This window comes from Myiozetetes cayanensis, unplaced genomic scaffold (assembly GCF_022539395.1).
Source record: "Myiozetetes cayanensis isolate MyiCay16 unplaced genomic scaffold, myiCay2020 scf4, whole genome shotgun sequence".
Taxonomy (NCBI): domain Eukaryota; kingdom Metazoa; phylum Chordata; class Aves; order Passeriformes; family Tyrannidae; genus Myiozetetes; species Myiozetetes cayanensis.
The window spans coordinates 37268118-37412296 of NW_026087631.1; the positions used below are offsets into that span (position 1 = coordinate 37268118).

Genomic DNA, 144179 nt, shown 5'->3' on the forward strand with positions numbered 1-144179 from the left:
AAGAGTTAAGAAAAGGTTTACATGACTGCTGTTGGTCCTCTCTCATGTTGGCACATTATCCTTTTGTGCTAGTGTCATTTCAGCAGTTTGCCTTGATCAGTAAAGTAGGGCTCCTGCTCCTGTAATTCAGCAGCTGAAAATGCCAAATGAACAATTCAACCAAATGAAAAATTCAATATTTTGACCTTTGTTTTTTCTAGTGGAGATCTGAGTATACTCTCTGAAAATTATTTTAATATAACATTAGCAGCCAGTCACATTTGTACAGTTCTTCAATGTTGTTTTGCAGTTATAACAGCAAGTTCCATACTGCAATGGGTTGAACTACATCACCCTTACTCAATAAGGGTGGTCAGTGTACTGCTAAACTACATCCAATCACAGAATCTTTTTGCTTGTAGAAGCACTTCAAGGACTAATTTCCACCGAAATACCAAGGTACCATGGACACTAAATGAGGCAGCATGGACACTGGAAGTGACTTAGCTATGACCACCAATTGCAAAACAGGTTTGTGCCTCTGCTGCATTTTAGCATGCTTTCTATTTCATTTTAAATCTTCTTTTCTATAATGGATATGAGTATAGACCTATATATTTTGAAGCAGAATCTTAAATACAGTTTGTGAAAAACAGTTCAGCCACATGAATCATTGTTTCTGCCCCTTAAAAGCCCCATCAATACCTCTGATGACAAGAAAGAAAAATATAAATACGTATCACTTATTTTTTAGTGTTCCTAACCCTGTCCTCTGTTTCTGCAAAGATGACACAATAATCAGGTAAGTAAATCTAAAACCTAGGCACTTTGAAAAATATTCGAGAGCAGTTATTAAAAAAAAAACAACAAACAGCTTTAAAATAAGTACTTTGGGTTTTTAGCCAACATTTTTATTCTATTCTAGTTCAAACAGATACAGCCCTAAATTTAAATTCTAATCAGTTCCTTTTGGTAAAAATAAAAATCAAAAAGAATAAAACACAATCCTATCATTGTGATTGCTTCTCTTTAATAACCTTCAACACTTACAGATGTTGTAGCTGGAACCCTGATACTTTATTTCCAAACTGCAGACTTCTGAACTTCCTTTTGAACTAAAAGGAGAACTAAAAGGCAGTGAGCTGTAACTGGACCTGTACGTTCTTACTGAACTGGAATACATAACCAGACATAAGTGACAGAAAATTCTCAGTCCTTCAGATAGCCATGAATAAAACGTTGGGTTTACAAGTAGCAGGGAAATGACTGGGCTCAATCTACTTGCAACAAAATAATTAATAACTCCACTTGACTACATCTTTTTTCTTAAATACCTCTCACACATGAATATTCATCAGATTTATGTAAAAGACTAGTTTTAAGACCCTTTGATTTAGAGTGATGAAAACAAAATTTTGAATTAGAATATTGTTAATGTAATGAAAGAATTTATTTGACTAATTTTTCCTTTTTTCACAGTAACATTTTGACTTCCCTTTAAATGGAATAGTCATCAAGCTAAATTTTTTTTATTATTAACCTGGAATTACTGGATGAAACAAGGTTTCATATTTGTGTCCATTCTTACCCAGAAACCTGTGGGTGTTACCTGGTATGTTAAAAAAACCAACCAAACAAAAACTGAAAAACATAAAACAAACAAACAAACAACAATCACAAAAAAGGGCAACCTCCCTCCAAAAAAAATACAAAAACCCCCAAATAGGGATTATTTTGTTGCACCAAACCAACACCACTATACACATGAGGTAGCACAGGATTTTCTGAACTGACTGGCTCCAGTTTTCTCTCATAAAAATGGAGTACTACACCACAGTAGAAATTTTTGGACTCCCCCAATGAAGCACTGACTCCTTCACTTTGTTGTACACCATCTGGAGAGCAAGACATGACTTCTGAGTATGTCCTGATGCAATTTTCTGCAGCCTTGCAAGATACCTTCTGACTTCTTGTAGTGGTTTGACCTTGGCTGAATGCCAGGTATCCACTGGGTCTGTGCCACACCTAACTCCAAAGGGAAGGGGAGGATGGAAAGGGGGAAAAGAAGGGAAGGAAAAAAAAAACCTATGGAACCAAAACTGCCGAGAGAAATAGATTTATATTTACAGAGAGAGGAAAGAAAGAAAAATTATAAATGCTATATACACAGAGAAGAACTAACACCAAAGACTACTTCCCCACAACAAACGCTCTCCTCCTCTGAAGAGACAGCTTGTCCACCTGCGCAGCTACCTGAGAGAGAAGGAGAGACTTGCTTCCTTCCCACCTCTTTTATATCTAGGCTGATGTAACATGGTATGGAATATCTTATTGGTAAAATATACATCAGGTGATCTATCCTAGTTCCGTTTCCCTCTAGGTGAGGGTAACAAGCCCATTACACCTCTCACCAGTACACAGCAGGAGTAACGCGAATGGGAAAGGATGGAATGGAGTGTGGAACAGAAAAAGTATCATGCATCCTAAAAACAGTATTGGAGAGTTTTAAATCAACAGATAAAATACAGACATATCACCATACCATTTGGGCTCTAATGTGCCATTGCTCGCTATACAAAAATCTTAGTCTTTCATCACAGACACTTCGCTCTTGGCTATTCAGACTCACTATGAGCCATGCATAAGATAACTACAAGGTCTCACAGTTTACCCTTTGTACACAGACAAAAGGTACACCTATTCACATCCTCTCCTTTAACCAGACTCAAGGATGAAGGTAATCCTTCATCCAGATTGCTTTCTATCACAGATTGCTTTCTATCTATAAACGTAAAATGTCATGTCAGCCTCCCATTTAATAAGCTTAAGGATCAAGTCTATATATAAACTAGAATATCCTTTTCACCAAAACACAGTCAAATACTTTTCATAATTTCTTCTATTCCGCATACAGTGATCAAAATCCCAATGGCTTTGTGAAGTATCTTTTGAATCGTGGTATATTTAGTTGTGTGAATGAATGTGAGAGTGCACATTGTGTCTATGGACAAAGAGAAAAAGTGGAACACAGTCTCATATTTAAGAGTGTGAATTCTAAAACCAATCTGAATGAATCTTATAGCCCAGACTTAAAAGGAAAAAAAAAAAACAAACACCAAAAAAAGTCTAAAGCACAACTTGAAATTAGTTAATATGGTGGAACTTTTACAGCTGACTTTGCATTTAATAAAATCAGATTCTTTAAGGAAAAGGAAGAAATATATTTTGTCTTATTTTTTTATTAAACTTTGGAAAAAAAAGAAATAAGAGCTCTTATACTGCAAGAAGAATGCTTCACAATAGTCTTATCACATGATAAAAAGTTAAGTTTATTTTTACTCTTAATTATAGAATTATTTTTAGGACCTTTTTTCCTCTTAAGCTATTAACAGATATATATGATTTAATGTAAATTATTCTCCATGTATTTATGTTGTGGTAAAAACTACATGAATATGTTTGTTTTCACAGATATACAGATTTGAAAACAGATGATCTAAATGAAGGTGGTATTCCTTCAGGCAGGCTGTTTGCATTTACCAACATTACACCAATACTTTTAGTGTGTTTTAACACTATCTTTCAGGTTGCAGTTGCAGTTTGCCATTTATACCAAGGAACAGAAGGTACAAAATAGGAAAAGCAGAAGACAACATCATTCACTGGCATCTGATGCTCTCAACAGGGACATTTTTAGGCAGTCTATTAATTTTGAATAATCCTTTGGAACAGGGAAAGGAAAAAAAAAAGTGACGTTATTTTGTTTTGACTTCAATGAATCATGTGATAAACTGAAAATTTTACACTATGGGTTAGGTTCTCTTCCCAACCTTTGGGTTCACTGAATGCCCTACCTGGGAACTGAACAAATCAGTTCTTACCTCCTGCTGTTGTATATGTATATGTCTGTGTGTATGCGGATGTCACTATATACGTATATACATACATATATATATATATATACACACACACGTATTTATACACACATATATACACATGCATGCATAAATAACTTTCTGATTTATTGAAGAACAATAAATTGTTTTTTAAGACCATCAAGAAACAAAATTATACACTGTATCATATAATATTTTGTATAATATCCATCATATTGTATATTTAGTGTCTGTGAATTTCCCTTTCTTCTCAGTTAATATTAGAGAAAGCTGGGAATGATGTATATACATTTTGCTATTATTTTACTTACACAGGATCTTTATAAAACTGTACTTTTCCAGAAAATTTGGGAAAGCATTAATCTTCCCTTTTTAGTTCAAGCAACACTTTAAAAGTGATACATCTTATTCACAAGTGGGTAACTAACAGTCACATACCATATAGAAAATGAAGTTCAATCAGAGACTTAAAGCAGTACAGTCTAGCTTCTATAATAGAAAAATCTTCCTGGTTTGGCCCGGATGCTAGCAGCCCCTTTTTTTTGTAATAATCTCCCTCTCATTAAAAACTTATCTAATTAGGCCCAAGGCATCATGTAGTGGTTTCTCAAATGTTTTCAATGAAAAAAATAATAATCCAACAAAACAAATACCTGAAAAAGCATTTAAAAATAAATTAACCTCTATTTTCCACTCGCCCATGCTTTTTAAATACTTACTATGCCAATAAACATGTTCTTCACTTTTACTGGAGATTTACTGTGGATGTCTTGCAATGATATAATGAAGTTCCAGGGGACTACCGATATAATCAGCCAATTGATCTGAAGACTTCTATTTTTAAAGTTCCACTACATTAAAACTCTATGGAATAAAAAACAAAAAAACAAACAATCAATCCATCAAACAAAAAACAAAAAACCCCAACCAAACAAAACCAACAAAAAAAAAACAAAACCAAAAACCTTCCAAAGAACTAAACAAAAAAAAACCCCAACCAACCACACAAAAAAACCCCCAACAAACAAGAAAGTGAAACAATTAAAAAAACAAAAAAACAAAAAAACAAAAACCCAAAAGTGACAGAAGACTATCTTGAGAAAGAAGTATTTTTTCTTAACTCAAGAGCTGCTGATTAAATTTTTCAAGTACTGTATTCTAGCACTTATATTGTAGCACTTCTCTGTGCAAGTAAGTAAACAAGTCCCAGATGTTCTTCACAGCCAAAAGAAGGCAGCATTCTTGCAGAGCAGCAAAATTACGAAAGACCTTAAAATAAAAAAGAGTGGACAAAAGGAACAAATATTCCCTACAGTAAAATTCTACACCCAGCAACATTTCTGCGATTGCCTAGGTTTCTTGAGAAGAAAGCTGTGCTTGACAATTAAGTTAACATAGGTGATTCTGGATAGTTGCTTTTCTCTCCAATAAAAAGGAATACTCTCACTATATCTTAGAGCACTCACTGTATTTTTCTAAACATGTCAGGTACCTAGGATGAAATCCTACCTCATCTGAAGTGAATGGGACCTCTTGAATTCACAGAGCAATCTACGCAGTTGATACTCCTGTAGTTAATCCTGTACATCATACATTGAGAGTCTCTCATGCTTTATCACCCTTACACAGCTTGACCTATGCTGTGAAACAAGGTAGGATGATGTGTGAGGCAGAGAAAAGGAGACCAGGTTTACAGCTCTGCTGCAACTGGCAGCCACATTCAAGGGAAACCATTAGAAGACAATCATTTCTATGCAATACTCCATAAATGACCTGCTCCCCTTCTAGGGCCTTCTGCGAGGTATCTCACAGCTTGTGACAGCAGTAAGTCAGGAAACATGCTTCTCTTTCCTATTGTTTTCAAACACGGGACAAAATATGTTGAGCAATTCGCTTGTGGGGAGTTTTGCTCAGTTGAGGATTCAGAAGTTGTCTTGTGGTTTGGCTGGCTGGTTTGGAGAAAAACAACCAACATTCAAAAATTGTTTAAAAACATGTGGGACCTTGGCTGTGCCATCTGACTAGTTCAGCAGGAGCCCTATGTGAACCACTTACAAAACTGGTTTAAAACACACCTTTTTCTCTTTCCATAGAGAGGAAGAGGAGAGGGGAGGAGACATCTCACTTGTAGATGTGAAGAGCAGTGGTAAAAGTGCTCTTGTACTGGCCCACCTTCAGAAGGCTAATCATCTTTCATTTAAGTGAAACACTATCTCTTTCACTGAAGTGAAACACCTTAATTCAAAAGCAAAATACTGACACTTAACTATTATCTGTCCATACAGGCAGTATGAGAATATTTAAGCCAATGTATAATAATGCCAAATGGTGTATATGCACATCTACATGCCTTGTGCTACTTACTCTCTGCTTTTTGGGGTTTGCATGGTTGAGATTTGCAAGCTATTTTATTGCAAAATTTATGAATATATAATGATTTCACTTATGTGATCCAGTCTGTTCCCAAAGTACAATCTACTGCTGGTTTTAAGACATAGATGTTCTCCTGAACTATGCTCTAGGATCATGTAACATGGAGGTTTTCTTCTGAGTAGATGCTACTTAACTCAGACAACTGAGCACCTGAGCGTGCATAAGCACATTAACAGACAATAAAGCTACAGCAGAAAATGACAGAGGCTGGATAGAAAACATCTTACTACCAACTATTGAATTTATAATGGTAAATTATGGACATGCGTACCTCAGGTGGACAGATGGCAAATCATTCTTGAGCAAAACACACACACAAATCTAATCAAACTAAAAAACATCCAAAGCCACAAAACAGCAAAACACAATATCACTCCTCTGCCCCACCCCAGTCCCACCATCCCCTCTGCACCAAAGTAATTCAGTGTTCAACATCTCACCTATACTGTACACATTAGGTCTCTTGTTTTCACAAAAATATAGTTTCATTGACTTTGGCTGCTGTCTCCTCAACAGCCACTATTATTCTTAACTCTTCATCATGCTTTCTTATAGCTAAATATGCAGATATTTGGACTACTGGTCATGGTTACTCTACTGTGTGTGTAATTATGTTGTGGTTTTCTGCAGTAGAAGGTTTACTGGTATTCTATAAGCATAGATATATAAATGGAATTGAACAGTGTGGATCTGTTTTTCCTCTTCTTCATGACAATTTTCTACTGGATGATGTCACCAATTACAAGCATATCAATAGATCAATAGTTTAAAGACATGCCTTTTTGATGGGATGCTTCATGTGGACATTAACTTGAGGACTGAGTAGATGATCTATATTGATGACAATTCTACATTTGACAAATTGTGGAATTTATTATTCCATATTTTGGAAATTGGATATGCTCTGTAAATAATCACAGTCATCATTATGTGTTAACCTTTCAGGATATGAACTGAGAAACTTGCACTGAAAGTAGTGGAAGGGCAACGTAATTAAACAAACAGAGAAGTGAACAGTGCTGGATGACTCAGGTAGTTAATTATTTTCTTCTTACACTGTGAGTAACTGTAACTGTTTACAATCTTGCATGAAATTCAATGGTGTTTTTCTAAAGAAATTTCCATATTTGTTAAGAATTGCATCACACTAGTACTGAAATGTTCCCACTCCATTTAATTCCTTTCCCTCTCCCCAGTTCTTCTCCCCATCGCTATCCTTGTCTAGCAATGTCTTTCACATAATCTCTCCACTTCCCATGGGATCTTAAAAGACATATTGGTATATCCATAAATCCAAGAATATGGGAGCCCAGAGCTTTTATGTCATGGGGCAAGTTGGGAACAGATCTAGTGCCTTTGTACCACCAGTGCTGAAAGAGCATCTCTGCAGATGTTGCAGCTGTAGCATGCCAGGGCATTACAGCATTATAAAGAGACAGCAGGACGGCACAATCTGCTTTCATCTAAGAACCCACCAGACTGAAATCTGAGGTCTGGAGTAGAAGGTTGGTATAAGAACATCTCATATGGTGTTTGTAATCGCAGGGTAGGCAAGAACATCTTCTGAAGGACTGAGAGGCAGATGTATAAGAGAGAAAAACCACTGCCAAACTCCAGCCAAATTTCAGCTGAACCTGCTTCCAACTGCTGACAGAGTCATGGTTCTGCACACAATACTTCTGTATCATTTCTATACTTTAAAAATTCCTGAAGGCTGTTGCTTTCATACACAGAGAATAAATATGAAGGCAAAACAATAGGACTTCATGTACCTTAGCAGCAAGCAAGTTGCTGTTCCTAAGCCTGACGTGTCAGCAAACTTGGATCCAATTCTCCTTCTCAATCCCTTTCTTTCTACAGTGAAACTTCCTTCAGCCATTTCAACCGTGTTTTGGAAGCATCTTTTCCACAAGACCATTTGTCTCAATGCTAAAAGCCTCTGTTTTTTAAGTCTAAGGATCTTTGGTGATCTGCAGACTGTTTCTAATGTTATTGAGAGTTTAGGGGAAAAAAATTTTGAAAAATCTACTTATTCTGTCAAAAGACAATATATAAGGAATGAAAAGAGAATTGAAAAGTTTTAGTATTTTGCAAGGCAAGGAAAAATAATGTATCACAAGTAGTCCGCTGAAGTGAAATGGTTAATTGTACTTCTGTGGCACACTTGCTTTTTAGGTAGCTTCCAAAAAGGCCATTTGCATGGCCTCACTGGTGAAAACACATGTGTTTTGCACATGTATGTCACACATAGCCTACTATTCTGTATGCATGGCCCTGATCTGGTGAAGTCTGACACAAAGAGATCCTTTTTCAAGCAAGTATTGTCATAGACTTCAAAGGCACTATTTCTAGGAGTAAAACTTTGTCATATATGTGATGACAGGATCAGGGAGCTGGCGTGAGTATGCAACCCCATTTACTGTACAAAATATACACACACTGTTCCTTTTGCTGTCACTTCCTCTGGTGGAGGCCTTATTCTGCTACAGAACGAAGTGCGATACATGGGCAAGTGATCTTTATTAGAAAGGTCATTGACATTGTCAAGCATCCTTTGAAAGGTGACATTGCACCTAGAGGGTTATCAGGCCAGAGCCACGAAGTCTACCACAATGTCTCTGACAATACTGTAAACAGGTAATATATCTGACCTCTTTTTGGAACTTAACAAAACACAGATGATTAGAGTTCTGTGCCTCTTTCATCCCTCTGTCATCCATGTATACACTTTCCCCAACCTTTGTCTTGAAGTATCCTGCAGAAGTAGTGAAGTTGAGAAAGAGCTCCTTTATTTACAAGTACCACAGTAATGAATTCAAGTACACTCATTAATCATAAAGGGCTTCCCCATCTGTCTCTAAAGTATGCTCAAAAATGCTCTGTATTTGATAACATGAATGTTGAGAATTTAACACATTTTAGTTTTAAGCGTTCCATTTTGGCTAGCCTTTTGTAAGATTGTACAACTGCATTTTAACTGAAGGAGAAGATGGGGGGGAGTGCATGTGGGGAGTGTGTGTGTGCGTGCGCGCACGTGCATGTGTGTGGTCTCTTCCTAATTTATTTGCACTTCAACCCACTGGGATCAAGCTGCAATCCCTGTAGGCAAAAGAAGATTAGGGAAAGCAACTGACTGTTTTTTCCCAGACACAGAAGGAAAGCGACTTCTCAAGTACCGCAAGTTTTTCTGGCCACTGTACAAATTGTTCCTTAGTATGGAGAGTTTCCAAAAGACCTAATTAGCAACTCGCTACAAACATTTCTTTGCATTAGCTAATGATCCGGCTACACTTGTAAGCAAACAGTACCAACATATCTAATCAATGCAGAAAAACCAACAGAATACCTATTAAACATCTGGATGTAATTTTCTAGTTAGAACAAAATGAAAACATATGCATGTTTCTTTGATCTATGCCTCAACAAAGAAACTGTCGATAAAAAAACACACTGGGCAGTCAATGTGTCATTTTCATAACACCATTCTTCAAGTGTTCTTAGTTTAATTTTGTTGGTTTCCTGCAATCTCTAATTTTACCATATTGTGTGAAACTGAAAAGGATTCTTTGGATCTGATTTCATTTTGAGGTTTTACTGCCACACAATCTGCTACTGACTCCGTTTTTTTAATTCAACTCAGGGATTTTTTAAGGGTGAAAGAATGGGGGAAGGGAATACAGTCAGGATGGTAAAATGACCTAGTGCAACTTTTTGAACATTCTTGCCTACAAGGAAAGCTACTAATTAAAAAGAAATCAAATTAGAAAGAGGCTATGCCGATGCTATTAGCCAAAAGACAGCGAATAATTAGAAATGTAATTGCTTTACCCTGCTCACATCATTTGCACTTCATAAATAAAGAAATATTTTAAAGTTATATTGTTTTGCATGCCTTCATAATAATTACTATTCTTTCAGCTGTATAGACAGTTCCTGCTATACTGCATGTACTGTATGATTCAGGTATTATTTTTTCTCTATTTCACCTGTGCCATACTGCCATTAAAAAAACAAAAAAAATCAAAACCAACACAAAACCAAAACAAAACCAAATAAAACAATCCCCACCCCCATGCATGTTATTTTTTCAGTTGAAAATCCAGTGCGCTCTCAATCTAAAACTTTGAGACCATAACATCTATTGAATTCTAGAATTGTTTTCTCCATTGACTTGCTCTCACTATATAGGGAGTACAACAGTGGGACAAATCACACATTTGCTAAATCATTTACCGCCCACCTGCAGCTAATTCCTAGTGATTAACATTGTCAACATTTTTGTTATATATGCCAGTTTGCAAGAAGTTAAAAAATATTGCTTGCAAATAGTACTGTGAACAGTGAAAGGAAAAAAAAAACTACATTTACCAGAACATCATTTCCCTAAAGAACAGACACTACATCTGAAACCCTTTGAGTATATTCAACCTACATTTTGGAATCAATGTGGGGTTTTTTTCACTCAAAGATCCAGCTGCTTCCAGTGTGAGTTTTCAGTACATAGCCAGTGTAGGATTAGGCCCCTTACTCTATGAGGTAGGAACACCACACTAAAATCTTTACAGTAAAAAAAAACCTGATTCCAAACAATAGAGTTAAATGGATGATTAGACAAAATGATTGGGGTGTTAATAGTGAAGGCAATCTTTTTATTGTATTTTTAAAACATGACACAGAGGTTTTAAAATAATTATTTTTATTCCAGTTTGAGAATTGTGTAGCGTATGTACAGTACTGTGGCATAACGATCTGGTATAAAATGCTACCTTGAGTTGAACACAGCTCTTTACAACAAGCTTAGCCATATTTTGCCCTTTCTGTGGTGTAAATAGTGAGTACTGCCATGGAATGAGAATGTTTAGTTTTCTGGAATTAATCCAGATTTATACCCATCTAACAAAAAGAAATTTCTTAGGCTCTAAGCAGCCACTGATGATGCATTATAAATAAGTTAAATATCAGATCATGTTGGCTATTATTTACACTAAACAATGTCAATGGTTCTTATTTGAAAAAAAAAAATTACATTTGATTTTGCTCCTGCTTGCACAGCTCTTCTATCTCAATTATAATGGGTAAGATTCAAAATGCCTTTAAATGTGTCTGATTCCAGATTCTAAGCTTGTTAAAAGCACTTGCTAATAAAAATCAGAAAACCAGATCTTTTTCTTTCTGTTAAAACATGCCTTGGACATTTTAATGTTGACAAATACAGGTTACAAGACACTTCAGTTTTCATGTAGGTGAGCAATTTAAAAAAAAAAAAAAAAAGCTTGTGTTTATGTTTCAAAACACAGTGTTGTTTTAATGTCATATCTGTCAATATCTCATTAACAACTTGTGCCAGCAGGTTAAGCAAAGTACAGGGAAAGTTAGGTAAGTGTCATATTATTGCAGACTCCATAGCTACTAGGTACACACACAAACTATATTATGATAGTTTCCATTTTTATGGCATCTTTCATCTGAAGATCTAAGTACTTAATTAAGTAATTAAGCTTTCCATTGCCATGAGCAGAGCACTGAGCTGGCTTGTCCAAGACAACAAGGGAAGATCTGGGAACAGAATGCAAGATTTTTAGCTTTGCTAATGCAGGCGGGAACACCAGACAAGTTTACATTCCTGTCCTGGGAACCACAAACTATCAAAGGTCACTATCTAGGGTATTCTGCCTCATCTCTTAGAAAACATTAAAAGCACACATATATATTTATTTTCCCCAAAGAGGTACGCACATATTCATCACATATATAAACACAAACACACACACATATGTACACTCATAGGTACAGACATCATTACATGTAGACATATACACGCACACGGACATGTGCATAGAGACATATATGCATCAGTGTACACTGTCAAAACTCCACAGTCCTGGAACGAAGTCCAAACTTTTCACTGCAGAAGACTGAGGCAGTATAATTTTTTTTCCTTTTTGCTGTTTCTGTGTAAAACTGGGAATACTCTAGTATGGAAATTATCACTCTGAATGGGCAAAGTTGTACCTTGATATTGCAAAACATCAAATTTTCCAGCAAATTTTAAACACAGACTGCTCTTTCATTAGGATACAATTCTAAGTAAGTAATCTGTATGTAGTAAACATTACTGGGCAATTGTAAGAAAATGCAGATTATAACATTACCCTTACAGTATTTAAATGATGTGATTCAACATTTAAGACCTCTTTTTAGATAGCACACAATATACTAACAGCACAAATACATCCTAAGGCGCTGTTATAAGTTCAAAGGTACCAATATTCCACACTTCAGTGTGGAAATCTGCAATGAATAAGGTGCTCGCTGAGGATACACTCTGCAGTTAACTTTCCACTGCAAGCTGTGTCACCATTTGTCATCTCCTCAACAATCACACACAGTCTGTGGAATTTGTTCGACCCTCACCTATCTCAAGTGGGCCTATGCACCATTTACAACAGCAAAGTTCTTGACAGCTTTCCTCTGGCAGGCCCCTTTTCGGAAGCAGACAGGAGGACAACTTCCGTCCGACCAGAGGGTCATTTCCACCCACGCCGCAGCTGCCCCGAGCCACGCAAGCACGCGGGAGGCTTCATCCTCCCTCACGGCGTTTTCCGTGGCGCACTCGGCAGGTGCCGCCGCACGGCCACTGTCGCCGGGGGAACGAGGCTGGCCGGGAGTCCGGCCAGGGCAGGGGGGGTTCCCGGGAACGAGGCTGGCCGGGAGTCCGGCCCGGGCAGGGGGGGTTCCCGGGAACGAGGCTGGTCGGGAGTCCGGCCCGGGCAGGATGGCTGGCGGGGTTCCCGGGAACGAGGCTGGCCGGGAGTCCGGCCCGGGCAGGGGGGGTTCCCGGGACGGGCCGGCCCAGCCGTTCCCTGCGCGCACGCGGCGGCGACCCCGGCGCCAGCAAATGCGGGGCGCGCGCAAGCGCCGCGCGCACGGCCCACCGCCAGCCCCGCCCGCGCGGGGCCCCCACGTTACTTTGATGGACAGCTCGGCCTCTCCACTCTCCTTCCCGCCGACCTTCCCCGCCCCCCGCAGCGCCGCGCGCCCCGCGCCCTCCCATTGGCCAGAGCGAAGCGCTCCCGCCGCTCCGCCAGAAAACGGCTCCCAGCCAAAGCCGAGAGGCGGTGGGACTCCGTCTCTCGCCATTGGCTCACCGCGCCGCGGCGCGTCACGGCCCCACGTTGGCGATGGAGTCGGCGATTGGGCAGACCCACTCCGCGCGCCGGCGTGGGCGGGGCCGCGGGCTGGGTAGCCGGCGGAGTGTGAAACCGCGTGCTAATGTAAGCGGCGCGCGCAGAGCCGCGCTCCGCTCCCCCCTCGGCCGCGCACTGCGCTCCGCCGGCGCGGAGGGAGCCGGAGCGTCCCTGTCCGCTCGGGTTGGGATTCTTCAGCCTGCGAGAACTTTATCCCGCGTCGGCGAGGAGCGGCGGAGCAGCGCGGAGGAGGGGAAGATGAGGGTGATGCTGCTGCTGATGTCGCCGCGATGTACCGCGCTCGTCGGGCTCTGGTGAGGCGCGCAGCTCCCAGATGCTCTGACGCCCGAAGAAGGCTGCAGTGCTGTCGTTACACGAACGAGCTTCCCGTCTGATTTAGCCCTAATACGAACGCGCTTTTTTTTTTTTTTTTTTCTTTCTCTTTTCCGGACGAGGTTATTTCCTTGGACGGTCAGGCCAGCGGGCATCTTGAGGGGTTTGTTTTCCTTTTGTCCTATGGACTTGTCTGCAACCAACGGAAGAGCTGTGCTGCGTGTGTGGTATCCCTTCCTCTGCCCTCCAGCGTTTCGTGCATGTCCTACTGGAGCCGCTCCGATCGGGGACGGCTGTGCGGAGCCCCCGCCCGCCCCCTTCCTCCACCTCCTGCTTTCCTGCCTTGTTCATCGCTCGCTGTAGTGCCGATGACCTGGCCCCTGCGTCGACGCCTGGGAGCAGCGCGTCCCTCCTTGTACACTTTTTCTATCCCCCTTGGTTTGCGACGGTCCCGCCGCTGACACTGCGTCCCGCTCACTCCGGCTGGATTTTACCCTTTTGACAAGGGGAAGAAGTGGGGAGAGGGGTCGCCTCCGCTCTGGGGTTTCCGGCCTTACAGTCGCATCGGCCACTTGCGAGTCCATACGGGGGATTATTCACTCCCACAGCGGGGCGGCTGCGGCCCGGCCCCAGCCCCGTCGGGTCCCGTCCCGCCGTACCCGGGCGCTGCCGGCGCCGCCCGCCGGTCGAAGCGCCGCCGAAGGAGCGCCGAGCTGTGGTGACCGTCCCGAGCGCAGCCTGTCCGCCTCTCCCGGCAACCCCTAGCCTTCCCGGGAACGACAACGACAAAGGACGCCGTGGCGGGAGGATGTTCCCGCGGCGTGAGCACTGAGCAGCTCCTCTCCCCGCTCCTGCCCGCGGCGGCGGAGGGAAGGGGGCCGGCGGGTGTCGCCACCCCTGTCCCCTCGGCGCACCAGGTGTGAAGCCGGGGCAGCCGGGGAATCTCGCCGCGAGAACCGCGCTGCGAGGGAGTCCCGCCGCGGCCGGAGCCATGTTCCCCCAGAGCCGGCACCCCGTAAGTACGGCCCGGGTCGCCGCTCCGCGGGTCGAGGGCGCGGGGCGAAGGCCGGGCGATCTGGGGCGTAACTCCGGCTCCCTAGACCGGCTGGAGGTAGGGATTTGTGTAGAAGGTACCCTCAAAAGTTCATCCCCTCCTAAGAGGATCGGCGCATCCTGTCTGCGGGAGCGGCCGGGAATGGGACGTGCCCCCTTCCCTTTTTGTTTCGTGGGCAACTTACTTGTCTTGGGAATGGCGGCGAGAGATCGCCGCCGGGCCAGGCAGCATCCACCGAACTCGGCGCCCAGGATGGGGCTGGCTGTGCCTCCGCAGCGGAGGTCGGCGGGGAGGAGCGGGCACGCCCCGCTTTGGTGTAGACGGCGGCGGCTGGAGCGGGTGGGTCGGAGCCGAAGCCGTTCCAGGAGCGCGGTTAAGCTCGACCCCCGCCCCGCATATGAGGGACGGGAAGGTGGGTAACAACTGTGCAGCGCCCCGGGGCGGGGGTGGGCGCGGGCTGGGTGCTCCCTCCATCTCTCCGGCCCGGCCGAGGGGTGAAGTGCCACCCCCTCCGCCCCGCGGGGCGGCCCCTCTCTGACTGAACGTGCATCTCTCTCCCGTGCCGGCCGCCACCGCACCAGACTCCGCACCAGGCTGCGGGACAGCCTTTCAAATTCACCATCCCGGAGTCGCTGGACCGCATCAAGGAAGAGTTCCAGTTCCTCCAAGCGCAGTACCACAGGTGAGCGCCGGCGGGCCGCCCCGGGACCGAGGGTTACCGCCCCGTGGCCGGCCGGGCGCGGGGGCTGCAGCGAACGGGCGCGTCCAGGCGGTGGCGTGTGGCGTCGCGGCTGAACCCCGCCGAGGGACCCGGCCGGGCCGGGCAGGGGCGGCGCGGGCAGCCCCGGCCCAAGCGGTACCGGGGGATGCCGCGGGGACGGGGCGCGCAGGGGGCGCAACCCTGCCCTGCGCCGGCCTGCCCGCTGGTGTGTTGGACGAGTAGCTGCCAAAGGGGTTCGGTGTCGGAGCCGGAGCAGTTCGGCACCTGTGGCCATTAAAAAAACAAACAAACCAACCAGTATTTGTTAGGGATTCTTACGAGAAGGGTTCATTTAAGTATATCGAGTGAGGGCCTGCACAAAGTCTGTGATACAGCGCGTTAAGGAGGCTACTTCTCATGTTTACGTATTTGTATGTGGTATTAATGGAAATAGTAATAAAACGCCAGTGTCCTGTGCTTAAAGAGCCAGGGAGAACTGTTAAAACACACTAGTACTTCGAGCGGTAACACAAAGTTGACGTGAATCCATGGAAGTGATGGGGTGTGCTACTCGTTGCTGTGCTGGCCTTCAGAAATTCTTGGTGGGTGTGTATTTGCTGCTGTGGTCTCTCAAAAGATTTAAGGTACGGGTTCTTTCATAGCCTGGGCAACTGGCATTAAGCAGCCTTAACCTTCCTTAATTTTGTACCTAACGTGCACCTGCAATATTTGGAGAGAAGTAAAATCTTTTCAGGTTTCCCAGTTAGAAATCGTTTGTTTTTTATTCGGCTTCCTCTTCCTTTACCTATAATATTGTAGTCTTATCAAAGGAATTAACTTGTCTAAGCCATTTGTTACAATGTAAACTATAAGCATTACGTATCATAGTTGTGAGTAAAAAATGATGGCTTGCACAGGAACTGGTCCCTAGGATTCTACCTAGTATCATTAAAAAACCCCCAAACAAACACTTTGACAGAAAACAATGGGAATATTGAGACCCTCAGTGAAAGTAGAATTATACTGATGTTTGGGATGAGATATGCAAGTGCTAAATGCGACTTACTTTTGTTTATGGAAAAAAAAAATCGAAAAGAAATGCTTGGAAATTATAAGAGTTACCGATATTCAAGCTGTGGGCAAGGTAACGTTTGCCAGAGTGTTCTGAAGGTAAGAATTATACTCAAGTTGTAATTGTAAAACTGAATAGTGTTACTCAGCAGTAATTACCAAACAAGTGTACAAAGAAATGCCACTGTCTTATCCATTTTATTCCTGAGAAGTATTTTGGAGAAACTCTGTTCCTTGAAAGTTGTAGAACTTAATAGCAGCTCTTTGTCAAAGCATGAAGAATGGATATGTTTAGGTTCTGGAGACAGTTTGGGCCTCAGACAGCACCCATGAAATGACTTTTAAATTCCCTCTTCAACCTTTGTATTTCAAGTAAGAATTAAGTCTTTCTTTCTGTGAGTTAGTTATAAGGTTTTTTTTTTTAATTAGAGGCTTCTGCCCAACTACAAATAGAGTGGGTACATGTCAAAACAAATACCATAAGTTACATTAAAGTGTGATCTGTTTTGTAGCCTTAAATTGGAATGTGAGAAACTGGCAAGCGAAAAGACAGAAATGCAGAGGCATTATGTGATGGTAAGTGTATTAGTTTTATCTTTATTTCAGTAAATATCTCCTAATACAATGTAAATCAGCATAAGAAAATAATGTATGCTCATTTATTTGCAGTATTATGAAATGTCGTATGGATTAAACATTGAAATGCACAAACAGGTAAGGCATTTTGTTTTCTAAACCGCAAAATCAGCAGTTTCTCCGGTGCATTTAAATGTAGCTGTGCTGTTTATGTTCAGATGACTGTATCATGTGTCTGAATCAATAGCCTAATTTGTAGCTGTGATTAGTAAAACTTTGCCTACTTCCTGTCAAATGCAGTGTAGATTAGGTTAAGCAAGAAGACCTTTATCATAGTGGTCCTGAAAGATGTTGGTATAAGTAGGAAGGGTCTTATGTCTGTGGTTTTAAAAATATAATTCAGTACTTTACAAATCTAGGTTTTTTGGGGGAGGAGAGGGATTTTTTTTTTTTTTTGTTAGTGGTAGAAGCTCTGATATGTAGAACTGATCTTATGCATGTGTAACGTATATAGTGATAGTTGCTTAAATCCTTGCCATAGAAAGGTATGAAGAGATTAGTGACTTGGAAAGCTCTAGTTATGACTATGAGTTTGCAAGTTCCCATAAAATTCACACTTATGGCCACTATAATGGTGAATAAAAAGAGTATTGAACTGGAACAAGACACTAAGGACCTCATAAGAGAAGAAAAGCTAAATGATTGCTCAGCCCAGAGGACCCTCAATTGAGTAGTCATTGTCTGCCAAATAAAGCATTAATGGCAGGGTGTAAGTATTCTGTAGATATGCTGACATTCACTTTTTCATCAAGATGCTAGTACAATAAGTCTTTCAGAAATCGATGGCCTCTTAAAAAAATTATCATTAGATGAAGTTGCACAGTTGGACACATTTCAAAGTGCAACAATACAATTCTTTCTTGATGTGTATGTGCTATTTCATCTAAAACTCTTGTTTCATTAAATTAAAGAGCATGGCTGACCGGCTAGGGCACAGCGAAGAAATTGATTAGTTCAGGCTTCAGATCTTCAATATATTCAAAGACATTCATTAAGCAAGTGAATTGCAGAATTGAATTTTGCTTTTGTAACTCTGAACACTTTGATTTTTTTTTTATTTTGTTTTCTTTTCCTCTAAAAATATTATATTAGGGAAGGTGTCATTTTAATTCCATAATAACTTTCTGTCTGCAAAGCAAGGTAGGTATTCTTTTGGTTTTTGGAGGTACACTTTTTTCAATGCAAAATGCCATTAAATGAAGAAATATTACGACAACCTCTTTTTTTTTTTTTTTAAGAGTAATGAACCAAATAGGTAGATGAAACAGCTATTGTAGTGTTTGGCTTGGTTGTCTACTGTAGCTTAACTAGTTTTTTTGTCCTGTGTTTTAGAAGAGTGTCAGTTTTTCTGTGCGGTGACTTTGCCTGGTTTTGTTATTTGAAGATTTTTTCTTGGATTTACTCTCCTTAACAACTTCTTGGCACACAGTAACCTGTGAGAAAGCCAATGTCTATGTAGGAAGCCTATTTGCTGCAAAATGGATGGTATTTTCAGAAAATATTTGAAGAGAATTTGCTTCAGTCAATGTATTAGGAATTAACTTTAGATAAAATCAATTAAACCCACAAGATCAAAGTGTGTGAGAACTGAGGTTTCTACTTTGACCTGAACATATGTGTATTGTAAAGGTTTAATGTTCTCTATGCATGGCACCTATAATTATGTACTCGTTATGCAGTGATACTTTGAAAGCTTATAAGATTTATGACAGAGCATTATACCTGTGTTGGTTCTAGTTGGAGAGAGTAGTGCATGCTTGCTCTGGATATGCTGTTAAGAGAAGAATAAGCTTTTGAATGCATAAGTACATTTCTCTGCATGTGAGTCTCAGATACTGTTCTTTTATGTGTTAAGTAATTGCAATTTTTGGTAAAAGTACCACCTTTATATTAGACACTCTCGATTTAGGTGTCTGCAGTGAGGATGCCAAATGGTGTTGCAGTTCAGTATGTAGGTGGTCTCAGATTACAGGAAATGGAAAAAAAGCCTAACAATGACATTCTTCTGAATTTCCACAGCTAACGATAAGTTCTGAGAAGGCTTTTGACAGATAGTAATCATAATTCTTATTAACTGGTGACGTCTACCCCCAAGGGTGTAGCCAGGCTCAAATTGATGCTTTTTGCTGGCTGATCACCAGCATGGCCTAAGTGCTCATTATGTTGTAGAGAGGGCCTTTGGAGCTCTCATTACATTTGACAGGAATTCTCTCTAGGGGAAAACTGGGCATTAGCTAGACTCCTGACAGGCTGAAATTATTCCTGCTTTATGGCTTATAACCAAATGCTAGCAAGGCATCATCAGGGGACATGAAAAATTGTCATTTCTGACAACATCTTTGTTACTGGAAAATGCAGTGATGGGGAAACTTTCCACTGAACAAACCTTAACATCTTTAAGGCTTGCCTCCTATTTGGATGCTGCACACACTCTGTGTGAAGCCCTTCAGACTGCTTGGGGTGCTGTTTGAAAAAGAAAAGTTACACTGCAGCAGTGTTTATTTATGGAGTGTGGTGTATACATCACTGTTAAAGGTAAAGTCATTTAGATACAATGAAGTAGTTGCAGTTAGCCTACATATAAATGAAAAAGTTGAGTTCTTGTATTGATACAGTTGTGTCAGCAGTTCCCTCTTCTTTTAATGTAGTAATCTATTATCATTTGACTAAAATAGAGTTAGTCAGGACTTGAATGTTGTTATAAACAGGCCTAACTGAGGTGAACTTTCTGTATACGAGTAGCTGTACTGGCAGAGCTTTCCACTTGAATATGTTGCATTTAAGTCCAGAAATGACCATGGTAAGGCTTCCCTCACGACTTAGCTTTGACTCTTTGTGGTGTTTAATTGCAAAACTGGGTGCTTAAATAAAGGTGTTGTTGCGTTTCAACCTGCTGGCTGAATGGTGGCCAGGAAATAATCTTTTGACATATTTGTGGCTGGTCTGTATTTGGATTTGTTTGTTTCCTTGTCTTGTTTTCATCTTATTTCTGTGTGTTTTTTAACTTCTTTTATTAAAGAATTTCAAAGATTAGTTCTTAGGTGGATGTGTGTGGACACTTTTACTGTTTTCTTAGAAATTATTTTAAGGTGAACAGTTACTGAGCAAGTTTTACATTCCTGGAATAAGAACAAGCACCTGAGGATTTGTTTAGTTAGATGTAGTTTGATTTAGGTATTGTTTTCATATGTATCAAGAAGACAGAATGAATGTTTGGTGTGGTCTTAAGTTTCTTTTCAGTGTTTTACTGTCCAAGTGAGATTTTTTTTCCCCACTATGACATCTGTGGCTGGCAAAGCAGATAAATCAACTATTAGTGCCAAGATGTAGAGTTGCTTGGGTGTTAAAAATCCTGCTGCACTTAGAGTTGCTGCCCTTGGCTCTTAGGGCAATGTATCTTTATTTTCACCAGCTCTGCCTGTCATCTTATGTCCTAAGTCAGAAGATAAGTTTTCCAGTACATTTAGTGCCTAGATTGTTGAGGTGCAAGATTATCTTTTGTTTACTGGCAGACAGCCAAAGAAAAAATAATTCATCAGTGCTGAACCAACTGACAGACTTAAAAACTTTCATGGTGTCTGGGTTTTTGCTATCCCAACAGTTACAGCAAGGTTTCCTGCTCTTTGGGTGGGTTATTTTGATCTCTCTGACCTGCCTGAAGGCAGACCTGTCATTCAGTACCTTGTCTGTTGCAGAAAAGTACACAAACTCCAAAGCTGCATTGTGTTAACCAGTCGTAACAAGAGTTAAATGTCTGGTTTAGCTTGGACTGTTTTATGTAATCATTTCTAACACTTTACATCAAAGGATAGAATCTTCTAATGATATCTCATTAGAACATCAGTCTTCAGGAGTGGGTTAAATAGAAGGGAATTAAGGAGCTTAGTTATCTCTATACAGCTTCTGAGTAGGATGGCTGTGCTGTTGAAAGGGATTTAAAGATAATTTTTTTTTCTCCTACAGTTTAATTATTGGAATGAAAAACTCTTTTAAGGTTTGTTGGTGCACAGTGAATGTTTCAAGAGCATTTTACACTTTGCACAGCCACATTAGACTTGCAAAACCTGGTTTTATTTAAAAGACATAACGGTAGGGTTGATTGTGACATGACTCAAAAAATTGTACCAATTCTACAAGTATTTGTTTTCCAAATGAGTACGGTTGTGTCAGAAGTGCAACCATTTCAACCACGACTAGATTTGCCAGTTTGAAAGGGGAGAAAAGGCTAGAGTGGTGACCTCAACTTTCATGACTTTTGAACCATGTTTCAAGCTCGAGGCCAGCATTATTTTTGAAGGAATTATCTGACAGATTCAGGGCACTGTGAAATACGTCTCTATGCAGCTTTTAGATAACCATGTTGTCAGACACCATCTATTATGTCAACTCCATATACAACTTAATTCAAAAGTGTGTCACAGTGTAAACGCTGCACATATGTTAAATACTGCCTGATCATCTCTCATTTTAAACTTGGTCTACCAGATTTCAGGTTCCTCAGAGAGCACTAGAGGGAGAGAGGAAATGTATTCTTACCAGCTACATTGTTAAACTTCTTCTGCATTGCTGCAACTTGCACTGATGCAATAAAAAAAAAAAAAAACCTGGTAATTTTTAGGGTAAGAAGAAGAGTAAGAGGGAAGATGCTGTGTGAATGTGCAGTACCCTTCTCTCACAACAGAGTCTGTTGGGAAAGCTTAACAGTTTTCCTCCTTGTGCTGGTGGTTACACCAAGTCAAGCTGAGAATTTGAAATGCTTTTTTTCCTTCTCTACTTAACTGTTTGTAACAAAGTGGTAAAATTGTAGCATCTCCCCTGCAAAATGGAATATAGGATCTCTTAGATATGATAGATCACCCTTGACAGACAGTAAAAGCCTTTAAAAATAATTTTGGGTTTACTGGCACTTATAAAATGACTGCATGGTACCACTTACTTTAAAAAAGATAACAATTCTGAATAGAATTAATGAGATTATATACCCATTTAGGGTAAGATTTAGGGACATCTAATGGCAATTATGTCAAATGCTGCTATTTTAATCTTCTGCATCACACTTGTTCATTGGACTCCTTAGGCATTTGAACAATAGTAGTTGCTCACATAGTTTCTTGCAGAAAGGGGGAAAAGAAAGGTGGACAGGGAGAATTCAAGGTTATTTCAGTTTTTGTTTGTCAAAACAGCTAGTTAGATAAATTCGTCCTTGAGACTGCTTGTAGGCCATGGCTTTTAAAGTTCTTGCAAGTTGGTCCCATGTTCAACCTGAACTTGCAACCTGTGTTCTAGTGAATTTCTACCTTTAAAGTTTTTGTAGAGATAATATTATGTCAAACACTTTCTAGTGTTTAACCTGCCCTTACTGTGAAGAATTTTATCCTTCACCAACTGGGAGTTTGTCTTTCTGCACTGGTGACCATTGCCTGCCCTTTTTTTTTTCTACTGTGCGCTTCTAAGAAGTATCTGACTTAGTCTTCTTCATAATCAGTTCTTTTTCAGCAATGAGATTTCTCTCCTTAATCCTCCTCTTGAAGCTAATAATATCTAACTTCTTCCTGGTATGATATCTGCTCTCGTTGCCTAATGGTCTTACTAGTTTCACTTAGTGACTTGTTCCAGTTTAGCAACATCTTTATTCTTGCCAAACAAGGGGAACAGAAAGGGGAATTATTGCAATTAGCCAGTTGGTTACAGTCATACTACTGCATTCTAATGTGAGGTGTAGCCTTCTCAGCACCAAGGTGTGGCGCTGATGTGTATTCAACTTGTTCTCCAATACTCCTTGCCCTCTTCTGCAAGACTGCTTTCTAATGTGTTTCCACCCTTGCTGTGCTGTTGTGGGGAGGGGTTTGTCCCAGATGAAGTACAAACACCAACCTTTGTTTGCTTTAAACCTGGTTTCCACTGTCTATTTGATGGCCCCGGTTCTCAGAACAGAAGCTGTTGCTGCCTAGCTGCGTTTGCAATGGAGTCAAAGTTGCAGTGTTGCAACCCATCTATGTTGACTCCTTTTCAGGTTGGGTAATCTCAGCCTCAACAGTTGTGTGGCTTTCTTTGATCATCTTCCTTGCTTTTTACCTCAACCTTTTAAATTTTGAAGTCAGCCTTTTGAAATGAGTGGACTAGAACTATATGCAGTTCTCTGGGTGCAGGTGAACCAGAGATTTATATCATCACGTACTTCTGTTTTCTGGATGTGTTTTGTTTCCTTTTCAGTAAGGCTTTTGCTTTTGGCTGCCATGAAATGCTGAACTGCTGGAGTCACCTTTCACATTTGAGTTCTTGCTCATGAATGATAATTGTAAGCTCAGGAGCCATCATTTTACGTGACTGGGGATGTCTACTCCCAGCAAGTGTAAATTTATATACAATTCTTTTCATTGCCCACTTAGATTAAAAAAGTGTCTTTGCAGTTCTTCAGCCATTGCTTTTACTTTCTTATGGAATAGAGTACTGTATTTCCATTTCCTTACAGCCTTTGTATTTACTTTCTTTCTAATTCTTTTATGGAGCAAATGCTCACTGCTTGCTGTCTTTTCCAGGCTGCACTGCTGATCATATTCATAAAAAAGTTTGCAGCAAAGGCCCCTATGAAACTCCACCAGTAAACTGTTTCTGGCATAGTGCTGGAGGTGATTGAAAAGTAGATCAGAGCTTGCTGAAATTGATTTTAATCATAACCAAACTCAGTTTAAATCAGGTTAGACTTAAAAAACAGTTGTTTCCTGAGGTTGTCTTTTTAAGAAAGAAGGCCTAGTGCTGCACTGATTTAGGTACTTAGAAAAACAACCAAACAAAAAACCCTAACAAAACAAAAACTTAAAATACTACTGCCTTGTGAAATAACACTATAAACCTTTTTCCATTCCAATTTAAATTGAAAGTATTGTGATTGTATTTCCAAGCTAGAGAATTCAATATTGTTACCATATGCTTGTATGAGTCTTGACAGGGCATCAGAGTGGGCTTTTTGGGTTTTTTTGATTTTAAATGTTAAATATTATTTCAGTTGTTAGCAAACCTAGTGATAAAATACACTTTCTAGTATGAGGAAATCAGTTCAGGAAATTAATCTATATATGGTAGGTTTCACTCAACTTTTTATAGTGATAATATTCTGGGGCTAATGAGAAACTGCAGAACGTTTAAGAAGAGTCTAATCACTAATTGGGAGTTGGCTAAGTTGCTCCCACCTTTTCTTTGTGTTCTTCAGATGTGTGAACAAATTGGCAGTGATGATTAAATTAAAGATTAAAATTCTCTGAGAAGTGTTGGGTAAGGTTTGTGTCAGGGCTGCTTAATTGAAAATATTTTGTACTTTTTACATGATCCAAAGAGCTAACTGTCCTTTTCGGCTATGTAATAACAAAAAACTGAGGTTAGTTTGTATTTTGGTGTAAGACTTAGTTGTTTTGGGGTTTTGGATTTTTTACTGTTGTTGTTTCTCTCCCTCAGCAGCATGGATGTTCTTTTTTTTCAGTTCGGTCTTTTTTATCTTGAAATTTCTGTTGAAGCTTTTTGATATTTGTGTAAACAGTAGGTCAAAGCAACTTACTTGTTAGGTGACCAGTCAGTGTATTGACAAGAACAGACACAATAGAAAACTGCATTAGGAGACAAGCCGTTGGGATTTGCAGTAAATATATTACAGAACACAAGTGAATTGCCGATACTGCTTGTTTAGCAGTTTACAAGGGCAATGGTAGTATGGATTTTTGAATTAGAAGGGAAGGACTGTTCTTTCTATGTGCTGGAACATCTAGTTTATGGCTGAGGCTAAAATTGATTTAGAGAACAAAATGCTGCCATCTCTATGTGTGCCATTTTAAAGTCTTCTATGGATTAGCAAGCAAAAACAAAAGATAGCTTTCAGTTTTGGAGAAGGAGAGCAAGAATGGGTATGCTTGTTCAGCTGCATCTTGATTAGATATTAAGTCTATGAGAGAACCTGCTTTTGTTAGCTCAAGACAAAGAAAGGACATCTGAAGCAGGGTAGGTTTTATGATCTATGGAAATCTGCCTGTTTATGAATTTGTTTTTCAAGTGTTCTAAACCCCTCAGTTGCTGTGCTCTCTGCTTCACGGTATGACAATCTCAACTTTTTTTATTATAGAAGTTTGAATTAAGTCCCTGGAGAGAAGGGATGAAAACCCCGAAATTTCTTGGGAAATATAACTTAGAGATAAGATTGTTCTTTTGCACTGTTGTCACAATAGTTTCCATTTAAACAAAATTTGTTTTATTTAAGAAAAAAAGCTAAAACATTTATTTCTGTTCAAGTGTGAGTTAGAGTGTAAAGTCATGCAGAATTTCTTGTTTTGTTACTGGTTATAAGGTGTCCAGCCACTACTTTGCAGACAGATAGCTGTGGCCTCAAATGATGAACATAAATTTCCAGTTAAGTAAATGCAAAATCTTTAACAAGACCTATGGGAAGCTTTTAGGTTGTTTCTTTAAACTGAAATATGTACTGTAGGATCACATCACTAGTACCTCTGTGTCCTCCTAGCAGCATCAGCTGTACCAGTGTCATTGCTGATAGGGTGCTTGTCCTATCTGTTAGTAAAGTCTTAACAGTAGTGGCAACTTGCAAGCTCTTTAGGTAGCAGATTGCTTTTATGTCCTTGCTGTTGAAGTGCTTCTTCAGTTACAACTTCAGTCTTTTCTGTTGCAGCTTCAGCTCTTTGCTATGCATTTTCTTCACCCTGAATAAGGAGAACAAATCATTCCCCTGCCTTCCAGAACCATGTTCCATACCTCCAAAGTCGAGGGTTCATTTTCTGAATGTTGTTGTCCAGCTGAAGTACAGCACAGTATTCCAGGGGAGGATGTGCAGTGCTGAATAGCACAGAAGGTTTACTTAGTGTATGGTTTACTGTGGTGGCAACCTTTTTTGCAACAGCATGCTATTGACTTATGTTCAACTTCTGATGCACTGTGACAGAGAGATTCCTTCCTAAGGCCCATTATTTCCTTTTCCTTTATATTCCTGTCTAGACATGCTATGGGCCTTTATTCCTGTCCTTCTTTTCACTTTGCAGTCCATTTTACCATTCACTGTAAAGTGAGTTCTGAAGCTATTCTCCAGCGTATTCTGTCTTTCTCAGCTTGAAACTCTCTGCAAATAAGGATTAGGGTAAATGAAGAGATCTTTATGCTTGTTAGTGGGAAATACTGAAAAATACTGGACCTATCGTGCATGCAGAACTTCTTAATTTGCAGAAAAGAATTTCTCTATACATGGTTTAATAGTTAAGCAGTTTTCTCCATGTTCCCATGAAGTTTTAGATGGGCTGTGGTGTTAGCGTTGGTCCTAATAGTGCTATGAATGTCAAATTTATATTGAAGGTGTTATCATCTACCTCAGCCATAATTACTGCACCTTTTTTGACTTTGTATAATTCTGATGTTTACTGTTGAAAAATACTTCTGAACTGTGGTTTAGTTCTCTGTTTCACTTAAATCTTTATGAATAAGAGGCTTTTTAACCTCCAATTTGATGAATAGTAATTAAGCTCAAGTGTCTTTGCTCTTCCATTTGCTGTTTTCTGCCTGCTAGGCACAGCTAGGCTCTTTCATAGATTCCTGTCCTCTTGAGGTTCCACAAGGTGTCCACTAGCTGGTCAGTCTTCGCTAATGTGCTTTTTGTATTTTGTCAGACCTAGCCAATATGAAGATGTTTTACTTGGAACACTCTCACCTGTTCCTTTGCTGTTTAAGCTGCAATGATGACCTTTGATAAAAAGTAATATATATTAAGTGGTTTGTAATGAATCTTATATAGTTAAGATCCATGAAAAAAAGTATAGACCTTTGGCCTTCTTGGTGTCCCTTGACCATATCTTTAATTTTCTGATTGAGGGCATCAAACCTGACTATTCCAATGTGTAGAGCAGGAGCATTACTTTAACTGTTTCTTTCCTAGTGGCTTATAAGTGCTTGTGCTGTATATGTACAAGACTGTATATGCCTCGTTGGATCTAGTTTCCACTCCATGCATGCTTTCCTGTTTGTCTGAAGTCAGTGAAGAATTTAGGGTTTAGTCTCTTTGCACAATTCTATCCCTCCCATTTTTCCTCTGTCCCTTTTCCGTTTTTAGATCTATTAACTGTCATCCATGTCTTTAATATTGTTTTAAAAAGAAAATGTCCTCTCTTCAGGTTCTATAAAACTGATCTTACCAATTGCATTTACTTTTCTCAAGTTTTACTGGCTTTTTCATTTGTTTTCCTCTTATGATCATTATAAACTCTGCATTGATTGCAGTCATATTTTTTTTCTATTTGGACAGTTTCAATCAGCTCTTATATATTAGAATGCAATTTAAATGGTGTCTTTACTATTTTTTCTATTCTGTAAGCAACAGATTATATATAAAAAAAAAAAAAAAAGCATGAGAAACTTACTGTCATGTTCCCAAAGTTTTGCTGGAAGATTTGTGAATCTTTTTCCTACATGGGGAAAATATCCATTATTTTCACCTTCCTTCCAAATCCTGTGTGATGGGTAGTTCTACTAGTTGCTATCAAAGGAGTTTTCAATCCTCTTAACCTGTTATTCCTTAATGTTCACCTGATGGCACATGAAGCATTTATGTGAACACTATTTTAAAGCCTTTAATAGTTTTTTCTGAATGGATAGATTTTTGAAACTGAGCAGTGAATATGCTAAGCCTTGTAAAATGGTGAAATTACATTTAGGATATAAAGTACATGTGAATTATCAAATAAGTGTAATTTGGTAGTTACACATAAACTACTTGTTGTAGCGTATTGATTCTTTTCCCACGCATATTTCAGACCTTTGTCTTGATGTGTCTCTCTTGTGTGATGGTGTGCTTATAGTTCTAGTAAAGTCCGTATTCTACCTCTGCTATAGTCTTAGTTGAATGTTGATAAAGACTGGGAGTTTTGTTGTTGACTTGAATACTGTAAATATATGTACTTGATTTGAGGAACTTCACGCTCTAATTTTTAGAAACTCTGTGATTCCAGATACTTCTCCAGATATCTAAAAGCTCTAACTTTCTAGTGCCATCCCAGTAAAATTATTCAGTATGGCAAGTGCTGAAAGAATATAGGCAGCATTTTGAATGTGGCTTGTGGGAAGGAGAGCAAAATAGGAAGTAGTTTTAAAATAATGTCCTAAACTGAATGAAGAGTCAACAGGGCTCTTTTCTGATAGGAGTGTAGCAGTTATAGATATACTGCTTTTTATGTCTCCTTTCACTTTCTGTTTTCTGTCTCCTCGCTGTTATTGTGTAGCGGAGTGTTGCTCAGTTGTCTGGAGTAAATGAAGTCCTTAAGGGTAGTAGTGCAAAGTGTACTGGACAATTTTGGAGACTATGCTGCTTCTAGAGCATCATAATATCACACAGGAATGTAATCCTGTGAGAAGAGGGGAGCTCATCTAAGAACTTATTGTTTCTCCCAAAGCCGCTGCTCTCATTTTGGTTCTCCTGGTACTTTGGGCTCCTTTCCTACTGGATGGATGCCTCCTGAGAGTCTATTTAACTCACTGATGTAGTGGTCTATTAAGCTAACCCTTTCCCACCTTTTTGTAGCAATTAGTTTTCTGCCTGACTAGTTGTTGAGTTCTTGGATTAGTGTCCAAATGTCTCCAGTGTGGTTCAGAGAAAGTGTGCCTCTGGAAGCAAAGGTGGGAAAGACCACTTCTGCATTGGAGTCAGCCTCCAACTCACTCAGTATCTCATGGAATCTAAATAAAAGTGGGAACTCTGTGTGCTGGAAAACAGCTTGAAAGTAATACAAAGCTGTGTGCTCACTTCAAAGATTTAAATACCTCTGTGTGTATTGAAAGCTAGCTTAGCATGGAAACTAAACAGTGGAACTAAAATTTGGATAACCACACCTTTTGTAGTTGTGAGTGCTTGAGCAAGATGGGTTAAAGTTGAGTTAAATGAGAAATGTGGTAACTGTCCTGTTTAGCAAGGTTTAAGAAGACACTTGATATAGTGAAGATACGTGAAAGTAGCACTTTGACATCCTGACAACAGCTTCTTTGTTACCTGTTGTCTTGGTTTCAACAGGATTTACAGCTGCACATGGGATAGGCAGTTGTGTACAAGTGGTTCATTGAGAGTTACACACAGCCTCTCTCTATTATTATAGAGTACTGAAATTAGACATCTGAAATATACCCATTCCCTTTATGGACGAATGAGGTCCAAACCTGTAGTAGTTATTTGGCAAGTGTGGCTGTTGTGGGTCATGTGTAGCTTATGTTTAAATTAATGTCACCTTTCTATAATTTAAACTAACATTTAAGAGGATTCTGATAAATGCAGTTTAGGTACTGAGTTAAACCCCACTAATTTTACTTTGGAAACTAACTAGCATTCTGTGGCTATGTTGTTTTAAGGTTTTATTCTCCTAATATTTCTGCTACTTCTTCCTCTCCCCATTTATACTTACAGTATAGTGGTGGTTTGGTTTTTTTTCATCGCTAAAGATTTTTCATTCCAGTCTTCTGGGAGTTTAATATCATCATGCTGTGTGTGACAGATCTTACAATTAAAAAGATAAGATCAAATGTGGAGCAAAGGGAAAAGCTGTATTTGTTAATGATATGTCATGCTAACTGGCAGTTTATGCCCAAAATACAGAGATTGTTCCTATTGCTGAAAAATTGAGAATAAACCTTCCCATTTCCTCCTATGGGTGAGAATATTAGTGATGACAGTGTTTATAATTTAAAATAGAGTTTGAAGGCCAACTTCCACAGTTTCTTGCAGGATAGTTAATATGGCGGTAAAGGGGAGATGAATGTGTCTACTTGTGTGAGTAGTCTGTTACTCAGGAGGCCAGTAAATTTCATTGGCTGCTGCAGTTCTTCTAGAATCATTGGATTTGAGAGCAATAGAAAGATAAGATATCCAATTACCCAAATGATTTGCAGGGTTAGCCAACGTTGTCATGGAGACACGAGTTGGAACAAATTAAATTTCAAGCAATAAAATAATCTTAAAGTACGTCTGGGAACAAGAAGATTTGGCAGTGGCACTTACCTGAATTGTGTCTTAGGTTGACACACTGTTGTTTGACATTGATGTACTATGGGGGCCTAAACTTTTAAATGGCATGTTGCCTTTTTTTTTTTTTTTCCCTTTTGCAGCCATTGCCAGAATGGAATGTAGTGTATTAATTTTAAATAAAAGGGCATTCATAATATATGCATATCTCAGTGCTCACCCTGGATTCAATAACTCGTGAACAGCAAAGTTCACAGAATGCTAGCTTTAATCTTTTGAAGTTTTTGAGTGTTTAAATTTTGAGATTTAATTATAACTCTAACATCACCTCATCCCACTTCTAAGTGATGAATTTTTGGAAATGCTAAAGTCTTTCTGTAGCAAGTTCTAACAAAGCATACAGAGAGCTAACGAGAGTGAAATGTTTCTTTTTCTCTAACTGCTCTGTGAATGTGTGTGCTTTTTCTTGTCTTCAAAGATATCGGTCACAGAAGGAATAAAGGTTTCATCCTTTAAGTGTACTGTTTGTTTCAGTGATTTTGCTGGAAAAATGAAAATACTAAGTGGGTAGTAAACTTAGCACAAGATTAAAAAACACACATGCAGTTTCTTAGTACATTTCAAAAGTCTTTGGGTAGTTGAATGATTTCTGGCCTGGAACAGGGATTAAGAAAAAAAAACCAAAACCAAACCAGTCAAGCATGTCCCATAAAGAGGGCCTTTATCCACACGTCTGTTAGATGAAAATTGGTCTGAGGTCAAGCCATTTGCAGCATTCTCATAGGCTTCGATTTTCTTCCCAACCCACCACTGATAATCTCAAATGATTTAGTAATGACCAAAAGTGCAGCATTGACCTTTACTATCCGGAGTATTACTGTTACATGCTGTAAATGGCAGGAAGTCCATTTCACCTCTCCAGAAGGACTTCAGTGTTATATTTGGCTTTCTATGTGTTGAAAGTGTAAGCAGAAGCAGAGTGCTTAGGAATTACCTTCTAAATCTGTTGTGAGTATGATTTGACAGTATATATTAATTTCTGTGTATTAGAGACTGATTTTCTTGATTTTTTTTGCATGAAAAGAATACATGAGGATGTGCTTTTTTGGTATCATCAGAACTTCAGGTTTTCTTGCTTTACTTTATTAATATTGCTTCTAAACTATATTTTTCTTCATTTAATTACAAATTTTATTCTAAAAATTGGTCAAAATAATAAAGTAAATACAAATGTAATAAATGACAATACATAAACCCATCCTTAACTGTGTGCTTTCAAATCTGGTCTAACTTTGTGTTACTAGAACTTCAGTGCAAGAAAGAATAACAGGCTTTTGACATACAATGGACATTTTTAGCTAAGCATTGCTTTGTAAGATAAAGTCTGGACACCTTTGAGGAGTCTCAGCACTAATAATAGAGCAGTTGTTGCAGCACATCTGATTGCTGAAACTCATGTGTTGTAAGACTTAATTTTTACTTTAAATTGCCATGGATGCTGTAACTACAATTACTGGTGGGACATGTACTGGTAGACACTGATTGGAGCAAAACCAAAATTATTACTGTCAAAACCTCTGAAGCTGAAATGTCATTAGCTAATTTTCCTCAGAGAAAATCTGCATTCTTCACTCAGAATTGAGAATGCTAGTTCCCATAAGCTAGGGCTTGCAGCATTAATACTTAGATACACATGGGTATTTATTGTGGTGTGAAATAGTTTGGATACCTGTATTATACTTCCTTTTCATTCCAGTGCAAAAACCTGTGCATTCCAAGGAATCATGTTGATTTAAGTATATCTTATGTGATGCTTTGGAAAGTAGAGGCTATCAAAATGCAAAATTATCTGGAATAGACTGTTGTAAAGGAAAACACTTCCGTACTTTTTTCTAACAATGTAGAAGGAAAAAATGTGCAGTTATATATAAAAGCTTTCTTAACTGCTTAGTAAAATGCAATATTTAGATAAGTGTATTTAGTAACTTGTCTGTCTGCTTGATTCTTTGTTTTTATGTTAAGAATTCACTTTAGCAAGAGACAAACTTAAGTACAAACACTTGAGCTTGGCAATGGTTAGGTCAAAACATTTAAGTCCTTAACTAAATGGAACAGAGAAAAAAAAAAATTACATGAGTGAAGAGAAAAGAAATCCATCAGCTCAACTTAATTTTACAAAATGCAGCTGAATTCCTTCATGTTAATTTTTAATGATACTTCAGAAAGGAGGGTGGCACTTCAGTCAGGGGTCTGACAAGCTTGTCATTTGCAAATAAATCAAAAGACAGTCATTACAACAGCAAGAACCAGTGAATGATGTAGTTTTGTTATTCTTTGATGGGCCCCACACTCAAGTTCTCTATTAAAAATGAATGTATTCAAGAGGTTCTACATTAAGAACACAAACAATTAAGGACACTTCAGATGCTTTGCTAAGAGCTGGCATAGAGCTCTGAGGACTTTCATGAGAGATGCAGGCTTCTGTAGTTTGCTTTACCAAGGAACCAAAGAACATGGGTGATTAGTCATGTTTGTCTATATTCAAGCAGCTTTCTGCAAAAATTCCTTTGTTTTTTCATTCTTCTGACCTCTCAACATGTCTGGAGATCAGTAGTTAGATAATAGTTATATTATATTGGGAGGCCTATAGAAATAGGTGATAAGCACCTTTATTTTAAGGCTCAAATTCGTGAGCCCCAAATCCGGGGTTTATTCTAATGACACCAGTTACTGATGTCTAGTTTTGATTAATGAAACTCCTTGACTCTTCCAGAAAGGGGTTTTACTTTCAAGAATGAGTGTAGACATACACACATGCATGCGCCTGTATACTCGAAGGTATTTAATCTCAAAAGGTGAATGCCTTTTGAACAGCTAGATTTATATTTAAAGTAACAAATGTTCCTTTTTCTCAATTCTGAAAACAACTTCTTGCAACTCTTAATTGGCAAGATTATGTGAATTGTGCATTAAAACCTCACTTTCACTACTTACTAGTCAACAAGTATTTTTAACATGTTAGTGAAATAAGAATAGTTCTTACTTAACATTTGACGTCAACAAACAGGAGATGTATGTATGATATTCCATAAAGGATAAATAATTTTAAGTACCTTATTTACATGTATGAATGAAGAGAATGGGCTCTTCAGTGTAGATGTCTCTTAGCTGGCACCTGTAAAAAGGTCAAGAAATCTCAAACTTTTTTTATGCCATGTACATACAAATCTATCTAGCACTGTGGGTGAATTAAGGTTGCTGTTCATATATGATCATCAGTGATGTCCAACTTTGGTAAAGTCAAACTAAGAAAGATATTTTTTTTTTCTGTTTTGGTATCAAGTCAGGTGTGGTAGTACTGAGACAATAATTGTAAAGTAAGAGTGACATGGAAAGGGTTGATTATGCCCTCTGTTTTAGAAAATAAATAAATGAAATCTAATTAACCTTTGTTGGGACCGGTAATTATCATGTGATACTGCATTCTTTAGCTTACTCTGTGACGTGTGTGCTATGTTATTGCAGTGTTGTTATTACAGTGAAGCTCAGATATTTGGGACTTGGGCAGGAAAAAACAATCATGTGGGCGACTTGCATGTTTTATAGGGTTGGAGTTTTTTCCTTACAGCAACAGTAAGAACACTTATCTCAGAATACTTTTGTGTAGGCCATACAGGCCAAAGAACTTTTCAGTGGACACCAAGTGAGTTTCATACTTTATTCTTTCTCTTTCCTCTCTGTCACCTGCTATGATTATCCTGGCTTCTGTCCTGAAAAACAAAGGTAATTCAGTTGGGCTAGGGCAATTAGGTCCTTGGATCCTAAACACCTTAGCTAAACATCAGCCAAACAGATTGCTTTGTAGTAGACTTTCTTTCCATAGCTGACTTATCCTCCTTTCTGGAGAGATATAGTAGGTATGTGGAAAAATACCCTTTAATACCTGTGGGTCTTTTTTCTTGTTAATAGAGAAGTGCCAACAGGTTTGGTAATAGTTAAGTCTGATAACTGATAATAGTTAAGCTGGTAACTTCTTAGTAGTGACTTTGCTATTATGTATGTAGTACTAGTACTAAAGGCTAAACATTGATTTATGGATATTTTATGGTCATGAAGCAGAATAGAAACAGACCACTGTGGTACTCTGTGAAATTATAGTTGTTTCAGTTGATAATATATGTGTGTTCCCCTTGTTGCAGGGAGGAAAAGGTTTACAGTTAAGGAAAACCTGTTTATCCTAGGAAGAAGCTATCACAGTACTGCAAAACTTGAGTGGTTGTGTCAAATACCAGGCTTTGGTCAGGTGGAGTGGTTCATGTCAGAAAATATTGATGTTTTACAAGTCTGGACGCTAGATACTGTCATGTATTTTCCCAGTGTCTGTCAGAGGTCGGGAAAAACATGTTAAAACTTGCCGATTTAGATCCCAAATCACCAGTCTGCTAAGACATAAAGGATAGGGCGGCTTTTGTATCCTAATTATTGTGTGACTGATCTATAAGGATCAACACATCAGTGTCTTTTAAAAAATCTCAGGATGATGGGAAGGTTCAGGAAAAGGCTTGGCAGAAGAGTTAGCAACATTTTAGTCTGACTTCTTTGAATTTATCTTTGCTCAGGTTTAATGCTTGTCATTTCATGGAAGGCCTAATGATTCTCAGCAGTGACCTCTTGTCTAACCCCATTCTTATTTAAGAAATATCTTTATGGGTTAACGCTGTTATTGACTATCACATTTTCTAGTCTGTTTTTTTTTTATTGTCTACGATATTTTAATTCTCTTTCAATGTGGATTTTTTAAGTTTGTACTTTTTGTCTCCATTATTCCTTAGTTCTGTTTTGGTATTTCTTTCATGCTCCTGATGGTGTTTAGTGAAAATAATTTTACCTTCGAATAGGCAGATAAAATTGATCACGAAAGAAGTATTTTTTTTCCGTGCCTGTCGCCTTCATGTTATGCTGCTTGATAATTTAAGTAATAATAAATTTACCTTTTTAAAGGCTTTAACTGGGACTTAATGGATTTCAAAAATGCTCTGCTTGTTAATGAACTTTATACAAGGACCAGATTTGTGCCCAAATGTGTATACAGGCAGATTAGGTGCTTTAGACATGGCAGATGTCCTAGAGTAGCTAACTAAATCTCTTTCCTCATCTGGGCTTATATATTAAGTATTTACATTTGCAGTAGAATGAAAAATGGGTATTTTTTTTGTTACTTTTTTCACTATCTGAACTTAATACAATCCTGCATACCAGATAATGTATGTCGAAATCTCTCAAACACAGTTTTTAATCAAAATACTTTTCCTCTGTAGACAGAAATCGCCAAGAGATTGAATACAATTTGTGCACAAGTCATCCCATTTTTGTCTCAGGAAGTAAGTAAAACTGTTCAGCTGTTAAAGTGCAATTATGTTGTTTTTCTGTTTGCAAATTAGCTAGTTTTAAGATGTTAATTTCAGCACAATACACAAGTGTAAGGAACATCTGTTAGAGCTGAAGTGTGCAAACCCCCTGCTAATTTGGTCTAACAAATCTGTGTTCAAATTGATGAGAATGGCTCAGCCTCATTCATTGCCTGAGGAGAGTGGGAGTCTGTAAAATAGTACCAATACAAGAAAACGCTTTCATTTCTGATCGTGGTGATTGCTTATTAGATATTCAGTTGTCAAATGTTTGTCAAGTGAAATAAGCATGCTTATCTTCTCTATACAATTTGTATCAAACTTTAGTGTAAAGGTGAGTACTTAGCTAAGATGCAAAACACTGTTTAAGGTTATAAACCTACATCTGATCTGAATGACTGAGATTTTAGCATATTGTGTGCAGCTGCTGTTACATTTTGAAGCTTGTTATTTTGAAACTGTACAGTTGATAGAGAGTGTTTGTTAGTCTTGAGTTCAGTGAAGCACTTCTCCCTGTTCGAAATTTTGGGAAATTCTGCTGTGTGGGCACAGAGTATATAAATGTTAAAACTGACACTATTTGAAGTTGACGTTATTGTCCTATCAGCTCAATTAAAATGATTATTCATTTGCCAGAAAATTAATATTGAAGTGGCATGGGGTAAGAGATAAACTGTCTGCCTTCAGGGCTTGGTTGCCTCTGAACAGGTGATAAATAGGGCACTGTTACCTTTTTTATCTGCAATAGGTAGGCTGGGCTTCTGCATTCAAACTGGTTGTTCAAGTGATTGTAATCCTGGCTTGATTTGGTGTGGTCAATACTTTAACAAAAATTCCTCCCCATACCCTTTCTTCTTTTAATAGCATCAGCAACAAGTGGCCCAAGCTGTAGAACGTGCCAAACAAGTGACCATGGCTGAACTGAATGCCATCATCGGGGTACGTGGCCTTCCAGGTCTACCTCCTACAGTGTGTATAACTTGCTTTTATATCTTACAGCTTTGCTATTTTAAAAATAAAGTCTTGATATTTAACATTGTTTTGATGTCAAATGTTGCTGAAGTGTTTATGCTTCACATAGATTTTAGCAGGAGTAAAGGCAATAGTTTACTTTGTTAGAACATCATTTTATTCAGCAATGCTGCACATAACAAAACTTTCCCTGCAAGAAATATAATTATTAGGAGACTTGCTTGTTTATTTATAGGTTTTGAATGTCAGTTGATCTAGTTACTTTTGCCTCTTACTTTTTGTGACACTTGAGTTCTTGGAACCTGTACAACTATTCATTCTCTTTTTCCCCTCTCTTGTGAATCTTTCATGAATTTTAAATTAACAAGCTACTGAATAGAAACTTCACTTGCTTTTGAAGTAGTATTAATTGTCTGACACAGTGTTCTAATAGCCTTTCACCAAGAATGTGCTTTTAAATACGCTAAAAAAGTTAATACTACTTGCTTGTGACTGGTTGTCAATCACAAGTCATTTGCTTTGTATTAATGAACTTTTTGAATCATACATTCCTTCCACTGTATGAGTTATTTCTCCTACCACTAAGTGTAGAATATTTCTCATGTTTTGTGCCCTTCCAGACTAAGTGAAAGAAGTAGCTGAAACAAGAACCCGTCCTTTCTTATTTTATTCATAAAATTCATCTGCCTTGAGCAGATTCAAATTACTCATTTATCAATTTATGTTAATTGCTTGTGAGAAGATGCCCTACTGGTCTTTATAGTTCCCTCAGACACTTTGTAATGATAATTAGACATGCTGCTGTACGGATTAACAGTGCCATAGTCCAGTGACGTCTACAGACAATGGAACCAGTTAATCCATCTGTGCTTAAAATTACATCCCAACTGGAGATGAAAAAAAAAAAATAGAAGTGAAGGAGGATTAAAAGAATGAGCCTCAGCTTGAAAACGCTCCTTTCATCAGTTTCTCAATTGCAGATCTGCAGTCGGTTTGCCTGTGGTAAGCTATTGGTAGTCAATTAGGTGAAATAAACTGGGAGGGTGACCTTCATTTCCTTTTAATAGCTTTTCCTCCCTGAAATAGGGAGCTTCAGTGGATTTTCAGCTTAAATTTTATTCAAGCTGCTTTATTACACTTGACAGATTAGCTTTGCATAAACATACCCCCCCTTCAAATCTGTGCTGTTTTTCCTTCGTATCAGATTTTGACTGTTACTTAGTTGATTTGCTAATCACATCTTAGAAACCCAACACAATTACATCTGTATTTGTCAGACTCTCCTCAATGCTTTACTTGTGTAATGAATTACTTTATGAATACCTGATTTGATCTTTGAAATACAGCACATGTACACTTGTAGTATTTGATTAACAAAGATTGAACTGTACTTTCTTGTATTTTTAAAAATGAATGACTTATTTAGGATGCAAATGGAATGGAAACCCCTCTTAATGAACTAGTTCTAAAGAAGAGTTTATGCAGCAAAAGAAAATATGTATTAAAATATATTTAAAAACATTCTTGCTCCACTTGGGATAGTGCTACTTACACAAATCAAATTTTGCTCTCTCAGGCATGTCATGTACTTCTTTTTATGTCTGCACAACATAGTCTTTTAAAAGCCATAGGATCTACAAATATCACATGCAGTTAAATTTTTTTTTCTTTTTTTGAGAGTGGACGGATGTTCTTTGGAATAGAAGCCTCCACCTTTTTTGGTTTTTAATTGTCTAATATTTCACCTGAATAGATACTTCCCCGTGTCTTTTGAAAGAATTCCGAATGATGCGATACAAATCTAAAACTGTGAATGAGGAAATTAACACACTGGGCACAAAGTTTGTTACACCACGTAGATGCATGCATATACATAATGCTAAAATTAGAGGTACATCCCAGTGATCTTTTGTGGTCTTATTAATCAATAATTATCTTGTGCTGCACAATAAGTTTCATGCTCTGACATATGCTTGGGTTTGTTTGAAAGGGATGGTGTGTGTCCTGGAAAATCTGAATAGCGTAAAATCAGGTTGACAATTCAGTGGACCTTTGCTCCCTCTCACTGAGCACTAAGGGTGTCAAGCCCTTTCCCCAGAGGAGAGGACGCATCAGAGGCTTGTCTGTTCCTACAAGCAGCAGCTGCACTGAGGCTGAGCACAGCACAGTTTGATAGCAGCTGTCAGTATTGTTCAGGGACCCAACTTAGTGTAAAGAACTGTGGAAAGGCCATGCTGCTAAGGCCTTTCAAGATAAGAAAAGATACATTAATTTAACAGTTTAGATACCTATTATGAGCATGAAAGGTCATGAAACGTCTTTTTAGAATGCAAATAGGCTGGACCAATTTGTAATGGTAGAGGATGCAATCGAGTAGCCTCTGGTGTCATGCTACTGAGGATACTTATATATGATAAATTTTGAGGATAGAAGGAAAGTTTAATTTTCCTAGCTCATGTTCACTTGTATGGTTTCCCTTGACTAAATAAAATTCTGCATTTTTTTCAGGATTTGGTTTCTTTCCCCCTCTTTCGTTTCTGTCCATACAGACCATTGTTTCCTGACATTAGATAATTCAGGAGTTTTGCAATTGGCTTACTTGAGTTAGAGCAATTCTGTTTCTGCTGTGCTGTGTGTGAATTTTGGAAGGGAACAAAGACTTTAATTACTGGGAATAATGTTTTGAAATGCAAAATGGTTTTGAACTATTTTTATTTTATACTTTTTTTATTACAAATTAAAAAGATGGTGGCCTATTAGAGAACAGATTGTGAGGGTAGAGACTTAGAGTCTCACAGGACTGAGATTTTTCAGAGAATTTGCCTACAAAGTCCAAAGCCAGGCTTTGGAATCGGTGTATACTAAGCACATACAAAGCAGAATTAATAAATTGACACCTCTTTAAAAAAAATCATAATGGTTGGACTCAGTGAGCTTGCAAGCAGTGCTAATCCTGTGTGTTGATTAAAAATTTTTCCTTCAGGAAAAAAACATGGATGGTATTGGATTATCAAGAGTCATCCACTGACCTTGTACTTATCCTGAATGTTCTTTAAGGGTTTAACTTTCGGCCATGGGGTAGCAGTGTAGCTAAACAACCTCCTTTTCAATTTTTTAAAAAGGCATTTGTATTAGAATGAAGTAGCAATTTCATTAGATGGATAATAAGCAAAGCAGAAACCTTAGACTAAAAAAATAAGTGCACCCATAACTAAATCCTTGGCATTGCTGCAGCTGGGCAGTGTCCTCTTCTGGGGTTAAGGAAAAATACAGATAGTGGTATGAAATAATTAGGTAGATTATTATGATTTAACTTGAAAGGGTTTTTTGGTTCCTTTGTGAGTGCTTTTTTTCTTCTTTGTTTTGTTGGTTTTGGTTTTTTTGAGGGGTTCCTTGTTTTCTTGATATAGGCTCTGTCTAGAAGACCACAGGTACTCAAAGTTCATGTTATCAGTTATAAGGGACAGTTAAATTGGTATGCCTAGGTGTGAATGCAAAATTTATTAGATTTATTTTCTACTCAATAAACTAGTTTAATTGGTAGAATATGCTAATTATATGAATAAGAAATGCAAGCAGCAAACTGGAAACTTTCTTTCGCATTGCATTTTTGATGCATGATTTCAGCATACCACTTAGAAGCCAGGTATACCTTATTTTGCCTTTTGAGGTGGGTTGCTAATGATTCAGTGAAATATGTATCTTTTGGATTGACAGTGCTCCCGAGACAGATTGAGTTGTTGGCCTCTGAGAGGCCTCTCCACTGTTGCATGAGTGATTGGCTAAAGGATTAGCAAGATGTGGGATTATTTTTTCTCTCTTGGCTGTGGTTGCCAGCTATCTCTGGGATTGTAGTGTGTGAAGCTTAAGAGGATGAGGTTAACCTCTTGAGGGTTTATTCTTATGAGTGTGTAGTTAATCCTTAGAAAGCCTATAAATAACTAGGCTGTATGTTTCATTATAAAATAGAAATACAGACTAGAGCAGAAATGAATGCAGAACTTAGTGCAAGGGAAGAGCTAAGCAGCTGTAGCATTACTTTAGATCCTTCTCAGCCTTGATCTGCATTATGTGCTGAGGGAGGGGAAATTGCCTAGTTGTTTTAAATTAAATAAAATGAGATCTAATGAGCACAAGACACTGTCTTCACTTTTAACATAAACTAACCACCATTCTAAATTACTAAACTCTTGCAATAGGAGCTCTATTGCATGGTAACATCCTGGGTTATCCTTCATATTTTAAAACACATAGAAATCTTAATTATGTCCTAGGATTCTGTCATGGTGGCTGCTTTTAGAATACAAAGGCTCCATGCTAAAGCAGCAGAGGAAAGTAATGTCAGCATGACAGTCCCTATTCTCAAAAGACCAGTTCCTGAGAAATGGTCAGATTTTTATTGTTAGTGCCACTAGGTACCGAGGAAAAATAAGAAAGCATTATTGATGTGTATTGGTAGCTTGACCTGCTCAGAAGATCGGAGAGGAGGTGTGTAAAATATGAATAAATAAATAGTGTTAACCAAACTTGTCTTCCACTTGATACACACACCACCAGCCCCCACCCCCACCCCATGCACTAGAGACTGAGAAGGAAACAGAAAACCTTGGAGCAGTAATATAGAGGAGGGTAGTATCTAAATGAGGCAATAGTCTGCAGAAGAAGTTGTCCTCAGTCATTCTGGAGAGGGCAAAATCGCATCCAGTTAAACAGAACTGAATTGTGTGCTAGACCTCCCTTGTCTTGCAAGGTTTCCTGTGGGGTGGATGGAAAAGGCTGCATATGGAATCTTGGCCAAAAAGAAAAACAAAAGATCTTTAGTTGGCTCTCTCATCTAGATCTAGTATCTAAGCTGCAAGTCAAAAGTGAAACCAAATATATGGTTACAATTTTGTGAAGCTTAACAGCTTTCAGGAAAGGAGTGAAAGGATGATGGCTGGACAGAAATATGGTTAGCTAGAGCTTAAATATGAAGATATGCAGCTACAACTGTGAATGCAGAAAGAAGGTAGATTCTTAAGAGATAGCAGGTGAGGTACCAACTCAGTGAGCTGCTACCACTTCCTAGATTACTTTCTACTGAGCAGGTGTTGGGGATATGGCATGTAAACACTGAATGGTGTAGAGCTCTGAGCAGGACAGAGATGCAGAGGGAGTGCTAAAATTAGAAAATCGTGTATGCAGTAATAGTGAACAAAAAAAAAAGACATGCAATGGATTGTGTGGTTTCAGGAAGAGTTAGGTAGATAGAAGCTGGGGAGATTAATTTTGTGAACTTGGCTCCAAGTGATTATGTTAGACTGGTTTAGAAAGAATAGTTCTGGTGGAATGGAAGTGACTAAAGTAGGCTCAAAATGCTGGAATAGTACAGTTCAAGGCAAGAATTTGCAGCAGATATGTTCAGTGAGCTTTAATACAGACAATGTGGAAGGGCTACTGAAAGACAAAATGGATGTTAGGCATGGGTTTGCTTTTGAATGTGGTTGGAGCAGTGTCTATGTGTATTTGTATATGTAATTGACACAGAGGGTAACTGATTTAATCCTAGAGGAAAGGATTACTTCCTCTAGAAAGTGATTCAATCCACCTCTCTTGATTAAAGTATATTCAGGCAGAATAGCTTTCCATGTTTGAAGATACAGATAAAGTAGATAATGTTCACAAAACCTAAGTTATTAAATAAGTAAAAGGAGACACACTGAAGAGAACATAATTTATTCTCTCCTACAAATGTCTGCTTTGTGTTCATATTTCAAGTAAGATAAGTGGGGGAATTGTAGCAGGTGAAGAGTCAGTAGGCTGAGATAAAAAATGATGTGACTTTACATTCTCATCTTGAAAGTAGTGTGAAATACAACAGGTTTGGAGGAGGAAGGAGCTGGACAGGAAGATTGAATTGGTTGGCCCACACAGAAGAAAAATTCCGCTTGGACTGCATATGAGGAGAAATCAAATGCAAAGAAGTTAGTTGAATAAGGATGAAGTGTGTTTATGTTCATGGAGTTGTCCCGTATCAGTGTGAGTAGGGGTAGAGAAAGTTGTTGGGAGTTTATATGTTGAATTACGTAGGGCTCTAAGTTGCCCTAATTTGCAGTAGGAGAGAGGTGCAAAGAATGAACCATACAGATTTTGAGAAGCAAACACTGATACACTGAAGTGAACTAATGGTCACTGTGCAGATGGGAGTGATGTGGACTTCGGACTTCACCGGCAAAATAGCCTCTAAGTGCGTGAGAGGGACAAAAAAGGAGTCAATGGGAGTAGGAAGGTGCAGAGAGACTGGAGGAACATAGAGGGGAACATAAGTGTTAAAAGTAATAAACATTGGAAATGTGCAAGAAAACAGCATCATACAAACAAAACTGCTGTGCTTTTCACAGGGGAAGAGCAAGACAAAACATAGGCACTGTGTAGGAGGACTGGAATAGCTTGCTTTCCTTATTCTTGCACAGAGTCAGGCTACTGTAGGCATTTGGGATAACTTTAGAAAACATTAAAGATGGGGCAAAGAGACAGTTTTTACAGCATTTGGTGGTAATTCTTCAAAATGCATAAGAGTTTGTATCAGTTACAGAATTCCTGTTATCTAATAACCACGTTATTTTTTAATTTTTCAAAGTACTTGTTGAATTACCAAGATTGCTGTCTTGTATAATACTTAATTGCCTGAGAATATTCAGTGTTTATAAAGGTACTGGCTACCTAGCTCTTCAAATCAAATACTGACAAGCAGTAGTATTGAGGAAGTAAAAGCAAGAATTAGCAAAAGTGAATTACTCAAATGCGTGGTCAGAAGTGATCATTGTTTGGCATGTTGAAGTTGTTATGGAATTTAGAGGACACTTACAAGGATCTGGCCTGTGGCTTGGAACATTAAATAAAAATTGATGTAATGCTTTTCTTATGACTGTCATATTTTTTCAATTTTTGATTCTGAGATGTTTTTGTAGTTAGTAGTGGCTTGGACAAAAGGATGATGACTATAATTTCAAGTCTTGTATTTAACTTCTGGATTTTAATTTACCAAAAAGCCTTGCTACTTAAGGCATTACTGTTTTCAAGTTCAGCAGGAGTTAAATTTCTGGAGACTAAAAGAACCTGGAAGGAAAATAGATACTTTCTAAGATAATCACATGTCAGTAATAAAACCTCCTAGAGTAATATCTGTAAGCCATTTCCAAACTGGTGCATGCTTGAACTAGTTGTTTCTGGATGCTGTGCAGCAGGAGCATGCTTTTGAAGTGTTGTTGGATGGTGGTGGTATGCTAACAGTAGCTAAAAAGGCAAATACATAGGTTTTAGGTTAGAAGGTGAGTAGTAGCCGGAATTTATAGTGGCACAGAAAAGAAATGTGCTGGCAGTTTCTCCAGACCAGAAGCAATGTGTGTTGACAGCTTCATTCTAGAGACTTAAGGCTTGCATCTGAGTCTTCAGAGAAAGCAATATGTACTTTTTTAAAATTAAAGGAAAGCTTTGTTCTTGAACTGACTTGCATTGACTGTGATCAGAGGAATGTGGGTGGTTTCAGATAACCAGCCCTTATCTTGTCAGGACCAAGAGAATTTAAGGTCAACTTCTGTGATTTATAGATGGTGGTTTAGAATTTGTTGCTTTTGTTTAGAGTCTGGCATGTCCTTTGGTGAAGCCATGTTTTCCTGAACAAGGATAATTTTTTCTGTGGTGACTCACTACGCCTTCTGCCCTGTGGCATCTGTCTTGTATAAAGGCTTCTCTGACTCCTCCATTGTTGCAGTCTTTTTCCTCTGGTTGCCTTCAGTTTTACTGTTCATTCCATATTTCTTCAGAATTTGGCATAAGGAAAGGAAACCCTCCAACATAATTTAATTGAAGAAAAAAAGAAAAAAGCTGAATTACATGATTAGTACAAGAAACCTTAAAAACTTGGTCTTCTGAGAAATTTTTTTTTTTTCTATAAAATTTTTGAGACAGGAACGGTGTCCCTGTAATACGTATTGTTAGAAAAATAACTATATGTACAAACATAAAAATATAAAAAATCAATATATATGTAACATATGTTATATATTGTACATGCTATCCTGTATATTCATATATAATATAAAATATTGTGCATACGTCATATATATCCTATGTGTGGGGGGGTGTACATATATAAGCTTGTACTAGCATAAGGGCTTCTTTAGTTTGTGGGCTGCTTGATTTGTTGCCAGTACAACTGCTGATACAAGCTTTACTCATGATTCAGTGGGTCTGCATGTGGTACAACCTACAGAGTTTTAGGTTGATTTGCAGTGCCTTAAAGCACAGAGGAGGAAAGAAAGCCCTTTTCTGTTGGCAAAAGCCCTTGTGTGGATGCAGCTACACCAGTGGAGTGCTAATGCACCTTGGGGAGAAGATGTCACTGAACTGGAAGAATTCCATTTGCTGGCAATGCCCTGCATCCTCGCTGCAGGGCTCTGCCTGCATGGGATGCGATGATTTGCAGAGGCTTCAGAGCGAAGCTAGGCTGCCGGTGCAGATCTGCTCTGGTGAAAGTACCAGTCATGCTTGCAGCACTGTATAATTATTCCCTCTATGTCAATGGGACGTTAGAAATCCTGTCATTAAAGAATTATCGCTAAAAATTTGTTAAACAGTTAATTGCTGATCGCTGTAGTGGAACAACAGCTGATGTGCTTATTTACTGGGTGCAGTGACAAATCGTTTGGGTGGGGTCAACCCACATCTGTCATTTACTGTTTCCAAAAGTGATCTGAAGTGTATTATGTCTTATCTTTCTAATTGTGGTGCGTGGGCTTGAAAATGCCAGAAGGAAGGGCAGTGAAACCTAGCTGTTTACAGCAAGACAGGAAGGCACAGCAAAGACAAGAGTTGCTGCTCAGATTTGTACTAAGGGAAAGATAGAGTCCTTTCTCCCTTGCAGCCTATACTTCTGTGATGTATAGTGGTAATATGGGAACTAATCAATGGTTCATAACCTACCCTTGAAAATTAATTTTAATTTGCTCTTTGAATTATATTGGGAAACATTGAAGACCTGTTTCTTAGTTCTGTAAGTGTAAAGTAATAAAATTTACAGTATAATAATAATGGCCAGTCTTCGCGAGCGAAGATCCGGGGAAGGTCTTTCCACCTTCCAGCCTGCGCATTGGATTTTTTAGGTGAGACACAGTGTGCGCGGAACTGAGCCCACCCTTTAATCCTAAGGTTCATCTGCCGGGGCCAAGCGAGCTTGGACGGTGGCAGCGAGGTCCTTAGGACGTAGGTGGGTTGCCTTTAAGGGTTAACGAGCTCCACCTGCTCGGGAGTGGCCCTGACCGGGAATCGAACCCGGGTCTCCGCGGTGACAGCGCCACGCCCTTAACCACTAGACCACCAGGGGCTCCCTAAAATTTACAGTACATAAAATTTAAAAATAGAATCTTGTGATTCAACAAATCAGTACACTATGTGTGTACTGGTACTGGCCACATAGCTGAAGCCTTTCTCATTTTGGAAGACTTCTTTGTTTTTCCCGTCTTTTAAATTTCTCATGAAAACAAAGTATTTTAGTATACAAGCTAAAGAATATATTTACACACTCAGAATCACAGAATGGGTAAGGCTGGAAGAGACCACAGTGGGACATCCGGTCAAGCAGTCTTCCTAGAGCATGGATTGCACAGGATTGCATTCAGGTGTATTTTGAGTATCTCCTGTGAGAGAGACTCCGTGACCTCTGTGGACAATCTATCCAGTGCATAATCACCTACACAGTAAACAAGTTCTTCCTTGTGTTCAGGTGGAACTTTTCTATGCATTTATTTCTGCCTCTTGTCAGAGGTGTGGCTTGGCAGCAATGAGAAGAGCCCGGCTACATCCTTTTGGCACCCTCCCTTCAGATACTTAGAGACATTGATGAGGTCCCCTCTTAGTCATGTCTTCTCAAGGCTGAACAGGCCCAACTCTCTCAGCCTTTCCTCGTAAATGAGGTGCTCCTGTCCCCTAATCACCTTCGTAACTGCTGGGCTCATTCCATGAGCTCCATGTCTCTTGTCCTGAGAAGCCCAGAACTTGACACAGCATTCCATATGTGGCCTCATGGGGCTGAGTAAAGGGGCAGGATCACTTCCCTCAACCTGCTGGCAAAGCTCTTCTTAATGTACCCGAGGATTCCCTTGGCCTTCTTGGCCACCAAGGCACACTGCTGGCTCACAGAAAGCTTGGGCTTCGTATTGAACCTTTAGGAATACCACCAGTGCCAGGCCTCCAGCTAGACCCTGTGCCTCTGATTATGGCCCTCTGGTATCTGCTGTTCAGCTGTTTCCTAATCCACCTCACTGTCCACTCATCAGGACCACACTTTCTGTGTTTGCTTATGAGGATGTTATGAGAGATTTTGTATCTTTATATCTTACATAAGGCACTTTGAAAAAAGTTTTCCTGTTGTATTAATTGAAAACTGAGTTTAGAGTTTTATTAGGTAGATGCAACAAGGGTTAACTGCTTTGACCCTTGTTGACTGTCTTGGTTGCCTACTTTGGGCCTTCTGTAGGTGACCAGTTGTTTACTGGACCCATATTGGAATCTGTGTTCTCCTCCTGTGTTAATTGTGGAATAGCATTTCTCTTGAACTACACCAATCAATAGATATATAGCTTTGTTTCAGGTAAGTTACTGTGGCAACTTCATGACTCCCACTAACTTTTAGTTTCTTTCTTTAAATAAAAAACTATTAACCTTTTTGAGCAAGGGTATAGATAATTAGAATTATGCTTGTAAGTGTACTAACTTTCCTTACTTTAGCAACATTTAAAGAATGTAACTTAATCTTGCTAAAGAAGGGAGAAAAACACTAGAGATGGACAGGTATAGTATTCTATGGCAAAACTGTAACACATGTGTAAAAGAAATGCGTTTTGCAAGGAGACAGGAATGCATGAGTGTAAAAGTGTAGTGAGAGCATAAAGGGATCTTTTTAATCTTCATCAGCATTGCTTTTCCTTCTTTTTTTTCTGAATAACAGTGAGAAAAGACTTGATTCCTAAGGGAAGATCCCATAGCAGAGGACTGAAAGTGAATTTTGAGAAAGGAATTTAGTGACCAAGTAGAAAAGGATTTAAGAAAAGAAAGCACATAAAAGGCTAATTGGGAACCATAAAGTTTATGTTATTCTGAAATAACTTCATGGATTACTTTGGATGTGTGTTGCTGGATGTCCTATATTGGATTTTTATTTAATAGTTAAAGTGATAGAAGGGCTTAGTGTCCTAATAATCACTGTATCAACAGTGCAGTAAAATACAACTTCTCAACCTTATTTCAGTTACTTGAGAGTTGAAGATAATTTGTGAAAAAAGGACTTCTTGGTGAGTTTGTGTGTGTGTCTGTCAAGCTACCTTTATCCCAGTATAGCATCAGTTTTCTGGTTTCTTGAGAGACAATTTATGTGACCCTTCACTGCTTAAAACAAGTTGTTGTTCAATTGATACTTCTTAATGTTGTGTTGTCTGAACAAGTGAAAACAAGAAATGTGAAAAACTTTGAAGAGCCTTCTGTTCAGAAATCTAGCAAAATGAAGAAAACTTACATCTTTTTGATTTGGATATTTGCTTTCTGACATTAATTCTCTTCACAGAAAAGCTGTGGATTTTTGGTTGGTTGGGTTTTTTTTTGTTTGTTTTTTTCTTTTTTGGTGGGAGTAGAAAAATCAGTGTTAAGACCCAAAGTCACTACCCTATGTATCTTCCCTAATAAAGCGAGAAAAGGAAACATGATTTTTCCCATGAGACAGTTAGGCCTTTAAATAATCATGCCAATGTCAGACAAATTCTGTATATGTGACTTATATGGCTTTGAATAGCTATTGCCAATATTGTCCTTTTATGGACTTAAATTTCTGTAGTAAAATGACATTTCTTGTGGTTTATATAGATGGAAGAGACTTGCTGAAGACATTGTTCTTTGTTTCTGAAGGGACATTCTCTTCCCACATTAGGCACTGTGGCTTGTTCACAAAAGGGTAGTTTCCAAACAGCTTATACAAAACCACGTTCTTGGCTCATTAGCTAGAGATGCAGTGGTTGGCACTTTGAAATTTATTTACTATAGTCCAGTGTAGTTTTCTATCTATAAGAATAAAGGATTTACAAGAAGAGGAAGAAAGGAAATCAAATCAACCAAAATAAACAGATATTTGAAAGGAATGAAGTAGAAAATGAAGAAATTATAGTAGTATCTGACTCTCATTTTTCTAGAACACATTTAAACAGAAAGAAAGCAGTAAGGAACAAGAATTGGCACAAGGTCTGGTGGAAGGCCTGTCACTAGCAGTGACATCAGTGGAGGGCTACAAAGATGGTTAAGGAACTAGACCATTTCTCCTATGAGGAAATGCTGACAGCCTGGGGCCTGTTTGGCCTTGAAAAGACGTGACAGGGAGGATCTCATCTATGTCCATAAGTATCTGAAGGGAGTGTATCAACAGGATTGAACCAGGCTGTTTTTGGTGGTGCCAAGCAATAGGACTTGAGGAAACAGGCAGAAACTGATGCACAGGAAGTTCTACCTGAACATGTGGAAGAACTTCTTTGCTGTGTGGGTGAGCAAACACTGGAACAGATTGTCCAGAGAGGTTGTGGAGTCTCCCTCACTGGAGATACTCAAGAACGCTCTGGATGCGATCCCAGGCAATGTGCTCTAGGGTGGCCCTGCTTGAGCAGGGAGGTTGGGCCCGATGTCTTACTGTGGTCCTTTCCAACCTGACCAACTCTGTGATTCTGGAATGGCATAGTCACAGAATGCTTGAGGTTAGAAGGAACCACTGGACGTCATCTGATCCCCTTGCCCTTGCTTAAACAGGACCACCTAGAGCCAGTTATGCAGGAGCATGTCCATATGGCTTTTAAGTACCTTCAAGGATGGAAACTCCACAACCTCCTTGGGCAGCCTGTGCAAGCATGTTCTGATGTTTAGGAGCAACCTCTCATGTTTCCAGTCTGTGCCCATTGCCTCTTATCTTGTCATTGGGCCATCCAGTGATGGGACATAAAGATAAGGGACTGGAGCATCTTGCATATGAGAACAGGCTCAGAGAGCTGGGACTACTTAGCCATCTCTAGGCTCATTGTTACATGCGCTCTATTTTGTCCATGTACCTTGTACGGGGAGGCCTAGAACTGCCCACCATAATCCAGATGTGGCCTCAACAGTGATGAGTAGAGGGGAAGGATCCCCTTCCTCAACTCCCTGGCAATACTTTGTCTAATGCAACCCAGCATGTCATTCACCTGCTTTACCAGAAGGGCACATTGCTGGCTCATGACCAACGTGGTCTGCCAGGGCCTTTTCTGCAAAGCTGCTTTCTAGCTGGGTGGACAGTATCTATATATGGGATTGTTCCCACTAGTGCAGGGTTTTGCACTTCCCCTTGTTGAACTTTGTGAGGTTCCTGTAAGTCCATTTTTTCCAGCCTGTTGAGGTCTCTGTGAACCTTTAAAGATGTCCACCTTTAAAGTACAACCACCTACCATGGGCAGGGACAGGTTCCACTAGACCAAATTGCTCAAAACCCCATCCAACCTGGCTTTGATGGGGCATCTGGTATCACCACCCACACAGTAAAAATTTCTTTTCATATGTTCAATCTAAGCTTAGTATGCTTCAGTGTAAAACCATTGCCCCTTGTCCTGCCACTACATACCCTGGTAAAAAGTCTCTTTCCATTTTCTTATAGACTCACTTTGTATATTGAAAGGTCACAGTAAGGTGTCCTTGGAGCCTTCAGGCTGAACAACGCCAACTCTCTGTCTTTTTTCTTAGGAAAGAAAAACCCTCTCAGAACATTTTTGTGGGCCTTTAGCAGGTCAATGTCTTTCTTGCACTGTGAACCCCAGAGCTGAGCATGATATTTCAGGTAGGCACCTCATAACGGGGGAGTAGAGTGGAAGAATCACCTCCCTTGACCCGCTAGCCACAATTCTTCTCATGCAGCCCAGGATACTTTCTGGGCTGCAGGTGCATACTACTGGTATGTGACAAATGGTTTACCTACTGGCACTCCCAAGTCCTTCTCAGCAGGGCTTCATCCCCCATCTTCATCCTCAAGTCTGTCCTGTTGCTGGGAATTGCCCCAACTCAGATGCAGGACCTTGCACTTGGCCTTGCTGAACCTCTGAGATTCACATGGGCCCACTTCTCTGGCTGTCAAAGTTTATCTGGATGGTACTCCTTCCCTTAAGTGAATCAATTGTACCACACAGCTTGGTGTCATCTGCAAATCTGCAGAGGATGCACTGAGTCCCATTAGCTGTGTGTTGGTCACAGAATGGACTCCTTGAGAGACACCATTAGTTTCTGGTTTCCACAGAGGTGTGAAGCCATTGGCTCTTTGAATTGAGTCTCGTTGGCTCTTCAGATGCAGTCATCCAGCCAGTTCCTCATTCATATAATAGTCCATCCCTCAATGCCATATCTCCAATTTAGCATCTAGAATTTTGTGAGGGACCATATCAAAGGCATCCCAGAAGTCTTGAGTAGATAGCATCTGTTGCTATTCCTATGTCCATGGATAGAATCACTCTATTATAGAAGAATGGGAATATATTCTTAAGCGAGATTGCTTGTTGTTCTGCAATATGTTCTTCCCAGTAGCTGAAATACTCTTTGGCAAGTATGTACAAGAATTTAAATGCAAGTATTAATTAATGGCTTAGACTGTGTAATGAGTTTCCTCTTACCAGATTTGACTGTTGGTAATGTGGGTTGTGTGTGCAGGGGTTTTGGGTTTTTTAGGTTGGGTCAGAAAACTGGAGGCAACAGAAGCATAGTGTTGAGTTATTTCCTTTTTTTGGAAGGTTATGTTTGCAATGATGATTTTAAGAATATTTCTAAATAGTGAGGGAAAAGGTTATTCCTCAGTCAACTACCTATGTGTGCTCAGAGAGTGGCCCTCTTATATTTGTTGGCCATAGACATTTAATGCAGGCTCTCACTTCCTTCTGTTATTTAAGCAAGCAAATTAAAAACCTGAAGATTTCCCTTTGGGAAGGAAGAGAATATGGCAATGAAAGTGAACACAGTAACGCATGTTTTGCTCTCATGTCTTTCTGCCTGTTTAAGTGTCATGAAATCACATTTCTTCAGTTTTACAGAAGGTGACATGAAGTAGTGTCTTTTACATTTTAGGTCTCTGAATGGCTTCTGCACTTGCCAGATATTTTTTTCAGAACACATATAGGGAGCCTGGGGAAATCTGTTGATAGCATTACTGGTGCTAGTGCTGATAAGATTTTGGAAATTTTTCTTCTCTCAGTTGTTTATTTAAAAGGATGCAAGAGAAGACAGCTATTGTAGTTTGGGACTAGGCATAATGTTTTCTCCACATGATTTGCAATCGCATCTGAATTTTTGATTCAATGCTTTTCAACAGCTAATGTACATCACACATCTGTTTAAGAACCGTACAATGCTCTTAACTGTTTAAAGATAGGAATTCAAAATCAAATTTTTAAGTAAAAAAGGTGTTTAAGAAAATTAGGTGTTTCTGACCTCAACAGAGCAATTTTAGTGTGGGGAGTGGGAACTTGTGCTCTATTTTGATAAGCAAGGAGCCTAAAGGAGTTTAATTAATTGTTTAATTATAGGAAATGTTTCACAAAGACATACTACTCTTACTGCTGCAAGTCATTGTCAGGGATCAAAAACATAATTCCAAATTTTATGTCCTGATTAAAGATCTCTTTATAACTGGACTTTACCTACAATGTTAGAGGTGAAAAGCTGTACTATCTTTGAAATTGTTAAGAGGTGCTTGCTCAGAGAAGCAAATCCTGTGGTTTTTAGATGTTTATTTTTAGGTCTTTATGGTTTGGTTATGGGGATACTGGGAAAAAAATCTGAGGCAAGAAAACCTACATCTAGACAGTATAGTAATATGAGTTTGTAATTCCTTTTCTCCATTTGCAAATATGAAGAACTTCTGGTTTTGCAGCAATATGGTGGGTGAACTACTGATGTTTTTAAAATCACTGCTGTGGCTAATTATCTCAGTGCAGTCACTTAAGTATGCATCATTGCACTCTTCTCTACCTTCCCACTTCCCTCTGAAAGTGGACACAGCCCTTGCTCTGCAAGTAATGATAATAATTGGTAGTAAGACAGACCTGTTACTCATCCTTTTTTGAGCACATTTCTTATGGCAGATGTCTAGTTTTTAATTAACTGATAATGAACATGCCTAGTAGACCATGATACTGCTGCCAACTTAACCCGTTTTATATCTCACTGCTGCTTAGCTCTTAAAAGGCTACAGAGCAGGCATTAGTGCCTTTGAAGTGTTGGGAAAGTGAATATATGCATAAAATAATTGTTTCTAGGAACTACTATGGCAAATGTTTAGTTACTAAATACATCTGGTGAATGCTGCTGTTATCCATCTCCCTGGTCATTAGTTCTTCCTTTGTGTGCAGCATATATTCCTTTTATTCCTTCCAGAAAGAGAATACAATATACTTTTAACAATTCAAGCTTTTTAAATAAAAAGAGTATGAGCTTCTGGAAAGGATCATCTTTATGTGTTAGGGAGAACTTTAAACCTATTATCAATAGCTAATATATAAGCTGCAAATCAATAAACTAAAGTCTTATACAGCACCTCAGATAATAAACATGAAATCCTAAAATAGCTTTGGTGGCTTAACCATGCTCAGATTTTCAGTCTTAAGTTGGTTTAATTTAGGGCCATATTTAAGGATCTTTGTGTACCACGTCCCTAAGCTTCAAGAGTGTGCAGAGCAGCTTTGCAATGCACTTGCAGCTCTCATGCTCTATACCTTACACTGAACAGTGTTCCCCACTGTCCCTGTGCAGTACTGTCAGAGAACACTGGACAGCACTTCTCAGTATGTGCTTTTAGCTTAAGAACAGGGGATTAATCTGTTGCTCATTTCTTGGACTTTCAAAATGTAGGGTGTGTAGGCTACTAAGCAGAGCCAGGGAAAAGATAGGTAATGTGCCTGTAAGTATTTCTTAAGCTGTTAACCTGTGCTTCCTGAAATCGAGTGGAATGACTTGTTTGCTAATTAAACCAAGTAAGAGTTGCATAGATAAGGGCAATCTTCATACATTTCTTGAACAGTAGAAATAAGAATGGAAACAACTTCTTTTCTCTGTTTGAACCTTCCCATGATCACACTGCAAAAGAAACTAATTTGAGTTCACTACTGGAGAAGGGAGGAGGCTTTTCTCCACAAAACCAATTTTGAAGGAATAAATCACTTTTTATTCTCAGGCAATTGCAAGCTACAATTAGGTAATCAAAGGTGATAGTGCAGCTAGGGACAAGTAAGACCAGTGCTGTCAATGCTGCACAGCACTGCTGATTCATGTTTTCTCATAGCTAGAGTGCAGATGACTGACCTGGTTGAAGTGAACAATGAGAAAGGGGATGACTAAGATATACCATCTCTGAGAGAGCTTGCCAAAACATCAGGTTATCAGATTATTGAGGAAGTGTGCTAGAAACTACTAAAGTCTTGATAAGTCTGTGAGAAGTGGGATGTCTTCTTGTTCTTTAGATGCTGGATCAGAGAAACAAAACAAAAAACCCCAAACCTCTACAGTCCTGTCAGGCTTTCCAGTGCTTTCTACTGATAGTTCTTCAGTTAAGTGAAACTTAATTAGCAATAGCTGCTTGATATGGTTGAAGGTCTACTGTGTTAACTGCTTAAAACATTAAAATAGAAGAATAAGAACTACCTCTCTTTTACCTTTTTTTTTGAACATACTAAAAAGCCATCAAGAGTGGTCATCAAATGTATGTATTGCAGTGAAGACTAGCAAGGATTTTTATGCAGCACTTGAAAATAAATTTCTGATATATAGTGTGTGAAAGATTTGGTAAGCATGTGGCTTTATAAAATTGACTAAACAGATTGTGATAAATTTTAAGCTTTGTCTTGTATATAAAACAGGTAAATGATGGCTGCAAGACAGTTGGGACAGCAGAAAAGTGAATAATAAGCAGGTCCGGTCCATAGTTCTTGAATGTCAGCCCCTCTGTCTGCATAATTTTACAAACCACCCAAGGCGTGTCTTGGGAGGGGGTTATGAGAAGTAAAAGTGTAGGAGTGCAGTAGTTATCTAAATAGTAATCAATAAATTCATTCATATGCCAATAGATGTTGTACAGGTATTGTTGACTGTTGCTCTTGAATAGTCTTCGGACCTATAGGAGCAGATAAAATATTCCTACATTATTTTGAGTTGAGGTTTTTTTGTGGTAAATTGTGAAATATTATGAGCTGTAGTCTAGTATGATGTCAGTAGCTGTCAGTAGTACTGTAACAATTTTGCCAGCTCTTACAGGAGCACTAGCATTTACCTGGTCAAACTTGATGTCTAACTGAATTCATCCTGTTCGGACATGTGTTTGTCTTCTTTTTGATCCCATGAATTGGGTGGGATCTAGCTTTTTCCTAGTGTCTGCCTTCATCAGATAGACAGTGGAGAGTGGCCAAGGTGTAGAGGTTTGTCCTGTCTTCTCTTCATATGCCGAGACACAAAGAAACAGGAAAAAGGCAGAAAATCTGTTTACCTGTAGCAGAATAAACAAGATCTATAACTAAGCTAAGGATGGTTTTGAAGCTTCATTTTCTAAAAAAATTTATACTGAACATTTTGGGCAAATTAAATGATAGCTGAACTTGGCAAACATTAATAAAACTGTAACAGTTTTAACTGGAAAATATCTTAATATTTGAACTATGGGGAAGACATTCTATTATAAGAACTCTATTTCTAAAATTGCTTACAGGTTATTTTGCCAGATTGGTTATAGGGTTGTATGTCCTTTTATTATGATATTGTTCTTGCAAGGTGCTTTTGAAAAAGATGGAGGTGTTTTAATTAATTAATACCATGTTTCTTGTTGACAATTCCATGACCTCATTGATGCTATCTGGAATACCTGGATTCTGAGCTCAAAGGTGGTTCCTAAACCCAATGTTAGGTTATGAATAATTCCCCCCTGCTTTTCCCCCAAAAACCTTGGCTAGACTAAAATGCAAATTTAATTTCACTAAAGATGAAATTAAGCAGTATCTTTTACGCTTTTTAATATTCAAAATAGAAACATACTTGCTGTTTCCAAATTGGGAGAAGAGAAGAGTGTGAGTTTTAATTAATGTGAAAATTTTTTCATTATTTTCCAGAGCAGTGATATGCTTTTCTATTGAAAGGGACAGATATTCGGGCTTTCTGCTGCTGCTCTTTGTCGCCAGTGACACTGTGGCAGGCAGTAGCCACCCAAAACAACCTACAGTATTTGAACTTATTACTCAGGCTGCAAAATACGTACCCTGCTAGTCTTTTTGGGTAATGGGACATGAACACAGTTGTCCGTAGACAGCATGATGTAATGCAGTATATATAATGTGGTGGGACAGAGGGGAGAGGCTAGATTTAGAACAAACAAATAAATATCAAAATCCACTATTGATTCTCAATAATTAACCAAACTTCTACCTTATCCTTCCCAAACTATGTGCTATGCGTTATTCTTCTGGGGATGATGATACCACTGGGAACAGCAGCAGCAGTTGCAGGCTCAACATCTCTCCCATGGCCATGGACCTCCAGTGCCTCTAACGCCGCATCCATCCGGACTTCAGCCTCCAGGAATCCCTCCGCTTGGAAGCAGTGCTGGTCTTCTTGCCCTTTCTAGTGCTTTGGGTGGGCAGTCCCACTTGGCAATAAAAGATGACAAGAAGCATCATGATGCAGACCACCACAGAGGTGAGAGGCATGGCAGGCCTGATTAGGACACTGTCAGATTTGCACATTGCTGCAAAATATGAGCATCTCTAAAGAATTCAAGTTATATAGAATGAGAAAAAACTGTTGGCAAACTTTAAAATGTCTGCATATATATCACTGAAGCAAAATTCAGCTTGGAATTTTTCAGTATTTTAAAAGGGGATCACTAGGGGTCACCTGCTCTATACTTTGAAGGGCATTTTGACATCCTGGTAAATGCTTAGTTGTAATAGCAGTGGGCCTGCACCATATTGTGGAATACTGTAAACTGCATAATGGGTAATTTTTTCAAAGAAAGTAATGTTGTTAAAGGGGTGGGTGGGAAGGTCGGGGGAACAAGAAGTTAAATTTTGAAGTGAATGTGTTCAAACTAAATACTTAGATAATTGCATCTGTTACTTTAGTTTCATAGGCTTAAATTCTAGTATTCAGTTAAATAGTGGGCAAAATTGCACTTGACTAATTTTTGAAAAGAAAATAATTTATTCTGTCATGAAATAAAACTAGGCTTTGTGTATGGTTAAACTGTAAATCATGTTTACAAAATACTGTAATTTTCAGGAAATCACTGTATTAGGAATGTGCAATGACTTATATAAATAAAAGCCATTTTAAAACTGTTCGCGGCTTGTGTTCTAATTTTTTCCCCCTTTTTTATTTCTGTTCTTGCCTCTGTGTCTGAACGGGCATGTCTGTCCATTTCTTGGTTACTGCGGGAGCAGACAGAGAGCCAGGCACAGTAAGTACCAACATTTGTGCTAATGTTTCCACATCTAGGAATGTAATAATCAGATGTTCCACTGTTTGTCTGTTTTGTTTTTCTTTTAGTAATTTTCATGATACTAGACATGTGTTTTCTGTGAAGATCTCTCCTGATTTGTGCAGAACACCAAGTTATTTGTTTGATGGACTGTATGAATGAGTTTTATTTTTGAGCAGAATGATTTTTTTTTAAGGCAAACTTGAACTTTAATTTGCTTATGGGCAGGTGGTAGAGGAGGGGAAAGATGCAAATCAAAAATTGGAAATATAACATTTTTAGTCAGAGTTAAGATTTTTCCTCTAGGATTTTCAGGATTTAGAGTTGCAGAAAAGGTGAGAAATTTAAATGTGAGGATTTTAAATGTATCACAATGGTGTTTGGCCCTAGGAGTTTCTTTTACTGGATCTGTTTAAGCCATACTAATGTCTTTACTGCTTATTTTGTGCTTATGGTATAACTTCTATAGTGATACTTTTTTCCCTGTAATAGAATTGGTCTAAGGCAGTGTTATCTGAAAAACCCTATAAAGAACTACTTTGTTACAGCTTTTCATACTGTTTTGCCTTGAGTGATATTGCTATACTAGTCTGTTGAACCTGAGCATGTGCAGCTTCCACGTCATTTGAAGTTACAAATCTAATTCTGCTTGTTTATATCATAGGTGAATTTGAGGTCTGTTTTGTTCCTTTTCTCAATTAAAGAAGACAAGAAGTAGGAAAAGTTATCTGACGGCATTAGGCTACTAACCTTCTGATTTTTATTGCTACTTTTTTAATATATACAGTAAGCTTGCTTGACAATTATTTACTGGAAACTATCTGCATACCCTTTGTGGCAGTCTTTTGTTGTTAGATTACTAAGCAAGAAGTATTCGTTTCAGCTTGCTTGATGTTATTAAAGACAGCGTAACCCCAGAAATAATTTCAAGCTGGGTTTTCATGAAGTCTCAGACTTATTAAATACATATTCCTCTGTGTGGGACATACGTCTTTGAGTGAGGTTAGTTGATGGCAGGAATCTCATTAACTATTGTTAGGAGCTAAGGATGTTACAGTGTGTGTCTGTGCACTAACGTGCACATATGGCTTTGTGTTTTGATTTGGTTGTTACGTTTCCTGTGCTTCCCCTGTTCCCATCTACCCCTGCCATGTCCATCATGTAATTTGCTAGAGGGTTTTTGAGTTTAAAATCAGGTGTTTCAGTGTTGGGAAATTTGAACTCTGAATTCGTCTTGTAGCTGAAAATAGTTCTTGCCTGTGGAAGGAAACCTGTCAAAAACTAAATCTGACTTTTGTTTGTGGGAGAGTTGCTTAATTTATTATAGATGTAAATTTTATTTAATTAAACTATGTAAATTTGTCACTGTAGTTACTTCTGTCTTCATATGTATAACTCATGATTACTTGGATATTATCTGAAGTAGGCTTGATATATTGATATATATACTAGGTCATGCTAGTTTCTTTTTGGTCTCAGTGGAGGATAATACTTCATAACTAAATTAAATCTTAATAGCTGAATACAGGTGAACTCGAACTTAAAATACCATATTACATTAGAATCTTGGCTTAACGATGAATGATGTCTTCAATGAAAGAATCATAATTTAAGAGATGGTTAAGTTCAAGTCTGTGGTTAAAATGATGAGCTGGAAATTATTTGATCTTCAAACTTCTCTAATTCTCATGTATTTTTAATGGATTTCTTTTTAAAATATATTTTTAAGGATGATATGAAATTGGGCTCACATACATAAGACATACTAGCAGGTCTGTTTGGCTATCACATGTGGTTCCAGCTAGCAGTAGGCTTTTATGTTTCAAATCACTTTATAACATCTGGGTCATCAAGATAAAACCAATTTGATTTTCGGAGTAACATTTTAAGAGTAATGGTGCTGCCAGAAATCCTGACAAAGGCATGCTTTCATCATCCAAGGCACCAAAACCCATGCTGTTTGTAAGTTACCTAAATTTACCATGATATTTGGTATTACTGGGCAGTTTTACAGTATGATTTCCGTCAGATACGTCTAACGTGATGTTTGAGTACCACTAGTAGAAGCTGACAGCTTTAAATGCACAAGTTTGAAAAATTACAACTTAGTACATAACTACTTGTTTTTAAATAGAGTTTTTGTGGCATAACTTTGAGTTGAAGCATATTGTGGCATGTTTGAGGATAATAATTTTTAAATTAGGTTTATTTTTTTTTTAATATCCTTTTGGACAGCACAGAAATGCAAAAGTTCTGATGCAATCTGTTTTAACAGTAATGATTTGTAGACAGTGAAATCTTATCTCATTGTGTGCTTGGGATTTATATGAAGTTTGTGCTTATCTTTTGCTCTCAAGGAAAACTTTGAGCTTGTTTTCTAAGGCTTAGGAAGGATTCATAATTTTTTTTTTGCTTTCACTGTTGAGCATTGTTGCTACTGTTTTGTAAAGCAAACACTCTTTTCTTAGAGTAGAAAAATATTCTGTGCACTAAGCTCTTCTGTTCTTCCTGTCCCAGTCCTGGAGAACAGAACATAAAAAATTGAATGCTACTTTTTGAATGATATTATGTGCAAGCTGTTTGGGTTTTTTTTCTTTTAAATGGGGGCGGAAAATCATAGAAGTTGCTATATGGAAATGTAGGGTACTCATCAGCATAGCACAAGTATGCTTCTAGGCCTTTGTGAAGAAAGTATAGATCCAAACCACAGCTCTATGTAAGAGCTATGGGTTGCTGTGTTGCTGTTTACTTTGTAGCTGATTGAAAGCAGCTCATGACAAAGGACCAAGGGAGTTGGGGGTGCCTGGTATAATTTTTTTTGGATACCCTGATTCTAACAAACATTAGCTAGAAAATACTGAAATCAACAGAAGTCTTTCCCTGTTAGCGTCTTCTGATTGTAAAATCATTGTGGAGAGTGACTCAAATCCATTTAGGCTTCTACAGTTCCTTGTTCCTAATATGATCATACTAGTCTAAATATAACTTAAAATGGTGGTCAAAAAGAAGGTAAAGTCAGTAGCTTTCCATCACCACTAATTTACAACAAAATCTCCTAACTTTATAAGTCAACTTTTGGATTGACATGTGTTTGCTATAAGCATATTCAACAAATCAAAATAAATGATTCTGGAGTAAAATAACTTTGAGCATAATCTTCTTGTGCCTTGCTGGGGGCTAGTTAAGAATACAGCATCTCCTGTATTCTAATCAGTGGTCCTGACAATGAGCAATTGACGTTTTGGGTGTAGATGTTAGACTTGGTCCTGTTTTACCTACTCAGCAAGAGATTTTACCTCTTACTGTCTAGATATACATACTTGTAGATAGCACTTTTGTGGGTGGCAGCAGCAGAGATCCATTGCAATGGTTAGATAAATGCAGAGGCTTTTCTCTGTGATATGGGCAAGTCCAAGTTGTCGCCTGAGTAACTGGCTGTGATGGTGGGTGGCTGCCAATGGCTTGGATGTGCAGTGGGTCATGGAATGACCAAGCTCAGAGCAAGCCTATGTCTGTGCATGACTTTGGTGGAAAGAGGATTGTGAGAGCTGAGCTAGCACAAGAAGATTTTGGGACCAGGTGTAGTTGGAACCATGAAGAGAGATGCAATGTAAATACTGTTACTTAATGGCTGTAATGATCAGCGTAAAGTAAACTGTCAGTTCTGTATATACTAGTGAATTGTCTGTGCTGTATTATAACTGGGGCTAAATGAGTTACTACGGGCTCTCAGCTTGTACCTCTGGCACATACAGTTGTGGTTTGGAAGCGGTTCCTATGGGAATAGCATGGCAGTAAAAGAAGTGCATTCTGAATAATGTGCATTATATTCCTGACAGGGAATCCACCTTCTTTCTGTGCATCAGGGCTACATTTTTGCTTCACATTTGCCTGCTGGTTGTTTAGTGTTTAACTTTTGCTGGCAGCAGAGTTGTTTTATAATCATAAGTTACTTGTTATGTGTGTCTCTTATGCAGTCTGGTAACTGACAGGAAACAGTGCTACAGTAGACTTTTTTTCTTCTTTCAGGACTTACTTGAAAAGGAGGGCTTCATGTGTATAAAGTGAATTATCAGAAAAAAAGGAAAATACTTAAATCTGATTTTGACCACTTGTTCTGATCTGAGGTTTACAATTTGCAGATGTTGATCCCTAATAAACCAAACTTCTAGTGTGAAAGCAAAGGATTATCCTCAGTTATGCATCTACTTAGCTGAAATTAAGACAAGACAAAAACTGGTACCTTGCAGTTTCTCTTTAGGAAATAACCTATGTATGTATTTTTTTTTTACCCTGTACAAACTTGTTCAAACAAATTTGTACAAACTGATTTTTATTGAAGATCAATCCCAAATGAAAATTTCTTTAGTGTTATTAAAATTAATGGGCATTAAAAAATGCCCATTATAGCCAAAATAAAAATTCTTCTCCTACTTTTGAAAATAAGTTAGTTGTTAGTAGATCTAGTAGAAGAACTAAACAGATTATTATTTTTTAAAGAGAAGATAAAGGGACTCTAATATTGTGAAGCTGTTGCTGCTATCTTCTGGCTGGCCCTATGTTTGATAGTGGACATACAGCAAATATACACTATACCCGAGCAGAAATGAGGAAATGTGGGTTTTAGTATACTGTTCCCTGAACTGTATCATTACACAAGTAAGAGATATCAATAGCCCAAGGTTTGTATGATCATCTCTTTCCCAGTTCTTATCAGTATTTTCCTTCACTTCCTTTGATCAGTGTTCTGGATCTACCATATGCACTACTTAAAGAGATCCATATTTTCACATTGTTGAATGAAATGTTGCGCAGTTGGTGATTTGAATTATGGTAATAGGTTACAGTAGAAAGCTATTTTTTCATCCAGTGTTATACGTTACCTGATTTTAGTCACAACTGTTAGAACTTCCTTGAATTCCTATGGGAAACAAAACAGGCACTTTTTAATTTTTTGTTTTACTGGTAAATTTTGTCAGAACAACAGCACAGTCGTATTTGCAATTTTAGGTGTAGCTATTGTGAAATAAGCTGCTCTACAATAGCTTCTAGCATTGATACTCTGATTAAAAGAGAACAGTGCTGTAAATTAATGTAGTAAGTTGCAGAGAGGCAGTGTGCAAATATGACCATAGGGGATATGTTTTGCTGAATAGGCTTGTGATATATAATTGCATGTTCATGTAAGAAGCCATCAGTCTTTTGAAGAAAAAACAAATCTAATAATCTTTGTCATTTAGGGCACAGTGAGAGCTGTGAGTTCCTAGGTATGTTTCAAAATTTTGAAATTCTACAAGATTTACAAAAGATCTACAAATTCTACAGTACAAAATATTGTCATTATTGTCTAGGTAGACTTTAAAATAAAACAGAAAATAAATTAACCATTGTAGTTACACATATTGGTTGTCAAAATTTGCAAGCCATAATTCCCAAGTAGGCTGCTAAATTTTTCCCAGCTTGTGTCCCTTTGCCACCTTCCTGTTATTCACACCTTATTTTGGCAAATTAAAGCAAGGAACTGAGTTTATTCACATTACTACGTTTCTCTTGATTGTTTATTCTAAACTCTTCAGTAGTAAAATAGGTATTTTCATTTATTTTTGTTAGGGAAAGTATCTCTTAACTAAAAGACTTTTTTCTCCTTAAGAGAAAAAACATCTCTGGTCAAGTTTGAATTGACAGATTGCTTCTTAAGGTGTTTCTGCTTCCCATAAACATGATGGATTCAATATTATAATGTTGAAAATGGGTTTTAAATTTTTTCAAAATAGCGAATCCCTGAGTTTATGTGCACCTGGGAGGAGATGAGTTAAATTCCAACTTATTTGTCAAGGTAATTAGTTCAATGATCAAACAAGCCCACCTTTTAGCTGCAAAACAATTTGTAAAGACATTATTTTGAGCTTCTTGATACTGAATTTCAATAGACCTTCCTATATGCTTTATGTAAGCCCTTTGGCATTTGTTTAGGTTGAATAGTCATGCATAAAAGAGCTTAGAGTTGGCTTTAAAGTTCAGCATCTGAATTAGGAGAAAAAGAGGATTCAGATTGCCTTATGTACCCTGTTTCGTTTTCCTTCTACTTGGGGCTAAACATTTGTTTCTGCACGAAACAACCCTGATGTCTTCAGGTTTTAATGACGAAGCTATTCAGTGCAGAGTTCACTGGCAATTAGTATATAGTTTATGCTATATTAAGAGTAAATATCTCTGGCTCTTGGGTAGATCTAAGTATTTCCTTTGAAAGCTTAACTATATATCAGTAAACTATACCAAAGTATATATAAGTATTAGGCTTTTCTCTTGAGAGAGTTACGTTTGTGCATGTAAATGCTTATTTACTTATATATTTATGTGAGCATATATTTATTTATCTAAACATGTACTTGGCTTTTAGGATCTAGGCTTACCAGGTCTTTGTGAAAAGGGATTTTTTTCTCAACTCATTCAGTATTGTTCACAGCATTAACACATCAGTGAACAAATTGCCCTCTTGCATATGCTAATCCTGCACTTAAAAGAACTCATTGTAACAGGTTTTAATGCTTTAGCTGGAACTGAGATGGAGATGAGAATCGAAGGCATGTCAAATTGTCATGTGACTGAAAAATGTCTAAAATGCTCTTTGGGTCAACAGTTTGTACTTAGCATAACTTAGCATGAAAGAAAGCAGTCCATGTAGTTTGAGGAAAAGATTAGTCCTTGCCTTTGTCTTTTGTGTGTGTATGTGTTGGCCTCAGTTTTTCAGATCAAGTCTGATTAAACAACATTTTAGCCTTAATTTCACACTACTAGTGAATGTTATGCTGGAAGTAAAAATATTTGATCTTTGTTTGCAATACATTTGTTGAAAGAATCCAATTGGAGTTCACCACAGCTAATAATTGATTATTGCATAACCTGATTCAGCAAATAATTGTTGTTTTAAGAGTTAAAGGCAAGCTACCATTTATCTGTCCATACTTGCAGGTGTAGAAATACCAAAGCCTCGTCGATTTATGATGGTCTAGAAGTGAGTCAATCAGATTATATTTAGTAATATCCTTTATTAAATGGAATCTGAATATTAAAAAGTTATAAAATCATTGTTACTTGCTCATGAATAAACAACAAGCCTACTTCTCCTAAACAATAAATTCAGTTGAATTAATTAGTTAACTAGGTGGTGACTGACAAGTGAACTGAACTTTTGATAGGCTGAACAATGAAAATCCAAGCTTTTTAAAATGTGTGAAGCCCTATATGTTTGCCTGGAGGACTTTGATTTGAATTAAATTGAATGAAAGACTTAAGTGGCTATCACATTTCTAAGGCATCTATCACATTCAGTTTGAGTTTTTAAGCATATGTGAAGGAATCTTAAAAGGAATTTTTAATTGATCTTGGTTTTTGTCTTTACAGAGTAATTCTCTGTTGGTCCCGGACAGCCTACGAAGCACAGATAAACGCAGGAATGGCCCTGAATATGCCAATGACATCAAAAAGAGAAAGGTGGATGATAAGGATTCCAGCCACTATGTAAGCAAATCTGTGTCAAATAAATGATTAATTTATTTGCATATACTGTGCTTGTAAAAGAGCTGTGAAGAGCAAGGAAATGTAGAAATGTGTATCTTATGGCAGAAGTAGAACATGAATATATGTGCCAGAGAGATAGTATTTCTGTTGTGGCAAGAGTAGACTCAGTAGTTTGGGATATTGTTAAGTAATACTCCTCAACAGGGAAAACTGAGCCAGGAGTAGCTGTTTGGGATTCACAAGAGTTTTGAGATTTTTCTTAGAGCTTGAGTGACATTCTTTCTGAACTGCTCTAAAACCTGAAGGTTTGTTCAAAATGGAGGATTTTGCAACTGAGGAAGTTTTAGTAAATTTTTCTGTTAACAAGCTATTACCACATTGAATATTAATTACCACTGCAAATTGCATATGTTATGAAGCTCTACCAAGTTACTAAAGTTTGATTTTGACTGATATGGTAGTTTCAGCAGAAAGCAAATTGAAATTGAAAGAGTTCACAGTTTTGTATTCTGTATTTTTGAGTAGCTTCCCTGTTGCTTGGTTTCAAAGAGGCACTTCAGTACAACAGTGAGCCTCAGAAGGTTCACACAGGCTTTCAATTTCAAGTCTGAATGTTCAGCCAAGTCACAGGATGATACTTGAACAGGTTTGAGACTGGGACTGGTGTGAGAGAGTTCTGAAAAGCAGAACTTAAATCTAACAGAATATACTATACTTTGACATAGCAATAATGTGGCAATTTTTCTGGGGTTTGTGATTCAGATCACTACTTCCTGGTTACTGAAACCCAAGAGAAAATTAGAAAATTTATTTCCTCTGGATTTGGTAATTTCTCTCCACTTGGAGAGTATCTTTGAGCAGCTATTGGGTATGTTAGTTCTGTTCCAATCTTGCAAGTTGTATTTGCACCACTTTCTAATAATACTGTTTTAATTAGAGATGGTTTTGGCAAACATTCCCATTTTACTGCCTTAACTTTGAGGGTTTGATATTCTATTGGCATTTTTAATTTTAAATATTTGAAGATTAACTGTTCTTAAGTTATTTGATATAAAAAGAAAGAATGATCTTCACTTGCTTGTTTTTCATGTATTTCTATTGGTAGGAGAGGGAAAGAATATTATTGCACTGTAGAAGCAGTTTGGTTTAATCCATATTTTAAATGTGTTTCTACCTGCTGTTTGTTTGAAGTGAATTCTACAAATGCAGGTGCATCAGAATAAAGAATTGAACAATTTGAAAGTTCCAGATTCTAATCTTGAAGAGGTTTTGTTTGGGGATTTTTGGGGTTTTTTGGGGTTTTGTTTGTTTTTTGGTTTGTTTGGTTTGTGGTGGGTTTTTGTTTGTTTGTGGTTTTTTGGGTTTTGTGTGTGTGTGTGTGTGTGTGTGTATGGGTTTTTGTGTGTGGGTGGGTGTGTGTTTTGGTTTTTTTGCTTTGTTTTGGTTTTTTTGGGTTTTTTGGTGGTTTTGTTTTTGTGGTTTTTTTTCCCTTATTTTGCCAATACAAAACTGCTGATTTGGAGCTCATTTTACATGAAGCCCTTTTAGGAACAATGAAGTACTGCCTTTGTCAAAAGGGTCATAAGTTGTAGGAATTGTTGCTTTTGGAAAAAGATTCAAAATTAATTTTTTTTTTCTGTTTTTGACTTCTAACTAATTTTCATGTTAGGATCTGTGTAGTTTCAATGTATGGTTTTATGAGTTAGGAGAATCTTCTGATATTCATAGCACTTATAAGAGATGCCTTTGATAATCCCAGTAAATTTCTGTTTATCAAGATTATGGAGTCAGTGGAGTTCACTTAAGCATTGCTTGGTAGCTAATTTTGCCCTCCTTCAGAATGATGTTTTTAGTGAACAAGTGTCCCATCTACTGTTTTCCCACACTCTCAAATGTGTTCTTACCTATTCTAGCACTCTGGGTGCTTCATACTTCTCAAGAGGTGTCAAATAACTGGAGCTAAAGCTTTCATTTCCTTCTTCCACATCTTTTGGTTGGATAGGTGCCTGTAGCAAATAGAGCCACAAATTTGTCTCCGGTGCCCCTCTTGGGTCCCTAATATGTTTGTAGTATTTCTTGGAGCAAGATTCTGTTAAAACAGAAGGGAAGGATTGAATTTATGTGTTGGTTTGTGGTTTTTTTGAAAGAAAGAGATGGGGGACAGTTGAGCAATCTTGTATGTCTGATTTGTTTGCCTAGAAACTTTTTTTACTGGAAGTACTTTTTTTAGAAATGTCAGACTTGCCTCCACAAAAATTTAAATTTTTGACATTCACTTGATTTTATTCTTTCTTTGGTTTTGAGTCAAGATTCACCTTCTCATTGAACCACCCTATTGCACTGTGGATATCACTAGACCACTGCGTATTATAGAATGTGGCATTCCAGCCTGTATTGGAGATAGAGACCAGGAGGCACTTGAGTAACAGCAATCATGTGGCACTAGAGCAGCTGAGATGAACACAGATCTAAGTGAAACAGTCAAAATGCAGCTTGACAGGCTGCAATAGAACATTTCAATTTAGAAATGTCCAAGTATTTTGGTTTTCTTAGGTAGAAATGTTGAAGTGCCTTAGCATTTCTGAAGCTTTTTCTTTCCCAGAACTTTGTATTTCAAAACTTACCTCTCTGGAAAAGGGGAAAAAAATGCTCCTATCACTTGGAGGAGGATGATCCATCAAATATGCAAAAAAACTCTCCTTTTCTGAGACTTTTTTAGGAATACACAAGCAGTTATTTCTCTAAGATTAACACATGGGTATATGAACAGAGTACCTTTCTCTTTTAAGAATAGTGGCAACACTGTTTATGGTGGTAATAAGGAGTTTCGGACCATCTGCAACGTGCACTGATGGTGAGATGATGTGATGGTTTTAATCTAGGCATTCCTGGCAAGCAGCTCATAAACGAGGAAGTGGCCATGTTCCCAGTATTCCATATGATTTTTATGTAAACCAGGATATAAATAAGATGAAGATTAGAGAGTTCACTCCCTTCTCTTCCGGCAAGGTTCAGGAGCAGTGGGTCCTTGCGTTGGTCTCTAAGGCTGAGGCCTGCAGTGACCGCTGGTCTGCCATGCGGGGTTTTGGGGAGTGCTGACCATGTCTGGTGATCTTGTTTTTTGTGAAGGACGTGGTGAGATTACGTTTTGCTAGTTCTTTATTTTCCTAGTTCTTGGGTTGATGGTACATATCCGTTCTGGTTTTGTCCCTTTTTGTCCCCTTTTCCCCTTTTCCTTTCGGGGGGTGTTTGGGGGCCCCCTTTGCTGTGTCCATAGTACTTTAATTGTATATAATTGTAATATATGTAAAAATACATATTTTAATATAATTTGATTGTTTTCAGGTTTTTCAATTTTTATAGTTTTTTTTTCCTTTGCCCTAAGGGAAGAAGGGAGGGGGAAGGGGTTATTACTGTGAGTTTGGGCATTTGGCAGGGAGCCAGGTCCGAACCATCACAGATGGTCATCCTTCAATTAGTACTACTTTATTTGGGATTTATTTTTGAAGCAGAAATAAGGTGTTGTGTTTCTGTTTTCGTGATTCTCCCTATTGCTAATAAATTAATGGAAGGCTGTTTATTTTTTATGTAGGAAAAGCAAAAAATGTCTGAGTAGATGCATAGTCTTTTTCTGGGCTCTTATTGTACTAACTGAAATGAACACTATTTATTTATTTTTAATAGGACAGTGATGGGGACAAGAGTGACGATAACTTGGTTGTAGATGTATCCAACGAGGTAACTTTTTTCTTTTTCATAGTCTTGTTGTTTGCCCACCTGTTAAAGGAAAAGTGAGTTTAGATGTAGAAGAAAAACAATCCTCTGTGTGATTATGTTAAAATATTCACAATATCTCCTTTTCGTTAGTCCTGCAGTTACTATGTCTTACTCTGAGCTTTGTCTGGTTGCCTTCTCAGCTTTTCCTTCTACTGCTTTGTCCAGGTCTGTTCACTCTGCAGTTAATGTTCTGAGGCTTCGCACCTGCTCTGTAATGTAGACAGGTGTGCTAAGATATGCGTGGAAGGCTGAAGTTTTCAAAACTACTGTCTTCAAATGTAAAAGGAAAACATTATCTAATGTTGTATTTAATAATAGGACTGTTATTAAAAAGACTGTCTGAAAAATTGTTTGTATTTTAACATCCTCTGTTAAGACAGCGTTTTCCAGAAATGTTTTTTGAGAATGAAGTCAGTCCATTCACAATATTTTCCAAAGATTCTAGACACTTTTTTTCTTCGGGGCAGAGATTTGGCAATGGCATAAAGGTGAGGGGATGGATATTCCCTTTTCTTCATCTTTTATTTTATACAACAAAGTGATGTAGGAAGTCTGAATATGGTAGTGAGGTTCTTTGGCTCTGTGAAAAGCACAGGGAGAGAAGCTGGTAGAGAAGTATCTTCAGCAGCTCAAGTGCCCAAATTACAGCCAACTAGAAAAATAGGTATCAAACTAGTGATTTTAGTAATCCTTTCAGAAGCCTTGCTTACAATGAAACGGCTCTACGGTCAGTAGATTTAGTGCCCTCTTGTGAGGTGTGCTTCCTCCCTAATTCTATTTTTATGAGCCAAAGAAGCATGGAGAACCTACAAAGCTCTGATGGTGTTGCAGCTTGTGGGGCTGGGTATTTCAGGTTAAAGTAAATGCAGAGAGTACTTCTGGAACAGAGAAAAATATGAGAAAAATAATGAGAGATAATTTCAGTTTTTCCTGTAGATTTATGTAGTGAGGCAATTGCAGTTGGTGTTTAGGAAAAAAGTAAATGATGTTGTGGCATACAAAAATCCTCATACAGGCCATTCAATTAAGAGTTGGACTTGGTGATCCTTGTGTGTCTCTTCCAACTCAGAATATTCTGTGAAATCTTCAAAAGCATGCGTCTTTATCTTTTCCTCTGAAGATAGATATTAACAAGGTCTGTATTGCCTAAAAGAGATTATCAAAATATTTGTCACTAGCAGAGTGTGGAGAATGTACGCAGAAAAATGGCATCAACTTACTGCAGTTACTGCTGGTCTCCTATGGGCTTACCACACATTTTGTGCACTTGCTTTAGTTTGTTCTTAGGTATAATTAGATTGCAAGATCTGTACTAGGGAACAGTTTATGGTTACATGTAGTGTAAAATAAAAACAGATTGCTTACTATATGATTTTACTTATGTCTCTGAATTGATGAAGGGATTTTGGCTTTTTTTTCTACAAAGATAACAAAATATCTTCTTATTTGAACTTGCTGCTTAAATTCTCATAGATTTTTTTCCCCATAGACTCATTAGTGGTGTTTGTGTACCAACACATGACAGAGTTCTGTACTCTTTTTACCTTTCCATTGTTTTAGGATCCTTCTTCCCCAAGGGCAAGTCCCACTCATTCACCACGTGAAAATGGTGTTGATAAAACCCGTCTACTAAAGAAGGATGCCTCCAGCAGTCCAGCATCTACAGCCTCTTCAGGAAGTTCCACTTCCCTCAAATCCAAAGAAATGGGTCTGGTAGGTGGTTGTCTGTTGTTCAGATAAGTATTTTTTTTCTTGTAAAATCTAACCCTGTTCTCTTGTAACTACTTGTGAAACAAAGTACCTGGCATTAAACACTTGAAGCTGAAATCGACCATTGTTTTTCCAGACCTTTATAGTATTACTCAGCTTGCCTTCTCAGCAGTATTTTCTACTTTGTTTTGATTTCTTATATTTGCTACATTTATGTCAAATGAGTTACAAATTTATTGCAAAATACAAGGGTTGCTTAAGCATTGTTTAATTTTTTTCTGGAGCAATAGCTTGTGGTTTAACATAGACTATATATAGTCACTAAGAAATGCTTCAGATTTTTCTTAAACTCTTCTAAATAAGCTGTTATTCTCTGAAACCTTTTTCCTGTAGTATCACTAATAATTTGATCAGATTCTCTGTACATTTTGTGTCATGTTTTTTTGATACTGTCAATCAAGTGGTATTTTGTTTTTGTACTTGGATTTGCTGTGCCCAACAATAGTTGAGATATTAATGATTTCCAGCTAAAATAGTTTGGTAATGCATATGGTGCTGTCCTGAAAAAATTGGGCTCAGGCATCTTTTTTTTTTAATATTAGTGGAAGAGGAAAGATATCTTTCTACGTTTCTTACTTACTTACTTACTTACAATCAAAAAGGTCAGCATTTCTCTCTCACAAGTTGATGTTGTCAGCATTGCGTGGATTTATGAAAATTGGCTGAGGGACTAGGTAGTAGGTGCCCAGCATTCCAGCTGCTGTTGTGATAAATTGTGTAATATGGCCTAGATTAAAAATAATACTCTTTTAATTTGTTTAATGATACCAGCACGAAAAAGCCAGTACGCCTGTTCTGAAATCCAGCACACCAACTCCTCGGGGTGATGTGCCAACCCCAGGCACTAGTGCAACTCCAGGACTTCGTCCAGGCCTTGGCAAACCTCCAACCATGGACCCTCTGGTTAACCAAGCTGGTAATGCATTACCTCATGTGTTTTTATGGTTCCAAAATAAGTCGGTTTTTACATACGTAGTTCTTTGTGACTGTAAAGTAAATATATTACTTTGTTCTTGATATCAAGAGAGGACTTGATGAGAAGCAGATGTTTGGATTATCAAGACTTTGAATATCTTTCTATCTTTTATTCTTCTTTGTTTACTTTTGTCTTTATCTGTTTTGCAAATAATCCAGAGACTGAATGCAATATAAAAAGACTTCTCAGAAGTTTCTGGTCCTTGTTCTGTGTGCAATCCCTTCTACAGTCTTTGTCTGAGTCTACTAGTATTTGCTGCAGTGCACAGCTTGACAAATGCCGGGGGAAGTTTACTTTTGCTATTCAAGCTGGTACACACAGTTGGCTTCAGACATGAGCTGTGTAAACCATGTCTGTCAGCTTTACTGCTTAATTTGGCAAAGAAGAGATTAATGTAAACAGGGGAATATTATAGGAATGGAAATAGGTAATGGTAGAAGAGGTTGCTAGAAGTAATCAGCAAGTTCAAATGTCAGTACATCTTACTTACACTAGGTAAAAAGAGCTGGTGGTTATTATTATCACAATGTGTCTTGACAGTGTGTGTATGTAGGAGGGGAAGGTTAGGTATTGCAGGAGAAGAAAAGGGCTGTTTTCTTCTCTGTATACTGGAATATATAAATAAAAGTATTTAATTTCATTATTCTCTAGCTGCAGGTTTGCGGACACCATTGGCAGTACCAGGACCATACCCTGCTCCATTTGGAATGGTACCTCATGCTGGCATGAACGGGGAGTTAACCAGTCCAGGGGCAGCCTATGCCAGTCTGCACAATATGTCACCCCAGATGAGTGCTGCTGCTGCTGCAGCTGCTGTGGTTGCCTATGGAAGATCTCCTATGGTAAGCCATACGTTGCATGCAATCTCAGTCATGTGAATTGTGGTTCACTGAGAAAGTGCTTCATTTATCACTGCTAAATTCCCAAGTTGTAACAGCACCAGAGACTTTACAGCTTCACTGTGTTTCACTTTGCTGCATGGCTGGAGAAACAAATTTCCACCTTGAAAACAGGGAATCTCTGTGTATTAATGTGTATTTATTTTGGTTTTATTTTACTTCATCAGTGCTTTAACTGATAAGTAATGCCAAAAAATTATTTTATGCTGTAAATGAAAAGGTAGTTTTGATAGCCACAAAGTATTTCATTGTAGCTGTGGGCTACACAAAGCTGTGGCTTTTTTTTGCTGAATCACACTTTGTTCCATACAGACATGACAAATTTATCTTGAAGTATGCAAAAGCTTTTTTTATCCATGTCTCCGTCCCTATATTTTATTTTTTTTTGTGGAAATCAACCTGAGAAGTTGATCAGTACCTATCTTGGAGGCCTTTGCTAAGGTGTGTTAAGAATAATTGCTGTTGCGGATGCAGTAAGTAAATGGAGCATAGAATAATCTAGGGGCCTGATTCTGCAAACTTGAATTTGATGGCACTTTTATGCATAGACAAACTTACCTACTTGTAAATTTGCAAAATTAGATTTAAGCTTGTCATCTCATTATTTTAAGTATGATTACTTTTTTCAAACTGATAAACAGCGCTTTTATGTGAAAATGTGGAAATTCCAATTAACATACACTCTCCTTTTTAGGCAATAATAGTTTTTACCCAGGTATAACATTCAGAAGAAAAACTGAAGTATTTTTCATCCAGAACTTCTGCTTGGATTATTTGGTGTGCATACTTACTCAGATATAAAAATGTAGTGGAATTGCACTATGTAAAGAGAGCATAGTCTGTTTAATCTGGAGACAAATTTGTTTGCATGCCGCAATGTGAGAGATCTCTCAGCTGATGTGCCCACACAGAACAGTGTGGAGCCATGCACAGATCCTAGCTGGGGCCTAGAGCTGATTTCCAGCACTTCGCTGTGACAGCCTGAGTACATGCTAGCTCTCCCAGAGGTAAGGAGCACTGGCGTGGCTCCATGCTGACATACCATGGACTCTAATTCCAGGGTTAAAACAGGACTTTGATTCCCTACTAACACAGGGGTGCTTGTGTTATTGTCAGTGGTGTGAATGCATGATACATATTACTGATTTCCTCTTTACATATGAATGCTTCTATCAGAAGCATGCCCAGGAAAAGTATCTTGATTTTGCCCCCCCAGTAAAGGGTCATGCACTTATTTAATACTGTTGGTAAAAGGCACCTTTTGGTTAAATGCATAAGATCTTGGGAGCGAAGAAAAGGATCTTGCTGACTGAGAAATTACAAGTGTGAGATTAATTCACTTTTCATTGCCAGGTTGGGTTTGATCCTCCTCCTCACATGAGAGTACCTGGAATCCCTCCAAACCTAGCAGGGATTCCTGGGGGAAAACCGTAAGTAACTTTTAAGATTTTGGTAACATCTACAATATCTAGAGAGAATAAAATTATACTGCTTCCGTGAACAAGAATTTCAAAGGGGATAGTGTCTGGTTGTTCTCAAGAAGTTGTTTTAGTCTTCTCCTGGTTAAAGAAGCTTAAAGATTCTCAAATGGTACTTGTATTCCAGAACAGGTATGCATATACTTATTTCCAAGAAGGAGTTGTTGAAGGTATACTTTAAGTTGGTTTTTTTTATTTCATCCTTTCTGGAGGAAGTTAGGGGGACTACAAACTGGTAGATGCTGGTAGAGTGTGTTAGATAAAATCATATTGAAACTAAACTTTACATTGCACTGAGGATAAATGTGTAGTGCAAGCTTGCAGACTTTCTTCTCTGGCACCTGTTTTATCAGAGTCTGCAGCTGATGATGGTGGGTATCTGAAGCAGTTACTTAAGCAATAGATTACACACACCTTGCACAATGGAGCAAGCTATTTAGAACTTTTGTATGAATGTGCAGCTGGAGAGCAAAAGAGGGATGAAGCAGTTGTGGAGCAGGTGGTGCATAGATGTAGAATAGCTTTCAAAAGAACTTTTTATTTACAAGTTTTAGTTATTGATGAAGCAGTTGTTAAATAAAATACTTCTGTGATGATGTGGTTTTTTGATGTTGCAGTAAAATTCACCACCATACACTAAACTTTTAGGTAATGTGGCTTTGGTGAACCATTGAAACTGAACCCATTGTATTCAGTAGACTCATGAGCATGTATGACCTGTTAAAATATATGATTATTTTTTAGGTATTTCTGAACAAGTAGTCTACACAGGTACTAACAGAGCAAAGTTGACTCAGCTGTTTATCTGGAGAGAATGAGACAGAATTATAACAGGTTTTTCAACACTGTGTTACAACGTCTTCTTTGTCCCCTCATGCTTGGCGGTCATTCCTGTCTTCTCTTTCAACAGGAAGTTGCAATTAGAGTAGTTTTCCTCTAGCCAGGTACATAATTTTGAAACTCACATTTTGCACTTTCTGTGCTCAATGTTCGTGTTACATGTTTATAATGTGTTATTTACCAATCTGTCTTGGTTTAATTTTTCATTTTGCAGTTTTAGGAAAAATTCAGAAATTATTACTTGTAGGATACTTTCTAAGTTCCAAGACAGGCTGTGGTGGAAGTTATAAACTCACATGTTTCTGTTTGCTTTCATTTTGAACTCCTGTTAATAACTAGGGATATGTTTTAATGTCAGTCTTGCAAACAACCTTAAAAATACACCAGATTACAGGCAAAAACCTGTATTTTCTTCTGATCTTTTCTTATAACAGTAGGAAAGCAGCGGACTTTATTTGAAAAGCCATCCTGTATGTGTTTTTGTTGTTACCCACCATGCTTCTGAGAACACGCTTATCAATCTGTTGGCAGTGTGAAAAAGCTGTTAAATCTTGGTTTTACTTAAAGTTGGTGGTATGTTGACAAGAATACTAGAGTGAGGGCTCAGTGAGTTGGTGTTATATATCAGATGGTGGTGTTTTTAAATTAAATTCAGTGCAGTAAGGAGTAGGCTTTGTTCTCAAAACATTCTTTTATTAAGTGTCAGACTTATTCTTGCTGACTTTAATGGAAGTTGGCATACTTACATAAAATGCTTTTGGAGATTGCATAATCCAATGGCTGTAAGTTTTTACTTTTAAACAAGTATATTCATAAGCTTTCAGTGACTTATTTCAGTATTAATGCCTGGAAATATTTTATATTGTAAGCTATCAGGTCTGGTTGTTGCACTGTTCAAGACAAAAGGACAGCGCATGTCTGCTGCTTTACTTTGTATCCTGGTATTTCATAGCCAAGTTACTATCTGTGGGGTTGTGTTAGTTTTTTGAGTTTGGGGTTTTTTTTTTCTTTTTTTGTGGGAGGGGGGTGGTGTGGGTTTCTTTGGTTTTGTTTTTAATGTTTTTAGCAATTGATTCACACTATTTTGTATAGTACCTACTTTACTACATACTCCCTACTGTCCATTTGATTTAATGTGTTCTAGAATGTTTGGGCTTTTTTGTGGTCTTGTTACTTGTACATTTCCTCTAAAATTACTGCTTTGCTAAGAGCCCCTGGTGGTCTAGTGGTAAAGGCGCCGCGCTATCACCGCGGAGACCCGGGTTCGATTCCCGGTCAGGGCCACTCCCGGGCAGGTGGAGCTCGTTAGCCCTTAAAGGCAACCCACCTACGTCCTAAGGACCTCACTGCCACCGTCCAAGCTCGCTTGGCCCCGGCAGATGAACCTTAGGATTAAAGGGTGGGCTCAGTTCCGCGCACACTGTGTCTCACCTAAAAAATCCAATGCGCAGGCTGGAAGGTGTAAAGACCTTCCCCGGATCTTCGCTCGCGAAGACTGGCCATTATTATTATTACTGCTTTGCTTATCTTAGTGAGGCAAGCCTGAAATTCCATAAACTCATATGTTATCTTTCCACTGACAGCTTTAGAATGATCTCATGTTTAGTCTTGATTGGCTGCAGCTAGCTAGATGCCTTCTACTACCTGCAGCATCTTTGAGTATCTCACCTATGTTAGATCAGTCTCCTGTATTTTCTGTACAGAGTACATGGGTGGTAAAATCATGCAAACTGGTGGAGTACACCTCATTTATTTTCTAAGTCAGTCTTTTCCTAGAGTGCAGTCAAAGTGTCACATTGAATTTGTTTTATGAGATATGGATTTTAGTGAGTCTTGTTGGAAATGGTAAAGAGAATTTTCGAATTGAACTACTGAATCCCCACCCATATGCTCAAGGCTGCGCGTTTTTATCAGTGGTTATGCTAGTACTGTTTTTTTCACCCAGTCCTCCTTCCAAGAGAAAATTAAGTTCCGTTCTTTCTATAAAAGACAGATATTTCTGTTAGCACATAGTTTTTTTTTAACCCCTGTGTGTTCTGAGATCTGTTGATGCCTAGCTTGTTAGAAAAATTAGTAGCCTGTTAAGAACTCACTTGGACGTAGACATTTGGTGTCTAAGTCCTGCGCTCCATTGTTTTGATGCATCTAACTATGCACTGCACTATTAGTTTGTGGTGTGTCACTGTAACTTTTTTTTTTTTTTTTTTTTTTTTTTCTTTTCATAGTATTTCTAGTAAGGTACTTTTTTGGTTTTTAGTTATTCTGGTTGATGTGAATTATTACTTCTAATAGTTGGATTGTGGACTGAACACAGATTTTCAAGATTAGTGCTAAGATTTATATCCACAGTATTGCTTCCCTGGTGTCTAAAATAGTGAATTAGTGGTAGCATTGAGGATAAATATATTTCTCAGTACTTTTTTTCCCAGACACTAGAAAGAGCTGAAAATACATGTTTCTCATTTTAATAGGAAAGGGAAACTTCATGTGGTAGATGTTAACTCTATCAGCTTCTAGTTATAGCCTGACCAGTAGTTTTGGAGTGGTGTAGTGTACCATTTTGGAATTCCTTGATTTCAGTTCTACTGATCTTTGCGCTTGTTCAGTGAATGTACAATGAGAGATATTGTAAATGAAGGCTAATTTTATTGTATTGAAGGAGAGTAAGGGCGGTGCATGTTCCTGTCACATATCTCTGGATAGAATTATTTGATGACATATATGAAGTTAAACATTGTACAAACACTGTATAAATACCACTGTCCTTAACAGTTTGGCATTTTATTCTATATGATGAAACACCACACTCGTCACACTGTTCCTTGTGATAAAAGGAGCTGAATGCAAAGAAAAGCTGAAAGTAAAATGCACTCATGAGTAGAAGGAACTTTCTGCCTTTTTGTTTTACTGTTGGAGGTATTTTTGTGCTAGCTGAAGAACTCTGAATTAGAGGAATGAAGTACAAGTTTTTGTGCATTTTTGTGGGCGGTTTCTTGGTTTTTTTTAAGGCATGGTACTTTAATTAGTCAGAATTGTATACATTATATCAATCTTACTGCTTGAAGTAACTGGCATATAGTTTAGTTTATTAGCGTTGTCCTTGAGTAGTGAATTAGTTATTCTGAACTCTCCTTAGCATGTCGGATGATACTTGCTATATAATTATTTGGAAATTGGAGGTTTAAACTGAGAAACTGGGTTGTAGTAATAAAACTTACTATATTGCTGTGTATAGGAACTCTGCAGGTTCTCAGTGCTGCTTTGACACAGTTGAAGAAAAGTCTTTGGTTGCAGTAGAGAGAATATTTCTGTTACTCAGAAATTATATAAATGACAGTATACTATTACTCTTCTAAATAAAAGGCACAGAAGTTTGTCTTGTGGTTGTTCTTTTAATAATATTTATTTAATTACAAGTGTATGTTTACATATTAGTTGCTATGTACTTAGTTTGTTTTATATTAAATTGTAAGTGCATTTGCATAAGACAATATTCTTGGTTAGCCCAACACAAGGAAGAGATCTCTTAATGCTAACTGTCATTTGACCAGAGATGGATATTCATGGAATCCATGATTGGATAGCCATCCATCATATAGGCAGAATGCTCAGAGTGAGGCAGAAATCTGTGTTAGTCATGAGGCTGAAGAGCACTTTCTGACATACACTGTCATTTCTAAAGAAAGATGGTGGTCAATTGCTGCTTGTTAAGAAATATCTTGAGCTTTTGAGAACTCAAGAGTTCGCCAGATTTTACTAACTATTCACTCTTCTGAGGCTGGAAAATGAAAATGCTTGTCACTTTTGGGAATTCAGGCCTGTGTATATGTTTAGTGCATTAAAAATTAAATCTTCTGTTAGTGTAGCACTGTAAGTACAGTCCTTTCCAGAAGCAGCAGAGTAGGCCCTCTTACCATGGTGACCTGTGGAGAGGAAGCCAAGGATAACAGCGACTGAGCTGCAGAGTCACCTGCACTTCTGTCTCCAGTACTGTGTTCTTCTGGAGACAGAAGCTTTCCTTGTCTAGGGAGAGTCAGTCTGGCAAACTATGCAAATTTTGTTGAAGTTACAAGGCATGTGTGACAAAAAGTTGTACCATAATGCTTAGCAGATACAAGTCACTGGACCACCATACCATAAGTATAGTGGCAGTGATGATGTTAGCATTACATGCCACATATCTTCAAGCAAACAGGAGCATTTACTTTTTTGTATGCTTGTCTTGGCAGTGGGATTTGGCAAAGTCTAGCAATTTCTTTCTACAGTGGATTGCAGATAACTTGTATTGTAGAAAAATCTCTCTTGGCTTTTACAAAACTATAACTTGTCTGTTTGTTGGGCCATCAAACTCAGTCATCCTGGGTCCTGATCAGCTAGTCTTAGAAGCAAATGCCAGCTCATGATGATAAGTAGATTATTTCTATGATTGGTATAGCCACACTTTTTAGACACAGGCATACTGGAATTCTACATGATGAAACATACATTGGGTGGGTCTCTCATGTTTCAGAGCAGGAGAGTCATGACAATTCTACAGTACACATGAAATTGTGTACTTGAAAAGTATTGAAAAGTATTCTATTGTCTTCCTGACACCCCATGTAATCAAGAACTGAGAATCTCTGTGTATGCATCTAAGCATTTCAAAACACCAATTATTTAGGTATTTTGAATTGAACAGAACATTTGAGGTGTAACCTTCGTTAAAAAAAAGTCACAGACAAGTAAATTAATCATCTTGAACATGCTGGAAGAAATTGCCTAATACTTGCTTAATTGTTTTACTTTATGATAAAAGCAAGGGCAGGCTGAGACTTCAAAGTTGTGTAGTTCTGTGTGCTCTTACTGCTAACAAATATTCTGCAACTGACTTTGATTTGAAAGCCCAGGATGGGGCCCAGCTTTTCAGTGTCTTGAGTGCTATGACTCTGTAGTTGGATTCTACAGATGAACCTGAGCAGTTGTTCAGCCTCAAGCAGTCTTGTTGCAACTCTATTCTGTTTTCTCTCCCATCCTGTGTCTGATCTGTTTAATGAATAGCTACCTTGGGACAGTTTTGTCTCTATTCCTCTTGGATACAGATTTCTAGTTAAATCTTTATCATTACTGTAATTTTTCATACAAAGAGCAAGGGTGCCATGGGACAAAATACATTTGATATACTGTGTGCCTTGTATGCATGTAAGTGAGTGAACTTTGAACTTCCTTTCTTATCTTACATTTCCTGTTCCTGGAATTTCTATGATATAAGAGATCTATCATCTTTTGCACTTGCTCATCCTCTCTTTCTGTGTATTTTCTGAGTAGTCTTTCCACTCATATGTCCTACCATGAAACATGAATGAAGTACAGGAATTGCATTTATATGCACTATTAATTTCTTCTCTGTTTTAAAGCAGTTACTGTTCACCAGGTTTTACCCTTCCCTTCAGAAAAAACAGTGATATTTTATGGGGTGACTGTTTCCACTGTTATCTTCTGTATGCAAGAATTGTAGAGTTCTTTCATCTCTCCTCTTCTCACTCTTTTTCAAAGCAATATCTTCTGCTCTGCTTCTGGGGATGTTCAGTTGCTTTGTGATGTCTGTTACAGATCCATGCATCTTGCTTGTTCCTTCATTTCAAACTGGGTGATACTTGGGAACATGTAATAAAATACTTTGAAAATACTAGCTTATTGCTCAGAACAGAAGATTAAATAGAAATATCTATTGTTAGGTTCTTGGAAGACGGATGCAATACTAATAGTTGAGATACAGTGAAGTTTTCTGAGAAAGAAAGTAGATTTGGAAAAGAAAGGGCAATTCTGAACACAAGAATATATTAGAAAAATAAAGGTATCACTAGAGAGATGGCAGATCATTAGTAAAAAGAAAAAAATGAATACTCACAGCTCACCATTTTTTATCCAGTTTGACCTCTTGAAGAATGCTATTTATGTAACAGCAGCATCAAAAGCCTGAGATACGGATGTGCTTAAAGCACACACAGCAAAAAAGGAGCTCACTAGTATAACAAAACCCAGTCTTTTGCAGTAGTATCTTCATTATTATTTAAAACAAGTGAAGAAACCTCTGTATCTGAAACCTTTATTAGTTGGTGTTTGTGCCCTTGTCATTGAGTACAGCTGACTTCAACATTTCAGTGACTATGAAGAAATAATTTCTTCATGGTACTTTCCCTAAGGAGGAGTGTTTTTATTCAGTGCTGGGATTTCACTTCCTCAACCCTCAGTTTCCATATGCTTGAAATCATGCACTGAATACAAATAAAAGGTGTTTCAGAAGAGCCAAGAGTACCTGGAAAACTGAGCCTTTCAGCTTTTCAGTATATTTATTCAGGAAGACAATTATGATATGATGGTATTGGCTTTCTGAGGAAAGGTGTGATCAACCACTCTACATGTTTCTATTTTCTCCTTAAAGCACGAGTTAACAGATAGAAAGAGGGTCATGTGAGCACAGCTGGTGGTGATGTTACAGCTAAGATGCAGAAATCAAGCAAAACTTTATCTTTGGCTAGTGCTACTGCAAGGCAACAGGTGCAAGCCTCCTGGAAAAAGGATGAGACAGTAGTGGCAGGTGAGGGACTGCTGCTGTAGGACTTGTGGTGCAGAGACTTGAGACTGCTGGCTAGAAACCAGGAGCTGAAAGTTCTTTTGATTATCCAGGTGATTGAGGGATTGCAGCCATGACCCTAGGTTTTAGGTTTAAGGGTAGGATTTAACCTGCTTCCTCACTACAGAAACACTTACATTGAGGCAAGCTGAAAATTTCTTTTGTGAATCCTTATCTCCCTCTGAGGTTTCATGTGCCTGTATTACTGGGCACTATAGCTCTGATTTTCATGAAAAGATGATTGGCAAAGAATTAAAATAAAAAATACTGTGTTTTTCTTGCATCATAGTACTATAATGGCTGATTTTTGTTTGTTTGTTTGTTTTGTCTTCACTTTTCTTTCTGTTCCCCAAAAAGAGCCTACTCCTTTCACGTTACTGCAGATGGTCAGATGCAGCCAGTTCCTTTCCCTCCTGATGCCCTCATTGGTCCAGGAATCCCTCGCCATGCCCGTCAGATCAACACTCTGAACCACGGGGAAGTTGTGTGTGCAGTTACCATCAGCAACCCCACAAGACACGTGTACACAGGTGGGAAGGGGTGCGTCAAAGTCTGGGACATCAGCCAGCCTGGCAACAAGAGCCCTGTCTCTCAGCTGGACTGCCTGGTAGGTGAACAGGAACTTTTCCACACTGATAGCTTCTCCTTGGAGACTCAATAAGGAAAATATCTGTCCTTGACTGAATTTTGTTCATATGACAAGGAAATCACAGGCAGATCTGTTTCCTGGTGTTTTCTTTTTTAGCACATAACAAGTTACAGAGAATGGTGCTGGTTTGTTTAGGGATAAATGTCATCACTAAGAGTCAATAACAGATTAGATCAGATTTCTGAGTAGAATAATTTTTTTCTCCCTCTTCTCCACTCTTCCACCCATTATGTTGATGATTTTTGTGCATAAGTTTAAAGAGAATGCAGCTTGGCTTATGCAGGGCTGCTGAGAACCTTCATAGTTCTTTCATTCACATGAGGAGTGACAATCTCATGTTTTATAAGATGGTAACAACCACCTTTACGCTTTATTTATTGCTATCCTTTTGTTACTTGCCTAGCACTGATGGAGTGGATTTGCAGAAATGCAAGCTTATTTTGTCTCTGTTTTTGTGTAATGAGAAAACTTGCCATTCATCAGGTTTGCAACAGAATAGTCTGTAGCAACAGGAGTCTGCAGTGTTAATTTCCGCAGCTGCAGTCTCTAATTAGTGATGAGAAGTAGATGTTTGAAACCTTTTAGAATCTGCTGGTTCCTCTTCAGTACTTTAGTAATGGAAAAAATAGCAAACTCTTTAAAACTTTGATGTAGTTAGAATCATATTAGTGGTCATTACTGGCAGGCATGTAGTAACATAACTGAGATGATTTGTGTTGTACAGAACAGAGATAACTACATCCGCTCTTGTAAATTGCTGCCTGATGGATGCACCCTTATAGTTGGCGGGGAAGCCAGCACATTATCCATATGGGACCTGGCAGCACCAACTCCTCGTATAAAAGCAGAGCTGACATCCTCAGCACCTGCCTGCTATGCACTGGCTATCAGCCCTGATTCCAAGGTGTGTTTTTCCTGCTGCAGTGATGGGAACATTGCAGTGTGGGATCTGCACAATCAGACATTGGTCAGGTGAGTCATTACTTGTTTACAGAAAATTTTAATAGAAGTTATTCTTTGGACAGCTACATAAATATTTATCTCCCTGAATAGGTTTCCTGACAGCAAAGTAAATTATATCTCTTATTCAAAGACTATGGCTTGCACCCAGGTGGGCAAGAAAGTAGTTTTGGTAGCTTCAGCCTAATCTTGGAAGATGTACTTTCACGGCCTAATGGTTTGGTACATAACCTACTGCAGTCAGTGTAAAAGTTCCTGTGAGTTTCTAATAGTTGGGATTGGTCTGCAGGTTTCTACGAGCAGCATTTCTGCTGGTTGGTGATTAGTATAGACTGAACATGCCTTTTAGGGAACTCTGAGGTTGTTCTTTGCCTTTGTCTTAAGCCTTGTTAAATAATAAAAAGAATTCTCAATTCTTATTTAATGATGTTAAGTAGGAAAATTAATCTTACAGAAGTTAATGAAAGTGTAGAACCTCAGTTCTTTAGGACAGCACAGGGGTTAACTAGAATATAAATTTGATAAATTTTTGCTTACCAAAGTAGTGATGGCTTACAATATTTTGAGAAGAGAGAGTCTAATTACTTATTAACATAAGACCATGTTACCTTAAAAGTTCTGAACACAAACACTTAAGAATATGCTTAGTCTGCTGTGTTTAAATTAAACTTCCTGTATATCAGTAATTAGCTTAAAATTGTATGCAAATAATCATGTTAATGTGTTTGCAAATTTTACTTTGTTGAACTTTTGAGTCAATAAATACAATTTTATTCATATAAAATCTTCAATTTGCCCTGTACATGCTTAGCCCCTGTAAAGGTACACTTTCTCCATCTATAACTGTCTTGTTTTTTAAATGTTTACTGTGGGTGTTCCCACCACTTTGTGATGGTTTGGACCTGACTCCCTACCAAATGCCCAAACTCACAGTAGCAGCCCACCCTTCCCCCTCCCTTCTTCCCCCGAGGGCAAAGGAAAAAAAAAACATGCAAATTGAAGAACCCAAAATCAAGCTAGTTATATAAAAAAAAAATATATATTTTATGTATATTACAGTTATATACAGTTAAGATGCTATGTATACCGCAAAAGGGAATCCAAACACCCCCGAAGGGATAGGGAAAGGGGAAAAAAGGGACAAAAAGGGACACCGAACAGGTATATGTAATCAAACTCAAGAACTATACTAATAACTAACAAAACAGATTTCACCACATCCCGTAGAAAAAGCAGGATTGGCAGACACGGCCAGCGTTCTCCAAGCCTCCATGTGTCATGCCAGCGGTCGCTGCAGGCCTCAGCCTTAGATAAACGAGACCAACGCAGGGACCCACTGTTTCTGAACCTTGCCGGAAGAGAAGAGAGCGAAGGCCTCTCCTCCCTTCTTATTTATACCCCGATTTATGTAAAAATTGTATGGAATACTGGGAACACTGCCTCTTCCTTGGTTACAAACTGGTCACCAAGGAAGGCCTAGATTAAAACTACCACACACTTGCTAGCTGATTTTGCTGACACATGGAATTTTGAGACTAGAGGTACAAAACAAAATGTACCTCTTGACCTTTCCATGGCAGCTCTTAGTGATTCATATCCTTTGTTCCCAAGCTCGTTTTCTTTTCCCCACCTGCCATCCACCTTTCACACTGAGGCACAGGATTTTGCTAGTTGATTGGTGATGAAAAATGCAGGAAGAATGCTTTTACCAAAGGCTTAAGAACAACTTGAGATGACCTTCTGGTTCCTGAAAGCTGGCAGTTCCTAATGAGAAGGACTGCACCACTTAGATTTTTCTAATCTGCCACAGAGAATACAACTTTGTGACTCAACAATGCTAGAGTTTAATTTTCTGGATCTCTATCTGGATCTCTTTCTATTAATATCTTATTATTTTTCTTCTTGACTTGCAGCCAAAGAAAAATACAGAAGCTGTTTTCTAAAGCTGGAAGTTTTGCTCCCTGAGCACTTGATATAATCTGACTTGCCCTTAGTGGTTTTAACTATAGTTACTGTGCTTTACTATTCTCACGAGGTGGGGTTTTTTTGCTTTTCAAAACCTGATAGGAAAGATTTGACTTTATTCAGCTGGCCATGATGCAGTTCATTCCTCTACCACCTGGAAAATGTTTTTGTAGTGCTGGTATTTAATGCTTAGAAAAAGGGAGGGGCTCATTCTTGCTCATCGGCAGACACAGAAGAGATGACACACATGTACGGAGTCCAAAACTAACATCACAACAGTGTTTACCTTGAGCTCTGGCAGGAAATAATTATTCAATCTGTTTTTTTATCAGGCAATTCCAGGGCCACACAGATGGAGCCAGCTGTATTGACATTTCTAATGATGGTACCAAGCTCTGGACAGGTGGTTTGGATAACACTGTCAGATCCTGGGACTTAAGAGAGGGGAGACAGCTACAGCAGCATGACTTCACATCACAGGTAACATGATTTTCCTACATCTTGGGGAACTGTGTGCTGTGAGAGGGAAACATTTAGGATGAGAGGTGAGATTGAGTCCAGTGCAACTGGCACATTGTTCCCGCTCTTCCTTTTGGCTGCTCACAACACAGTATTTTGAAGCTTTCTTATATACTTAGAATCCAGAAAAAAATGAGAGCCTGACACTACTCTTTTTTCCTAAGTTAATAGCTAAGAACAGGAGTTATTTAGTTACTTGGATTTTGAACTGCAGTCTTACTATTGAACTATTTGAATTTGCCCTTATTTCTCTCTCCCTCTCCCAGTTAGTTTTAACTTCAGAAGAAAGAACTATCTTTAGGAAAAAAATAAAAGGTGTAAATGTGGTTTAATTTTCAGATATTTTCCCTTGGTTATTGTCCTACTGGTGAATGGCTAGCTGTGGGAATGGAGAGCAGCAATGTAGAAGTGCTACATGTAAATAAACCAGACAAATATCAACTGCACCTTCATGAGAGTTGTGTATTGTCACTCAAGTTTGCTTACTGTGGTAAGTTGCCCTGAACACAGAACTGGAGATCAGGGCTCTAATTTGTGTTTTGCTGATTAATTATGATATAGTCATAGCTCATTTGATAATCAAAATTTATTTAGGATTTCAGTTTAAGTAATGAATAAATATCTCTGCTTTATGAATTCACATGGACTTATCTACAAACAGCCATCCTTTTGTCTAAAGGCTGCTGTGAGGATTGATTCATGTGTAAAAAGCTATTTCTCTTTACAGAGTCTAGGGATTTACTAGCGTGTAACGCATTGCAAAAGTGCAAGTGTCCACACTGATTGTAAGCAAAAGTACTATGTTGATTAGTGGTGACAGCTTTTATAATGGTAATTAATTACCAGATTTCATTGATAAGAATTGAAAATACAAAATTTGTCAGAGTATATTTCATGTTTTCATAGTCCTTCTGGTTTATATTTTAGGTAAATGGTTTGTGAGTACTGGGAAAGATAACCTTCTTAATGCGTGGAGAACTCCTTATGGAGCCAGTATCTTCCAGGTGAGAGTGATGTTGCTTTTAAAGAAAAAGTTAGAATACCCAGAGTCCCAAGAGTGGACTCAGATATCTTCATTTATGTGATCTACCCAAAATGGGTAACTGACTTTTTTTAATGATATATTTCTATTTTTCTTCTAGTCAAAAGAATCTTCATCAGTGCTTAGTTGTGACATCTCTGTGGATGATAAGTACATAGTCACTGGCTCTGGAGACAAAAAAGCTACAGTCTATGAAGTTATCTACTGAAAAATATGATGGGGATATAACTTCTAGAAGTTGAACTGGCCCAAATTGTTCTTAATGGCAGAAGTAAAAAGGTTTTGACTCTTAAAAGGAACGAAAGTGTTGAGGTTCCAGACCTTGCCATGAAACTACTCCGATTTTTCAAAATAGAAGGCAACATCCAGCAACTAAAGACTGACTACGTGGACCAGACGGAACACAGAGGCAAGACGGACAGATTTAGCCTAGGTTTTTGACATAGTTTTTAAAAGCCAAGTCTACTGAAGAATGTTGCAGCCTTTTATTTTTTTTCTTTCTTTATGACCTCATGCAAATTTTTCTCATTGCCTGAATATGGGGGATAAATACCTTTCCGTTCCTTGCAGTTCAAGTTGCATTCTGTCCTGTGTAGAGCAGTAATGTCTCAGATGAACTTGTTTCCTGGTTTTACATCTTGTGATATGTTTTTATATTTTTGTTGAGGGTCAAACATTTGTATAAATTGTAAATATATTTAGTTTACTACAGTAAAGGCTTTAGTATCAACAACCAGTCTTCCCCCTTGCCCCCTCCCTGTCTGCCCTGCTTATTTAAAATTAAAAACCTTTTGGGGATATAAGTACCTTTTTAGAATCAAAAGCAAACACTATGTATAGTTTGAAAATGGTGTCTTATTCTTTATAACTATTCCTAGATTCCTTTATCATACTTCAAAGTAGTTGTTTTGACATACTAGGGTATCAAGTCCGGTAGATACTGTCTTGTGCTACAGAAAACTTAAAAGGCAATTTTGTACTAATTATAGTGTAAATATAAAAATTGAACATTTCATAAAGCTGTGCTGTTTATTTTAAGTTTATTCTGATGTCCCATGTATATGTTTTTTGACAGAAACAGTAATATGTGCCTGATCATAACTCATTCACTCATTTCTCTAGAAAAAAAGGGACTTCCCTCTCCTTTTCTCCCCAGTTGAACAGAATTCATGTGAGACTGCGTTTCAGCTAAGTACATCAGAGCTTTTATTCGTTAACAGAGGATATCTGTGATGAGAAAAGCTAGATAAGTTATATCCTTCATATTTTACAGAGAAGTGGTAGTTAATGACCATTTCCTTTTTAAAATCTCATTTAGAGTTAGATACTCAGGTAAATTACCAAAAGTGTGAGTTTTACAGGGGATCACTTAAAGATGTTAAATACTTTCAGGGCTGCAAGTGAAGTGAATTAATCTAAACTAAGTTAAATTTGCTTCTTAATGTCTTGTGAGAATGTTGACAAAGGAATATTTTGATTTGTAACTAATCCACTCTACGAATTAACTAGAATTAATTTTCCTGAGTGTCCCATGTTACACCGGCCTGTAGGCTCTATGCATTCACATGGAGCAATCTTTGAGTCCTTTCCCCTGTGGCATGAGTGTGATACATCTGTGAAGAGCCATGCTAAGCATCCAGTTACCAAAGCTATGCATCTTCAAGTTTTCCTTATGTACTCAAGAGCAGTGGATCGGGGAGAATGTGTTAATTTTATTCAGTGTTTTTTCAGATAAATGAGTTCTACCACTGTGTGCTAGACAAACCTAGCTATTGCACCAGTGAGGGCCATACATTTCCTGCACTCTGTAATTTAATTAGGATTTCTGTTGCTAATGGAGAATACAGATGAACAGAAGGATGTCTTTAAACAAACAATTCAGATTACACAAACTGGCATACAGTTAAGACTCATCTCTAAAGATCTGCTTTCTCATTTTGCTAGCATTTCACAATGACCTATATCCCTACTCTTCCAAAGACAGGCATGTAGGAGGAAACAAGTTTGACTGACAGATGCATTGGCTAGATAAGGAATTTCTCATCTGGGAGCAAATTTTATCTTAGTTTTCAGTCTGAACAGTTTTCTTTTCAATTTATATGACTATTCTACTGAAACCATTTTATAGCATTTAGAATTGTAATAGCCTTAATGTATTAACTTTGCATTTGGAATGTAAAATGTTAACCATTCAGGATAATCTGGTCTCCTAGACATTTAAAATTAGTGTTCTATCCATATGTATCTATATCTTTGTCAATTGCTGTGTTGTCAATATGTATCCTTATGAAAATGGCAGGCCAGCTTAGGTGCTGGCTATGTTGCTTTCACTCCAAAAGCAGAACCATCAGGCTTTTCAGAGAATTAACTATATTTGCTACATTGAAATACTGTGAAATGCTGTGTCATTTTTAAAAGGCAAAATTTAAAAAAAAAAAAAGTGTTTACTAGATTTTACTTGATTTTTACCCTTTTCATATTGAAGTTTCTCTGAACATCTGACTCTGCCAATGATCATTGACTTTAGTAGTACTGGCAAATTTCTGTAGTTAGGAACATTTGGGTTTTTTCCAAATTGGTATCACCTTGGCTTTTACTTTATAGGTCTTCTTTTGCTATTCTCTTAAGTTGATATTAGAGGAACCAAGAATGCAAGTGTTCTAACACATCCATGTAAACTAAAGTAAAATAACACGAGTATAATGGATCTGCTATATGTTGCAACATAGTGCTTGGTAGTAAGACCACATTCTTGGCAATCAGGAGGTTTAAAATCATAGTATTAGGAAAATCATAAAATACCTCGTCTTCTTAGCTTTTAAAATTCACAGTGTTTCAGAGCAGTTATGGAATTGGACATTATTTATGCATGTGAATGGATTTAATCATATTTGTACCATATATTTCTTGATTGTAATTAAGAAATTAATTCTTTTTTCCCCCATCAGATCTACTTTAAACCTTGAGTCTAAAAACTTGCATCATAAAGTAGTTATCTCAATTTGTTGTTTCAGATTTCACTTTCAGTTTATGAAACACTGCGGGTTTTTTCATCTGTCAGGCAGTAAAGCCTATTCCACCTGCAGATGTAATTTTTAATGGAAAGATAGATTCAGTGACATCTAGGCATCTGTCTACACAATAACCCAAAATATTTAAAACATGTCAAGCTTTTAACTTCTGTAAGTTCTGTGTAAAGTAGTGGGTGGAAATAATTGCATATTGAATGAAGAAACAGACCAACTAAGATAAGCAGTAACAGCAAAGGCACTGGAAAAGCCACATGGAAAAAAGAAGTACACCAGTAACTATAGTGTAGATAGTTATTATTTTTTTTAGTAATTTTATTTACAGTCATAATAGATTCCTTTGGTTAGCCCCTTTTTGGGACAGTTTTTGTTTGCTGGGTGGCCCTCAGTATTCAGAGACACCTAAATGCTACTCTGCCAAATGCTAGTGCTGGATAGAAGTAGGGAGTCCTTACAAAGGACATTTTGGATGTCAGTGCAAACAGTAACCGATGATGTGACAATATCAATTCAACTGAACAAAATCCTTTGTCAGCTCTAATATGTATATTTTGTATATGTGCACTTGGCATAACCCTTTATAAATCACTTGTGCAGAAAGTCATATTATTCCATACAATGCAATTGTCAGTTTGTCAAACTATCTCTTTTTGATTATAATTCCAAACAAAGATAGTTCCCCATGTTAATCTACAAGCCTCTGGTACCTAAGAGAGAATTTTCATTTACATTAGTTCTTTTTATCTCATTTGGCATTTCAAAACCTTTTGTTCCTTAAAAGGAATAAAATATTAATTTCTTAGACTGTTAACAGTAGTGTTATTTTTAAATGTAAACATCAATATAAAATCTGTCTTATACATGTTTATATCTGTCTTATATGTTAGACATCTAGTCTTATACATGCTTTAATTTATGAATGGTTGACCGTAATTTTTCTGTCACACTTTTGTGGCACAAGTGATACAAGTAGAATTTTCAGAAGTGTTTAAATTACGTAAGCAACTTAAATTCAGATTGGCAATTTGCTTTTTGGTTTTGGTGTTTAGTTTTGGTGGAGTTTTTTGGGTTTTTTTTGCTTGTTGTTTTCATGGAAAGACTGGCCCACTTATGAACCTGGGGGATTATGTAAGATAGTTAGAATAGTCCTTCATATTTTTTATTATATTGGTGCAATTTTGAGTTGATGGGGAAATTCCACCATTCTAGTAATAAAGAAGGTGGATTTTGATGTTTTCAGGTTAAGGAATAGTACTGACTTCAGATTTCACACTACTGAAAAAGCGTTTACCTCTTAAATCACTTCACTGGAGAAGCTGGACTGGCTCTAACTCTTCTCTCTCCTTGAAAGATTCCCTTTTTTTTCCCTACCACAAGTACATAGGAAGAACATGAGGATGTAGATTTATACAAGACATCAGTCATGGTGTCTTTTCGAGAGGGGAAGCAACTCAGAATAGAACCTGATGAACACCAGAATGAAAGAAGGTGTTCATGGCAGGGAATACATGGAGAGACAGAATTACGGAATCATTTAGGTTGGAAAAGACCTCCAAATCATCAAGTCCCATTCTTGAATGAACTTGACCATGTCAACTAAACCTTAGAACCATGTGCTGCATCCAGTCATTTCTTGCATGGGTGGTGACTCCACCACCTCCATAGGCAGCCCATTCCAATGCTTGACAATCCTTCCTATAAGAAAATTCTCCCTAATATCCAACCTGAACCTCTCCTGGCACAGCTTGAAGCTATATCTTCTTATCTTGTCAGTAGTTGCCTGATAAAAGAGACCAACGCCCTCCTGGCTGTACCCTCCTTTCAAGTAGTTATAAATAGCAATAAGGTCACCCCTGAGCCACTGCTTCTCCAGCCTAAACAACCCCAGCTCCCTTAGCCACTCCTTAAAAGATTTATGCTCCAGACCCTTCACGAGCTCCCTTGCTCTTTTCTGGACACTGCTTAAGGTTGTTCTTGTAGTGCAGGGCCAAAACTGAATTGAGAATGAGACATGCTCCCTTACCCATGCTAAGGAAAGGGAAGATCCCTTTCCTAGTTCTTCTGGCCACACCATTGCTAACACAAGCCAGGATACCACTGGCCTTCTTGGCTACCTGGGCACACTGATGGACAAGAGAAAATGAGAGCTTACACACACATACATTTTAGGGGTAATCTAACATGAAATCTACAAAATTCACTAAGAATGAGATTCCAGTATGCAATTTGTCAGTAAGGTTGTTCTAATGTTTCTGCATATTAATTCAAGGACATTTGGGCTGTGTATTGGAACTGTAAGTTTCTTTGACATCCATAAGCAGTCATCTAATCCTAAGAGGGAGTTAAATCACAGTTGGTTCTCAATATTTCCCTTTACCTTATATTTTCGTAGCTCAAGATCCACTTCTAAGCAATTGATAATCCCATTTTCAGCAGCATGCTGAAAATGTGTCCTGTTGCAGCTTAAGAGCTTAGTGCAGTGTGGTAGATTTTTCTAGGGAAACCAGACATGTAGGACTTGGGTGCTTGAAAAATCTGCCCTATGGTTCTAGCTTACTGACATTTCTGAGGAATTTATTCAGAATTTTTGTTCAACTAGGAGAGCTCAAACAATCACTTAGATGTTTTCTAAAGCAACAAAACCTGTTTCAAGCCTACTTTTAAGTACATGGGTGGACTTAGTTGGTTTTATGTTTTGGCTTGTTTTTTTATTATTTTGTGTTGATTTATTTCTTTTTTCATCTTACATAAAAATTATAAATTGAATACAACAAGAAAACATGAAGGGAAATTAGAAGAATGAATAATTGTTTTAAAGGGTGAAATGTTCTTGAAGATACTGTATTTCAAAACCTATTACTTCTATGATACATTAATTCTTGAGAGAGATGGATTTGTGTTTTCTTGAGGCTAAAGTGCTGTTCAGAAACTGAATACCAAAAAATTTGTGTTTTAGGGACAAATGTTAATTATTTTCAGATCTGAGCAGGTTTCATTTTCAAATCTGAACATTTAAAAAATTTTTTTTTTGGGGGGGGGTTGTTTGTTTGTTTTTTCCCCATGTTTCTTTTTGTGGGCTTCCACAGTTCACTCCTGTAAGGTGAACAACAGTCTGTGTCCTTTCTGGCTATATCCTCTCTACTATACCTTAGTAAGAATTTTGTGGCTTACAAGCCTGTTGGTGATACACAGACTACAGAAAAATCTGATTGAATATTTAGGTGGATAACTACATAGATTACATGAGTTAGTGTATGTTGTACTAATATCTCTTACTAAAGCAAGCACCCAGAAATAAAATAGCTGCATTGTTCCATACTTTTATTGTTTGTGAAATTGATGGTCAGTGTGGTTGACTCTCCATAGAAAAATTCTGTGGTGGCTCCTGAGATAAAGCTTAAAATTTTGAGATCTTTTCTTTCCTCTCATAAAATTTCACATGTGATTTTGCCTACTGTAAGGTTATGTTGATTCATAGAAAGGATACCTCAAGGAACACTAAACAGTTCTGTTGTGTACAGAACATTTGTACTGTGAACATTGCCTTTGCCATTTTCACAGTACAAAGGTATAATATCTCTGAAACCCTGTTTCTATCTGTCTTCTGCCAAAAATGAGTTAGAGGCAAAGACAACACATAGTTTGGAGATTAAGTAGTCAAACATACCATTATCATTATCCCTTTTGTATACTCTGTCATTAGCATAGAAAATGGAGATGATAGCCTGTAAATGCAAACAATAAATGTTGTTTTTCCTTCAAGCACTGATTTTAATGGCAGTTTAAAGAGGTTAATAAGCAGAATGAAGGGGTCATAAATGCAAGTTAACCCACAGCACTGAGAAACTTAAAAATCACTTGTTACTTTCCTGGTAGTGAACCTAATTAGTTTAAAATAAAATTCATCTGTTCATTTCACAATCTTTGTCACACTTCCTTCCGCAATCCACAGTGGATTACCCCACTATTTAAAAATTTGGCTGCAATTATGATAAGCTAATAACTGTGGTTTACTGTAGCAAGATATCTTGCAGAGCTGTGAAGATTCCCTTTATTCTTAAAAAATAGTCATCTATTGGTTTGGGGTTTTTTTGGTGCAATTGAACCTGCCTATTTTTTTAATTTGGTTACAAGTACATATACAATCTGATGGCTTTACAAATTTGAAATATTTTTAATTGTTGATGAATCAACCAAACACTGTTGTTAAGTATGTAAATATCCTTAATGTCAGTTTGGTATGTGCTTAGCATGCCATGCATGCAACAAAACTTTAGAGTGATTCAACTTTTGTGGCCCCATTAAATTTACTTCCTGCAATAAGTTTCCTTTTTCATACAGGGACCAGTTTACTACCATGCTCCCCTGTGTTTCTACCTGAATATATATATTAGACCTCTAGAGATGTTTTAATGAGTTATACATACATGATACTTCTACCTTTCTCTGTCTTTCTGGTTGTTAAGTATGTGAGATGTGTATTTCTAACAGCAGTTGAGTGAATATTCACAAATCTATGATATAATTAAATTTTTGAATGTGTACTTCCAGAAGTTTATAGACTGGTATAGATAAATCATTAGTTTTCATTTGTCATATTCAGGATTTTCAAATCCTGATATTCTCTTGTTTTTATCAGTGAATCTGTAAAAGGAAATACTTCTGGATTTTGAGTGGTTTTCATAGCTTTTTTATTTGTTTATGTAGACACTCTTCTTTGTTGAGTGCAAGTTATTGACCTGGTACTCTTATTTATAATTCTGACTGGTTCTTCAGTATTTTATCAAACTGTAATTTATTAAAAACCACAAATATAAAATGGGGATATTAATGACAAGTGGTTTAAATGTGAGAGCTTCAAAATGCATGTTAGAATATTTCAATACTTTGTTCACTGTAATTTTATATTTTTTCATTACTCAAGTAATTAAAAAAATCCTTAGGGTTGAATTATAGTAAAATTTTATATATCTCAGTACTAATTTTGTCTCCCAACAGACAGCAATAATTTAGATGGGATTGTTTTTATCTAATTTATTCTTGGAGGGGGGTGGAAGAGAAAAATATTAACCTTGCAAATTTTGTTAATTATAATTTCCTTACTATTGTTGGTTGTTTTTAATAATCTCCATGCCTTTGGAAAGGTATTCTTCTATATTTTGAAGAAAAACATACAGATATACAGGGTTTTGTAATAGAATGCATTTACAGTATTTATCCCCTGAGTTATTTGTAACAGTAAGGGGAAGTACAGTGACAGATATAACTTGCAATAGTTGCTAGTGTTATGTGCCTTTGAATCACTTTCTTTAGTTCATTAATTTTTTTTGTTTGTTTGTAGCTTAGGTGGGGGTTAGCAGCTTTAAATCAGTTTCATTTCTGTCGAAGTGGATATGATGATACATTCTTACAGCTTTACTAGTCTTTAAATAATTTTCAATCTGCAAGGTATATGGTTGGGTGAGTGGTTTTGAATTGTTTTAACTGCTCAGGTAAATGTCTTGGTTTCAAAAATTGCGAGAGTAGAGGGAGAACTTACCAGTCATATTTGGTTTTTTTTTAAAGCTTTCATTTTCTACTATATATAATCAGTGGGACTTTCTTACCACAATAAGTGTGCTCACTGTTGATTATTTTAGTGTTCCCATACTTTACACTGTCTTACTCATTTGAATTTAGCTTTCAAATAAATCCCTATCCATAGGCACCTGCTTTGTACCTTAACAAGTATGAAAATAGTCAAAATATTTTGTGCTTGACAGAGAGACTGCATGTTTCTGAGTGTGAATAGCATTTAGCAGGGCTTGTCTAGTTAAAAGACAGTTAAACTAGTAATCATACATGATCTGTGTCTAACTGTCGTTCGCATAAAAAGTGCAACAAAGTGATGTGTGGTGATAGCAATTCAGAAGGAAAAGAATATGAAATTCAGATAGCAGCTTGAATGGTTTGCTGTTAGCATGGGGCCCAGTAACACTACAAAGCTATAAACTCTGTCTTTCTAGATTGCCCAGTTAGGTGGCAGAGATGCAATTTGTCTTTTCTGAAGCCACCTGCTGCTTGCTAGCTCCATCTCCTGTCACAGCCTATTAGCTCCCCAAGAAAATTGGTGGGAAATTGCCTGCAGATTGTAGGAAATTGCATCTCCAGGCCCTGGAAAAAATGTAGGATAGCACAACACTGATCCTCCCAGAGCAGCTATTAATACAGCAAAAGCTGACGTTTGGCAGTGTGAAACAACTTTGCTGAATAAAGACTGTATTATGTGAGGTTGAAAGAGGGAACAAATTATTATCCTAGCTATGCTTATAGTCAGCCTGTTCCAGGGAGCTTAAGCATGAGTGGTAGTTTTTGCTGCCCCCCCCCAGCTCATTCCTATTGGAAGATGGAAGATGAGATGTTACAGCCTTATACAGAAATTTCCTTGTACAGATGGGCAAAATGCACTCGATATTTAAATTATGTTAGTATGTATGAAATTCAAATAATAAGTGACAAAGCTGAAAGATAATTTGTGAAGCTTATATCAAAAAAATTTATAGGTGCCTCTGCTTGGTTGAGCCTTGGTCAGATTAGAAACAGCTTTTTGACTATTTCAATCTATGTGTATATACATTTGATTTTGGAGCAGTTACAGTGAAATGGAACTGATTTGTACTGTAACTGTTGAGTGTAAGAATTCACGGAATAGACATTAGTTCTGATATATTTTAGCATTAAATTTCTTGCTGCTATGAGGCTCACCTATGTCTTGTTTAAACAAATTCCCATGTGCTTTTTATGGTGTGATATGCAATTAATTTCATCCTCTGTCATTTCTAGTAGAGCTACCTTTCTAATCTTGTACTTTACCTCAGTTTTTATAGGGCCTTTTAATAAAAAAAGTTGACTTTTCCTTGAATCCTGAGAGAGGGGATATGTAGAGTTAGTTTGCAACATAAAAATAAATGCCAGCGTTTTCTTTGAGCTTGCAATTGTACTTCGTTGGGTCAAAGCCTCCTGAGGAAGATGTGTTTGTGAATCAGAATGATGTATTGATCAGAAGCAAGTATGAGGAGGGCAGCAGGAGGGAAAAAGTCATTTTGCAGTTGCTGTTTTCAAACTCAGCTGAGATCTGTTGGTAACTGGCAACTGCCCAGGGATCTGAGTGAAATCAATATGCTCATTTCCTATTGTAGTGGTGTCCACTGTTGTAAATGAGCTGACAAGGCTTACGAACACTCACACAGCTGATTAGAGAAAATTAGTGGCCTGCCTTATGGAGCTGAGGCAGAAGAGCAGAGTATAGGGCAGCATGGCAAAACAGGCATTGCTTGTAGTTCAAAGCACAGCTGAAGGGGATCAGAAGAACTTCATGTTATGGGGCTATCTGAACACCTGTTTTGAATTCTTGTGGTGATGAATGCACACATATGTCAATCTGAAATGCTAATTTGTTGAGGCATTGTCTTTCTAAATTAGTTATAGCACCTTTTTTGGAAGGTATGCAGTTTAGTGCTCTGTGTCTTTTCTTGTAAAACACAAATGCAGGAACAGAAGAGCTATGGCACTTGAGCCTTTATTCTGTATTTACAGTAGTTGTTCATCTTCCAGGGTATTTACATACTAATTGCATTCTCAAAATAAACCTTGCCATTTAGTAACTAATGTGGGTTTTTTGTATAGTGCAATACATGCATTGGATGAGCAAAGAACATTTAGAGAACACAGAAAATCTGTCCCATTTAGGGGATACAGAAAATCTACCCTGGCTGATCACTGGATATGCCTTCTCTTGTAACAAACACACAAACTAAATTGAGTGATAGAGTATGAAGAATTTAATTTCTTCTGGCTGATGGGACTGTTACTTCCATGCATACTCTGGCTTTAATGAGGCCAAGCTTATTATTCTACACAGAGCAAGGAGGTAACAAATCATTCTGTATGAAAAGCAGAAACTTGTCATAAATTCAAAGCTGCAACGTCTTGCTTTGCTATGGGAAGAACCAAAATTCAGACTGGGCTGTGAGAGATTTGGAGTGCTCCAAATGCTTTTCTGGATAGCTGAATTGTTTGAGAGGATTGGCGGGAGGGGGGTGGGGAAAAACTTCCTGACAAACCAGGTTTTGGCCAACACTTTAAGACTGGAAAAGATGTGCAAACCATAAGTAGCACCCTTCATCCTATAAGAGTTGATGAGCTCCAGCAAAAGACAACACAGTAAACTGTGCTGGGTTTCTTTTTCTGTAGTTAGTTCAAAGAGAGTTTGTAGTCAGTCTAAGTTCTGGTCAATCAGAGTTTGGTCAGACCATGTTTTTCATAATACATAAATACAGCCAATAATACATCAGAAAAACAAGATCTGAGTTCTTTTAATCAGCCTGACTTGATTTTGGTTTTAATTATGTCTTCCTGTGTAACACTTCTCATTTTCATCAGTAGGAAGATGCAGCTTTTTTGCTCATCTCTATTCAAAATTCCAGTATTCCAACTGTCATAAAATGGTTCTAATTGACTGCAGCATGGAGTGAATTTTTTGCTGGTGTCATTTTTCCTAGCCCCAGGAAAAATTTTTTAACCATGATTTTTTTTTTAACTATTCGTTCTACGCAGGGTCATATTCAGTCATTCATTGGAAAAATTCACAATTTTTTTCCAAGTTCTCAATGAATGGCTTCCACTGAGTGTTTCATTTTTATGAAATAGTTGATTGGAGCATTACTGGGGTCGGTGAAAATATCTTTTCTCTTGCATCATACCTTTCTGATACTCTAGCTGAAAATAAACCAACCGAGTCCCCACTCAGTTGAAGAACTCAACACTGAAAATCCAAATACAGCTTGGTCCATTTAGCAAAGAAGCTTTTTATTTTCTAAGAAATACCCTAAGGTTTTTTTCACTCTAATAAAGACTCATCTTCCTGCTTATAAAAAGGCACTAAGAAGGTGTATAACATGACCACAGCCCTTGTAAAGGCTTTTAGTGCTGGGACAGTGCAGGGGCAGCTTGAAATAGGGAGGAGGGGAGGAAGATGAAGAGCAAAGCCTCCCTTTTTACCATTTTTTTTCTTCGTGCTAGACTGTGAGGTGGGAGAGGTCACTGGCCTTCAAGACAGAACGTTGGGCAAGGAGCTGAGGGATGGGGAGGTGAGAGAGGGGGACTGATGTGTGAGGCCTACTGGGAGAATGGTCACCGGGAGAAATTCAGGGGAGGAGGGTATGAGAAGATGCAGCATAAATAAATCTCTTGTGGATGAGGAGGAGCCAAGAAAAGTCAGAATAACTAATTTACATTCTCGTCACTAAATGTGGTTTGGGGTCTGGGGTAGTCCAAGATGGTCCAGGGACAAGTGAAGAAAAAGATCTTGAACAAAGGGGTTTGTGGGGTGATATCAAGTCTTTGGTTTGTTGTGATTGCTTCCACTTGTGGAGTGTCCACTAATTTAGCAGTGAACTTCTCATCTCCCTCACCTCCCTGCAGCAATCTGCTCTGCAGTGGGTTCAAAGGATCTGAGGGGAAGGAATTGCACACCCTGGCTCTGCTGCTTCTCTCCAGCCAGGGCAAAGGACTGCTTTTTCTGGGGCTTGTTTACTGGAAAGGAAGGTGGATGTGGATTGGATTGGATTGGAAAAGAATGTTGTTTTTCTACCAGCAGGGAAGACTTTTCCATTTACAGAAGAAATGGAGATACATTAGAAACAGCACACTTGAGCAGTAATGAAGATGCAACACCAAAAAGGTAAGCCAAGACTTTTTATTTGATTGAAGATATCTGGGTGGAATTATTGTAGTTGTGTTCAACCAAATGTAGCTAAGCCAGGACACACTGTTGGTTGTTTTGAGTTTTTTTTAGTACCTTCAGGAAATAGGGCAGTGGAAGAGCAAATAACTAAGTCAATATTTATCTGCATGTTTGATAAGTTCCTGAGAAATGGTCTCATCCAACTAAGTGATGACTAAGAACTGTGGTTAAAGTGTAATGTGTTTTTGGCAGAGACTTCAGCATTCTCATTTGAGCTTGCTGGCAAGTGTTCTAATGAAAGTAGGATGTATATAAGTACCATCAGAGGTCCTTCTCTCTGTTCTAAAGAAAACATCTTACTTGTAGGGAATTTCATCTTCCTGTTCAGGAACATGATACCAAGAAAAGACCAAAAATGCCCAGTACAAGTATGTTGATTATTAACTCCTGATCAGTCAAGCTGAAGACTTTGGAACCTGGATATAGTGCAGGAAACAGATGAGATGTTTGCCCAGATGAAGCCTCTGCCTTTTTCAGCATGGGCAACTACAGTGTGACATTACTAGCTCCTGTTTTGGAACTAATACAGGCCAGTGTCACAAAGTGCTGAGCATTGTATGACATTTACAATTGAATCACCAAAAGAAGTATAAAATCCTTTGTCAATCTTACTGAAAAATCTTTGCTCTCTAATTTTTTGAAATAATACAGATAACTGCAAGTATCATTCAGAATCACTGTTGCTTTTCTAGGTCTGCAATTATAGGAATCCTTAAAAGTGGGTTTTATGTGAGTCTTGTTATTCTCATATATAGCGTCAGGATAGTGTTCTGCCATGTTACTTTTAAATGTTCCACACTACATGCTGTAGCAAAGTATCTTCACCACTACACTGCTTTTAAAACTCTAACACTTATAATAGTAATTTCCCATGCTTTCATCCAAAGCCTAAAATATGACTCAAGCAAGACATTCAGTCAAAAGTAAAACATTACCAGTTATTTGACTGTTTGTCCAGCTCCTTGGGAGGTAGCTTGCTGCTATGCCAATGTGAAGAAACGTTACAAAAGCAAAATGAAAGAAAACAGAAAATAAACAGTAAGAGCAGCTTCAGTTCTGAGCAATTATCTGAGTATCCCACAGCTAAAGGAAGCATTTCCTTTTTCAATATCTCTAATGGGGAGGATTTGAAAGACCTTCCTAACATCTGTAACTCTTCTACTCCTGTTTTTGACTCCTTCATTTTTGTTTGTCTTGGAATTACACACAAGCAAAATATCCATTTCTCTCTTATTCAGTCCTGAGGAAACCCATGTGGTGTGTGGGTTGGGTAAATCAGGACTGATCTCTTAAGATGAAACTAGTTAGAAATGGTCCTAAATCCCAGTCTCCTGGGTGTTTTCAGCTTAGGAGGCTACAGTGGTTAGTATCTAGTTGTACTGGAAGAAGGAGCTTTTTTGTTGTTTCTGTTAGCTTTGCAATGAATGTCATGTTGTGCAAAAAATATGTGCTTGGTTTCCTGATGCAGGTCGAGGGAGATCATCTCGTATCTATCAATTCTGACATATCCAGCAGGAAATTTATTGGGGAAAAAAATAACCAACCAACCAAACCAAAAAAAATCCCAAACACCACCAAACCAGAACAAAGCAACCACAACCAAAACAAACAACTGATTTGAAAAAACCTTTCTCTTTAGATTTACTTGCTCCACCCGGGGGAGCATGGCACATTCACATCCACTATAGGTCTCCTCAGTTATACACCTATGTCGGTCTTTACTAAAATCTAGTTATTTTTCAACCAGTTCTCTTGTATTCATTCCATCATTTATCTTGTGTAGGCCTCTACCTTCATATGTTCTTGTTCTTGCTTCCTAGTCTCTATTCATGACCACTTTAGTAAAAACAAGGAGGAAATATAATCCTTGTGCTGATGTTTATCATAAAGTCTTTTTACCTTCTGCTAGTTCCTTTTCAAAGTTAAGTTGGGTTGCTTAGGACCTGTCCGGTTGAGTTTTGCTTAACTGCAAGAATGGAGATACTGGTCAACATGTTTCAGTGTCTAATCTTTCACATTGTGACTTTTTTTTTTTTTTTTTTTTTTAATGCAGTCTGTTTAAGGTCTGTTGCCTCTTCTTCTTTAGGACTGCTGGCTCTTCTCCTTTGGCTGTGCAATCTAGAGAGCTGTGCATATTGTCCTTTCTGGCAGAAATAGCTTAATGGGGCAAAACAATTTGTGGACTGTTCTTTCTCGCTAGTGGGGAAAAAAAGAAGTGGTTATTTTAACTCCTCCATGGTTATGGCTCAGTTTTGAATGGGCTGTAAAAATCATCTCTTTTTTTTGCCCTACATTATATGAAGAAGAAATTTTTAACTTAAAAATGCCACTGTGGTTTCCATCCTTGGGAACCATTGAAGCTCTTCTGTATATAAATAAATCCTCCCATGCAGTAGCTGAGGTGATTTCTCCTTAACTTCAAGCACAGAACTTGCATGCAGCACTGACTTTATGGAGAAGGACTTATTCTCAGGTGACTGCAAAAGCACTAAAAAAAATTCTTATGTGCTCTTATTGTGCCCAGGTTATCCTAAGAAACCTTTGTATAACTTGAGCAGTTACAGGAACATTGGAATGAACTTGGAACACTAGAATGAGTTTGGCTAGTGATAATACAAAAAGTGAATTTACAAGGCTAGCAATCTTTTCATGGCTATATTCCTCTGGGCAGGCTTACTGTGGAAGACCTGGGAGTACTCAACTTTACTGTTGGTGCTGTCAGATATGCATGTGTCCAGATTCAGTGTGATAGATCAGTGGATGAGTGGAGATTCTAATAGAGCTACTCTTCTTGCTCCTTTTTCAGCAACTTGTAGCTTCAACTATCTTAAAATCCACTGTGTTCTTGTCCAATTAGACACCATGTACTCTAACATGGCAATGAGATACATGGATTATGTTTGCTATTTATCAAGTGTAAGGCAAAGTTCCTGTTATGCAAAAGCATTATTTTTCCAGTGTAATGACCACAGAACAAAAACTATGTGAGAATATGGGTGATAAGATAAAATATAGCCTGCCAGATAAAAAGTGACACATAATATGGCTTGTAGACACAGCTGAACAAATTGCTCCAGGAGCTTCAAGGCTCTCTATAGTGTAAACAGAAATCAGGGGTGACCTGTTGTGTGTTCTCAAGACATAATAAATACATTCTTTTTGCTACGGCTACCTTCTGATGAGTCAGGTATTTTAATACGCTATGAGATTCCCTATCTGGGAAAAACTTTGATTCCCCAGTTCCTGTATTTCAAACAGGATTTCTTTTTGTTATCACTGAAAAGTTTAATTTAACTGTGTTTGAAGCTTCAAAGTTTTTGTGTAGTACAGTGTAAGGAACAGATTGTAAAATTCTTGGGTTTAGCAGCTGGCAAATTTATCTGCAAGTTCCAGGGCAGAAAATGAAAAAGATTTTATATGCCTGACCTGCATGTAAGTTGTATGTAAATTTGGTGTGCTTTGTGAAGAGCAAACACCTTTTTGCTGAGTGGAGAACTGGGATACTTCAGTAGCTCTTGAACCTGTCCTTCCTGCTTAGCACTTCTTATGTGCTGTCTGTGTACTTTTAATCGTTGATTTCTCTGTTACTGTTTGTTATTTCTAATATAAGAAATACAGCTTGTCTGTTTCTCCTTTCAGTTGAGTGGGGGAAAAAACTGAAACACCCATCTATCTTGAGGAGAATGGAACTATGCGTATTTTGCATTCCTAGGAGCTTAACAATAACATGGGTCTTATGGGCAGGTACTTTTTTTTTTTTTTTTTTTTTTTTTGGTTATGGTTTTTTTTTGGTGTCAAATAGTCATTTTAGACACTAACTGATCAAAGATATATTGACTTAGCTGTCAGTAAATGCTACTTGTGCAGTATGTTATAGCGTCACAAAAAGAAAGAACAATAGCAGAAGCTATCTTAAGCAAAGGAAACTACAAAATGAGGCTTTCCTTGTCTGTCATTTGTCATGACGATTACCATTTAATTACACAAGTTTGAAGCAGGCTTTCAAAAGCGCCATGGATCCTATCACAGGTTACTGCTGTACCAAATATGATGTTGCTAGTCATATACATGGGACTAAAGGAGGAAAAATACTCAGCAATCTGCCGTAACTTAATCCAGATGGTCAAGTTTATGTTTTCTTCAAGATGCAAACTGTCTTCAGTGAATTCATTAGAACCATATTGTAGCTTTCTTTTCTAGTATAATTTTAGCAGCTAGGTTAAAAAGCCTGGGACTACCAAACAAATCTTAAGTGCCTGATTATTTAATTTTTGAAGGATTTACACTACTGAACAATTCTGTCTTTTTACCCCCTCTCTGTTTTTCTCCTTTAGTTTTGCTTTCCTATTTTTTTTTTATTTATTTACACAAGTGTACAACGGCATGAATTAGGGTTGTGTTTTATCTGGGATTAATCTAGATGTTTGAATAGCATGGAGCTTTAACTTTAATATACGTAGCCAGAATATCTGCCCTGTTGCTATCATGGGTGGGTCACTTATTAAATAAAAGAATCATTGGTCATAAATATGCTAGATGTCTTTATCTACTCATGTTTCCAGACTCTTTTCCTGTACCTTTTTGTTGTTTTGAATTTTCTTTTTAACTTAGTTAACAGATTTGCTGAAAGTATGCAAAATTTGGGACAGATGTTCTTATTTAGTTGTTTAATAAAAGTAGATAAAGGCTGAAGCCATTCTGAGAACCTAAATGAAATATTTTTATGTAAGTTGGTTCTGATAGAATTAAATCTTTAAAGCAAATGCAATACCTACCATGAAGGAAGAAAGTTCCATCTGAATAAAAGAAAAAAACCAAGACACCAACCCATCAGCATAGATGCATGAGTATGTTTGGGTTTGCTATCATATGTATTAGGTGATTATTAAGCAAAACCTTTTCTGTTTTCTAAGATGCTTCCATTCCTACAGTGAACTTAAATATTCAGAGACTAGTGTTTGCACATGAGACAGTGAGATGCAATCAACCATTGTAATGTTTGGAGTGTTTATTGCATCTGGTACAATGGGATTACTTTACTGAGGTGCTGCTGTCAGTATTGCAGTAGTGTCCAGTAGGAATCAGCACTCCATTAGGATCCAAACAAAAAGGCGTCCTGTGCTAAAGACTATAGGATCTGATTTAGAAAGTGTAAATTAAACAAACTGGCAGAAGGGTGGAGATGTAGTCTAGGTTAAGCACTACAAGAGCTTTTTTGGTTGGATTAAAAAAGATAAATTGAAAGAGTAGCTTTCCTATAATGCAAGAGAAATAGGCACTGATGCTTCCAAGATTTTTGTCCTTATTTGTTAGGTAGCAAAACACTCAAAGGACCATGCCAGTGTTGGTCCAAGACAGTACTGCAGGACAAGGGGTTGTATAATGATATTCATGTCCAGCCAGAGAATTTTCTTTTGTGTGAGAAATGGAGCAAGAGTTGGAGGATAGAATCAAGACACTCAGAAAATTGTCACTTGCCCCAAAATCTTTACAAGTACATTTCAGGTATTATGGGATGGAAGGGTCTGACATACTGCAAACAGACTTAAAAGCACAAGATAGACATCTGGTATAGGTTGCTGAAATCATTACAGTAAGACACATCCCCAGAAGCAAATGGGATTCAAACTTTGGACACACAGTGGAAAGATGGGGGTTTTATTGTAAGCTTGTGAAAACATGGATACATTGAAACTTGCAGAAATGTTGTCATTGACTTAAGTGAATCTGGAATTTTATCACATTTTCTTTGCCATATTTCTGAAAACCAGCTCTTCCTGACAAAATAGATGTATCTATTTTATTTTCAAAATCTCTTCAGGGGTGTGTTGCAGACCTGCCTGAAATAATCAGAATTACATCTCAGAGCATTGTAAAAATACAGGAGAAACTTTCTTCTTATGTTGGATTTTTACCCTCTAGGTACTACTTCTAATCTCAACAAATCATGCTTTAACTACAGTTGTTGGGCAAAACTTCCAAAAACCAAAATCTTTTTGGAGAAGGATTTTTCTGACAAAACCCAAAGAGTCTTCCTGTAGGAAAGCTGCTACTTTCAGAGTGACTGTCACCAATAAGCAGCTGAGTAAAGACTATGTTTACTGTATGCCAGGGGATGGCCCTAGGCAGCATGAGTGCTTTTCCCGACTTAATGATCTTCTGTTTTCTCTCTGACTTGGTAGCCAGAGAGAAACAACAGTATAACAAAGATCATAACAGCACATCTAGCTCTTTTAACTTACAACTCTACCCCATACAACTTCATCCTTCTGCTTTTTTTTTGAAAAAAAAAAAAAAAACAAAAAAAACATGAATAGCTAGAATTAGTGCTCCTGGAATATCAGTTCACTGGCCTAGCAATTTTATTCAGAAAACAGATGGTACGATATGTGAAAGAGGGCTGGTAGGGACCTCTGTGTGAGGTCCTTGGAAGGGTAATCTCATTCCAAAGATCTAGGTGGCTGGAATTCCCTCCTCCTCCACTATAATACAAATCCTTAAGTGTTAAGTCAGGCAGAAAATGAGTCTAGTCTACATTTATTTTACTGAATGGCAGTCAACTCCCGCCTAATCTTTCAGCATATATTTGTTCAATGGATCAACAGATTGTGTAAGCAGCATGACGGATGGGTTTAGAAATGTGTCTGCTTATGTTTGGTTTGTACTGAACCATTGACCAGTTTGTTTGTGAATCCATCATAAATTACATCTCTGGGTTACTCAGTACAAGTGAGGAGGGGAAATACTTATTGTCACTGTGTTGAAAGGCAATCTTACACAGCTGTCAGCCCCCAGAATGGAAGCTGATGGAAGCTCTTTTTTTTCCAAAGCCTGATGGATTTGGCTCCACTTTCACAAGTTTGTTGCTAATTGCAACTCTACTTCTCATTGAAGATAGCATAAGGCAAAAGGCAAGAACTGTTATTGTGCAGTAAATATGTAATAACTGGGGAACAAGAATATGATAGTGATTGTGGATGTTATTTACCTGCGTTTGACAAAACCAACACTAAGTAATGCCAGAAATATATGTGACATGTATAATAATGGAAATACATGTTGACATTTCATTGTTACATCCAATGCAGAAATGACCTCCATGGGTTGTGTTTAATATCTGAAAGCAAGCTAGCATGGTGCCACTCCCAGCATCAACAAGAGTGTGAACTGTTTAAATACTTAAATTAATTCCCTAATCTGAAAATTGTTCTTAATATATTCATTATGTGACTGCTGCTGCCTCATGTGAGAGATGAAGGAACATAACAAAGTTCTGGAATCTAGAAACTGCTCTTCTGCAAACGGGAAGAGCTTGCTTGAAAATCGCTAAGGAGTAGGGGGCATGGAAATCACCTGAGTCCTGCCAAACAACCCTTCCCAGATGCCAGGAAGCCAAAATCCAGTGGCTGCTACTTTTGGTGATTGCCTTGACTTTGAGCCACTGCCTACCCAGGGAGCATAGGCATGTGGCACCAAAATTCCCTCAGGGAGGCCCTACAGAGACCTCAACAAATTAGAGGACTGGGCAGTCATGAACTAGATGAAATTCAACAAAAGAAAGTGCTGGATTTTGCACCTGGGATGGAGCACCTGGGATGGGGCAAAGCTGGATGTTCATACAGACTGGGGAATGAGATGCTATAAAGCAGTGCTTTGGAAAGGGACCTGGGGGTCCTTGTCCATGACAAGCTGAATATGAGTCAGCAGTGCCCTGGCAGCCAGGAGGGCCAACCTTGTCCTGGGGGGCATCAGGCAAAGCATCGCCAGCCAGTTGAGGGAGGGGATTGTCCTGCTCTGCTTTGCACTGGGGCAGCCTCACTTTGGATGTTGTGTGCAGTTTTGGGCACCAAAATGTAAGAAGGATATTAAGGTCTTAAAGAGTGTCCAAAGGAGGGCAAAGAAGATGGTGAAGGATCTTGAGGGGAAGCTGTTTGAGGAGCAGCTGAGGGCACTTGGTGTGTTCAGCCTGGGGAAGAGGAGACTGAGAGGTGACCTCATTGCAGTCACAACTTCCTTGTGAGAAGTAGAGGAGGAGCAGGCACTGATCTCCCCTTTGTGCTGACCAGTGACAAGACCTGAGGGAATGGCCTGAAATTGTGTCAGGGAAGCTTTAGGTTGGATATCAGAAAAAGATTCTTCACCCAGAGGGTGGTTGGATGCTAGAATAGGCTTCCCAGGAAAGTGATCACAGCACCAAGCTTGACAGTTCAAGAAGTGTTTGGGTGATACTCTCAGGCACATGGTGTCATTCCTAGGGATGGTCTCATGCAGGGCTAAGGGTTGGATTTCAGTGATCCTTGTGGGTCCTTTCCAAATCAGCATGTTCTGTGATTCCTTCCCCACACACATCCTTTCACTAAGGTTGGGAAGGGCTTAAGAAAGAGCAAATTATGAATAAAGGGTTCCCCTTATTGTTGCCTAATTTTCAGCTAAAAGGTATGGCTTTGAAAATAATTTTGAACAAGAAATAGGCTCACCTTGTCCTAGCTACATATCTGGAGGCAGTGAGCCCCAGGTGTGACTCCCTGCAGACTACCCCAAGCTTTGCCTAAAAGGGTTTGAACTAGAACTGAATGGTTCTGGAAAAAAAAGGCAATGGGAAGAGAGCTGGAGAAGAAAAAAGGGCACTCAGTAAAGGACTGTGTTTCTTTATAAAGGCAGAGAGAAGAAACTGAAGAAGAGTGTTGTTGTCTACTTGACTGTTTTAGATGGTTACGTTCCTGTAAAGGCAAGTTTTTTAATTCATGGCAGTTTTTGTGGGATTTGTGTTAACTTTTTTTTAGTCTCCTATGCATTAAGACTTTTAGAATTGATAGTAACTGACTGAAATTTTTTGTTGTTTGAAATGCTACTCTTCAGTGGAAAGCATGCACTGAATATTTTTTTAAAGAAAGCACAGGAAACAATCTATTTTTGACAAAGTGCACATAATTAAGTTTTAATTTCCTTTTCTTTTTCTTCGCGGTAGAGAATAAATTTGTCATTTCTCTATGGAATAATGCTTTTAGTTCAACTGAAAATAATGTCTTTCTAATAATTTCAAATAGGATTTGAATAAACTGATAAGGTAAAAAATGAGAAGCCTTGAGAGTACGAAGAAGAAACTAGGAATGAAAAGCTGGACATTTCTGTAGAACTGGACTTAAAGCGCAGAAAGGAAAATTAAGCTTGTAACTCAGAGAGTAACATGAACATTATCCTGTGAGCCCAAAACCACTTTTTCTTAACTTTTGTCCTCTAAGAAAAAAAATCTAACACCTATCCAGTATAGTAATCCCTGCAGTATCATTTTAGTAATTTTACTTACTTACTGTATTTCTTTTATATGGGTCATAATGCTGACTGAAATTTCTCTACCCTCTTCTGTCTTGCAAAGATGTAGAGGGCTTTAGGAATTTCTTCTAAAATACACTGTTTTCCAAATATTAGCTCAGGGAATAAGATGGCTGTGAACTCCTGTGTTTGCTGAAATCAATAATCGTGCACTGTCCTTGTGAATACTTCTGTTGTTTTTTCCATTTCCTTTTTTTTTAAAAAAAAAGGTTGAGTGGGATGGTTTGAGTACCCTCTTATGTGCCATTAAATCTTTTGAATATCACATTCTTGCTTTTATCTTTTTCAGCTCTTCTTCTAGACAATACAGAGAGTTCCTTTCTTAGCCAAAAGCTATGGCATTATTTCCAGGTTCTCAGTTTTGAAAAAAAATAAATTACATTATGTAACTCAAAACAAAAAGCCCTTCACCCAGCAACAAATGAATAAACCAATCAATACACAGATAGAAATATCAATAGCAATCTTTACTACTTCTTTGATAGCTATTGCTTAATATAACATGCTGGATACTCTCACTATGAATGTAAGTGCGATTTATTGAATGATTCCACTTATTTCATACCCTTATGTGTATATATGGTAAATATCAAGTTTTAGAACCTTAATTGGACACCAAAATCCATTTTCTCTCAGTGTGTATTATTTGAAATTATAGTATAAGAAATACATTAATATGCTCACTTGCAAAGTAATTCCTTTTGAAGTGTATATTGCTTCTGTATCACTGTCTAATTAGATAATTTGTTATTTGTTGTTGTAATGATTAATTGTAGAAATTTGCTTAGAATATCTGCTGGCCATCTACCAATAAAAAGGAAGTTGCTGTCTGTAAGTAAGGCTAATTGAAAATCAGAATTTTTTCAAAAAAACTTATAATCTACTCCACAGAAAATCTATTGAGGAAAATGTAATTCCTTTTATTCTCAGATCTGCAGTCTTCTTCTGTGTCCTCAGGTTCCTTTTCTTCCTAGTGCTCACAATTCCTGACTGGGTTTCACTGTGGAGAAGGTGGGAAGGAATACAACCATCCTGAGTACAAATGATGCATCACAAGGGAACATGACCTAACTGGGAAGATATCTATAAGGAGAATATGAACAGGAAATCTTCAAACTAGAAGCCCCATGTGATATCATTATGAAATATGTTTTTAAAACTTTTTGTAGTCCTTTGAAAATTTATTTCTCATTCCTTTCTTTATAATACTTTGAGTAATTTTAAGTGGGAAACATGTTTTGTTTTGAACTCTGCCATTGCCATGACAGTCCAACAATTCAAAAGTAAATCTCAAACTGGTTTTTACTCTATGTTTTAGGTACTGTACCATAAAAATGCAAATTACAATTTTAATTCCCATTCCAGTTACTTCTAAACCATGTTATATGGCTGAAGAAACATGAACCCACTCTTCAAAGAGTTGAAAAAGACCTCAGTATAGGCAACAGAGAAACCTATACTACGTCACACCAATCCCTTCTCCAACCTTAGCAAATGTTTGGGTGTTGCTGAGACAGAGGAGATGATGCTGAGGCAAGATATTAGATGTAAAGAAGTTAGGCAGTGCTGTGGTCCTCTCTGGGATTCCTTTTGAGTAGTCTTCAAACATGTGATGCATATAGAGATTTAAAGATGCCTTAGCATGGTCCTCCATGCATGTTATGGATTTACTTCTTAGCTACTCTAAGTAGCCAAGAAATTCAATTTTGAATACCCAGCTCTGCTTCACAGATTTCTCTTCCTTGAAGAATGTAGTTGGAATTTTGTTTCTTCAAGCCACAGACTTCTCACAAGGATGTTTTAAAATAAATATAAATAACTGTTTTAAAACAAATATTTTATAAAGCTGTTTACTTCTGAAAACTGAGGGTTTGCTATTTTTTTACCACCTTCTAAGATGGCATAATAACAAACTACCTTTGTTTGAATGTGCTTTTTTCTTTTTTTTTTGTCTGCTGCTTGTCTTTTATCAATGCTAGAGATTGCACAATTAGTAAAAAAAGCTTCAATATGCTCTAGTGAAGGAAGATACTGTACAGCACAGCAGACTAGTGTGACTGGCTAAAAGCCAGTTTGTTTTTAATCATCTGCTAAAGAAATACATTGCAGTTTTAGATAGTTACTGACATTTTCATATGAAAGTGTGTTTTAGTTAGTCTTTCTTTGGTTTTTGGGTATAAATTGGGAAGGTTTCAAGAACTTTCAGCAGTAGCATTTAGCTTGAATAGGACCTCAAAATATGGCATTGGAGTGGGCTAGAATGAAAAAAGTTGGCGAAAAAGAAACTGAGAACACATTTTAGGGAAAGGCCAATCTGTGGAAATGAGTTCTTTTAGGGAGCCTTGTGCCTTGCCTTTGCTCTTTTGCAGCAATAAGAGTTCAACACCCATAACATGGCATGGAAACCCTGCTCTTTGAACCCATGGCTCCAAGTTGTTTCTGAAACTTGCTGGCAGGCAGGCAGAGAGCACCCTTGCTCAGGATGTTACTCACCCCACAAGGAACTGCTTTTCTCTTGCAGGATTTTTAACCGCACTGTCTCTCACTCTTGTTTTGTCTGCTAAATGACATGTTACTTACCATTTTCTGTAGTGTGCTTTGAGATTCACATCTAAAATACCATGCAAAAGCTATGTAGCACTAATCTGTTCTGGCAGCTTGTTAAAGTGTGATGGTTTCAGTGATGCATTTGTAAAGACTTAACATAAGATAAATGTGACAAGTGCTAATTCCAAACACCCACCTTATTGAAACTGAGAACATCTTAGCTAAAGCACTTTGAATTTCCTGAGGACACCTGAGGTCTGTGGTTACAGCAGCTCAGGCTACTTTTACCTGAAAAATGAAAATGTTACATTAAAGATCCAAGATTAAAAGACAAATATTTGTTTTAAAAGGGGTTAGGGGAGAAATGCTATGCATGTGTTTGAGACCTGCAAACACTTTGTATTCTCTGGACAAAGTGAAGGAACTGTAGAGTAAGAATATGTTGAACTCTCCATGGGAAAAGGAATAAGCAAACACTCAAGCACCAAGACCCATGCATTAGAACAACTTCAGTTTTGAGTGTCCCTTTCCAAGAGACTTTCCTGATGAGTCTGTGACATGGACATGAGAGGTGCCCACATGAGAAGGAGGCAAATCTGAGGTAGGAAGAGAAAACTGTTCTTCAGTTGATGTGTTATCTAAATGAAGTAAGTGATACCCTTTTGTAGCTTGAGTGGAAAGTTCTGGACAAACAGTGCTGAAAGATGGCTCCCTCAGTGTCCAATGAAAGTAATGGCATTCACCAGGATTTTTGAATTCTGATTTAAAAAAGAGAGAGACAGAGAGAAAAAGAGAAACTGCATTATTCTCAACTGACTTTTACCTGTGGGATTTCTGCATGGAAGATGGGAAAATAATTAAATGGCTGATGTCAAATTAGAAGAAAGTACAGGATGTCAACCACTACTGAGTAACTGAGCAAACAAGTACCTTGCTAGTGCTGGTGACTTCAAGAAGGTGAAAGGCACTTGTATGACAGACAGTAGAAGGTGCTTGTTCTATTGTGAAGTGTTTTACCAGAAATTGTTTTCCGTGGATATCCAGACATAGAGAATGATTTCTGGATTCCAGACCATAAACAGTTCAAAGTTATCTTCAGAGAGAATAACTACAGTGAGACAGTTAATGAACCTTTATCCTATTTGTCAAAATTTCACTTAGCCTTGAAATAGTATATTTCTCTCTCTCTCTCTCTATCTTCCTCTTTTTTCCTTGCTCTTAACCTATGAAAATGTCCTAAAACCAGTGTTTCTTTTCATAGGGAACTGTATTTTTGCTTTGCTGTTTTCTTATTCCTCCAAAGTATGTAATGCAATTACTGTGTATATTTATAGCAATTTTCCCTGACAGTCCAGCTGCATCTCCCTTTGGTTTTTGTTCCTTCATGTGATATATGATTTTCTTATAGAAGTTATAATGAGCTTATCTCTATGAATCACTATAGATCAGCCAGGCTAAACTCTCAACATTAAAGTCCACCCAATAGTGACACTATTCACTGTAACTCAATGTTTAACTGAACATATCACCTTATACAACCCAAGTGCAATAATAACTACCTAAAAATGACAGATCTATCAGAATAATTGAATTACTTTTATCATAGAATTATAGAATTGCTTGTGTTGGAAGGGACTTTGAAGATCATCTAGTTCCAACCCCCTTGCTGTGGGCAAGGACACCATTGACTAGGCAAGGATACTTTATAACCCCATCCAACCTGGCCTTAAACACATCCAGGTATGGGGCATTTGCAACTTCCCTGGGAAACATGTTCTAGTGCCTCCCTTCCCTCACAGTAAAGAATATTTTCCTAGTATCTAAACTAAGCCTACCCTGTGCAGATTGAAGCCATTTCCCCTTGTTCCGTACATGCTCTTGTAAATAGTCTCTCTCCATCTTTCTTGTAGGCTCCCTTCAGGGATTGGAAGGCTGCAACTGGGGTTACCTTGAAATCTTCTCTTCTCCAGGCTGAACAAACCCAATTCTCTCAGCCTTTCCTCATCAGGAAGGTGCTTCATCCCTCTAATTATCTTGGTGACCCTCCTCTGGACTCACTGCAACAGGTTGATATTCTTCCTATGCTTGGACCCCAGAGCTATGTGCAGCATTCCAGGTGGGGTCTCACAAGAGAAGAGTGGAGGGGTAAAAAGAATCTATAAAACAGTCAGAAGCTTATATTTTTCTCTCATGTGGACAATTGTCTCTCGTGTTGACAATTTCTCTCTATTTGACAACTGAAAATGGTGCAAACTTTTAATACAAGTTTTGAAAGTACTAGTGATATTCAAACAAAGCAAGAGGTTAGCCCCTTAAAAACACAAGGAAAATAATTTGGATCAAAAAAATCTGAGAAACACATTGGATACAGATTATAAGGCAGAAAAAGAGCATTGAAACTCATCTGTTTACATTATACTTGGTTTCAAATTGTGTAGTTCATATGTAGCTCCTCATTTCACATGGTTTCTAGTTGTAAAGTGAATGGGAGGAAGAGAAGTGTTTTTCCTTGGATGTGGTATAACAGCAGTAGTCTTTAAGTTATATTCTGTAAATTTGGAAAATGAGCCTTCTGGTTTAGTTTTAATGCATTTCTCTGTAGTAAATACCTTCTTCAGGGTTAAGATTCTTTTTTGGAAACTAGGTTTCTGGATGCTTAAACTTGCTCTTTTGAAAGGGAAGTTATACAGTGAGTTGGCATCTTGTTCTTTTGAACTGGGAAGTGTCTTGCAGAATGACGTGTGCTGTCAAGGCCAGCAGTGAGAGGTGGGGGGATTTGAAGCAAAAGGAATGCACTGAAATGCCTCACTCTCTTCTTAAAGGCCTCTTCAGGACTACTTTTAAAGGCTAGAGAAGCATGAAAACTCCACTAGGAGGCTATCTCCAGGGTGATCAAAATATCTTAGTAAGATTTCCATTAAATACTTCTAAATAAATTTATTTGTAGTTCTTTGACTGTAGCTGTACTTTTGAATTATTTTTGCTTTATACTCAAACTATTTTCCTTTCTGCTTCAATGTGTTCAATGTGGTATCTGTTTGTGTAATTCCATGAGCTTTTATTGTGTAATTAGTCTGCAGGTTGTTCTTAAGCTTAAAGATAAACCTCTTCTACAATATTTCACTTCTTTTATTCTATTATTTGCAATTCTTGGAAATGGTTATTGAGGCTAGAAAGAAGTGGTGGAACATGATCATCCATAGACAATCTCTCATGTAGCATCAGAGTTATCAAGGAGACAGATGATTTTTCAAGTTGTGGGATTTTAGGTTTTATGACTTTGGCTGTGGACTCTGCTGCTGACTCTGAGCAAAGAGCTTAATCACTCTGTGCCTCCATAAAATGGTTATAATAATTCCTTGTCGCATCACAGTTGTGATGAAAATGAAGCAGTGTTTCTAAGTGGTGAGTAGTGTGGCTGTGAGGTCAGAGGCAGTGAAAGCTGATCCAATTGCATCCTGATTTGATGACAAAAAGTTATTTGACAGTAGTCTAACAGTCCTTGAATTAATTACTATGCATGATGTGCCCAGTTGTGTGCAGGGGAAGTGGTACAGCTGTAAATTCATGGCCGACACAATTTGTAAGTGAGGGGGAGGGATAGAAGTGCTGGGGCAGCTGCTCAGGCTGCATGGAGAGGAGAGTATTGATGAGTCATGTCTAGGCAAGGATGAAATGTATGCATCTCCCTCATCAAACCTGGATTTATTTTCATTGTTTTAGGCTTCACAATAATCTTGGTATCTTCCCATTTGGCACCGCTTGTACCTCTGAGTAATGCCCATCACAGACGTATGATCATAAACACCAAAATTATCTTATGACTGAATCTAACTAGACCTGGATCTTCTCATCTCCCCAGATGGCCACCACTGGCTGTGAGTTCAGATGGTGCCAGCTGGCAGCTCCCTTATCTCCTCTGGTATGCACAATGGACAGCAGCAGTGGAGCAGCATAAAGATTTCCTTTTGCAGAAAATAAACTGGGACCAGAGTATGTAACTGGGTGTCTATGCCCCACAGTGAGATGACCCCATCCATGAGGTGACTGCTGCAAAAAATGCCCCTTCTCACGGTTAGCATGGTTAGCTGATTGCATCAGCTTCTTGAGAGCAGCTATGGGAAGCCTTGGGGAGGGATGCCACATTTTTCCCAGGGGAACCAAGGTGGAATCAGTAGTGCAGCCAGATGAACTAGCTGTTTCCTTCCTCTGAAAGATGAGCTATGCAAGTCATCTGTGGGTCCCCCTGGATATGATGGTGTTGGTGGCAAATCCAGCACTGGCTGCCTGAGCTGCAGGTGATGCTGCTGCTGCTGGCCTTCCTTGTGCTAGGTTGTCTGGGCAAAATCTGGCTCTTCACTTAGACAGAGAGTGGCAGGGTGACAGATCAACAGGTCACAGTTCACTCTTGCATCAGGTGCCTGCTCATATATCATACCACGCAGGACTCTAAAAGAAAGTAAAGAAGATGGCAAGGTGTGGCCTGATCCCTATGTTAAAATTCTAACGCTAAGGACATGAACCCATGGAAGAATATGAAAAGATAGTTTGCATGGTGTTCCTTTTCTTATGATGACGATTTGTCAGCTTCAGACAAAAAGATAGTAGAGCTGGTCCAAAAGTTAAAATTCAGGGTTTTGGAAATTAGAAGTAGAAATTCAAAATTTCCCACAGAGAGGAAAAGTAAAGATCTTAGAAAACATCTAGTGATTTTACTTTGGAAAATTGTGGATGAAGTGGAGTGAGAGCACCCATCTTTTAAGTTTTCCTCTTGATCACAGTTTTTGCCTTTCTTCAGTTCCTATAAAGTCATAAAGTGCTTGTGGTCCTGGCTGAACAGTTTACATGGACCTCTTAAGCTGTGGCAAGTAGTAAGAGATATCCTCAGCCACTGCAGGCTGTGAAAACCAGCCATGAAGACTGGAAAATAGTTCATAAATGGTTTTGGTCATTAGATTTGGTGAGAATTCAGCAAGGCTTGGAGGCTGGGAGCTCCGTGCTCCAGCTCTTTAGGAGGATATTGAAAAGCATTCAGAAGTTGCCATCAGTTTTAATTAAGTGGCAAGAAATCTTTTTGGTCTTTTGATGGTTTATGTAGCAGAAAATTTATCAGGAAATTTCTGAACTAGATATACCATATAGTCTTCGTTCAGAAATGATCCCAAACAGTGTACTGATACTCCTGAAGAATAACATGCATGAATGTGATGAGTACTAGACATAAAGTGACCAACAGATATATGGCATGTTACATTTTTCTAAAGAAGATTTAGGCCTGTTCCTCATATGCGAAGTCTGAACAGGATTAGAATTAGAATTAATTACGCTTATTTAGAATGGTGATAATGCATCCTTGGGGACCATTAATGTCCGAGAATCAAACCTCACTGCTTATCTGAGCTTCATTTTCTTCATTTATGCTTCTTCACTTCAGCTGAAGTTCTGGAAAATAACTCAGGTCGTGAGATGTAGCCTTTGTGTTTGGTAGTAATGCAGGGAGTTCAGCTTCTGCAAGATACCGTGTAAAATATCCATGCCAATGTAGCGACAAAGGATTCAGGAAAGGCTGAGGATCTTAATGCTTTCTTTGCCTCAGTCTTTAATAGTCAGGGCAGTTATCCTCAGGGTACCTAGCCCCTGAGCTGGAAGATAGGGATGGGAGCAGAATGAAGCCATCGTAATCCAGAAGGAAGTGGAAAGTGACCTGCTTCCCCACTTACACACTCAGAAGTCTACAGGGTTGGAATAGATCTGTCTGAGGGCACTGAGCAAGCTGGTGAAAGTGCTCACTGAGCCATGCTCCATCATTTATCAGCAGTCCTGGCTAAACAAGGAGGTCCCAGCTGAATTGAGGTTAGCCAGTGTTACCCCCAGCTTTCTTTATTTAGAGCTACCAGTATTTGTTTTCTGCATTTCATAGCAGTTTAGTCAGAAGAATTAAGTAGATGAAGGGACAATACTTATTATGGATTAAAATACCCACACAGAACCAAAGAGTGAGTCTGATATCATTGCTTTACTGGGTGGAAAAGAAGCCTTAAGAATAATGAAGGCAAGAAGAACAGTCAGATATCTAATGCATTCATTCACATTTGCAGATATTTGTTGCTAAATCCTATAAAGGACATCAAGAGTAATTTCACTGGAGGCAGCAGAGCTTCCTGAGTATATTCCAGTTCTGAGAATCAAATTTTAGATTTTTTTTTTTGTGACTGAAATGTGAATTATTTTATACCTGAGGTTATAATTTTTAATGAACAAGAACAATGAGAATTATATACTGTTGCTGATGTTGCAAGAATAGTTATTTTTTTAAATGCACAGTACTGTATATCCATTTACTCACACAAATATTTAATCTGCCAAAAAATAATGGTAACTATGAAACTACAGTCACTACATAGTTATATTGAAAGAAACAAAATAGCAACCTTACCCTCCTCCAAACAATGCATCTTATAATACCCATTGTGAGTAGTCAGTTACTATTGCAAAAGGAAATTTTTGTCTTGGCCAGTGTTTTTGCTTGCTCACTTCTAGTCACCACCACTGAACACACATCTTGGATAGCCTGAAGATCAAAGATCTCTTAATACAAAGGTTAACACCTGTAATCCAATTTTGCCAAGGTGTTGTGACATACTGCCAGGTCTGACCCCTCTTCTCTCTCTTATTCCAGGAGACGTCTCAGCTGTGCAAGCCACTGTAGAGTATGGCAGCCAGAGAAGTTTCTGCAGTTTCCAATCTGTTACTCATGTCCTGCTTTGTTCTACCTTACATTCCCTCAGTTTTTCATGCCTTGTGCTTAGTCTACTTTACTAGTATCTCTACTTGCATTTGATTGAGAAGAACTGTTTGTCTGCTTCTGCAGGGTAACTTTCAGTAACAGAGTACACACATAAGAACCTAGGACCTATTTAAATTGTAGTGAAAAAAACAATACTATGTAAGAATTAAATTTTTAAAAATTTCTATGATTAGTCTTCTATTTTTTAAGGATAAATAGAAACTGTCTTTTGTGCGGGGCAAAAATAAACTTAATTTTGTAGGTGGAGCCTTAGAAATTTTTTTGGAAATAACAGATTTCTTGTACATATCTTCTTAGTGAAGATCATTATCTTTCCTACAAAAGAACAAAGAGATCTATTCACATTGGTTGAGAAGGCACAATAATTTATGTCTCAAACCTTTTTGCACTGAGAGCTACGAATAATGTGGCAGCATTACCTACAGCTGAACCTGTGATTTCTTTCCCCTTTCTCCTTCCCACTAACAGGTATAGGAATCAGTACTGTTTTTACTGCCTTCTGAATCTAGTTTTGTGTTCTGACATCGGATGCAACATCTTACAGGTGAAAAAAAAAAAGTCATTGTTCTGGGATTTGAAGGCTAGTGGATATAGGAAAACAGAATATCTGCCACAGAAAATCAAAATCCTCCAGTAGAGAGCTTCTAACAGGCCTTTACTGCTCATTCAGCACTGAATAATCTTGTTATTTTTCCACTCACTTGGATTTTTATCTCTCCATATAGTAGATTTTGCAGGAATATTACATATGCTGAATAATGCCTTGTGATACCAGAGTAGCTACAGAGATGGAGAAAATTAGGCCTTTAAACTTGAAGGGAAGATATTGTGTGTTTTTCTCTTCTCTGCAAATTTAGCGATTTAGTAGATGTTTGTCCTAACAAACATGAATCAGACCTGCCTGGCCTGAGGAACAGTGAGGATGGTCACCAAAAAAAAGGTGTACTTTTATCTATGTATCTCAGTCTCTGTGGAGGACTTTCTTAAGCATAAAAAGCACTGAACTTTGAGCACGTTGTCCAACTCAGCAGTGAACTTATTGCAGGAACATGCTTAGTATGCATATGATTTAAGACAGATGGAAGAATCACCACTTTTACATTCTCCAGGATGGCCTGTAAATTTCCTCTGGCAATGACTCAAGTGGACATGTCTGAAAGAATGGGCTTTTTTCTCACTTAAGAGGCTTTAAGTGGTATGGTACCACCAACAAGGTGGTATCAGCAGGCATGTGTTGTCATTCGGGTCTGTGCCATGCACTCTGGGCTTCCCCGGGAAAGTCTATTCTCAAGAAGCACATCAAAAGCCTGTTGATAAAAAGAGCATTGAACTTTCTTATTTTACAAATGATTGATGGTTATTTAATTTCAGTTATACTGTGCCAGATTGACTAGCGGAGAATTTGGCCTGAGAGAGAGAGACTGAGAGAAACAGGTGACTTTTTGCTCTGACACATTGCAGGAGCTGCTACAGAAAGGTGAAAAGGAATCTTCTTTCTCATTTTCACTATGGTGAGCATCCTACATTTTATATGACCAGATTTACATAGTACAGAGGTGAAATATGTTATTGTGTTTTTCTTGTTATCGTTGCCAGAAAGCAAGATGAACTCACAAAATGAAACTACTTTTTGTTAGAAGAGTCAGCTGAATATGTGAAGCTGCTCCTTCTAATCTCTTTCCAGATGTTTCATAGACTGCCAGTAATGCACTGGAAGGAATTCTTGGTAATTTGTTTAAAGAAACCTGTACTTTATTCAGCAATGTTAGGACTTGTAATCCTTTATAATAATGCTTCATAATATTTAGAGTAGCTGACTACATACAGTATATACTGTTTAAGTTACTTTTAGTATCAAAACGGAATTTCATGCCCAAATCTAAAATGTAAAAGTTCATATGTTTTTAAAGTCAGATGGGACTATTACATCATATATTTTAATACCCACGAAATGGGGCACTGGTGTTTTCAATTTTTCTATGCAGTTTATTTTGTACTTAAATATTTTCTAGACATTTATAAGGGCAAGAAGATAAATTATCTTAGTTGTTGATGTTTTGCAAAAAAGCAGAACAGCAGCCTTTTGCTTGAAGGGATACTGCTAACATTTAAGCCCATTCATAGCCCTAAATGGATGTGAATTTAATTTGACTGTAAATAAATGTTACCAGAATAATGACCTACAGAGACAGCTTTATATTATTCAGTAACATTACTGTATGGGTAAGTTGTCTGATATGGCAGTTAAAACAGGTACAACACCAAATCATATCCTTAAGAGATCTCTAAATACCTTAATATTTAAATTACTAAAAGTCTACTGTTGGTTTTATTTTTTTTACTATGAGAACATCTGGTTAGTTACGTTTGTTCTATATGTCATGCAAATGTAGGAAGATAAATTTCAAATGAAAGAATGTGGCAGAATAGAAGTTACATATACTACACAATGCTGTGCAGTGATGACAGTGAAATTTGTTGCTTGTCAATAAAACAACAGATTATTCCATGTGATGTGATGATGCTTGCTGCAGGAAGTATCAACTGTGCTATGAGAACTATCAAAATTTCTGGTTTTCCTGCTTTGAAATGCATCTAGTTTTGGTGTCATTATTGTGTGCTAAATTACAAGTAAACATCAGTTCACGATCCCCTATGCTCTTGTTTTAAAATCATAGCTACCGAAGTGGGATAAGACTGTGGTTTCTGCAACTGGTTTGTTTCTGATCTTACATTAATGTGTCTGATAATTTCACTTGTGTTAACCTGGTTTCCCTGTAGTGGGTGCATTAGAGTGCATCCGTGTCTGTTGTTATATCGCTCTTGAGAAGGTGTGGTGTCTAATAAATACCTCACAACAAACCTTCATTCTCAGAAGTGTTACAGTGCTCTAAGTGGACAACCTATGCAATTCAGAGTACGCCCTGGAATTTGTGAATGGCACTATAAGTTAGGATATAAGGCTCTGGTCCTCTTTCAGCTATGTTGACACCTAGGTAAAATATATACCTTTTCCTCCACACCGTAAAATACAAACACAGCTGCATAATATACACAGTCAAATGTGAAGGACCTAATAAGATTTTACTTTCCAGAAATATAAATAATTTAATCAGATTAATGACATTCGTCTACCTGAGAGATTCTGTAATTAGTAGATTATTGAATGAGCACACAGGGTATCTACCTGGAGGAATTCCTGTTGTCTTAAAAAATGGAATCAAATTATATGAATATTCCTGGCATGTAATCTGTAAAAATAATAAGCCTCTGGCATTTTGTAAGCTATATAAATCCATGGATTTCACATTAAATATTTAAAGCACAGGAGGTGTTATTTATTAGAATACTGATAAAAATTGTTCAGCCATTACAACTGCCTTTTCCATTTGGTAGACCCCTCTTTGTTAAGGTTGCTTTAAAGTTTACTTTCATTGGTATATTTTCCACTTTCTTTGGAGGTGTTTTTTGGACTTTCTATGATAAACACTCAAAATATTTTTACAGATGTTTCACCACTTTGATACAGAGAGCATATTCAAACCAGGAGTATAAACAGATGTGAAGCAGGACTATTTTTTCAAACACCAAAGAAATCTTGCTTGAAATACTTGGAAAACGTGTCTTTTTTCTGAATATATTTACAGAGCAGAAGCTTCTTCCCTGATGTGTGCTTCATTCTAAGGTTTGGTTTGGAATAATACTGGGAATGGAACTCACCAAGGTCAAATATACATTAACATATCATAATGAGGATATTGAACAGTTTTTAAATAATAGAGGCCATGGGGAAGATGGTGTGTGTTAATAGACTGCAGAGTTGAACAGAAGCTCTTAGAGATGATAAAAATATGATAGCTACTTGTTTGAAAGTGACCTCATAACAGTTTCAGTCCTCTGGCAATTTAAAGTGAAAAACTTTGTTGGGAAAAGTCTCTCTGTTTTTAATGGATTGCCGTGCCAGGCTGGAGCTGCAGCCAGGATAACTGATGACCTTTGAAGTCCTTAGAATAAATTATGATTTGTGTGCAAGAGATGATAATGCAGTTAAAAAGATTTATGTAATAGTTCTTCAAAGAGCTCGAGGAATTAACACAGGGTCATAAATTAGTAGGATTTACAAGTAAGAAATTACTTTACTGGGAGAGTCCTTTTCATCCCATATGGTTTTGCCTCCAGGCACTTGCTGATGTTTAAATGAAGAGATACCTGATGAACCCTCAGGCAGCTATGAAATTACAGGGACACATGTATTGTTAACAACCCATCCAGCTTCAATAGCAGCCAGGTACTAGCCCTGTAGAGAAGTGAGCTTCTACTTGTAGGACATATGTCATAACCTTGTCACAAAGTATTTTTAGGCCTCAGGTTAAGTGACACACTAAAAGCTACTTTTACTCTTCTTGGCTTTATGGGTGGACTAAGTAAATCATTTCTAGCTGCTCTAAAGTATATTAGGAACTCCACAGGACTTCTCCCCTTTCAATGCATAGATATTTCTTTAGTTTGAAAAAAATTCCATGTTAAGTTTTAACAGTGCTGTTTAGGAGATGCTTGACACTTATGTAACAAATATATGATAATCGATGATATTACCACTATTGATAGTAAATATTTTCCACTATTTGACTAGAAAGATAGAGACCTTCAAGAAAATAAAAGGACTTCAGTAATGATGTCTTAGCAGTAGCAAGAATTATTACATTCACCTCCTCAACACAGTTCCCACAAAAAATTACAGAAGAAATGTCTCTCTCTTTGCCCCCTGTACCCTAGACCCCACTTCTGCCTGAAACCTCTCTGCAATGATTTCACAGCCTCTCTCACTGAGAAAGCTTGATTTTCTGGTGAGGACAGCCACATGAAAGCCTGAAGCTTTAAATGTTCTGAAGTCTGAGTTTTGAAGTTTGGTTTCTTGGTTGTTGTTTTTTTGTTTGTTTGTTTGGGTTTTTGTTTGTGGTTTTTGTGTGGTTTTTTTCTCTTTTTTTGATGTGGTTTGTTTTGTTTCATTTTGTTTGGTTTTTTTTTTGTTTGGGGGGTTTTTGTTTTGGGTTTTGTTTGTTTGGGGGGTTTTTTGTGTTTTTTGTTTGTTTGTTTGTTTGTTTGTTTTAGCAAACAAGAGAAACAGCTATTATTTGAAAAGTTTGGTGATATGTCCTATCACTTGCATTTTTTAATACACTTAAAAACATTTTGAAAACATATATCATACTGCTTTTTTCCCTTATCCTGCCTTTTTAAAAATAATATTGTGGTAAATTTAAGCTAAATAAAATGGGGCAATGACTAAGGTCATTGAAGTCTATTATTTCTTGATCTCACTAAGTCAGCTATGAGATTTTCCTAGATAAATATATACATTTATGTTATTTTGATTTCCCTTTCTCTTAGCCTGAGTCTTCAAAATGCAATTCTTTGGCTTTATGGACTCATTTTTCACTCTCCCAGTCCAAGGGAAATTGAGATTTGCTTAAATACCAAGATACAGATTTTATAATCCCACAGAAATGTTGATGCTTTTGAAAAATAACATTTTAATTAAAAAAAAAATCAATAGTTGCAATTTAACTAGAAGTAGATGTATCTATGGAGATTCTGGCAAAGGGAAATAGTAATATAAGAAACTGTTATTACATCTAGAAAGGGAGCTCATCTATATTTTGGCAACATAATTCTTTACAAACAAAGCTGAACAAAATATTTTCCCTCTTCATTTTTGCCCTGATATTTCTCCTTTCCTCAATAAAGACCACTTACACACACTTTTAAAAGTATGTCTGTAGTTGAATTTGATGACATCATATGGCAACACAGGGTCATCATGTCTGTTGTCAAGGACAAAGAAGGGTCATGTCGAATAACCAAAAGAACTCACCTTTGTTATGAATACCAGTTCACAACCCTACTTCTCACCCTCCTACCTATGGAACTATGTAAGTTCTAAACTGAGCTAAATTAATCTTTTAATGCATTTACAAATGCTTTGTAAAGACAGTGGAATGAAAACATTACCTTTTTTCTTTCATAAGCAGGCATTTACTTGACCTGGGTCAGCAGGTGTAAGATGCAAGTGAAGAAGAGAGTGAAGACCATTACTCCTGATGATTTTGGATGCTGATAATGTAGAACTTGTTTCTTGCTATGCAGCCTGTAATTTGGCATCTACAGAAATAAAAACTTTTAACTATGTTAAAAGAAAAATATAAGCATCTCATTAAAACTGATTTCAAACACGATAGAGAGAGGATGAAGTTTGGGAAAATGCCATGTATTTAATCAGGACAAATTAGACAACTCTTTTTTCTCAGTGCTTCTAATTCTAATTAAATGAGCTTTGGATGCATCAGTGTAGTGGGCTCTGATTATGTGTCTTGGTTCATTCTTCCACCACTTGGGCTTATTACCTTATTGGTTAGACAAGCCTTTTTGTTACATCTACAGCTGGGATGCAATTATTGTTTTCCTTTCTTTTGGCTAGCCGAAGATTGTGATAAGGTATTCCATGCTGTTCTGCTCTGATTTCTCTGAAACTTCTAACTCTTATTTAAGATTTTTCAGACTTTATAGAGAGTGAGTTAATTATGATACTATGGCTGTCTGTCAGTTGCTACACATAAGGATGTATTTATGCATTTTCTTTTCTCCTAAATTTTGTTTGAGCACATAAGATAGTCTGATTTTTGATAAAAGGGGCTAAATTACCTTCTGGCTTTATTGAAATATCTATTTTTACAGCCACGAGTTTGTTGGTGAAACTACCACAAAAGTAGTTTTGTACTTGTAGCTTATTTATGCTCTGATCTCCACTTCAGTCATCCAGCCATTTCATCTCCTGTTACACACTGCCACTATTGAAAGCTGTAGCTCATCCTGCCAAAGGCACAAGGATGCAGCACCATATGCATGTGTTATGTTTAATGAACCATGCTATCAACCTGATTCAGGCCTCTGGAGGCAAGGAAACTGTGATACTACTTTCAGACCTTGCCTCGTACCCTATCACTTAGCTGTGATACAATAGTTTGCAATTTATTTGAATCTGGACTGCTGGCTTTGGCCTGAGTTCAGGTCTAGCTGAAGTCTGCTAGAAATTGCTAGGTGAGAGAGGGCTGGTGCTTCTCAGCTGCACAGTCACACATGTGGCCATCTCATGTGGTTAGTTGCTGGGCGTTAAAGTGGTGTCTGCATTTTCTCTTCAGCTGTTAAATGGTTGAAGCCTGTGGTTGATCCAAGTCCCTGGCAGCTGTTCCTGACCTTTGACTTGTATCTTGGCTCTGGCTCACAACCCTCGGATCATACCCTGGCTCTGGTTTCTGCCTCTTGGCAGCTTGTTTGGTTCCTGTCTTTGCCTTCAGCCTTGGCGTATATCCTGGCCCTGGCTCCAGACCCTTGGCTGTTAGGTGAGTTCCAGAATTTCAGTGTTTATCCCTGTTACAGGCTTCAGTTTGAATTGGCTGTGCCCTTGTGTCCTGCAGTGAATGGTCTGCAAACATTTAATAATACTGGGATTGTGTACAAGCGAGGAAAATGTAGTTGTTGAGGAAACTTGTCTCTGGAAGTCCATGCCCCATCATCTCTCCCTGAGATCAACCAGAGCAATGTCTTGCAAAGACAGAGATGCTATTTTTAGTAAAGTTGAAAACTGACAAATATTTTTACCTTATTTTTTGAAGCATCTGAGTCCACACAGCATAAATGCTAGTTTACTATAGGTATATAGGAAAAGGGAAATGAGCTTTTTTGGTGTCCTGGAGTGTATATTTGGACTGCAAACATTTACTACAAAGCAGAGAAGTTATTAAAAAAAAACCAAAAAGCAAAACCAACAAAAATAAAAAACCCCGAACACAAACAACAAAAAGAAAGCACACACAAAACAAACAAACAAACAAAACCAAAAACAAACAAACAAACAATACAACCAACCAACCAGCCAAAAAAACAGTAAGGAAAAGGGAGTACTTACTGTAAAATGTGTTCTTGAATCGTCCAGGTTTCTTAGCTTTTTGGTCGAGGAGAGAGCAAGAGAAACAGTGAAGGGAAGAAGGTTTTTGATGGAGAGGAATCCTCATCTGTATATCAACAATTTTTTTTATTAATTTTTTATTAGTGTGATGTTTAAGCTTGGAAGATTAAACTATGTGGACCTGGATCTTAATATGAGCTGAGTTCCAAGGAAAGATAAACTATGCTAGAATGCTGATCTTCAGGGAATAGACATGCACTGTAGCTCATTGACAGCCAGGAGCCAAGGGCATGCAATAGCAGAAAACAAATGCTTAAGGAAAACTAATAATATTAACAAAAATCCTCTTACGGAGATTTTTCAATGCCTGTCTGCCGAGCAAGGTCTTATTTTTATTTCTATTTGTATATCAGCATGACTTCACATTCTAAAATCACATAAATCAGGAGTAACCTCATCAGTCAAACTGTCTGGTTCTAGAACAGTCTAGCTCTTATTTGCATACGTACAATACACAGCATAACTGATAACTCCGGTTTGGTTTTTATTAAGACCAAAACAAACAAACAAAATTAAAACACCACAACCCAAACAGAAATATGTAGGTTTTTGACAAGGTTGTGGATGGAACAGTAGAAAGAATAAGAGGAAAGGAAGAGTCTGATGAGTGGAGAATGAGAGAGACTATAACTTCCTAAGACTGTTGGCAAATCTTCTAGGAGGTTAGCAGACAAAAGGCATGAGAGATGGTGGGTAGCACAGGAAAAATCTGGAGGGCTTAAAACAACAGGAGGCACTAGGTTTGTATCTAAGCCTTAGAAAAAAGACAGTTTTCCTATAGGAAGAAATTATTGCCTGGACTTAATTACAGTCCAGGAAAGCACTGAGAGTTTGATTTGTGTTGGGAAAGCAAAACTGGTGGATAAGACGGCTGACTTGTAGGATGGATGTTACTTCCTCCCATGCCAAAAATTTTTAATTTCATTAAAAATTTCATTAATTTCAAACCCCTCTGGAATAGGAAACTTAATTTTCTCTTTCTTATCCCCAGCTGGGACCAAACTGAAGCTTGGTTTTCAGTGGGATTTACTATTAAACATTTAAATCTAGACTGATTGTGTTTTTCTGTCATTCCTATCATATTTATTTACAATGCCATTGGGCAATCCACTTTCAAGTCTGAGTCTTGTAATAACATTCCCTGCCTCGTGATTTAAATGTTTTCCAACCAGACTTCTACTGTACTTACTCTTTTTGCTCCCTTACAGCATCTTGTCTCTGTAGATTCCCCTGTAATCCTCTAAATTCTTAGTAACAGGATTTGTTGTATAATGCTGGGTGCCTCATTGGTCTAAGTCTTCTTTACTGGATTTTTTTGAAGAGTGATAGCCTTGTATCAGTCTACTAAGCAGAGTCTGGCAGATGCCAGCATATATGTTATGGCAAAAGCAGATGGTGCAGTGCAGTGCTGTATGTCTTTTTGGATAGTGGTATTTAAACATCTTTCTCTATGTGGAGATCTCAGACTTCCCCTCAAGTCCAGAAGACCATTGATGCCAATTGCATTGTCTTGGAATTCAGTGCTTAAAGGTCTGTGAATTGTCTCTGGAAGTCTTATGTACCCAGACAAACATTCACTCTAAAGAAATGGTACAGCAAATATTTTTCTTCTCCTTGTGTGCTTCTCCACAGGTGCTGTGTAAGCCAAGCTTGGGAGCTCAAACTGAAATGATGATCAGTATGCAGTTCTTACTTGTCTAATAAAAGTAGTTTCCTGCTTAATTCGAAGTCACATTCCAGATTGTACAAAATTTTTGCTGTCTTATAACCTTTTACATATCTGGTGCAGCAAGTCATCTTGCACTCACTGTGTGTTAGTAATGGATTCTTTTTCTTAGCTGCAGACTCCGCCTGCCTGTCTAAGCTTCAGCCACTCTCTTAGTGGCAGCAGACCACTTCTTTTAGAAGAAACCACAGGAAAAATCAGCAGTCATGGTGGGCCTTCTTCAACTCTAGTCACTCTTCTTGGGAACTATGTAATTCTTTTAACATAAGGCCTGGAAATCTAGCTGCACTAACCAATTCAAACTGCGTAGAGCAGCCTTCTGGCTGGTTTTATGTTGAGCTGGCTTGCTTGTTATTGAGAAACATTACTTATGTTTTTGGTCTAGGATATAGCAGCTGAAGAATTAAACGACTTAATTCCTTTGAATCATCAGTTGCTTTTGGAGAAACCAATTCATGGCTTTATAACTGGATCTGACTTTTAGTTTCTTTCAGGCCACCAGATTCAGGCCAACTTTGTCAGCTCTTTTAAGCCCAAATAATGTTTCTTGGGAGCCGACAAATCTTAGTCAAATCACTACTGTGCCCTTGTTTCTGCTTTCCCCTCTCCACTCTGTTCCACAGATACAATGTGTTTTGTCAAACCTATATCAAGTCTATCAGTTTCTGCTGCTTAGTCATTGTTGCCTACTGTTTTAACTCTTGTGCTCAGACACCTGGTTGTTTTCTCATCAAATTCGAAGTACTTCCCTGTAATTAAACAGCCATAGGACACTGTGTTCCTGTAAGTAGGTCAGGCCCTCAAGGGCCAGTGTCACAGAATGATATCTGGAGATCATGTAGTTCAAACTCCTGCTGAAAGCAGAGTCCTTTCCCCAACTGGGACTAATACTGTAAATCTGTCTATTGTCTGTGCCTGACAGGTACCAGGTCTGCCCACCTACAGGCCACTAACTTTACCCTTTTATACTCAGCAGGTTCCTGTTTGTAAGACTGAAACCTTACTGTATGGGGCTTATCCGGTATCATTATTATACCAAATTGTACTGACTGTTATCAATCCTCCTTATCCACAAAAATAACCTTGGCAAAATCGTTATGCTTAACAGTATCTGTTGGCTTAGCAGAATTTTTTGTGTTCCTGTTATGTCTGAGAACATTATGTTTTCTGTTCTTTCCATTTTTGCTTAATTGTTTTAGAAAGGAACCTCAAAAAGCTAATTGTTTTAACAGAAGAGCAATACATTTAAAAATAGTTATTGTTTCTGCAAATTATGGTGTCATATCAAAATTTGTAGTCCACACAACAGTAAAATGAATGCTTGGGAAGAGTCAATTGTTAAACTGTCAATTCTTGGGAGTCAGTTGTTAAACTGTTGGGTTTTTTTTCATAAAATAGATCTTCCTGAGAGTTTGAAAACCTGTGAGACTTTGGTTTTAAACAATTAACTTGAGAAGAAATGCAACCAACGTATCATCTACTTATGTATATAATAGCATCAGCTGCTCTTGTAATTTGAACTACCTGGATTAATCAAGCAGCTACCTGATTTAAAATTGGACTACAAATGAGCAAGTAAATACTTAGTTGTTTTGAATAAGTCAGAGTTTGGTGTGTTTGTGTCAGCAGTCTTGCTGGTTTTTTGGCAGCTATATTAACAAGCAGCTTTTCTTTCATTGTTCAAATAAAAGCAAAACAGCCTTTGAATTTTGTACTCAGAAATTCCACTCATCTGCCTAATGTTCTTTTTTTAATTAGGATACACATATGACTTAATTAATCAAGCCTATCTTAGGGAATTTTGCATTTATTAATGGTTTCTGCACTCAAACACATTATTAAGGGATTTGTGCTAAGTACCTGACATAAAACAGCCTAATTTTGCTTGCTTTGCTTAATGTATTGAGAAATGGCTTGTTGATCAGATTTCAAAACATTCATGCTAAGAACTAACGTCCTATTTAGAATGCTTAAATCTGCAGCAATTTAGCAACTGAGTACTCTAGGGGGTTCTGTTTAAAATAAAGTCAGTGCCAGGCAAGAAATGAGAAGAATGGAACTTCTTTGACTTGATGGAAGAAAGTAAAATAAGAAAGACTACTTTACTCTAGGCTTTTTTTTTTTGAAATGAAGTAGAATAAACATATACATTTACCCATTCATCAAGAACTGGAATCTGTGATTGCTTTTAATTTTTGATTTGGTTTGGTTTTTTCGACATTCCACATTACTTGGAGGTTGTGCCAGGTGGACAAAAATACAAAAGCACTTGTAATTTTTGCAGGAGCTAGCCTGGAGCTCACTACGATTTGTGTCCATCTGGGCCCTCAGCACCTAGGTAACAACTTTCCTGTTGGGACCACAAAGGGCCAGGAGAAAGAGTGGTCTGAAGTCATTTCATGAAGAGTTTATTGTCTTCAAGGAGCATGAGCACATTTCTGGAACTCCTGCATGTGCTTCCCTTAAGTAGTGTTCCCGTGTCTCATCCTGTATTGGGACTGACTATCCCCATTTTTGTGTATATGTCCTAGTCCAGGGCCCTATCTAAAGAGAAACAGCAGATGTTTAACTAAAGTTTTACTGTTTTGAAGCTATTAACGATCTTTTTTTATGAGTGATACCGATTCATGTATTCTCACACTAACCCACATCAAGGTAAACAGAAATCCTTTCTAGAAAGGAAGGAGAACCTATACTGATGTGGTTAGAAATAAAGATATCACTGTATACAGAAAATTTCCATCTTTGAGGTTGTCTCTCAGCAAGACAACTTGGCTTCTATCCATTTGGGTCTGGGTCTGAGTGTGTTCAGTTCTTTGGGGCACTATTATTTTACTCTCTTTGATGTCCTGCCTGAGTCAGACACTGTGTTCTCTTATTGTGATTCTGCTGATACAGGACAGACAGATTGTTTAAACTGATCCTTTTTATAGTTGCAGTTTCTAGACACTGCAAGCTGCAGTTCGCCTGCCTGGGGAAATGTGAAGAATTCCAGTGAGAAGGATGATTATTGCCCTACATAGCCTCAAGGAACCATACAAAACAAAATACTTTCTAAAGCTTTAGTCTTCTCACTGTTTTTAAATATTTTTAAATCCCATTTACTTAAGATTTAGGATCCTCTCTCTCTGTCTCCTCCCTCCCTCTCACACCCCTTTGCTTTCTTCCATTGGAACAGTAATTCTTTACCCCTTTTTGCAAAATAATTGGTGACTGCCCTTCTTTGTAACTTTAGTCCTGTTTGTCTATTGTCAGGTGTTTTGTTGCTGAAAAGTTCACCTGGAATTCCCAGGCTAAAGTTTGTCCTCTGGTCTTTTTGGTGAATAGAAGCTTATCGTGACTCAATCTCCTTTGTTAGTTCAGTTAAGTCTACAGGAATGAGGCACAAAGAGTTTGAAAGAAGTTTAAGTCCCAGGTGTGTACTTTAGGTCTCATAAAGTGTGCACGGACAGTTTCTCCAAATTTAAATGAAAGCTTGAAAAAGACATAGTTAATTTTGAAGAAACAGAAAAGTGCCTTTGTGGTGTATAGAAAGGAGAACAGGAAAGGAGGAGAAAATTGAAATATTTTCTAAAGGTTAAACCAGGCATTTTAAATTAATGTTAAAGTCTCATTTCCTCCGCTCTGATGGTTTGCCTGTCACTGAAGAGGATTAAATTTATATGGGATCTGAATTCATGCAAATGTTAATGTGTTGACCTTATCCTGCTTACTTCATTTTTCTGCTTCCCGTGGTAGTAAGACTAACTCTCCCAGACTAACTCTTTCAAAATAGATTGCTCTTCCATGTTGTCCAGGTCCTTCAGAGAAAAATCAGAATGAACTACTCAAGCAAGTGGCAAGGTGTACAGATGTTTGATGAGCTGGGCTTGATTTATTTTCCATCTTTAAAAATACTTTTTATCTGTCATTATTTTTTTTTCTTGTTTTTAATTACTAGCCTACAACTATTTCATTTTCCCTTCTAAATTAGTGAAATGTCTTATATAAAGATGAGGAACTTGGTACAGGAGTTCATTTATATTCAGGATTCCATACTCAAGCCATGCTGGTCTAGAACCAAGTGTAGTTTTGTTAGTTTCCTTGTCAGAGGAACTCAATTTGCATTCTGAGCAGTGATCAGTGACTACTTTAACTGCAAAGGCATAGAAATGTTGGACCTTGCTTTTTATATTACTTGAAAATGATAGTTTTTTTCTGTAGATAATTTCAAGAGCTGCTTGTCAGAGGCTGAGAAATGTTTTACAAACAGTAGACATGGAATTTAAACTTCCATAGCTACATAAATTATGCAAATTATGTCAGGATTAACCAAAACATGGGACCATAATTTCTCTAATTTGGATCATTAGAAATTATTTTGAAGATGTCTTCTTTGAAGATTATAAAATTATGAGCTATGATACATAGTGGTTGTTTATAAATTATAGCTTTTTCCAATCATGAAAATGCATTATACTTCTAGCATAGTTGATTCAATATGTTTCTAGACTATATCATATATTTTGGTCATGGCAAATGAGATATACCAATGTGTTGCCTGAACATTAAATGTCTAACTAAAATGAAAGCAGCACATAAGAGACTCTGGGATTTTTGGAAGTGGGTGTAAGGGAAAGGAATTCCAATCAGTGTGAGAACTCACAAAAGTCAAATATTGATGAAATTATCAAAATTTAATGAAGCTGTAAAATAATCACAGATGGGAGTTTACTTCAGAGAAGAAAAACAGTATTTAATAGCCTAATCAAAAGAGATATATGGTAAAGGTGACAGAATAGTAGAACTGTTCTGTGTAGCATGGCCCTATGATTTGTACCCTACAAATCTTGAAACTTTGCATTACTTTTCCTTTTTTCCCTCCTAATCCATTGTTGTCCTTGCAGAAATCATTTATTGGTTGGCTACCTTCAGACTGCTCCCTCTGTAATGACATCCTGATATATTTTTTGGTGTTTACCAAACTAGACACGTTCTCAGTGATTACCATAGCTTCTTCTCATTCTGTGCTCCTGTTCTGGTATTTTCTCACAGGGGGTTCAGTAATGCGTGTGCCATGTATATACCCTGACTCTTGGCGTTCTTCCTAGGACATCTGACTGAGGTGTTAGAAAGTGCTTACAGGTCCTGTGTGACCTACAACTGCGCCAGGGCTGCCCAAGGAGGCTCCAAGAGGCTGGTTTGGGGCAGGGCACTATTTCACCTTTGTGAAATTTGACCTGTCCCTTTTCCCCCCACATACATAGTTGTTGGTCTGAGCCAATAATTAATATAATAATCCACTGTGTCACAGGAATATTGTTAACTTATTTTTTTATAGGCAGCAAACAGTTTTTTGCACATATGTGTTCAAACACAATCATGCCATTGGCTATCTTTGGGGAACACCCGTTTCTCTTCTGTTGGTAAGCTTTTGGTTGGCCCTAATGGGTGTAACAGAGTTTCGGGAATTGATGGGTCTGTAAATTCAGGTGCTTACTTTCCTCTGCCTCCTTCTTCATCAGCATAGAGGACTGTGAAAGATTTAAAAGGTTTCTACAAGATTTTGTCTACATTTCAAGGCATGTGGACACAAGGTCTTGCTATTTTTATCCTATACTTTGCCGGTATTAATTGGATTAGGGAAATCCATTTTTTGTTAAAAGGAGTTTTGAACATTTTTAAACATTGCTATCATTTTGATAGGTAATACCAATAGCCTGGGTATGACCATACAGAGAAGGTAAACAAGGGGAAACCTCCAGATAAGTGAACTTCAGAGATATGAAAGATGAATGTCCTTCTCTGGACCTTTAGATGAAGTTCCTTTGCTGTAAAGGGGTATAAAACTTGCATAGGCACATATTACTGAATCCCAAATCAGACCTGACTTATGAAAATATCACTGAACTCATATAATCAGTACTAGTTTTGAAGCCCTGGATTATTATATTCTTTTCTTCCTATGGTTTCTATTTGGTGACCTGTGACTTACATTACTTTTTCTGCTTTCTTGCCAGTGAATTTTTTAAATGGGAGAATAGTAAAAAGCATTGTAGAAGGTAGTGGTTTCTGAGTGCACAAGTGTCATTTCTCCTACTCAGCAAATGGATGTCCTGACTGCAGGTGCTTGTGAAAATAAAAGATTGATAAAGGCACCTGACAAAAAAAATAAATTGAGTAGTTCTGCATTTCAAAGTTGACAGTTGCAAAAAAGGCTGAATGACATTCAACTGAAGTTACGATAAAGACCACAGCACAAGATACTGTTAATGGTTATGAAGAACTAAATTGTTTACCTTTTGAATTTAGAAAGAAAAAATCTGGTATTTTTCTAAACTACTTCCATCAGGTTCAGATATCCCAAGATGGCATTACATTAAACTGGTTTTCATCTGAGTGGCCGATGTTCAAAGCTTTTCTGTGATATTTTTTAATGTACTGATTTTTAGCTAGTGTTGAAAAAGTTATGCTTGGGAATCCTGTAGAGCAGCTACTAAGAAAAGTCTGTCCCCTCACATACTAAAATGGTCTTGAAACGACACGTGTGATTAAATTTTTATGTCCTCTCATGCCCTTCACAAGGGAAAATACCAACTTGGTACACCCGTCTTCTGCTGGAAACCTTTTGCAAACCTAATTTGGCTCTGTAGTGTAATGAAACAAAATTATTCTTTACCTTACTTATTGTTGTTGTTGAAAGAAATAATTGGTTAAATTCACAGGACTTGAGGGGGGAAAACCAGCTGCTTTTCTGTGTGCTGTAAAATTTGTCTTTTGACTTCCTTGTTGATTTCCTTTACTCGGCAAGGTTTTTAAATCAATATTTAAATAGGAAAACGTCCTGATCAGCTGAAAAACCTTGTGTTTCTGAAAGATATTTATAAAAAAACTCCTGACTATTTCACAAATAAGTGCATATTGCAGTCACTGGAAACGTGAACCATATGTTTCCTTGGGGATTAAGGTTTTACTTCTAGATACTAAAGTGCAAATAGAATTGCTTTAAATAAAAGGCAGGGAGAAACAGGGAACCTGGATACCACAACAGCTTTTACAATAAGTAGGTTTTCTGGAAATACAACATTGTTTACATGGCGAGCATGGGACAAGGGGTGGGAATTTCTGCAGAGGGCAGGAAGATAGTGGTGGGCTGGAGTTCAAACTGCAAAAAACTGTAGGGGTTTGAAGATACACCTGCCAAGACCATTTTCATTCTACGTGCAAATCAGCTGGTAAGAGTAGGTTGATTTTCTTGCCAGGCAAACTTCCTGACATATGAAGCATGTCATTAGCTGCAGACTTGAGCTTCAGGTCACCCTTGTTCCAAGTCTGCTGCCATTGCCTGCTGATGTGTCAGCCTGAGCTTGGCAGCTGCCCTTTCCATCCCTCCCACTGAAAACCACTTCTCCTCTCAGCTTACCCTTTGCTCTGTCCTTATTAACTTGAAGTAATAAAAGAACAAATGGAAGCAAGTGATGATTTCAAACTTGGCTGTTAGGCTGTGGCTGTAAGGCTGAGGCTCTAGGGCTTAACATTTCTCCAATGCTGTTGCTCGCTGTACATGCACTTGCGAAAGGGACAATGAAAGACTGTGAATAATCCTGGGGAGTTATAGCGGCCCTCATCATTTCAGGTTTTCACTCAACTGACCTTCCAGGCTTTCTACTAGTTGAAAATTTGAAATCAAAATCTAAATTATCTATTTGAAAGAATGAGAAGAAGTCAGCTGGTTCCTCGTAGTTTTTCCTTAGAGAAAAATGATGCCTTGGTGGGACATATAGTATACAGAGCTCAAATGACTGGGCAACTGAAAGCTGTAGTTTGAAATAATAAAAGTAAGGATGCCTTTTTCTCCCTCTTTTTTGTGCAATGTAACTATTTTAAAAATATAACTATTTCATATATGTATTATCTTGTGGAGTTATTTTACAGTGAAATTAGCTGTGGCACCAACTGGTGAATCTTCACAAAATCAGGAGAGTTTGGCAGCAGTGTCTTGGGCAGTGGTTCTATATTCACAAGCTGTAGGGTTAGGGCATAAGCCAGTGAATGGATGTTGAGGTAAATTTAAGTATCCTGGGTCTATATAGATTTTATTTAACTTCACAATTTTCACATCAGTAAGGAGAGAAGAAGAAGGGAGAAGCAGTCTCACTTGAGGAGATGTTATTGCTGGCATTGGTTTTGATGTGGTCTTCACAATTATGCGTAGACTTCCGCTTTAGGGAGACAGAAACATCAACAGTACTCTCTAGAAAACTGAATGTAGACTGACATTACTGTGGATATTACATTTTTATTGGAGAAGAGTATGAAATTCTTCTGCATATAGCTATCATGATAAAAGGCTTCACATAGACAAAATCTGTTGATGTGTAGGATTCATTTTTTTAAAAAGTGCATAGGCATGTGATTATCTGGAAATTTTCTGTAAGACCTTAGAATAACTGAAACTTGGATACATCTCATCCTTTCCATTCCAAAGTTGGATTTGAAAATGTTTAATTTATCTGCCAATAACATCTTTTTTTTCTGAGTTAAAAAAACCCAAAATGATATTGCTGCTTTCTCTGTTGGACTAAAGCTATCTCAGGCGTTGAGTATTTCATTACCTCAACCTGACTTTCAAGCACCTCAAGAAGAGAAACCTTTTTTTTTTTCAAACAAGGAAAAACGGTGAAAAAAATGGGACTTGAGTGCAAGTTTTTGGCATCAGCTTGAATATACCGCTTCCTTTAATATGTACAGTAAACTCAGGAGTCCAAAAGATGCTCTCATTTCTATGTTACTGCTTAATGTAAGACTAAAATAAAAGTTATCTTTGGCACTCTAATGTCAGGAGAGTTGAGCCAGTGACTGATGTTTGTTTGGCACACCTGGATTCAAGTCCTCTGTTGCTTTGTTTTCACGGGAAGATCTTTAGTCCATGTGAAGGGATGTAAGTAGAACTAGGTATCAAGTCCAAAAAAAGTTTCTGTCTTGTTACTGCAGAGGTGATTAGTGCCTGAGTCTTGCCTGGTGTTCAAAGTAAGATTCTTCAAGCTTCTACCACCTTTCTCCCCAGGCGTTATCTCCTGTGGAGGCTGGTCAAGCATGCATGTTTCTCACTCATCTGAAGCAAATCTATGCAACTGAACTTCACATACAGTACATTAATGACCACCCCTCCCTTTCTCCCTGCTCTTTGCCTTTCCCTTTTGGACCAAGTATAGTGAACTATTGCCCCAATAGCTGGGCTATGGAGTGAAAGACCTGAGGTTTATTTCTGCTCTTACAAACAGGACTATTTGCATATTTTAAATTAAAATTATTACAGAAATACCTTTGATATGGCATATAGAACTGATATTTCATGAATATGTTCTTGCTGTTTCAGAAAACTTAATCACATGAGACTGTTCATGAATTTGTGACATTTACTATTAAAACCAGAACAGTGCCTAATGTCTCACTCCTTTTCAGTCATTCACATTTCTCTGTGATAACTCTTTTTGGATGGGATTTATTCATTAAGCTGGGCAGCTTACATATTTTAAACTGTTTTCTGTTTTGTGTTCCAGACATTAATTGCTGGTGGCCTCACTTCAGTGGACTGTCATCTGTATTTTGGTTTTGGTGCCTGCTTTGTGTGGGATTGCTTTTATTGTGAGCATAAATGTACTTTCAAACAATTCTTGTTGTTGGCAGTTATCTACAAATAACCTGTAAATCACGTCAAACTCATTTTACTGAGTGAAGAAAAGGCAGTTTTTGTAGGCTATCGTTTCTTGTTTGTTAGTTAATTCACAGAATGCATTTAGAGAAGCTACTTTTGGTTTGGTTTGGGGTTTTTTTTAATCAAAAAATAAACAGCACCAAACATTTTTTAAATGGAACAACTTCCTAGCATCTGGTAAATGTTTTCTATTCACTGTCATTATAAACAATTTTACACATATTGATTCCACTATACCAAAAAAAGGTTGATTGTAACTTTATTTTCAGATATTGATGATTATAAAAAATAGCTGTGAGAATTACAGCCAGACTATGTGTTTCATGTGCAGCCTTCATGCAACTCAGAAATAGAGTGGGATTTCAAAGAGCTCAAATGTCATTTATCTCCATTATTCTTGAAGACCTGTTCAACATTTTTTCTCATCAGAAGAAATTGGCCCAATTATTAGCATATGAAGGAATATATAGCAGATCCTACTAATCCAGAAATCATGAATTATCTTTTTGGGAGTAAAGTGAGAAAAATAACCTGAGATTAGTTCAGTTGGTTAGAGCATGGTACTAATAACAGCAGGATTGTGGGTTTGATTCCCATATGGGACATTCACTGAAGAGTTGGACTCAGTGTTCCTTGTGGGTCCCTTTTAAATGAGAATATACTGTGAAATTACTGTGAAATGATGAGCAAGCAATTGCAGGACATCTTAGAACATCTTTAGCTCATTTCACTGCATATTAAATTGAATTCTTCCTGATGATGCAATGGTGATACAAAATCTTGGGACGTGAAGATTGTGGAGACCCTGAGGAGGAGGAGGACAGAGTCGCTTGAGAAACCAGAGTAGTTTACAAAAATAATACTGGAAGTATGGGCATTGATGTATGAGATTTGCTTAGGCCATGAAGCAGCTTGAGATGCCATGTCAGCATTGGCCAGTGTGCCATGTGTGTTCACTGAGTGACATAGTGAGGGAATTAGTCTTGCAGATGTGGATAGTTTTCTTCTGTCCTCCCTTTACCAATGTACATACACTTGTCAATCTGAATTGTGTGGTTTCCAGAGTTTACATTGGGAATGGGCAGTCTCTTACTAGGTTTGCACACTTCCCCTGCTAATGGATGTCAATATAGGAAAAATATTTCCCTTTTGATAAAATTTGCAAGGATTCTTAGTTATAGTCCCTAATAGAAGTAACTCCTAGGGATGTTCAAATTTGAAAATTTGAATTAATAGTCTGTCTTTCAGAGGTGCTAAGCATTTGTGCAGTTGGAGGTGAAATGCTATAACCTAGACATTCTTCCTTTTGCTATTGCATTCTCCAGGAAATTTATTTTCCCCTCCTAGCAAAGTTTTAGTATTCAGATGTGGATGATCCTTAGAATCAATTGTGTTCACTGCCTGTCCTCATATTTTTGATCTTCACACTTAAGAGTGCTCTGTTTATCTTATTTAAGTAAAACTCCACACCCTTTTCCAGCACTCACTGAGGTGATAAATTTCTTCCTCTTTTTTCAGAGTAAATCTGTGTCCATGGTAATGTATTATTACAGATAGCCGTCCTGATCCTGAAGGACAATGCACTATCTCTTAAGGAAAGAAAAACATTCTATCCTATATATGCAAGCTTCAAATGTAATATTTATAGAGTTTCTGTTCAAACTATGGCTGCGTGTCGTTGCTTGCAACAAATTAAATTTAGGTAAGTTTTGCTGAAAATAACTGGGCTGTGAATGTTACCCATTATGCAAAGAACTGTAAATGCAGGAAAATTAAACAAAGTAATGTAAAATCCAAGTATTATTTATGGGGTAACTCTTATGCACATAGTGACTGGGTTCTGATTGGAATGTTTCAGTGAGGAAAGATTTTCATGCTTTGTTCATGGGGTGAGCCTGCAGAGTGTGAACATCAGCATTTTGCAGATAATCCTCACACTCCACCTCATATGCCAAGATAAAAGTTCTCTGGGACCTTTCAGCTTTTTATCAAGAACTGAAGAAATATTTTTGTCAGTGGTTGAAATGGCTGAAATAATTGGTTCTACTTTTAACATATATCTCTTAGTCTGTATCACAATATAATTTTGTATACTAAGGAAAAGAAGAAAAGAACCCCAGTTGGTACAGTCCTTGAAAAGCTTATTAGCCTTGTTAGACTTATTTAATAAAGCAGTCATTATACAATGCCTTTTTCCTGTAAATTTAATTTTAAAATACAATATTTTTTGTTTATCTTTGTTTTTTGGGTTTTATTTGGTCTACTGTTTTAGACATTGAAAAATGTCAGCCTCAGGCATTCCTGATTTCCTACACTTTGCAAGCACTGTATATAACTCTTGGCAGTACAATTTACTTATAAGCAATGTCAGGGTATCTAAATAAATTGCAGAATGACAGATTTGAGGCCTCTCTCTAAATTAAATATGGACTGAACAAGGTTTCATGTTACAAGTATATTAATGAGCTTGCATTGCTTCTCCTTCAATTTGTATGATTTTAAAAGTATACCTCCTGAGGAAAGTTTTAGGAGAATTAAAAGGCGCTTATGCAATGGCAAGAACTGTGTTTTCACCTAATTCAGTGAAGGGACTTCAAAACCCTTAAAGGGTTTTACCCTTTTTAAAGAAAAATTATTGGGAAGTATTTGACTTTCAAACCATATTCTCATGTAAAGTAAAAATAATACAACTATAATTTTTTACCCACCTTGGGCAATGAAACACCAGTTATTAAAAGTTCTAAACAGTTGTTCATGGGACTAGTGTTCAAAGGTACATTTAACATCTATGTGTAAAACATATTTGTTTTTTCATCTCACAGGATACAGGATTCACTGTCTGAAGAAACACATCTTTATATCCCAGTTGCAACCACATTCCTGTTAGTCTATAAATGTCTCCTTTTGTAGCCTCCTGTCCGTATCTGTTTCAGCAGTTTCTACTGGATAAAGTTATCACCTATTTCTGCAGGTCAAATAATGCTTAGAAGTCAGAATAGTCTAAGGGAGCAGTGCGCTATTTATTTGGGTGATTGCATCAGACAGGAATGAAAGCTGTAAGTTACCTTTTAAAATCGGATGCATAGAGGCTGTTTTGTAGGCAGTGTGATCAGTTATTTGAACGTTTCTTTCCTTTTGCCTCATAGCAAGGTGTTTTGTCTTGGAGATGAAATAAGCAAGGGCTAAACTAATTAACTAACCAGCAGTGATCTACAGTCTCAGCACCTCACATTCCTGAAGATTTATCCCATTTTGAATTCACTGCCATTTCCCTCCAGGGAAATAAAGATTGCTGCCTATTAAAGATGGGGACAGAAAAAGGCACCTTTACTGGAGACAGCCTGTACAAGAAAATAATACTGTAATCATTCCCTCCAATCAGCTGAAAAGGATTAAATCTTCTGCTTCTGAAGTAATGTTCCAATTGAGCCTTGGGGAAGAATAATTCATGATTAGGAAGAAGGCTGGTCTAGCAAATGTGAACATTATGTCCATTACTTAAACACACTTCCTGGGCTGACTGCTAATGTACCCATGGGACCTTGCAGCAGCAGCAACTGATAGAAGCAATGAAATAGGCTGACAAGGACAAGAAGTATTATCATCTGCATTCAACAGCACTACATAGACTTTACCACTGTTAAATCACTGCCTTTGGTAAATAGCCCAGATAATTCATTTTAATAGAAGAATTCTTCTCTTCTTTATGTGTATTAAACAACAGACTCTTATGAGCTGTGGCAGTGTATTGATTCCTGGGAAAGGCAGCATGAATACCAATTCTGTAATTTATGCTGTTTTGTGGCTCTGGCTGTATTTGTTATGCATAGTGTATTAAACATTCAATAGCTCAATTTAATCTTTGCAGCCAAATTGTGCAGCATATCATGCCAGATAGTGGTTGTTTCATATACACAGCCCATCTGCTTCCTGTTCTATAATTCATTCAGCAGGCAAAGTTTCTGGCAGCCTCAGGCTACCTTACATACATACATACATACTACATATATATATGTGTGTGTGTGTGTGTATATATATATATATATATTGCACATATGTGCAAACTTACCTGAGGGTATCAGAAGTCTTTGACCCTCCTTTATTATTTATTTAAAAGGAATTTTAGGAGTAGTATTCCCAACTTCAACTCTGTCAGTGTTTTCAGAAGCTACTGGTAATTCAAAGTGGGAAAGGCTAAAGCAAAACAAAGTACTGTTTTTAGTCCAGGAAAAATAGCTCTTTCCAAATAGCTCCCAGGGTATACTAGTCCTAAGAATATGGTTCTTCTGTAGCCTTAACCTACACTTTTGCTGTTATGTTTCAGGTGTCCTATTTGCTTTGTGTATATCCACTGTGTATGAGAAAGCAATGTGCACTTCTCAAAAAATTGCTTGGGAATTGTCCTAACCATTGCAGCTGGGACATCAGGCTCCAGCCTGAGCTGGGGAGGCTATGCTGCCTTGCATGAAGCCACAGCTGATAGCTGTGGAGGACACACCTCTTGACACCTCTGCAGAGGAACTGATGCCAGAGGTTTCTCGCTCAGCTTTCGGATGCTGTGTGTTGGAAGCCTTGGTGAGCTGGACACTGTAGTGAGTAGGAGCTATTCTGAGATGTTTTCATTTAACTGAACTCTTCCTTATCTCTGAGGTAATTTTCTGACATAAACAACACCTTCCAAATCTGCTTTGCTTTTCTTAGCTAGTTCTTGGGGCTATATCTTCAAATTGCTTCTGTCTAGTAGTTTATTTGCAATTTTGGCATCCATTTACAGCTGAGTATGCTACTATGGTATGGAGAAATAACATGGTCTCTACTGTAGGTGTAGCTAACTTTATCTGCAACTGCTAGTTATTGCCTCCCCATTAATTGCCTTGGAGTTAAGGCTTGCACTGTTAGAGGAACTAGGAATTGAAATGGTCTCTTCTGAGTCCTACTGGTGGATTTTTGCCTCCTTGCACTCCTTCCACACAGAGTGGGAAAAAGGCATACCAGCATTCCTTGTAAAAAATGTCACATTTTCTATTTGACATTTCTGAGTAAGAAGTTCTTCTGGGGTTATGGTTCAGAACTGGCATACCTCATCTATGTTATGAGCTTAGATCATCAGATATATGCTTAAATTTGTGCTCAGCCGCGAGAAGAGTCAGACAGACTTTATGAATCATTTTTTGCTTGTACCACATGGAGCATGATATGGTTCACTTTCTTATTTTTCACATGTCTGAGAGTACAATTCATGGAAATAAACACTGAAGTAATTTTCTTTTGTTAGATGGAATTCAACTCAAATAGCACGAAGTAAGTGAATACAAGACACCCATGATATTAAAATAACCTGGAATAACATTTTCCCAGTCACTGAAGTTGAGAACTTCAGAAATTGCAAACTAAATAAAAAAAACAGTGTGATCTAAAAGTTATCTGGTTTGCTGAACTCTTCTTCTTAAAGTAAAAGAAAATACATTAAAGATGTCCCCCATGTAGTATGGAAAACTCTTTTACAATATGCGCAGCAATGGAAAATGACCGTACTAAAGTTAGGTGGCAAGAAAGGTTAAATATTTAAGAGGTAGGAACAGAAACTAAGTCCTCCGTCCTCTGCACTTGCTGTTACTACTTCCTCGCGGCATTATGTTTCATACTGACATGCCAACTGCACAATTGCTCATGTCAAAAGAAAAATGCTAATTTTTCTTTTCATTGATATCAGTGAGATGTAATACTAATAGCCAATTTCTATCATCCTTTCAATCATACCTATTGAATATAGTAGCATGAATCTTCAAACATACTGCTGCTGAAATTGATTGTTTTCATATGAAATCTACAGAAGTTTTAACTCTTTCAGTGATGGATAGAGATAGTTTCTGTCTATATCATTAACTCTTTTAGCTTGTGGTAGTTGTTCACTGTTTACTGTTGTCCTTGAATGTCATAGACCCAGCTATACTAAATTAGCTCCTACAACTTTGAAAACAATATTTGAAAGACAAATTACTGTAATAAGATTTTTCTTTTATGCACCTTCCCAACAGACATGGAAGTGTGACATGATTTGGCAAATTTAAAGAACTATATATATAAAAATCAAATTAAAAAAGTTATATATATCTACATATTTGTCATGCAATATTTGACAAAATTAATTAGACTTATTACTGTATCATGTGAGATCAAAGAAACTTTGAGCATGGACAGTTTCACAGTGGATTTTGTTCAATCTGCTTTATGATAGCAAAAATTACTCTAAAACTTGCTTGTCTGCAGGTTTCAATTGTAGAATGAGGTTCATGGTTTAGAAGGTGGAGTAGGACATGATACAAACAGCATTCCCAAGTGCTTTGCAAAGACGTTTTCAGAGAATCTACAACAAAGATAAAGTTGCTTGAAACATGTTCCTTACCCTGCCTGTCTGACTGAGATGCTGCTTGGATTATGTCAGAGTGAATATTATGCAAGATGAACAAAGCTTTTCATTTAGACGCATCTTTAGTGACTGCTTTGCCTAACAGATGTCACCTAGCTAATAGTATTCTGAACTTACACACTGATATCACTGAGGGTTCTCCATAGTAGAGGGCTTTCCATTTTTACCTGCTCCGGAGCAAGGAGGTCCCAAAAAAAGGAGGTCCCAAGCAAGGAGGTACCTCAAAAAAAAGAAAAAAAAAAATTATTACAGGTGCAATAATTGACTGTCCACATATTCCATTACACAGCTGTACCAATTTGTTAGATACATTGAGCTGAGCAGGGTTTGAACAAGTGAACTGAAAGCTAAAAGAAGGCTTTTTTATTATCTGGTTGTGTTTAGATGAGGCAGATGGTGCACACTGGCAGCATCAAATGTCTGTATGTGTGACAGCACAAGTGCTTTGTGCTATGCAGCATTTCCTGTGCTTGTGGCTGTCTCCAAGGTGTGAAAACTCCAGCCAACTTACAAAAGTATGTACTTGAGTATTGGAGAGCAGCACTTGGTTCCATGCCCATGGATGTCAATGCTTTTATTAACTTCCCTAGGACT

General features: G+C 37.8%; 1 protein-coding gene across 4 annotated transcripts; it reads left to right on the plus strand.

Moving 5' to 3' along the window:
• Window positions 1-13626: 13626 nt before the first annotated feature.
• TLE1 (TLE family member 1, transcriptional corepressor) lies at window positions 13627-96881 on the plus strand. Of its 4 annotated transcripts, none has more exons than XM_050329728.1 (20): window positions 13627-14843; window positions 15464-15564; window positions 17166-17229; window positions 17323-17367; window positions 35596-35658; window positions 36550-36654; window positions 56208-56412; window positions 57156-57172; window positions 64598-64714; window positions 68399-68452; window positions 70052-70204; window positions 71033-71177; window positions 71889-72079; window positions 73490-73566; window positions 81428-81677; window positions 82444-82691; window positions 84977-85124; window positions 85503-85653; window positions 86091-86167; window positions 86306-96881. In XM_050329728.1, exons 1-20 carry the CDS (start codon window positions 14820-14822, stop codon window positions 86411-86413), a joined length of 2343 nt encoding a protein of 780 aa, XP_050185685.1. In that variant the 5' UTR covers window positions 13627-14819; the 3' UTR covers window positions 86414-96881. The 4 variants fall into 4 exon arrangements, with proteins under 4 accessions (XP_050185685.1, XP_050185687.1, XP_050185688.1 ...); XM_050329729.1 differs by having other exon boundaries at window positions 13629-14843; window positions 36550-36624; XM_050329730.1 differs by lacking the exons at window positions 56208-56412; window positions 57156-57172.
• The last annotated feature ends 47298 nt before the right edge of the window (window positions 96882-144179 follow it).

Excerpts from the sequence above, each read along its gene's own strand:
- TLE1 (XM_050329728.1), top strand. The coding sequence starts at position 14,820 with ATGTTCCCCCAGAGCCGGCACCCC. Across the intron at positions 68,453-70,051 it reads TTGTAGATGTATCCAACGAG|GATCCTTCTTCCCCAAGGGC; the intron begins GTAACTTTTTTC and ends CCATTGTTTTAG. Across the intron at positions 86,168-86,305 it reads ATGGAGCCAGTATCTTCCAG|TCAAAAGAATCTTCATCAGT; the intron begins GTGAGAGTGATG and ends TTTTTCTTCTAG.